The 144,179-nt window shown below is 43.3% G+C and overlaps 2 protein-coding genes across 6 annotated transcripts; both read left to right on the top strand.

Annotated features, from left to right (window-relative positions):
- Window positions 1-48,581: 48,581 nt before the first annotated feature.
- NMNAT3 (nicotinamide nucleotide adenylyltransferase 3) lies at window positions 48,582-96,222 on the top strand. 4 transcript variants are annotated; one of them, XM_066621159.1, is made up of 5 exons: window positions 48,582-48,836; window positions 63,765-63,919; window positions 75,928-76,111; window positions 87,699-87,821; window positions 94,560-94,690. In XM_066621159.1, the coding sequence occupies exons 2-5, from the start codon at window positions 63,811-63,813 to the stop codon at window positions 94,591-94,593; spliced, it is 450 nt and encodes a 149-aa protein (XP_066477256.1). In that variant the 5' UTR covers window positions 48,582-48,836; window positions 63,765-63,810; the 3' UTR covers window positions 94,594-94,690. The 4 variants fall into 4 exon arrangements, with proteins under 4 accessions (XP_066477256.1, XP_066477257.1, XP_066477254.1 ...); XM_066621157.1 differs by having other exon boundaries at window positions 48,584-48,836; window positions 87,699-87,808; window positions 94,560-96,222; XM_066621160.1 differs by lacking the exon at window positions 87,699-87,821.
- A 1,609-nt stretch (window positions 96,223-97,831) lies between these two features.
- RBP1 (retinol binding protein 1) lies at window positions 97,832-140,517 on the top strand. 2 transcript variants are annotated; one of them, XM_066621163.1, is made up of 4 exons: window positions 97,832-97,907; window positions 98,520-98,698; window positions 129,893-129,994; window positions 140,245-140,517. In XM_066621163.1, exons 1-4 carry the CDS (start codon window positions 97,835-97,837, stop codon window positions 140,296-140,298), a joined length of 408 nt encoding a protein of 135 aa, XP_066477260.1. In that variant the 5' UTR covers window positions 97,832-97,834; the 3' UTR covers window positions 140,299-140,517. The 2 variants fall into 2 exon arrangements, with proteins under 2 accessions (XP_066477260.1, XP_066477259.1); XM_066621162.1 differs by lacking the exon at window positions 97,832-97,907 and having other exon boundaries at window positions 98,208-98,698.
- Window positions 140,518-144,179: the final 3,662 nt, after the last annotated feature.

Raw genomic sequence — 144,179 nt, 5'->3', positions numbered from 1 at the left:
GAGCGACAGCCCTATGCAACAGGAGGTATATTACTGCAGATAGAATGTAGATCGAGATGCCAAAAATTGGGTTTAAAACTGATCAGAGGGGCTATTGAAAGGGACTATAACAAGAACTGGATTACTGGGGTTCCCTAGTTGTTAGAATGGTAAAGTCCATCTTTATGTCCCATTAAATGAAAGCATCACATTGTAGTCAGAAGATCCCTTATGGGCGAGCTTGATGAATGAGAATGATATTAGTTAACATCTGCATAGTACTTTTTCAATGTACAAAACACTTCACATATATCATTTTGATGGAATATTTACAACTCTTGTAGGGTGAGTATTATTAGCCCTATATTTCAGCTAGGGAGCTGAGGCTGAAGGGGAGCAACTTATCTAAGGCCGTGTAGTGAGTTCTAGGCAGAGGCAGGATTTGATTTGGGGAAATCTGGATGTGCTGCTCAATCTCTTATGGTGCAATTCCATGTGTATCTACTCAAAAGTACAGCTTGTTGAGTTCAACAGGATTTACTCCCAGGTGAGCACATAGAAGAACACAGCACTAATCACTATGCCAGTTCTACAAAATATTCACCCTATATTAACAAGCAGGGTGACTTTAGCCATTTCTACCCAATGTTGCATGTACACAACAGGGACCAAATGTGTGCAGCTGTGGGCGGAGCAGAAATGGGTTAAGAAGAATTGTATGATACTTATAAGTGCCATTTAAATTCAATTCAAATATTCAATTTGGTTCAGAACAAATAAACTCAAACCCACGTAGGAAATTATCAAAAACCCTTCCAGATGTTTAAGGCTTACTGGGAAACCTGACTTATTTCAAAGTGTATTAAACCAATTGGAGTTTAATTAGTTGGAGTTTAACCAACCAACAGTTGGAGTTTAACCAACAGTTTAACCAACAGTTAACCAACAGTTTAACCAACAGTTTAACCAACAGTTAACCAACAGTTTAACCAACAGTTGGAGTTTAACCAACTGTCCAATGTTGGACAGTTGGAGTTTAACCAACCAACAGCCTGCTTGGAGGCAGGCTGTGCAGCATGGCCTTTCCCAGTTTGAAGAGACACTTTGCCAACAGTCTGAGGCTAAGAGGCAAAGAAGGAAGGCCCATAGCCAGGGAGACAGACCAGGGACAGACTGCACTTGCTCCCGGTGTGGAAGGGATTGTCACTCCCGGATTGGCCTTTTCAGCCACACTAGACGCTGTGCCAGAACCACCTTTCAGAGCACGATACCATAGTCTTTCGAGACTGAAGGTTGCCAATACAAAAAAAAAAAAATTAAACCAATTGTTTAAAAGGTGTAATTTAGCCCTACTATTTGCTCTCTCCTCACTATATATAAGCTACAAGTAGTGAGAAGCAAAAAGTAACACAGCTAGGCCCCACCTGTAAATCCTCTTGCAGAGAACAGATTCAAAAAGGGGAGAGGAGGTTAAAAAGAACGTAAGCACTAGAGCAGATAATCAGTGACTAAGAAAAAAATCCTTTCCAGCCCTGCTATAATGCAGATATCCATGCAGACACTTTACAGTATAGAATGGGAAAAGAAACTGCAGCAGGAAGAATGAAAGGAAAAAACTAATATGCTGGACTGGATTTAAGTAAGCTGTAGTAGTAGTAATAGTAGCAGTTGTTGTCATAGTAGTATTTATATATCTGTTTCCAGCAAAAAAAGGTTTACAGAGTGGTTTACAGAGAAAATCAAATCACTAAATGGCTCCCTGTCCTCAAAGGCCTTCGCAATCTAAAAAGTTGCAGGAGAAGCCCAGCAAACAGCCACTGGAAAAAGGACTTCTTGCAGATCTAATTTCAGTGTCAAAAAGCCAAGTCGACATTTAAAAGTGAACAGAGTTTCAAACATCTCTATTATAATTAAGTGTCTAGGAGGTTGAGAGAGAGTTAGAGAGAAAAATGATAAATCCTTATGAAGTTTTTTTAAGAGAAGTTATTTGAAGACTTTTGCTTAATGCTTAAAAAAAATCAAACTCGGGAACCATGTCAACTCTAATGCTTCTGATTATATAATCATCCAATTATTAAACTAAAGCACTTCAATGTATAGTTGACAACCTGAATCCTGAGTTGCAGCTCACCTACAATTTGATTGTGTTATCTGGGAATTAGCATGATGACTGTAATGGCAACTGAATACTTGAAGTAGCAAGGCTCCATATTACATCAGCATATCTCTGAAAAAAAAATATATAACAGAAAACAAGACAAACATAGCTAGCAAATGCAATGTGTGCATCCACATTTTCTCCTGAGTTTTTTTTTTGTGTGTGTGCCATTCAATTAAGTATTCCACTCTCATTGGATTGCTGCAACTACAGATGGAAAATATTAGTAGAAGAGCCGCAAATTTCCTCCGCTACTTTGAACTTAGTCTTTCAAGCTCTTTTTCCCCCGGCTTCCCTTTCCTTGGAATAGTGTGTTCTAAGATTAATGCCTTGGCTATTGCACTGAAGCAGAGCTTGGCAAAACCAAGTATGAGAGCTGTTCCAGGTGCTGAAAACCTTTCAAAGCTTTTGAGTAGCAGAGCTTCAAACAAAGCGAATCAGGTAGGGTTGGCTTTTCCAACGCTCAAGCTTTTGCCTCCAACAGACTTGCCTTGAGCAATCAGTTTTCAGTTCTTGCTGGAAATGTCAAATTGCAATACCATGCCAGTATAGAACTGCAAAGTTCAGAATAACCTTATTGACTGGGACTTACTCTGGATAGTTAGCCTTCAAGTTGGTGTTTATATCATGAAGTAAGAAGAACTTTGAAGACACCAGAACAAAGAGATGTTGTTGTGTGAGATATGGCATCTTCAAAATCTAGGCAAAGAAGGTCACTACTATGACTACCAGTTCATGATTTGATACGGTTGCAGTGATATGAATAGACTTGGTAGTGAATTCAAGAATACCTTAGCATTGTTGAAATTCTTAGGGTTTAATAGCTGGAGTATGGCTTACCTATGAGCCTGATAACTCAGTTACTAGCACCAAGAGTTTTACTGGAATCAGTGGACTGCAAGATTGCCTACCCACTATGAATTTAAGTACATAGTCAAGCTTTTCCTACCTTCATAAATCCTCCTGCAATTTAAAAAAATTATAAAAATGAATAAAAACTTGTGAAATGGAACATTTTTCATATTTTGCTTTAAAGTGACCTGTTACAATATTAAATCCTGTTATAACTGCTTACTATTGGAATGCTCCATAAAACTGCTGGCATTAGTGCAGTGTCCTAGATGAATTTTGTAAAGTATCGAGACCAGGAAGTGGAAATAAATAAGAATAATTTGGAATGGCACTATATTCCATTATGCCTGGTGAAGTAAAAAATCCAGAGTACTGTAGCGATATCTATCAATCCATCAATACCATGCTCTGATGCTTTGAATGAGCCTGTGTTTAAGGCTTCAAAAAAGTGAAGGAAGGGGGTTAATCACAAGAGTGATAAGTTATTGCTGTGATAATTCAGATCAAATCTTCAACCTAGATTTGACTAAATGAACAGAAAGAAGACATAAGGGTTTTTTGTTTCGTTTTTTGGGGGGGTCAGAGAACCATTTAAGAACATAAAAAATATGTTTGGATCTGACCAAGGGCCCATCAGTTCCAGCTTCCTATATCTCACAGTGGCCCACCAGATGCCTCTGGGAGCACACAAAAAGATGATAAGCTACCTGTAAAATCCAGAGGTTACATCCTGTCATCATGACTTATAACCTGTGGTAAACTTTTCCTCCGTAAATCTGTCTAATCCCCTTTTAAAGGATGCCATCACAACATCCTGTGGTAAGGAATCCCACAGATTAATTACACACTAGGTCACTGGTTCCCAACCTGTGGTCCATGGACCACAAGTGGTCTGCAAGACCCTGAGAAATGTTCCTCGAGGTCTGAGGAAAAAAAAAAAAAGATTGCCTTCAATTACTTCCAGCATCTTCCCAAGTGAGCACTCCCCCAGGGACTACCAGAGAGGGCAGAGAACGGACCTCTCACAGTTGCAACCAGCAACAAAACCAGCAGCCCAAAACTGAAGAATCCAATATACAGGTTGGCCTTGAGTATCTGCAGGAGTTCTGTTCTTGGAACTGCTGCAGATACAAAAAAACAAGGATGCTTTGTGCCATCTGATTACTTACCAGCATTATCACTGGTGCAAGTCCAAGTAGATCCTTCCACACTGAGGAGTCTTATCCTCAGGTAAGGGAACAAATGGTCTCTTACCCAGAAGAGACCTCTGGGATTGCCTCCCACAGAGTGCAGTGTGAGCCCTTTCGGCATGCCTGCATCAATGGGGGCGGGGGTGGTGGAAGGATAGGATTTAGCTGTTGGTGGATGTCCTCTGGTTCTGGTATTGTGCAAGAGGGAAAAGATCATCCCTCCATTCACTCTATTCATCCCATGTATCATTTTGTATGTATCAGTCACATCCCTCCTCAGGCACCTTTTTTGTAGAAGAGCCCCAAATTCTGTAGCCTTTCCTCATAATGCAGGTGTCCCAGCCCACTAAGCATTTTGGTTGCATCCTTTCCAGTTCCACTATATCCTTTTTGAAATCTGGTCACAATACTGGACCAGATCTGGACACAATACTCCAGGTATGATCTTACTATCTATTTGTGCAATGGTTGCTAGTTTCAAATTCCTAGGTATTTACATCACAGAGGACCTCTCATGGACTATTAGCATCAGCATGTTGATAAAAAAGGCACAAAAGCAGTTATATTTTCTGAGGAAGCTTGGGGGGTTAAATTTGTCATAGCAGCTGCTTGTGTCTTACTACTGTTGCACCATTGAGAGTGTCCTAACCTATGATATCTTGGTGTGGTAAAGAAATTGCTCTGCAGGGGACAAAAAAGCTCTGTAGAGAATTATTAAGATTGCGCAGCACATCATCAACCTTCATCTATCAGCTTTGGAGGACACCTATACATCTTGCTGTCTGCAGAAGTCACATAGTATTCTGAGAGACCCCTTCCATCTGGTTCATAAGTTCTTTGAACTGTTGCCTTCAGGTAGATGATGCAGAACTACGAGCAGCACCACATGATTCCTGAACAGGTTTTATCCCACAGCCATAATTACATTGAATAAGGCGATATAGTTGTTACCATGCTCCTGGGCATTATGGTCTGTTATACTGTTTTTATGATGCATGTCGTATAGAATGTGTGGGTGAGTGTGTAGAGTGTGATTGTTGGAATTGTAGTATATATTTATGCTTGTATCTCAAAGCTGCATAAATTTTGTTGTGCTGTAGCACAATGACAATAAAGTTACTACTACATAATAATAATATTGCCTGTTTGAGTCTCAGTTCCTTTTTAAAATGATCCTGTGCATGGAATTGGCCTTCTTTACAGTCACTGCACACTGGGTTGACACCTTCATCAAGCCATCCACTACCTGCCCATGTTCTCTCTCCTGATCAATCCCAGACAGCTCAAAACCATCCATGTATATGGGATATTTTGACACTTTTATACTCTTGATATTTTATACACTTACATTGAAGCAGGTCTGCCTTCCCCATCTCCTGGCTGTCTCCGCCCTTAAGGGGGCAGAGGCCAAGACCCACAGGCTGGGGTGTCACGACGACGCCCCAGTTTGAATACCACTACCTTAGATCTATGTCAGCTCTTTTGCTGGCATAACTCTGAGGAGAGGTGGGGGGCATATTATGCAGTCAGAAAGGGGATAGCATCTCAGCACATGTTGCTGCTGCTGGGATCCATGCACTCCAACCCCTGAACTACCACTTGCTCTTCCCATTTCTCACCCTGAATCTCCTCCAAACCGCCCATGCTGCTAACCTCCAGTGCAGCATTTGGGCAGTTCTGGCATGTAAGTGGGATCCCCATACATTTGTGCCTGTGGTCCTTCAGTGGTGCATGATTTGGAATTGGGCTGTGAATTAGTAAAGAACCACACACAAGAGACAACAGATTTGCTTGTGTTTTGCGTGTTTACTCATCTTTTCGAAAATGGTTGCAGAGATCAAGCTGGTATTGAAATTGAATTGATGATTTTACCTGGATTGGGTACCCCAGCTTCCTTTCTGATGCCCAGTTTTCACAGTCGGTATTTCAATATGAGGAATTTTGGATATTTCTTCTCCCTTTGAAAATGGATTCAGTGGTGTAGCTAGTGGGGGGGGGCAGTCCGCCCCGGGTACCACCCTTGGGGGGGGTGTAACACCACAAATGTCCCAACATTGCTAACATCGCGAAGGTTCAGAGTAACCCCATCATGCCATACTCCGTTGGATGAGGAATTTCCTGCGGAATGCAATGCAAAAAACTGGATTGAAATATCTCCTTTCCATCAAAAGTTATGGCCAAAAAACCAGAAACAAAAAAAAATGCATGGAACCCTATGGAAAATGAAACTGAGCCATATCACGTGTTTACTTGCAAGTAGGTGAACTTGCCATAGTTCGTCAGAAAGGGCAGGCTGAGAGGAATCCAATGACACCAGAAGGGTTCCTATCCAATGAAAGCAGCCCCCCAAAAACACCCAAGAAGGCAGTCTCTCCCTCCAAGCAGACAAATGTATTGAGCCCTATGGAAAGTGAAAGTAAGCCACATGGTTGCGTTTACTCAGGAGTAAGCAAATGTGCCTTGGCTGGTGGTCAGGCCAGGCAAAGGGGAATGCAAGGCTACCTGCATGGTCCCAATCTGATGAAAGTGGAGCTCAACAAATGCTCCAGAAGGCAGCCCCCCCCCCCCCGCAAAAAATAAACCAGAGGCTTGAGCTGGTAAGGTGGGCACTGGGGAGGGCTGAAAATCTCACTGCTTTATCTGTTTGTAGGGGGGGACGGGGTGTTATTACAGGCAGGTTACAGAGAAAATTCACTTGGTGAAACAGGGCTGGCTTCCCCTTATTTATCTGTTTTTCTTTAATTTAATTATTTTATTTTGCTTGATGATGTCACTTCCAGCCATGACATCACTTCCAGTGATTCCTGGACAGAATTCCTAAAAAGTAGGTCCCAGTGTTAAAAGTTTGAGAACCACTGCCTTAACTCAAAACAGGCCAATGAGACATCCAGGGGGGAGGGTGACACCCTTGTGACCAAAATTATGGAAATCGTGGTTTTTAGGAATAATACCATCATGTTATATATACCATTTGATGCAGAATTTCAACCATTGCTTATGGGGAAATATTGACTGCATTTATTTTTCTGGCCATTATTATTATTCATTCCATGTCATGACTATTACTATCTCTGTCTCACCTACCTCACAGGGTTGTTGTGAGGACAAAATAAGGGGCAGAACCATGTATACCACCCTGAGCTGCTTAGAGGAAGGGTGGTATAAAAAGTGAATTAATTAATCAAACAATATAATTAGTAATTAATAATGATTAATAATTAAATTAATTAAGTCATATGGGGTGACAAAAATTTATGGGCCCCAGGTGTCAAATGACCTAGCTACGCCTCTGAATGGATTGAGTGGGTGTTTGGAAAATTAGGTCAAAAACAGAATTGCCAACTCTTGTTTTAATATTTAAGTCTTTGCTGACATTACTTGTTTCCCCTCTCCCCTTTGATACATATGGGGGGGGGGGGAGGTAAAGTGAGCCTTTGAACATGAAATTTAAATTGTATCCAGTTATGTGTACTAAATTTCATTCTGATATCTTAATTTTACAGAGTAGCAGCCCAATCCTATCTGCCATTTATGATGGTGGAACTCGCATTCTGCCATCATAAAAGATGCGGCACCACTCTAAATGGTTGCCACTGCTGTACACAAAGGAACCACCAATGGAAATGGCTGGTAGCTCCCCATGCATGCCAACAGCCCACCCAGGTAAGGCACAGGAAGTAAGGTTGCAGTGGGAGCAGGCCATGAGCAATTTGGAGGTAGGAAGGGGAAGACCTCAGTGATGGCAGCATGCACCAGATCCTATTCCTTTTTCGCAGTCCAGGACTTCCCCCTTCCTCTTCTCAGACTTAAGTCAGCTACATAGCTGGCATGAGTCTAAGAAAACCCATAGGTGACCAGCATGCTTACTGAGTGGTAAGTAAAAAAAATTTTTTACTTTCCTCTTATTGGCCTTCTGATCACCCACCACCATGATAGTATGTAATGCATGTTCCATTGGTGCAGCTGCATGCTATGGAGTGGCAGGGGATGGGATTGGGCTGTTGTGTTACAGACAGGCAGACAAATGGAATGCTGAACAGGTGGCACTATGTATGACTAGCCAAAAATATTCCAAGATCAATCAGAACTCTTAGAGTCTAGTACCATACAAGTTTGTAAATGAAATTGAAGACTGGATTTGGATCCAAGGCCAAAGCACTTTTCACATACACAAGGGAACAGGACCACAGTGGCAGTTCCATCTCCTAACATAACTACAATGCAGCCATCAGTACACAGACAGTACAAATGGTATGTGTAATCACAGACATGACACAGCATAAAGGCAGTTGAAATGGTTTTATAAATGTCAGACACGTTTCAAGTTTAAGATGACACTCGTTAAGAGAAAATTCAAGCTGTCTCTTGGTGAACAAGGACAAATGGCACTAGCTAGTTCTGTAGACAACTATTTGAAGAAAATTATCTGGTTTCTGTCCTGTTCATAAAGTCATATAGACTTTATGTACATGAATATATTCTCTGTGGTATTTTTTCCCACAAAGATGGTCATGTTCACTGAATTGTGAGAAACCGTCAATATTCTCTGTAACATACTCTGTTAAAAGGAGAAGGCCATTATCTGGTGGCACTCTCAAGAACTAACAGCCAGGAGATGTACCTGCCATTTAAGAATATGTCAAACTCTTTCATCTGAGGAAACAGATGTGATAGAATTATGGATTTGCTGTACTAACAGCCCAATTCTATGATGGTCCAGAGCATTCAGCACAGCCAACAGAGCACATGCTATGGGCCATCTGGGAACTAGACAGCCCAGGAGAAATTAAACTTTTTTTACTTACCTTTCCATAGGCTGTCTGGTCCTGTTTAAACTGGCATAAGTCCCAGGAGATTCCTGGAGTTGGGTCTGGGCTGGGAAAGGAGTATAGGATTTGGGGTGCACAGTGGCTGCTGAGATCTTCCTGCCTCCAGCCTGGCCTGCTCCCAACCCCAATCCCAATCCATTCCTGCCACCAACTTACCAGTATCTGCAGAAGATGGCTGAGGTTCAGTAGGCCACTGTCACTTGTGAATGGCCTCCAGGCATTTACACTAGCAACTGAAACCCGTTGAATGGCAGAGCATCTTTTGACCATTGGCCAGACCTTAACATGGCAGATAAAATTGGGCTATAACACAGATACAATTGGGCTGTAAGGTAACTATGCGAATCTGCTCTGAGTCAAGAAGCTGTATGGCTCAAGAAAGGCCTGAAATTCCATTTCAGGAGCAAGGAGCAAGGAACAGGAGCAAAGCATGCCACCTGTTCACAAATATTTGGAAGGCTTTTAAGCCAAATGATTTACAATACTGACAAGTGTGGTGCATCTTTACAGTGACATGTCCTCCTACCACTTAGCCCTTGTGTCACCTGTGACCTTAGCTTTGCTTCCATCAATCTCTTCACTGTGGGCATAACTTAACAGTTTTTCTGCCTCTGGACAGAGTTGTATAAGATGAGACATTTTAAGAATTACTATCTCTTAATCATATTGATGTATAGGAAGGAATGTGAGAACTTTACAACAGTACACTGAACATCAAGTATTAGCTGAAACCTACAAGTAGCTGGAACCTATAATTTCTTTATTACCTTGAGGGCACAATCCTAACCAGGTCTACTCAGAAGTAAGTCCTATTTTGTTCAATGGGGCTTACTCTCAGGAAAATGTGGTTAGGATTGTAGCCTGAGTCTCTAAACCCAAATTCCTTCCCAACCCCCCCAAAAATAACCAATTACAAATAAATAAGTGGCTTTGTAAATTCTTGGGAGAGGTGGAAGGCTACAAAGCAAGCACAATTGGCCTCTGCTCCAACTCTGGTGCTAAAAGAACAGACAATAAACCCTGAAGCTATCAAAACAAGACATCAAGAGAGTAGCAGGTGGGAGCATATTTGAACTGCCAGATCTCTTGACTCTTGCATGTGCCCTGAGCAATGTTCTTCCTTTAATTCCATAAACAGTTATCTGTGAGAGTGGCTGAGTTCTCTTTTTGTCAGAAATGTGTGGCTCATTCACAGCCCTGTCCTGAGCTGCTTAGTGCCCAGAGAAGCAACAGTGCCAAAATGCTTCAGGCAGCATGCAGCGGGCCTCTGGCTGGTACAGCACTGGTGTTGACCTGGCGCTGACTGTCGTGGACGTGCCTTATAGCACATTTGCAACACTCAGCGCTGGCGAAGGGCCAGCACAATGAGCTAAGGATTGGGCTCTCTGATGACAGACTTGAGCTGCTTCTCCAAGGATTGTACTTAGAGCACTTCTTCCATTCTGCAGGCACAAGGAGTGGGGAGAATATTTCTGATCCCCCTTTTCTCTACAGCCTCCTGGTCTCCCCTCCTTGTGCCAGCCATCTACTCCTGAGCTTCCACAACCCTCTTGCACAAATGGAGTTTCTTCCAAAAAGAGAAGATCTTAGGATACAACCAAAGATTGAGAATTTGAAAACCCAAGAGACACTTGATGAAAAGAAGGTCTACAAATGTATTATTCGTTTGGTTTAAATGTTAGTATCTGAACTTGACTTGAACCTGAGAGGTAGAAAAATACTGCTGAACCCAAACTGCAACTGAACCCAATTTTTAAAAAAATCAATTCACAAACACACACACACACCCCCCCAATTTTCAAGGAGCTTCTCATAAACTGGGGAACTGAACTATACATACTGCATAGGTTTTTGTTCAGTTTGCCACAAAATTAAATGCCAGGTGAAAACAGAGGATTAGTGAAAGCAAGTTTCATATTTTTCTGGCATCTATGAAGTTGAAAATGTTACATTTTGTGTTAGAAACTGATCAGCTAAAATGATCATCCCTGCTGTTGTCAAGCTTATATGTAGATTCAGTGAGCTTATAATCATTACAGATGGCTTTCTTCTATAACATACATTGCCTTTTCAATTAAACTGTATTATTTTAAGTCTATTTCTCAGCCCTAGCTCTAGTTTCAAATGCATCCCACTTGTACGCAGCTGATATCTTTCCACAACTGTGTCATTTGCAGTATGTTCAGCATGGTGTTAAAATATACTATATTATTATGGCCACATTATCCCAACAGCAAATTTACAATGTGCACATATTTCAAAAACCTGCTGTACTGGCTCTAAAATAACCCATATTATATTTGGTTGACTTTAGTTAGTTTTTATTTAGATTGCTTGCCTATCCTATCCTAAAGGCTTAGTGTAACAGTATTTGGATGCTACACAAGACAATTCCAATACATAGAATATTAAACATGTTGAAATGCCATATAGCAGCTTATTTTCATATGTCACAATCCATTTGAATGACCCTGGGCTTCCTACTGTTCCCAAATATGCCCTTTTCATTCTAATGCCTTCTTATGGCTTTGAGGACCTCTTCTATTCAAAGTGAACAGAAGGGTATTCAACAGTATCATATGCACCGTGATGGTTAAAAACTACTATGTCTTACCTCCAATGTGATTCTACTTTCTTACAGGAACTGTGAGCAGTTGTGTGCCTGCCATAGACCTCCCTGGGGCAAATGCCCTGGTGCCGGCCGCTAGGACCCCACGGAAGCCTCTCTGAGGCTCCTGATGGGGGCAGAAACTGAGCTTCTGGTTTGCCGGAAGCACAGTTTATAGCGCCGGGGAACCTCACGGAGGTTTCCCTGGTGTGAGAGGAGGTCACATGAGGCTCCGTGAGCCTCTGGTGAGTGGCGGGGGGGTGGATTTCTGTGCAGGGGGGTGGCGATAGCCCGTGGGGGGCGCCATCGCAGAGCTTTGCCCTGGGTGCAGGGCTGCGGAGGTCCGCGGCTGACTGAGTACTGTCTGACACCTAAGTCACAGAAGACTAACTCAGAGTGGGAATAGTAGATATTGTCTTCCATTCATCATTATGGTAGATCCCTAAAAGGAGAGAGAGAGAGAGAGAGAGAGAGAGAGAGAGAGAGAGAGAGAGAGAGAGAGAGAGAGAGTTCACTCTCTATGATAAACAGAAGACATTATGAGTCACCATGAAAAGCGATGCATCACACTACCAAGACTAATTGCACTGGATGTACCTTGTGCCTGAGACAGTTTTCGTTTCTAGCTAGAGTTGAGCCAAGAATTCTGTTAATTTGCCCCACCTCTATCCCCCCTCCCTGGCTTCTGTGGTTGCCACAGGAATCAAAACCAAGGCCGGGAGAACAAAGCACAACGAATTAGACCAAAAAGCTGAAATGGATCACTGCTCTCTCAAGACTGGGTTGTGGCCATTCTGCTGCCCTTGCAAGGATGCCAAACAGAATGAAATAGGCTCTGCTTGTTATATTTTATTGTTCATCCTGATGCGATTACACCAGTGTCTTGTGTTGTGAGCTATCCATCATCTGTAGGTAATATCCACATGCGTGGGACCAGACTGTATGTCAGTCATCCGGCCCACACAGTCTTGTCTACTGTGCACTAAGGGATGTGAACACACAGATGTAGCCCCCATATTGCAACAGTATCATGAGAATCTGACATAAGGGACAAAGAGGAGACAAGTTTTTCTAGGCTTTTGTTTTTGTGTCAAGGAACACAATCTCCAATTGTCAATGCTCAGCCATGCCTTAGTCCCAACAGAGCTGGTTTATATCACTTGGCTAGCCTGAGGAAATGAACAAAAATCCATACTCAGAGTTTGTTTTCAAACCAAAATGACCCCTAACTTCTGATAAGAATAGTACCAACCTAGTCTTCAGGAAACAGGAGGTGAAAGGGCACCCAGTTCAGTTTTACAGTTTTCAGTTTTACATTTGTTGTACTGTATTTGACCCCATCACAACAATATAGGAGCCCTGCTAGATCATATTAAAAAATCTTGCATCCTGTTTTTCCTACACTGGGCAACCAGATGCCTCTGGTTCTGAGAATGTCCAAAGCTGCCAGCTTGCAATCTAGTGAAGATCATGATCATGAGATACCAATCGTATGAACATCTGTATGGGATTTATACATGGGCAAGCATGATTTTCAGGCTTGTTGTGACTCAAACAAGAAACTGCCCAGGAAAAGTCCACTCCTACAGGTATGGGCTCCTGAGCATCCAAATCAGGCTTTTATGATCACTGGGAGGTATTTTAAGTCACTGATACTACAGCTTGAGTTCTTTCTCTTCCTCATGCTGCAATGGGGCAGACGACCATGAATATATTGCTTTTCGGATCTGGGTTCAGTTGCACTTATTTTTACCCAGTTCTTGGAGAATCCCAAGGATAAGTGCATTTGGAGATGGACACATAGGCCCAAATCCTAATCAACTTTCCAGCACTGGCATAGCTGTGCCAATGGGACGTATGCTGCATCCTGCAGTTGGATAACACTCATGGAGGCCTCCTCAAAGTAAGGGAATGTTTGTTCCCTTACCTCAGAGCTACATTGCCCTTACATCTGTGCTGGAAAGTGGGTTAGGACTGTGCCCTTAATGTGGGATGATCTTCATGTTGGGCCCATTTTCTGTGAGATTTTCACATTTCAGTAAAGTAATGGCCCTAACTCTCTCAATTGTGTTCTTTCCTGGGACTCGTAAGAAGAAATCTGATGCATTCACTAAAACTGCAGTCAGCTGCTATAACTACTGAAATAAGCTGTCTTTCACAATGACAAGTCTGGCACACTGCTGTGTCTTTGCTAATGAGAAAGCGATGACAGATATGACTCAGCCAGAAACAGTTCTTTAGTCGTTGCTTGGCTTCTTTTCAGACATAAAAATCCTACTCTGTATGTAAAGTGCTGATGATCAAAACAATTCAGGTCTACTGATTTGGACGGTAAAGCCCAGAATTCCATGTCAAGGGAAGCTTTTTGGGTTGTAGGCCTCATAGTTCCTATACAGATAAATGGCTATCTGTTCATTTGATGAAGCTGAATATTTGTGAACAGGAAACTCTGAGTGTGGGGGGGGGGGGTACGCAACTGTGTTTTCTGCTGTTAAAACGGGTTTCCTAAATGCTTCTACACAGAAGACTCCTTTTAAAAGTAAGCTACCTCAGAACGCCAGGTGTAAGGGAGTGGCAACAGGATGCAGGTCTCTTTTTGTCTTGTGTGCTCTCTGAGGCATCTGGTGGGCCACTCAAATACAGGAAGCTGGACTAGATGACCTTTGGCCTGATCCAACGGGGTTCTTCTTACGTTCTCCTGGTACAAGTAGAGGTCCCCTCATGTTCACGTCCACTAATTTTTAATCTGATTTTCTTTCAATGTTAAACTTTTTTTTTTGACCAGCTATTTAGCTGCACTTTTACAAGCCCATGATTCATCAAATACAGAAACTAAATGTTTAAATGGCTACAACTATGAAATGGTGTTAGGTTTTTTTTTTCTATTCGCTGCAGAAGTTAGCTCTTCAAAAAATAATGGAGAGAGATAGTCTTAGGTTTATCTTTATGGTAATAGATCTGAATTGAAATTTCCTTTCTGTTTCATTACAGAAATAGAAAAAGAGAGGAATAGAATGGAAGAACGAACATGGGAGCAGATGCAGCTACCTGAATTTAGACTTTGCTATGCTCAGAGAGTGGAAATTAAGCAGTTAGGTAAAAACTTCATTGAAGTAGGCTTTGCCTTGCAGCCCTCTTTCTCCATTTAACCAAAATGTAAGGCCTTTAGATGGAGATAATATCAGCCCATGCTGAACCTTGCACGCTGCTTCCTTGAAATATAGTGCAGTAATAGTAGCGGCAAGATGGCAAATAGACCTTAGAACTGCACTGTAAATTGTATGCAAAAGTAATAATGTGTAGGAGCACTTTAGACACCTGATGGAAAAATAAGTTGAAATTATCTTACTTCCTTTTCACCTACATTCTAAATAATATGTAATTCATTTGATGACAGTAATATGGCCCATAACCTGCAACGAAATAATGTTTTCTAAAGATCAAAAATTGGATTTTCTTTCAGGAGCTTATCAAGAAAATCCTTTACTTGAGCTCTCTCTCCCCCCCCCCCCTCTCTCCCCATGATCTTTTGTTTCAAAAGCCAACTCTTCTTGTGATTTGTGGAGGGATGAGAATATGTAAGATTTATGCTCAGGAACTTTTGAAACATTAACCCTTTTCAGATTTTATGCAAATATGACCTAGGGCCCAATCCTATCCAGCTTTCCAACAGCTGCAATGCAGCCCTGAGATAAGGGAACAAATGTTCCCATACCTTGAGGATGTCTCTGTGACTCCCTCCCCATCACAGGATGCAGTGGATGCCCCATTGGCTCAGCTGGAACTGGCATTGAAAAATTGGATAGGATTGGGCTCTTAGTGAATTGGGAGTGAAGTCATGTGCACCTGACCTCCAATACAGGGTTCAGTTCATTCTCTCAGAAACGAACACTTCTTCAAAGCGAGGTTCTCAATAGCATGGAAAAAACTCTTTTGTACACACCATTGTACATTTGGGGCATTCCTTTTGTTCTTACAATGAGCATGTGGAGTTTAGATGCACATGATTCACTCTAATTGATACCTCTGTATCAATTAGATACAAACAGAGCTATTCTAGGACTACAAATTTGCTCAGAAAAACCAAAAATTTCCAAGAAAATACATCTACCATATATAGCTTGAATGACTATAAACCCAATCCTATCATGACCTTATGCTGGTGGTTCTTGAAATCCTCTACCATAGGACCCAGACTCCACAGTTCTGCAAGCTGCTGTTGCCAGTCCAAAGCCCTGAAGACTGTGCATGGGCAATAACAGCTTGCAGAACCTCTGCTGCCATTGGTAGGTTGGCAGCAGGGGCAGATCACTGCAGCGTGGGGAGCAGGCCAGTCCAGGGGTGGTTCAGGAGAGGAAGAGGGAGAATCTCACCAGCAGTCACACATGCTGGACTAGATCGTATTCCCCCTCCCAAGCCCAAACCCACCCCGATTCTCCCCAGACCTACATCTGCTAAACAGCTTGCATAGGTCTGAGGAGATCCATTAGAGACCAGGCAGCCTATGGGGAGGTAAGTAAAAGTGTTCTTTACTTACCTCTCCTGGACTGTCTGGTCCCTTGCTGGCCCATAACATGCAGTGTACACTTCATCAGCGCACTGTATGCTCTGGGCTGGTGGGGGATAAGATTGGGCTGCAAGTTTTTTTTAAAGAGAACCATTTCTGGTTTGCCACAACTCCAGAGATTATTTCAGCACATCCAATGTCCTAACTTAAGAATTACTTCAAGGAAATGCACAAACGCTAACTTTGGAGTTCTAAGATGTTCCTTATTATTATTTTGGGCCTTAAGCATTCTTTCCCTGCATTCATATACAGGTAATGTTTTATTCTTCGGAGCAGGAGGGATTTATTCTCAGCACATAGCTGGACGTGAGATATTAAATTGTTTTCAGATGCTTGGGAGAGATTTAGAGCAATGTAGAACTTTAAAGTACCGCTATAGGGAGTCAGTTTGCACAGGGCTGGGGTTCAGTGTGTTTCAGCATCATGTGGACAGGTGTTTCTTCAGCACAGAGGGAGAATTTTTATACCATACTCAGCATCAACACATTTTAAGGGGGCTAATGTTAAAGTAAATATAACTTTTAAAAAAATGAGTAGCTATAGGAATTTTTCCTGTGCAGAAAAGGTAGGGAGGGAATATTATGAATAAACTCTATCAGGTCAATCCCTCCAGGTTATGAATTTTTAATAGTTAGGCAATTTCTGTATATTTTCTGCTTTCCATAAATAGTGATCTTCATTCTGTTTTGAAATCCCATCATTAAGATGAACCCTGGGGACTTCCTTACGAGTACATGTATATTAGTTTTGTTTTTTCAACAGTTTGTTACACTAGTCTTGAAAACAGGGCAGTTATATTATGATCAGAGTGCCTTTACAGCCTGCATAGTGAGATAAATTGCTGTTCTACCCTTAGGGTGCAATCCAGCCCTTGACTTGGGCTGGCGCAAGTCCCTTTTGCCGGCCCAGGAGGCCGGCCATGCTGTAAGGCACATTTGTGCCTCCTCAGGAGTCGGCTAGGCTGGTGCACAGAGGTACACCAGCGTGCGGAGGCTGGAATAAGCCTCCACGCTGATGGAGGCACGGAGGCTTGCGTCGGCCCAACTGGTATGCACACCTCAAGAGGTGGCACAAGTCCAAGGAGAACCATAGGGGAAAGGATGCCTCTGGCTGGGTCACTTTTGGCCCCTATCCTGTGCTGGATACAGCGCAAGCCTCCTGGCTTGCCTGTTCCAGTGCAGGGTAGGATTGTGCCCTTAGTCACCATCAGCCACACCTGGAGTATTGTGTCCAGTTCTGGTCACCGCATCTCAAAAAAGACATAGTGGAAATGGAAAAGGTGCAAAAGAGAGCGACTAAGATGATTACGGGGCTGGGGCACCTTCCTTATGAGGAAAGGCTACGGCGTTTGGGCCTCTTCAGCCTAGAAAAGAGACGCTTGAGGGGGGACATGACTGAGACATACAAAATTATGCAGGGGATGGACAGAGTGGATAGGGAGATGCTCTTTACACTCTCACATAATACCAGAACCAGGGGACATCCACTAAAATTGAGTGTTGGGCGGGTTAGGACAGACAAAAGAAAATATTTCTTTACTCAGCGCGTGGTCGGTCTGTGGAACTCCTTGCCACAGGATGTGGTGCTGGCGTCTAGCCTAGACGCCTTTAAAAGGGGATTGGACGAGTTTCTGGAGGAAAAATTCATTATGGGGTACAAGCCATGATGTGTATGCGCAACCTCCTGATTTTAGGAATGGGTTAAGTCAGAATGCCAGATGTAGGGGAGAGCACCAGGATGAGGTCTCTTGTTATCTGGTGTGCTCCCTGGGGCATTTGGTGGGCCACTGTGAGATACAGGAAGCTGGACTAGATGGGCCTATGGCCTGATCCAGTGGGGCTGTTCTTATGTTCTTATGTTCTTAGTAGATGTTTCATTCACCATGAAGACTGGCATCCCCACAGAAGATTTGTCACCATCTGAACCATATCACCTGCATGACTCACCACATAAGTTAAGGGCATCATTCCATTTTACCTATTTATATGCCCCTTTTATACACCCTTCAAAAGTTAGAACTAGCACCCTGAATTGGGACTGGAAGTGAATGGGCAATCCCTGTAGCTGTTGAAGCAGTGGTCCAGCCGAGTCATAATGCCTGGTCCCTGAAACCACTCGAGCTGCAGCATTCCGCACTAATTGCAGTTTCTGAATTGTTTTAGAAAGTAGCCCCACATCAAGCACAATGCAGGAGTCCAGTCTTGAGGCTACTAAAGCATGGGTCACCGTAGCCAGGTCTAAACAGTTCAAGTATGGTCTCAATTGGCGCACCAGCCTAAGCTGCTAGTTTCTTCACCCCAGAGCCACATCAGTTGCATATATTCCATCTGGCTGCCTTAGCTTGATAACTGAGATGCAGCAAGACCCACTCCCATTGGAGCCACTGCCATTTATTTAAAATGTTTATACCCCACTTCCCCCTTCCTATCAGGAGGTCCTCAAAGTGGCTAATAATGTCTTTCAAAAACTATAAGTCAGCAATAAAATTCCTCTAGCATAATAATAAAACTGTCAGCAATAAACACCAGCACCACCCAACCCAATTAAACAATATCAGCAGCACTATGACCCAATGCAAATAAGAAGAGCTCAGAAGTCACAAAAATGTAGCCCTCCAAAAGGCTAAATGAAAGAAATACATCTTTAGCTTCCACTGGAATAACGGCAATCGTTTTGGCCCCTCCCCCTTCTAGACCTGTCTTGGGCGTTTAATAACTAAATGAATAAATTAGTGTGTAGGGAGAAAACTCACATCCTAATATCCCCAACTGCCCTGATGAGCTGTTGGAAACCATACAGGAAAGGGAAATTCAGCATGAGGGTGCAAGTCAACTATAGCATGGCTCTGAGCAGCAGCCAGGAAAAGGTACAGGTAAGAGAAGCCAAAATCCACCATTAGCTTTGATGGGTCTGCTTTGCTTAGTACGGCTGCAGGCATTTGTGCAGAGGCCCCTAGCAGGTTGCATTCTGTGACAGAAAAACGTCTCCAGCATGAGTGAGGTTTTCTGAAAAGTTTACAGATAACACTACAGAACTAGTAGGAGATTACAAACTAATTGTCATTTGTCATCCAGATCAAGTTCCTGCGTTGCTATGAGAAATCCTCAGTAGCTCCGATTTTGACATTCACTATAATAGAACTTCTTGCGTGAGTCAGACTTGAAAGATCTGATGGCAAATCAGTATCTGAACCCATCTTGTTACAGGTTGGCGAATACAGCCTTGCTATTAACTTGGCAACATCAGCAAGATTGATTGCACCACTTAGTACTAGTGTGTTGTGTGTATCCCCCCTCCCCCGCTACATTCTGGTATACAACTTCTAATAAAATAGCATTCACAGGGAAACCTCTTACTAAGGCCTAGTTCTTACAGCTAAACCGGTAAATCTGTCTCTGAATTGTACCATTTCACACGGGGGGGGGGGGGGAATCTCATAGGTCTAGATGCTGCTCCATATGAAAATAGTCCCTCTGCATAGAAAATATGTCAGAGAAAGGCTAGTTTACCATTTTTCTCCATTAACCAGCAATGTCAGAACCAGTTCCCCATTTAAGGAGCCCCTTGGTAAGGTGATGTCTAATGGCCTCTCATCTATCTCCATGGGGTAGTTTTTACTTGGCAGAGGGTATTGGCGGCATGGGGAGTTTCATTCATTGCTGTCATAGCAGCAGCAGCAGAATCAATGATATTCTAGCCTGCAGTTCCTCATGCAAACATGTACAAAGCCTACCAACATTATATGGTAGGATATCACATCATCAGGACATTGTGGGGGAAGAAAGATCATGTGCCAATGGACTTCTATGGGCTTCAGTGCTGGTGCTAGCATTGCAGCAACCAAAAATACATGTCAGCTTCATTGCAACAATAGCAACACTGTTCACAAAAGCCTTAGGTTTGTTTTTTTTTTTATCACACATCAGATTATCCAGAGATCTGCACAATAGGGTGCACACACTGGGAAGAGCTAGGCTGGCATTTTTTCCATGGCCTTGCTACTGGGGGCCTAGTAAGGAGAAGGATCTGGCAACCCCTTCTCCAGAAGTCTGTAGTCAGGGATCAAATGCAGGACCTCTGATATTCTGAGACTATGCTTTTCCATGCAGCAGTGGCCCCACACTGGACCCATTAAAACACCTGGCTATATGACTGGAAGTCCTGGGTATAAGGCATGGGTTTGGAAGAGGTAATGGGCTTGGCCCTGCAAAATCCTCAAGGGCCTCATCAACCATTTCAGAAAATAGAGGCTGGAATGGATGCTCTGGAATTAATTTGAGACCTATGTCAGCTTTGACAAGTATAACATGTCCATTATGTATTGTACTGTGCTTGTGACTCTGAAGCCCTGCCACAAAAAGTGCCTGGATGGAGATGGAGAAGGAGATTGAGAAAAAGAGATAGAACATACTTCAAGAGGGAGAAAAAGACAGGGATGTAGGATGCTAAAATGGAGAAGGGAAGCATAGCATTAAGAGGGAAAAACTTGAATGGAAAGTGAGATGTGCAATAAAGTTGAGAGGGATTGGGGCTACTAGGATCATGCGGTGAGACTGGGAGTAAGGTGAGTGACAGAACTAGCATAGGCAGAGACAAGACATAAATGCATTGGTATTTCTCTGTTTAAACCTTGGTTTTGTGTGTCTAGTTTATTTACAAAGGTTGAATCAGTTATGTCATTGTGGAGCCTTTTCATGCAGCTTGTAACAGATTGGGACTGTTCTAAATATGGCAGTATTCTGTTTCATTCATTGCATTTCATGCTTGTAGCACATCAAGAGGCACATCACTTTCTCAATTACAGTTGTTTTGTTCCTTCCTAAATTAGACTGGAACATTCAAAAGTTCTTTTCTTATCAGCAACAGTTACATACAGAGGATACAAATGTTTCAGGGTCCAATCCTATCCAACATTCCAGCCCCAGTGCAGCTGTAGTACATTTCCTAGACAAGGAAGCAAATGTTCCTTCACCTTGTGGAGGCCTCCATAACTAGGATGCAGCGCAAACCTGCACAGCTACACCAGGGCTGGAAAGCTGGATAGGATTGGGCCCTCACTCTTTTGGCCAGAGTTCCTACCGTTAAATGCTGTTCACTTAACACATTCTCTTCTTCTGATTAGAAAAACCAAAACCAAAACCAAAAACAAGAATCATAGAAATAATTCTCTGAAAAACTGAACAAGAAAATTGTTTTTGTTATTCAAAATTTTAACAACTGTATAAATGATTAAAGATGTGAAAACATTTCCATTTCTCCCTCTGTGTGTGTGTGTGTGTGTGTGTGTGTGTGTGAGAGAGAGAGAGAGAGAGAGAGAGAGAGAGAGTCAAGTTCATAATCTATTGAACTGAGGGGTCAAAATTTCTGTTGGTATACATGTTAAGTATAACACACATCATAACATGATTTACTTGTGGGTGCTGATAAAGCCTTTGATTTTAGCTTTGATTCAAAGAACTGTCAACAGAAGGTAAATATTCAATTATTATTATTTTTTTTTAGATTTACAAAAGTTTATACAAAACATGGTTGCATTTTTCTCTTTCTTTAGGCTTTGGGCAGCCCATCCTAACCTATGCTGGTGTAGATAGTTTACATGGCCTGCACTGTGCCAGCGCAGGTTAAGAGGTGGTTGGACTTCTACTCAGGGTAAGGGGATATTTTCCCCCTTACTCTGAGCAATGCCCTAGCTAGCTGTATGAGGTTTCTCAGATCTGCTTGGAGCTATATAGGTGGCAGATGTCTGAACAACATGGTGTAATGCCAGCTGGCCTGGAGCGGGGGAGATCTCTGCCAATTCTACTCCCCTTCTGGACAGGATTTGAACCTATTCCACCCCCTTCCCATTCCACCCTCCCACACTCAGAAACACCCTCTCCCCACCTCTGAAACTCCCTCTCACTGCTTTCTCCCATCCCCTGTGCTGCTCTGAGGCATATTTATCTCCACTGGCAGCCCTGGAACTGGAAGTGGAGCTGGCAGGCCAGCGCAGGTCATACCACCAATACAGTTGGCTCCCAAATAGCTGCAAGCATGCCTTATGGGCATGTCTGCAACACTCTGGACTGGCTGAGTAGTAGCCATACTGGTGGAACAATAGTTTAGGATTGCACTCAGTTTGCATGTGTGTGGTTTTATGAATTTTTAACATATTGAGCAACTTTTAAGGATTTGTAAAATATTGGCTGTATGATTCTAATGGATTATAGAGTGTCTTGAACATTGACAGTGTGGGTAGAGAGACAAGGCGTTAAATAAACAATGTCGTCATGCCATGAACATAAAAACCTGAGAAGAGGTTGATAACCTGGGAGAAGCAATGTACTACTCTTCTTAGAAGCTATGCCGGCTCGTATGTGAGAGAGAGCAGAGACAGAAGAACAAAAGAGTAAGTACCTTTAGCTTTTCACAAGAATTCACTTAAACTGAAATTGTAGGCAAATTTGACCAATGCTGCTCAGGCAAGACATATGTAGAACTGAAGGATGCTGTAAGAATATTAATAAGACTGCTATACACTGATAGGGGGAAGGTTTCACTGAGGGCTATATCAGCTATTTTCAATCTTTCACCTCACAGCACATTGACAAGGCCCTAAAATTTTTAGGGTACTCCATCCGTTTTTTTGACAATTGACAAGTCAACTGTGCTATTGGTGGGGGACCCACATCCCTAAAGACCTACTAATAAATTATTCTCCCCCAGATTCCTGTGGCACCCCTATGGACCATTTGCATCACACCAATATGCCGCAGACCATTCTGTTTGTCCTGGTACTATGGAAAAATTAGTCATTGTCCCAACAAACGCAACGTCACATTTTACCATTGAAGCCAAATTAACCCATTTCTGCTCAGCCCACACATGTACACATTTGATCCCTGTTGCGTATATGCAACATTAGGCAGAAATGGCTTAAAGAATTCTGGTAGACCAGTGTTTCTCAAACTGTGGGTTGGGATCCACTAGGTGGGTTGTGAGCCAATTTCAGGTGGGTCCATATTCATTTCAATATTTTATTTTTAATATATCAGACTTGATGCTACAATGGTATGTGTCTGCATTGGGGAAATGTTACAGATCAATACTTTTAACAGGCTACCATGTATATGCTTTTAACAATGATAGTAAATGGGACTTACTCCTCAGTAAGTGTGGGTAGGATTGCAGCCTAGGATTGTTAAAAATTTTCCTATTTGATGATGTTACTTCCAATGATGACATCACTTCCAGTGGGTCCTGACAGATTCTCATTCTAAAAATTTGGGTCCTAGTGCTAAACATCTGAGAACCACTGTGGTAGACAATATTACCAGTAACTGCAAGGCCACATTTTCAGATGACACAGGTACTTGGGACCAAACTCCACCCCTAAGGCAAAAAAGTTTCAAAATGGAACTGAGTCTCAGTATGCTGTGTCCCCTAAAAGCACATAGACAGAAAATCTGAAACACTTTTTATGTTGTGAAAAGAAAATATCCATAACCTTTTACCCATCTGCCAGCACCCAATAATTTATTTTTCAATGGCATTCAGGAAACTTTCCCCATCACTTAACATATAATTATTCACCAGTCAGTCTTATTCAGCAAGAGGTGCATGTTATTTTTCCAGGGAGAATGCATTAATGCACGTATATTTGTGCCTCAGATTTGTGCCTTGGTATCTTTATACCAAGTTTATGTATGCAATAAAATATATATTTTTTTTCCTGGCAACAGTTCAGAAAAGACAAAGTAATATCAAGTGTAATGGTAAAAAGAAGCCCCAATGAATAGTTGTTTAAGTCGGTACAAATATGATTTTCATTGCTTGCCTTTTTAATATCGCCCAATACTACTGCTTTCTAGAAACAAATTTTGCAGACTGAGCACATCTTTGCTATGCCTGCTAACCACGGATCCCATTATGTGTTTAATAATTGACTATTCAATAGAGCATTGAAGCATTTTTGTCTGGAACTAATTCACCTTTGTCTGTGCATCAGCATGTTCGCTCAATGAATTACAGGCGTGATCTTCGAAGTGCCAGAAGGCTGTGTGCTGTATTCAATCCAAGTTTTTTTTAAAGTTGCACATAGGCCCTTATGCAACTCAGAAAACAAATGGGCACATGTAAAACAATGATATATTAATTCACATGATTTGTCAATACAGACTTTGGACTTTCAGCCACAGTACTTGGTTATTATGGGCCCCCAAGCAGCAAGTGAAAACTTATGAACACATTGTGACAAACCAACATGTGATACTATTAACACCTGAAAAGTGCAGTAAACTAAGATGCTAGTCATACATATAAATCTCCCCACAATTTCATTGAAAAGTTCCTGTTGTCTCCTATAGATTGGTTGTCCCAAATTTATAGACCACAATTTATTAATAGGCAGCAGGGAGGCCTGCAGAGAGGGCTGTGAGATCTCCACACTATGCTGAAGGCCAGTAATGCCCCCCAGGTAAGTGAAAAAGCCCCTTGGTCACAGTGGTGGGACAATCACTGCAGCACTATCACTGCCCCCCTCCCCACCTCCACAAAGACTTGCCTGGTTCCCAACTCCCCTGTAGGAGTTAGGGAATCATTGTTAATGGATTTGTTAAATTCAAATCCTTATAAGGAGAGAAACTGTATAGTACTTGACAGATTTTCTTCATAATTATAAGACAGAGTTCCAGCAAAAAATAAAAGTGAAGTTCTTCCAATGATTGGACCATCAGTATCTAAAATTGCTACTTCCTATTTCTCTCCCTCCCCAGCAATCAATGCAAACCATTCACTTTTATGGGATAAGATAAAGGTCCTAAGATAGGAGCAAGACTTGGGCCTTCCCAAACACGGGTGAACCCAATGGTAAGGGCAGAATTGCTCACATTCAAACTGAGGGCCCAATCCTATCCAACTTTCCACAGTTGATGCAGCCATGCCACTGGAGTGTCCATTTCATCCTGGGGGGGAGTAATCGTAGAAGCCTCCTTAAAGTAGTGCTTGTTCCCTTACCTTGGGGCTGCATTGCAGCTGCATTGGTGCTGGAAAGCTGGACAGGATTGGGCCCTCAATCTCCAGCTGCTCATGCTTTATTCTCCAACCTAGTAGTGAATGACTCCCATTAATTTCCACATGAGACAGTAAATTACAAGCAGCTTATAGATGGGTGCTAGAATAAGATAAAGAATACCTCCAGTGAACTTACCATAAGCATTAATCTTCTCAAACCTTAAGCCATAATTTTATGCCACCTAAATCTTTATCAAAATTATTTACCTAGTACCTTATAAGCAGGCAACCTTTGTATACTGAACCCGCTCATGTAAATTCATGTCTCCATGGAATAGCTGTCACAGAAAAGACAAACTACCACCTTAAGTAGTAGCAGATGTGAAGGGGTTGGTTTAGGCAGGATGGAGAGCAAAATTCTTTTGCTTTTATTGTTCCTTCAGAAACAAAGTTCTTTACTGCATGCAAGAGGTGTGTCTACAGTTTGTATTGCAAAGATTATGCTATTTAAACAGAACATTCCACTTTTAATCCACCTTCTGTGAGAACTAGAATTCTGATTTCAAGGTTATCAGAAGAGATCAGAAACTGCATCATCCTGCTTTTCACCTGCGGTCAGTAATGGGCGCTTTGGAGGGAAGCAATTACTCAACATAGACGCCAGCTCATTGAGGAATGCCAAATTTTGCATTTGGGGAAGAAAATGACTCTTGAATATGCTCTGAAGCATGATATTTTATTACCTTTATCATCACTTGCAAGGCCATAAATGTTGCAATAAAAGAACATAAAAGCATTCAGCTCTTTTAACAATTCACGCACATTATTTTTGCTTGCTTAATTACTTATTGTGCTTTTGAATACCACAGATTAAAGAATAGGCAATTGACAATTTCTTCAATTACTAATCCTCTTTTTCACAGCAAGGATGGAATCCTAGAGTCTTTGTCTTTCTCCACACGATGAATCTGAAATGAGGAGCGCAAAGGAACAAAATCTTTTTCCCCTATACTCTCCCAGAAAAGACAAAGGAATTTCTTCTTTCATATTCTCTCTTTTGCTAGAAGTGGGGAAAGGAATGACTCAGCTTTCTGAGTTCTACAGTGAGAAAGCATCATAGAAGCATTTTTTTTGTCTCATGCCTTGTCATTCAGACATATTTCTCTGAGTACAGCATCCCTGTCCACCTTTGCACCTGGACTCACTAGACAAAGAAGATCTTGAAAAAGGTTGAAGGCTACAGCTCTAGTCTGGTCCACACACTGTGTCTCTTTTCTTTTCACATCCCTGTGACAAGTTTCGCCTTGCTGAGCTTTTTTTTTTTTTTGCGCAATCATGCTTCTTTTAAAAGAACATGCAGAACAACCCAAAACAGCCTTTCTTCTCAAACTCTGTATGGTAGGAACAGCAGAAGCTCATATGAGTGTCTAGATTTCCAAATTTGTGACACATTTCAGCCTGCAGATAATCTGAATCTCATTCATGAGACCATTAATAGTCTTATAGGTGAGGGAACAAGCAGATGCATCTGCTGAATACATTAAGTGAAAGGAGTCTGCCTTCCTTTGTATTTTATTATTCTGTACATTCACCCTTAATTTGGGGAAGGGCTGTAACTTGGTGGTTCAGCACACACTTTCTATCCCAAAAAGACCCAGGTTCAATCCTTGGCATCTGCAAGCACACTTGGGAAAGACTCCAGTCTGAAACCTTGGAGAATTGCTGCCAGCCACTGTACGTGATACTAAACTAGATGACCAATGGTCTAACTCAGTAGGCAGTTTCATATGTCTTCCTTTCTTTTTTCTTTTTTTCCTCTAGCCCACTCCATGCATTCACCTATGTAGAAAACAAATAGAGGGTTAATAGGTAGTATGTGCAGACCCTGCCCACAACACGCGTGCATTCAAGGGCTTTGTGTGCTCTCTGTCCATGGGAACCTTGAATGAATGGAGATCAGGGGCAGAGATGAGGGCATGACCCTGATCCCTTCCCCTGTCCTTCTGTACAAATGAAAGTGTAAGCAGAGCTATAGTCTGTTTTTGAAAAATAATCTTATTGGCCCCTCCCACAAGAATAATGGTATGACTCACTTCAAGGGATGGAGTTGGCTCAATGGTCCAGTGCAGCAGTTCTAAAGCTGTGGGTCCGGGACCTACCACAACCAGTGGATAGGTTGTGATCCAATTTTTGGTGGTTTATGAACTGACAGGGCAGATTGGGCTATGTGCAATAAGGGTTAAACAAGCAGTGGGGAGCACTGTTGACCAATCACCATTATAGCCACACCCTTTGGCATATAAAAATCAGGCAGCAGGCCCTAGCACTTCTAAAAAGTTTGAGAACTAGTGGTCTCTATCACTAATGAAGCCGGTGAGTAGCCTTATCAGCCTTCACAATATATGACTTTATGCTGCTTGGTTCCATTAAGTCAGTGAACCTCAGTTTATGCATTTGCAAATTCTCATTAGCAGATTTGGAGCTTTTTCCCACATGACACTTTTCACACTCTTTGATAAAACACTATTCGGGTCTATTGGTTAACAGCATCCAATATTTATTTAACAAGCAACTTCATTTATTTTGCCAGCATCACAGCTTCTGATCTACTCTTCTTTCACACCAGGCCAGGTTGTATTTTCAGTTTGACTCTGATCCTGTTATGCCTGGGTGACAAAAAGGCTGCATGTTACGACCTTAATTATGGAGATTGTGCTCGCTCATCTCTAAATGGTATATATTTTTAACGAGCCAGGTGTTTTTCATCTGTTTGCAAATAATTCTCTCTGTTGCACTAAGGAACCTGGGGGAAATGGAAGAAAAACATGAGAAAGTACTTTAAATGGAATACTTTGGAGAGATGGATGGTTACATAAATACTGCAGAGTAATAGAAAGAAAATTGCTCATATCTCAGTCTGTGAACAGAGTGTATTTTTAACCTGGGAAATTTGCTATTTAGAGTTATAATTGCACTATTGACACCACACTGTGTTTATGAGATGAAATTTCATTTAATCATTAGCAACAATGGCAAATGGCAAAATTATGCTGGAGATGCAAGGCCATTTGAGCTGCGGCTACCCCCTAAGTGAGAGATATTGGACAACCAGTCACAGATTTCCAAGCTGTGATCCTCCCTGGCCTTTTTGATTATTTTCTGTTTTTTAATAATGTTCTAATGAAAGCAGCTGCTTATCGTCCCATTTCTAAATAAAACATTGTTTATGGAAATATTCTGAAAAAAGAAATGTATTTATTAAAATATGAATTTATTAAAATAAAATATGTATATTTTATATATACTTATTTATATATTTAGAGCGAAGAGCTTAAGATTCTAGCTATATATATAGCTAGAATCTTAAGCTCTTCGCTCTAAATATTTGTGCCAACACAACAACATTTAGCACATATATAGTACCTTTGAATGTTCAAAGTATTTAACATACTTAATCCTAGAACCCTTACATAGTTGTTTTAAAGAAAGTTGACATTATCCTCCTATTGCTTATGAAGGGGCAGAGGCTGATAAAATGTGTCTTGCTGAAGGCTGCTGAATTGGTTCTCAGCAGAGGTGAATAGCCGGATTTGTAGGTCAGACTCTTAACTATTACGCTACCCTGACTCTCATATACTCTCATCTCGTATTTGCTTGCAACACCCAATTATGGAATGGGCTAAGAGTAACACTGTGCTTGAGTTGCCTAGTTTCGGGGGGCAGGCTGGTCACATCAGCTTATTGATAAGATACATGACCCAATCCTATCCCCCCTCCCCGCCACTGGAACTAGCATTCTAGCTGCAGGGTTTGCTTTACAGCTATTATAAATGGCCATATGTAACTGTGCTGAGTTGCATGCTTCCATCTCATCAGCAGAGAGGTGGTGAAGGCATCACACATGGCAGTGGGATCTGGAGTGACTGTCACAACTGGTAAGCAGTGAGGGTGGGGAGAAGGCAAAACTGGGCAGAGAGAGGGGAGGAACAGGGCAGGGAGGCAGTGGGAGGTGTGGATACGGTGGCAATGGCATGTACCAGATCCGATCCTATCCTTTTCAAGGCTGGCTGCCCCTTTCTTCTCCTCTGATATACACCAGCTCAGATGTGGCACTAATGAGCTGGTGCAGGTCCAAAGAGACCCATTGGCAGTCAAGGGGCTTACAGAGGGGTAAAGGGAAATAATTCCCCCTCCAAACCTCCTAATCTCCCTCCCCCCCCCCCCCCCCACAGCACATGTCGTTTTAGCACCAATGAATCAGCAGGGGGAAAGGAATAAGATTGAGCTCACATTCTAAAGATCAAGTTTTGAATTTCTTCTTGCTATGCAACTGTTAAATGCACAGAGCCTTGCCAGGAAAAAAAAAATAACAATAGAGACATCAGGAAAAGACTGGCACAGTGCATCTTCAGTTTCTTGGCAGAGCAAGTCTGATTGTATGTCTTTAGAAGAACTTCCCACACTCCCAGTTCAATGCTGAAGGGCAACTGTAGTGCTTTCTGACATTGTTCCTTCAGTCACATCACAGACTCTGACATGTGTATAGAAAGGAATCAGTTCAAGGTAAGCATGAGAGCTGCATGATTTGAAAAGACCAGATGTACTGAATGAACAATCAGGACTCTTCCAGCACATTTTGCCTCTTCAGACTATCTACATTACTTTTGCAACAACTGAGGACCCAATCCTATCCAACTTTCCAGCACTGATACAGATGTACCAATGGGGTGTGCACTTCATCCTGCAGAGGCAGGATAGTCACAGAGGCCTCCTCAAGGTAAGGGAACATTTGTTTTCTTACCTCGGGGCTACAGTGCAGGTGCATCAGTGCTAGAAAGTTGCATAGGATTGGGCCCTAAGCCTCTTTGTTTTAGGTTCTTTGTGGTTCTTTAGGTTTCTCTTGGAGAGAATTTCAATATGGTTTTGTATTTAAATGTGTTGTAGACTAGCCAGGAGTTGTTGATTGAGATACAGAGTGGATGTACTTGAATTAATTAGCCAACAAGCATAGTTCCAGCTGCATGCAGTAATTTGAAACACTGCCATTAATATACAATTTATATGATATCTTATGTTTCTAGTAATGAGATAAATATACTATTTGAATAAATACTGTTTCTACATGTGAATAATCTACTTTTAAGTTCCGTAGGTGATCATTCTTTTTACAGTCGAGAATTTCTGAGAGGGGAGATTAGGATGTACATCCATGTAACTGTATGTATGTGTGTGTGAGAGAGGGGCCAAATTCTATCCAACTTTCCAGCACTGATGTAGCTGTGCCAACAGGGTGTGTGCTGCATCCTGTGGTGGGTGGGGAGTCAGGAAGGTCTCCTCAAGGTAAGGGACCATTTGTTCCCTGACCTCAGGACTGTATTGCGGCTGCAATGGTGCTGGAAAGATGGATAGGACTAGGTCCTAAATCCTGTATCTTTTCCTCCAGAGGCCCCATGAAATGAAGCCTTTTAATAAGACTGGGCCCAAAAGGTGCCCAATGTTCTATGGCTGTTTTCAAATATAACATCCTGATGCAGCAATTTTGCTCAAGAAAGCAACTCCTTGGCCTGCTTTTCTGCAGCTCTTTTATCCAGGATGCTTCTCTTCAAGGGTTCATTTCACCAGTGATCTCTACAGAAATAATTAGGCTGAACATAAGTTAGCTGCTGCTGTCAGCTTTTGAATTAGCTACACACAGACAAGCCATTTAGTGACTGGCAATAAGTCACCTACTGAAAGGAATATGCAATCTGGCTTTCCTTGTTCTCAAGAGGCAGTTATCGTCTCATCGACTGCAGCTAAAACTTGAAACTCTGCTGCAGTTGCCATCTGGCATATGAGCAGGGATCCAGGCCTAAATGCAAAACAATAAAGATGGATGGGAGATTTGATGATTTGCTCAGCCAATTGCCACTTTGCATAGGATTCTATGTATTAAGTGATGTAAAACAATATTTCAAAGTTACTCTGGGTGTGCTTTATGACATAATTCATCAAACTGTCTTAGCCTAAAACATTTTATGGCCAAATGGGGGAAACCCAGGTTAATCACACAAATAACTTTGGTTTACCGGATAGGTTTTATTTCTTAAGAGAGAGCAGATTTATACTATCTCTGGAATTTGTTTTACCAGTTTTACACAGTGTAAGACAATGAAACAAATCAGGTTTTAATGTAATGGAGAGATCATAGCAAGCTTGATTCTGCTCTTTGTGGGTAGGGAGAAGGATGCTATTAGGATAATCAGTGGTGAAGGAGCTGGTCTTAAGCCAGTCACCATTTTTCAGGCCAACTTGCAATGTTCCTGAGACATTAAATGTTGTTTTGAGCTACTTAGAAGAAAGATGGAACACAAGTGCTACCCTTCCACCAATATCAGTGGCAATTATCATAAGCCAGGTCTGTGTCCATGTTAGCAGGAACATTTCACCAGGAATCTAAGCTACATAAACTGATGCCACATACATAATTCGATCATGGCCCATACATTATGCAATGGCCATGCTGATAAGGGCCAATGACTAGGATAATACAGGGACCACTGAGCCTAACCATGCATAAGTTATCTCAGCTGCAGCACCACGTAGGCCATTCCTGAAGCAACCCTGTTTTTCAAAGACCCCCTCCATCAACATGAAGGATTGTTCCCTTCTTGACAGATAAACACAGCATGAAACACTCTCACAAATTTCTGCAGCCAGCCATGGCAATAAAGGAACCTCTGCACTGCAGCAGCAGGTGATGGCAGCCTCTCTTTCCTCCTCCTGTAGATGGCAGCAAGGTCCTAGTCCACTATATTTAGCTCAAGTATGCTCTTCTAAAGGTTGGGACAGTAGAGGTTTAGTGTCCTCCTAGCCCTTCTTCATCAGTTTGATTACTCTTTCAATTTTTTTATCATGCTCACTCTGACCTCAATTCTTGCCTGATGCTTTCAGCCCACAAACATCTATGGCTTCTTCAAACTGGATTCTTGCAGTTCTCTGAGTACCAATTGTAAATGATGAGGATAGGCAGAAGGATATTTTAAGTGGCCACTTCTCTGCTTTGGCACAGAACCTCTTCCTTCTGAAGCTGATGAACACAAAACCAGACTGCCTGCTAGAAGACAGAAGATTTATTCTTGATTTTCACAAATACTTAAGGGGTCAGAATTTGGAAATCAGCAGGGTTTTCTTTCAACTGCAGATTTGCTAGCAATTTTATGTTTCCATCTGAACTGCTTTTAAGTGGTATAAATCTAGCCAAAGTGTTTAATAAAGGATGGATTAAATGTTTAAGAAAATAGATGTAATCTATTGCTAGCAACCTCCATGCCAATAGAATTTGCTTGCCATAGCCAAGATTTGTTTAGGCTTTTCACAGATCCACTTGACATCTTATTAGAAACTAGGGCAATGATCTGAAGAATCCATTAGGCATTCCTTTAGGCAAGGGATTAAACACATGTGCACACTACGAGTACCCTATTTTTTCTTCTGGAAGCAATTCCCCATTCTTGGTCAGAGGCCATCTGATACTACCTTGGAGTTTGGTAATGGATGATCTTGCAGCACAAAAGTGCTCAGAAGCTCTCTAACATGCAGAACCTCCTGCACAGCCCTTTAGACTGGACTCCATATACTAGATACAGCCACATTGCAGATATGTGATGGAATGCCCCAGGAAACAAGATCGATGCCAACTTTACTGTCATTTTGGCACCAACTACAGACCTTTCTATTTTGCTCAGCCTTCACTTTGTGACTCTGCAGGGCTGCTGTCTTTGTTTCTGTTCTGCTTGTTGTTACTTTTTGGCTAGCAATTTTGTTTTTGGGATGGTGATTTTGACAAAATTGTATTTGATTATACTGCCTTGAATGCCTCTCTCTTGGCAGGGGAGAGTGCAGAATATGATTTTTTTTTTAAAGTAATGGTAATCATGATGTGCTCAAAGTCTACTAACCACAAAAAAAAGTTGCTCGCGCGCATATGCCTATGTGTCACTAGGCAGCTTCAGCAGTTTTAAAATATCCAAGGGCCTTGCAGTTCAACATCTTTTTTGCAAAGGAATACGTTCTCATTGCTTACCATTTTATTCATATGATCAATAAGTAGCATCATCAAATAGAACAACAGAGTAGATTTATATAAGGGGGGGTTACTGCCGCTCATTGGGAGTATTGCAGCCCAAGGTGAGCCCAAGTGAGAGGTGCATTTTGTTAAGAGAGAGCACCCCCTTGTGTAATAGACAATTCCAGGGGCAGCGAACTGCTAGAGGTGGTCAGAGCCCTTAGTGCTGGGGCAGAAAGGAGGGTTGAGGCACCCCATCGCCTTCTCCACCCAGGGAGTTCAAGGCACCTCCCAGAGAGGTTGTGGCAGGTGCCCAGTAAGCCAGCCCCTCCCTTCACTCCTTCCCCCAAGACTGCCATATCATAAGCAGGTTCTTTTGCAGGTCTCCCCTCCAGCTGGCCTTCCCAACTCCCTGCTCTCCCAGGTATTTCCCCTGCATGCTCTTTAATGTTAGTTGAGACAAACCCAGATAGGTTCCTGCTTAGTTTTTCTTCAGGCTTGCAAGTTCCCCAGCTGCTGGCCTTGAAGTGAGGGCTAGCAGCTGGGCTGGAGGAGTCCTTCCCAGCCCCCTGAGTAAGTCCACAGGCAGACATTCTATTTCCCTATTGCTGCATTAAAATCAAATTCTTTCAAAACATGCATGAATAAGGATCTCAGATCTGCAGTGAGATTCAAATATACCACTGCAAGACTATCTGCCAATATCTGAGGCCAGCATGTGGGAAGGTGGTAGGATGTTGGGGCTTCGCTATGGCTGATAATTAACTATGTGTCCTAAGTAATTCTTTAAACTGTGATTGATTTGCTTCTTTGCTATTTCACATTGTTAGATGCCATTAGGGTCCCATATGATAATAGAAGTGCAGAGTATTAACAAATAATTGAATAAGAAAATAAAAATAAATACAGCAGTGCAAACTACAGGGGCACTATCTTATGTCACAGATTTGACTTATAGCACATTTGCTAGAAATGTCGGCTACCATGTGTTCTAGAAAAGAGGTTCCCAAACGCCTTCAAGGGAGTTGGGAACCTCTTAAGTAGTGGCAGGAGTGGGGCAGGAGTGAGGGGAGGTGGTCCCAAAAGTGCGGCAGTGATCACTTCGCCGTGGGCATCCAGGGACATTTTAACGTACCTGGGGGGATACTGAAGCCTCTATAGGGTCCTGGAGGCTCACAGCCACCTCTGTAAGCTTCCACATGGCTGCCCTGAGCTCCAATTGTCAGAGTTCAAGACAGCCACGTGGTGGCTCGCAGAGGGGGCTGTGGGCCTCTAGGACTCTTATGGAGCTTCAGCAGCCCCCAGGTATGTTAAAATGTCCTTGGGTGCCCACAACGTTGTGATCGCTGTGGCGCCATTGGGGTACCCATTCCTGGGCCATTCCCCCTAAGGGAAAAAGCCCATGCCTGGTTCTCCTGGTTGGTCATGACCCACCAGTTTGGGAACTGCTGTTCTAGAAAAATGTTCCGCATAGCAAAACGTTTTAAATGTCAGGAGAGCACCCCCTGTCTGTGTCACATTTTTCTAATGGCTTATCAGAAAGTGTTTTATGGTTTGTAGCAGTAGCATAGCTAGGGAGCAGAATGGTAAGTACTGCAGCTGCTGCAGCATGCTGTGTAAGCAGCCCCTCCCAGTCACTGCTGGAGCCATTCCAGGCAGCAACGGCAATGTGCAGGAGATACTGTTTGGTTCAGGAAGTGCCTGCACGTTGCCATTGTCCCTGGAATGGCTCCAAAGGCAAGTGGAAAGTGTTGCTTACATGGCATATTGCTGCACTTGGAGTACTTACCTTTGTGCCCCCCTCTAGCTACATTAGGCAGGCGGTCTGGTCTAGAAGGTAGAACCTCCGTTAGTCCGAAGATAACATCTGAAGGTCACCAGTTTGAGGCCACTGGCAGCTCTGGGAATGGTGAGACCTTGAAGCAGCTGGCAAGCTGAGCTGAGTTATTCCACCTGCTCTTTGGTGTGAGCGATAGTGTCTTCAGTGCCCTTCAAGTGAGAGATGAAGGAGCTGCTTGTCAGCCTGCGTGGGAGGCAACTGGGGGCCAGAAGTGTTACCAGACTGTGAAAGATCCATCTGAAATGTTGTACGGTTCTTGAAAGATAGAAACTTCCTGTTATTATAAAAATCCCCTCGGGGGTTTAGAGATAGCCTGCCTATGTGAACCACCTTGAATAAAGTCAGAGGAGTAATCCAATGACCAGAAAGGTGGTATATAAATACCAGTATTATTATTATTATTATTATTATTATTATTATTATTATTATTATTATTATTATTATTATTATTATTATTATTATTACTGGTTTGTAGTGCTGTGCCCCTATCACTGTCCAGCCATCTTTTTCTATCCCTTTGAAAACTGCAGGGAATTATGTTTGCTTCGTACGCCTTGGTAGCACAATTACACTGAATTTGTTGATGTTTTGCTTTAGACCTAATATCAACCAAGCAGTTGAATACTTCTCATTAATGGGAAATTAATATTTACAAGCCCTCTTGAAGCTTCATTTCAATTAGAGTTGCTATCGTATTAGCCCCAGAGAATGAGAGATACAAAATAGATAGCCTATATATCAGTCCTACAATCTCTGCGCATGAACTGGAGGTTGTCCATGACTTTGTGTACCTTGGCTCAACAATCTCCGACACTCTTTCTCTCGATACCGAGTTAAACATGCGCATCGGTAAAGCAGCTACCACGTTTTCCAGACTCACAAAGAGAGTCTGGTCCAACAAGAAGCTGACGGAACAAACCAAGATCCAGGTCTACAGAGCTTGCATCCTGAGTACACTTCTGTACTGCAGTGAGTCATGGACTCTTCACTCACAACAGGAGAGGAAACTGAGCGCTTTCCACATGCACTGCCTCCGACGCATCCTCGGCATCACCTGGCAGGACAAAGTTCCAAACAACAAAGTCCTGGAACGTGCTGGAATCCCTGGCATGTATTCACTGCTGAAACAGAGAGCCTGCATTGGCTCGGTCATGTCGTGAGAATGGATGATGGCCGGATCCCAAAGGATCTCCTCTATGGAGAACTCGTGCAAGGAAAGCGCCCTACAGGTAGACCACAGCTGCGATACAAGGACATCTGCAAGAGGGATCTGAAGGCCTTAGGGATGGACCTCAACAAGTGGGAAACCCTGGCCTCTGAGCGGCCCGCTTGGAGGCAGGCTGTGCAGCATGGCCTTTCCCAGTTTGAAGAGACACTTGGCCAACAGTCTGAGGCTAAGAGGCAAAGAAGGAAGGCCCATAGCCAGGGAGACAGACCAGGGACAGACTGCACTTGCTCCCGGTGTGGAAGGGATTGTCACTCCCGGATTGGCCTTTTCAGCCACACTAGACGCTGTGCCAGAACCACCTTTCAGAGCGCGATACCATAGTCTTTTGAGACTGAAGGTTGCCAATACAAATATCAGTCCTATCATGTATCTCTGCTAAAGATAGTAACAAGTTTATTGTTGCACTGCAACCTCAATTTTTTTTTTTAATGCTATGGGGTGGGGCTCTGTTCAAAAGGCAGAATTCATAAGAACTTATATAAATGAGAGTGGTATTTATGTAGGTCTGCAGTGCCATGAAGTCAAATTGACATCATTAGTAAGCATCATAGTGAAGATTAGGACTAGTGGGGGTTCTAATCTGCAGAACCTCTTCTTCTATGTAGAAGAGATGAAACTAATTTTCTGGCTAACAATTGTGATAAGAAACTGGGGCCAGCCCAAGACCCCTGAGCACATGAGGCAGCATACCAGATGCTGCCCCTCCCTATCTGGTGATTTGTCCATCTCTCTTCCCCCCCCCCCCATTCTCTGAATTTGCAAAGGAAGAGGATGCAGAAAGGAAGTAAAGAGAAGACAGTGACAGGCTACAGCAGCCATTCTCAACAAGGGTCCTTTGGCCCTCCAGGAAGCCTGGCACATTTGAAGGGGGCCACAGACTGAAAACTGTGAGAAGGGGATTTTATGTCTATCTCTTTGTGTTGCATCTTTGTTTGACAGGTGGAGGGGGCTGGAACCTAAGAAGAGCTCCTAAGGGGCTGTAGCCAACAGAAGACAGACTGGGCTAGAGCATCAGTGCTCTGCTCCACCACTCCCTTCTACTCTTCCTCTTCTGCTCAATCTCCCTCTTTTTTTCTTATCCAGTGGAGATGAGTGGGCTAATAGACAGTTGGGTAGTTGCCCTTCCCAAGGGACAGCTCTGCCAACAGATATAGAGCCCCCTGCCAATCAGCTGCCTGTGACAACCACCTGAGTCAGTCTCATAGATAGGCTGGCTTTTTTAACAACCAATTTCACAAGAAAGAGCAAACATTATTCAAGCTTTTCTTTCAATATTTTGGTGAGCCATGCTGACATGCCACATACAGTTGCCCTCCCTTTACAGATGGGTCTGGCCTAGTCCAGTGTTCTTCAACCTTGGGGTCACTGCAACTTACAGGAAGGAAAAGGGTTGAAGACCACTGCACTAGAGCACCACCAGATAAAAGGGGAGGCACCTGGTGCACCCCTCCAGATACAAAGAGATTGTGTCCCAGTCTTGCTCAGGTTCTCAGCAATTGTACTAAAATTGCTTTTGCTAGCGCCAGGCTTCAGAGTAACTTTTTCTGTTCCAACAAGAATATTTGGTTACAGTGAACAGTGCTGGGAGGGATTGGGCAGCAATGGGAGTAGGGTGGGCAGATAGCGTCCCAGGAGGGGGTGGGTGAGATTGACAATGTGTTCCCAGTCTCCAGCTTGATTGATTGATTGGGATTGTAGCACAAAAAAGGTTGAAGACCACTGGCCTAGTTATTGACATGAGACAATATGACAGTGATCATCTGTTGGCTTTCCAAACACCTGGAATGTGTATAAGGCCCAAATTCTAACCCACTTTCCAGCATTGGCTTAGCTGTGCCAATGGGACGTGTGCTGCACCCTGCAGTTGGGTGTCACTCAAGGAGGCCTTCTCAAAGTAAGGGAATATTTGTTTCCTTACCTAGGAGCTGTGTTGCCTTTATGTTGGTGATGGAAAGTGGGTTAGGATTGCATCCAAAGAATGCAGTTTTGCATGAATATAAGTGAGATGATCTGAAAGCAGCTGCTTAGATCTTCCTGGAAGATCTGATTTATCTTCAGTTAAATCAGTTAGTGGGATTTGAAAAGACAAAAATAATGTTGTGATGGGCAGTGGCGCTCCCAGAGGTGTCTCTTCCATGTTGTTCTCGCTGCCTGGGATGGCTCTGAAGGTGGTGGTGGTGGGGGGGGAGCTTACACAATGCGCTGAGGCACCTTGCAAAACACAGTGCTGTGTCATCTCCCCTCCCCAGGGAACTTCACTGCTGATGGGCCTGCCTGCCTGTGAGAATGCTTCTCCAGCCCATACTCAGCCTGCATATATGTACAGAGAGAGGCTGCAGAGATCCCATATGTCTCCAGTGATCTTTCCTGCATAGGAAATGTAGTACCATATTTCTTCTTGCCTTTCTAGTATATTTTCTCTTGCCAGAGATGTATATCTGTAAGTAACAGTGCCAGAAAAACAAAAGACGGTGTTGGCTAGCCCTACTGATTTGTTGATAGACCTGAGAAATTCATAGCTAAATCCTGCAGCATTTCTGTATTCATAACTCTCATAAGTTCAAGGGAACTTTGAATGAGAAGGATCACAGTAAATGCCAAGCTTCTGGCAAGGCTGCTGATATCTGGCGTCCTCCAGGGAGACTATGTAATTGGGCAGCCTATTGCTTGCCATTTGTACGCTTATTCGTTTCCTAGATTCGGATATTTGAGTAGTGAAAATGACAAATCATACAATATTCACAGTTTCCCCCACAAATTCCTCATGTTCTACATATGCCAGAATACCTCCAATAAGCATAAAACGCAATTGTAGTTAAACAGCAGCAGAATGAATTAAACCAACCATACAGGTGCAAAAATAGCATACAACGGTAACAAGAACTCTCTTTATAGACAATTTATAGTAAATTTTCCCTCTCTTCCTGATACAGATCTAGCTTTACACAGTGCATGGCATTTTGTCCTCATGATGTTCATTCTTCGCTTCCAGCCAATGATCTGAGGAAGGGTCCAGGGAACATACGACATGAGGGCATCCTGCATTCTGTAAAACTAGATGCTCCCTGGAAGAATGGAAAACACACAGGCAGCAGGAACCTGGAGGGGTACTTACCACTCTTTACCTCAGCCTGGAGTATACAGTGTTTGAGTCTGGTGACAGAAGATTGTATTACTGTATACTAGAACAATAAAACAACCCATTAAGCAATCAATCAAGGAGCAGCAGACAATATTAAAACTCCGTGTGGGTGTGTAAAGAAAACAGGAAAACAACATGGGATCAGTAAAAATAGCAGTAATAAAAGCAGTAATAACAAGAAAGGTTAAATAAATAACAACGAAGTCCACAAACAATAAACAGCAAGAAGGTTAAAAGGGGAGGCAGCAGAAAGGTAAACAACAGTAAAAACAGTACTTAGCACTGCAGCAAAAAGGTGGGGATAAAACATGGGAGACAGTCAAGATCATGACAAAAACGCCAACTGAGAAAGTTTGGAGCCCACAAAACAACACCTCCAAGGAGGGGGCAGTTCTCAAATCAGGGGAGGCGGCTCCATAAATCCAATGCTGCAGCTGAGAAGACCATACTTCTAGTCACCACCCCCTAAGCTCCATCAGGTGCAGCACGCACAGCAGAGCCTCTGCTGCAGATCTCAGGAGGGCAGGCCAGAATGTACAGAAGAAGGCAGCCTTGTAAGTGACTTGCTCCCAAGCCATGAAGGACTTCAAAGGTCAAAACCAGCACCTTGACTTGGGCCTGAAAACAACCCGGCAGCCACTGGAGCAGCAACCGAATTGAACCACTGATCTCCAGTAACGACATGGGCCACCACATTCTGCACCAACTGCAGTTTCTAGACAGTCTTCAGGGAAATATCTGTGGTTTGGCCTTGACTATAGCCCTTCAGGCATCCACATGGTCTACAGTGTCTGTGCCAGACAAGGGATATTACCTCAGGCTGGCAACTACCTTCCTGTCCTTTCCTGCAACCTCAATGCTTGCTCATTTGATCTACCCTCCTTAGTGTTACATATCCCAACAGTCCCTAGAGAGATCCTGCAGCAACCGGCTGATGTATAGCAAGATGTGTTTGTCACCACAGAGGCGCATGCAGCCCTGTCACTCAGTCTGGGGTCTTTCTCCATCTGCCAATGTTTTGGATGCTGCTGGTAAACCTCCTCCAGAACACAAAATGAGTAAATTGAGGTTTAATTTGATTATGTTTAAAGAATGTATGTGTAACTGATAAGTGCTTGTAAATAAAAACAATAATTTTATGACTATGGCTCCAGTGTATTTTCTTTTGTGGACTTAATGATGCTGAAAATCACTTTAATGTTTATGTAATAGGCTTCTACTTTCCATGTTCTCCTTTCTGTATAAATATACGTAATCCCCTAGTCATCTTTTCAATAGGGAAGCCATTTCTTCCCTCTCTCTGCTCTTGCCAAGAAGAAAAGAATGAAGAAAGGGGGTCCCAGCAGAGCCCCTTGGCAGAGGCTGCAACTTACATACTTTGTATGCAAAAAATCTTGGATTGATTGATTGAATATATTTATATTCTGTATTTCCATTGATTTATTTAAGAAACTTTTATCCTGCTCTGCTGCACCCACAGGGCCACCAGGCTGATTCAAGTCTATAACAATTTTTATTTTGATTTATATCTTATTCTATCCCATAGGACCAGATTGAATTAACAATATTTTTCTACATGGTTTATTCTCCTTCCCAAGATGCAGATGGTGTTCATTGGGGTGGCAGAGGAGAGCACAGTATAGTTTAAAATGCAGAGCAGGGAAGGAGATGATGGTGGATTCTGCCTCTCTGGCTGCTCTTCATCTTCTCCTCCTCTTCCTCCCCGGAGGCAGCTTGTTAATATATATATTGCAATGTTTATTTTAATATTCTTAAAAACTAGAGAACGTAAAAATAAGATTACATAGTGTCAGCCAACCAACACAGTTCCTCTCTCCCTCCACAAGTACAATACTGAAAAACAAAAATAGCTTTTACAGCATATTTACAGAGAATCACTTATTTGGAGGGTCTTTGAAATTCATAGCCAAATCCTAATCTGTGCTGGAGCAGCAAGGCCGAATGGCCTATGCTGCATCCAACATTGGTTAGGGGGAGATTAGAAGTATATTTGGGGTAAGAGGATATTTTTCCACTAACCCAGTGTAGTGCTCAAACCTGCCCAGTGTGGCTGCTAGGATTTCTGCCAGCTAAATCACTGGTATTCTGTATATTCTACATGAGGCTACAATGAGCACCTCATATAGGGCTTTCAGGCCTCATATCCTGGAAAAGAACTTAAATGTCCCCCTTTTCCCTGTGAGCAGGCCCCTGCAGGCAGCACATAGCCTTCTTCTAATTCAGAGGTGCCCAAACCCCAGCCCGGGGGCCACTTGCAGCCCTTGGGGACTCCCAATCCGGCCCACAGGGAGCCCCCAGTCTCCAATGAGCCTCTGGAGGGCCAGAGCCCACGCTGGCCCGATGCAGCTGCTCTCAGTGTGAGGGCAACTGTTCAACCTCTCATGTGAGCTGTGGGATGAGGGTTCCTTCCACTGCTTGCTGTTTCATGTTTGTGTTGCAGCAGCAGCAGCAAAGGAAAGGCCCTTTTATTGGCCTTCAGCAAGACCTTCATTCATTCATAAAAGTCCCATCTCTAATATATTCATTTATGTAAATGTATCAAAATTTGAAATGTCAATTAATTCTTTTTTCCAGGCCCCCGACAGTGTCAGAGAGATAATGTGGCCCTCCTGCCAAAAATTTGGACACCCCTGCTCTAATTAATAAATTACATGTAATACATTATATGTAGTATAGTTTTAAATTTAACAGTAAGTAATATAGTATTTAAATTAACCACATGAAATCAGTATATCAATTTTTAGCTTTTATTTTGTCATGTCCTACATGCCCTACATTTTGGGATGCCTCTTTTGTGGTTATGACATCTGGTCACCCTGTGCATGGTGCTTTGAACTGAGCTTTAGAATTAATCTGTTTTTAATAACATTAGTTAAAATTCACTGCATAAAAAGCAATGTAACTGGTCACAATTTGTTGTGCTTGTTGTGGTATATGGAAGCTTGTACCAATTTTTCTGTTTTGAGAATTTCCTGTTTGGACCTTCTTTCAAAGCGGGAGGTCTTAAATTACTGCCAGTGATTAATCATATTTGTGACAGAAATGTGGTAGGAACCATAATAATGTATTCTGAAAAACAACCAGCTCAGGCACAAAAATCAAAAGCAACTGTGAGATGAAAGGTCATTTAAATGGAAATGGACCTTATACAAACATGCAGGTTTTGTTTAGATGCCAACTGGGAAGCTATTAATTTTTTGGAAGATTACATTTAGACCACCCCTTTGTGCTCTTTAATTGTAGATTAATGACATTAAAATTGATGTTCTGTCTCTTATGGTTCAGCAGGGAGAGAGAAAACGTGCAGTGATCCACAGAGGAGCAATATACATCCCACTGAAATGAACAGCAAAAACAACATCAGTTGATTTGAATGGTCAGGGGATACAAGACTGTCCCCTCCTCTTTCTACTCCCCAGCAAAAGTCTTGTCCAGCTACAGCAGTCAGCAAAAGCAGATGTCTAGTGCTGTTGCTACAGTTAAATGGAAAGCCTGGAGAAAGTGAAAAAGCATTCCTCCAACAACTTCCTTTGATCCCCCTCACTAACCGATTATCTTTCTCCTTAGCGTTAGCGAAAGAGGGAGTGGGCTGCAACGTTGTCCACTACTTGTGGTTGTGTTTTGCACAGAAGAAACTGTCCTGACTGTTTTCTGGAATGACTGTATGAGCAGGGAATACTAAACAATAAACAAGTGTTTCCCATGGGCACTTCCCTGTATTTGGGAATCAATACATTTCATACAGAGCCCATGAGAGGGGAATAAAGGGGGTAATTTGTACCCTGACCCAGGATCAGAAAGGGGACCCAGGAGCCAAAGGAGGAGGCCCAGAAATTTCCTGGGATCTTACATTTTCTAATCTCACCTGAACTTGCTGCCTGCACAAGATGCTGGGGGCACTATCATGGGCATGCAGTGGTGACTACTGCTGCAAGCCATATACATTGGGCTCAGGAAGATACATGACACTCCTTAACACAGTGTCAAATCTGGGAGGTAACTGGTCTGCTACAGTAGTTCCTTGGCTTGTAGATCTGCTTACTGTGAAGAAATGCATAGGAGCTCAGGGACATAACTGTGGGACTACAGTTGCTGCAGAAGTACGTTTAGATACACCCAGGACACTTTCCCTTCAATTTGAGCCTAAATACAATGATGCTAATTTTCTGCATGATCTATACAGGTTGAGACTAATTATTCCAAGTTCCATTCCATTCCATTCCAAGCACTCACTTGGATAAAAAAACAAAACTGCACTATAGCAAATCAATTTTAAAAAAATTTTTTCTTTCAAGTGCTGGGGGAAGGGAGGGGTCCCAAGGAGAGAGAAGGATTGATGGATTGTTTGCCTGTTGCCCTCTCTCTCTCTCATTAAGGAGGCTGTTGCTCCAGAAGTGATGTCATGGCCAGAAGTGACATCAACAAGCAGGAAAATTTTTGATAATGCAAGGCTGCAATCCTACCCACACTTTCCCTCCCTCCGTTGTCTCGCTTATGTCTATTTCCCAGAGCTCTGGTTCTCAAACTTTTTAGCACCTGGACCCACTTTTTAAAATGAAAATCTGTTAGGACCCACCAGAAGCAATGCTGTTGATCCAGAAGTGATGTCATGGCCAGAAGTGACATCAACAAGCAGGAAAATTTTTGATAATGCAAGGCTGCAATCCTACCCATACTTACAGCCCAATCCTATCCGCACTTTCCGCAGAGTAAGCCCCATTGACTCTAATGGAACTTACCTCTGAGTAGGCATGCATGGATTGGGCTCTTATCCAGGAGTAAGCCCCTTTGACTTGAATGGAACTTACCTCTGAGTAGACATGCATGGGATTGGGCTCTTACCCTGGAGTAAGCCCCCTTGACTTGAATGGAACCTACCTCTGAGTAGACATGCATGGGATTGGGCTCTTACCCAGGAGTAAGCCCCATTGACTAACATTGTTCAACAAAATATTGAAATGAATGGGGACGTACCTGAAATGGGTTCACAGTCCACCTAGTGGGTCCTGACCCGCTGTTTGAGAAACACTGTCCTATTGTGAGCCTCTCGGGGCAGGGACCTTTATTCTCACACTTTGCACTGCATGGATATAACTACACTGTTGTACTTGGAAAGTGCAATAGGACTTTTTGGCTTTTAGGCAGGAAGCTGAAAGCCAGGACCTCAAAGGTAGCGTTCTCTGAAGTGCTACCTGTTCCACGCGCAGGGCCAGCTAGGCAGGCGGAGATCAGGGGTCTCAATGCGTGGATGAGACGGTGGTGTAGGGAGGAGGGGTTTAGATTCATTAGGCACTGGGGAACTTTTTGGGACAAGCGGGGCCTGTACAAGAGGGACGGGCTCCACTTGAACCAGAATGGAACCAGACTGCTGGCGCATAACATTAAAAAGGTGGCAGAGCAGCTTTTAAACTGATCCCTGGGGGAAGGCCGACAGGAGCCGAGGGGCATCCAGTTCGGGACTCCTCATCCCTATGGGATGAGGATGGGGAGGTTAGAGAACAACAAGACAAAGGCAGAGTAGGAGAAGAAATTGGGGAAGGTAGTGTGATGGGATGTGATAGACGGTTTGGCACAATGAGAGGATGCGGGGACAAAGGAGCAAATAAGCAGCCCATCCTGGGGCATTCCGTGTACAAATGCTTTTATGCGAATGCCCAAAGTCTACGAGCAAAGGTAGGAGAACTGGAATGTCTGGTGACAAGGGAAAATATTGACATAGTGGGCATAACGGAAACCTGGTGGAATGCGGAGAATCAGTGGGATACCGCAATCCTGGGCTATAAACTCTACAGGAGGGACAGGCAGGGGCGTGTTGGAGGTGGGGTGGCCGTTTATGTTAAGGAAGGGATAGAATCCAGCAAAGTAGAGATTGAAGGTGGGTCCGACTCCACCGTAGAATCTCTGTGGGTTAAATTACCAGGCTTGTGCAGCGATGTAATACTGGGGGCGTGCTATCGTCCTCCAGACCAGAAATCTGATGGGGACCTTGAAATGAGGAAACAGATCAGGGAGGTGACAAGGAGGGACAGGGTTGTAATCATGGGGGACTTCAATTATGCTCATATTGACTGGGTCAATTTGTGTTCTGGTCACGATAAGGAAACCGGATTTCTTGACATGCTAAATGACTGTGGCTTAGATCAGCTAGTCACGGAGCCCACCAGAGGACAGGTGACTCTGGATTTAATTTTGTGCGGTACGCAGGACCTGGTTAGAGATGTAAACGTTACTGAGCCATTGGGGAACAGTGATCATGCTGCGATCCGTTTTGATGTGCACGTTGGGGGAAGAATACCAGACAAATCTCTAACAAAAACCCTTGACTTCCGACGGGCGGACTTCCCTCAAATGAGGAGGCTGGTTAGAAGGAGGTTGAAAGGGAGGGTAAAAAGAGTCCAATCTCTCCAGAGTGCATGGAGGCTGCTTAAAACAACAGTAATAGAGGCCCAGCAGAGGTGTATACCGCAAAGAAAGAAGGGTTCCACTAAATCCAGGAGGGTGCCCGCATGGCTAACCAGCCAAGTTAGAGAGGCTGTGAAGGGCAAGGAAGCTTCCTTCCGTAAATGGAAGTCTTGCCCTAATGAGGAGAATAAAAAGGAACATAAACTGTGGCAAAAGAAATGTAAGAAGGTGATACGGGAGGCCAAGCGAGACTATGAGGAACGCATGGCCGGCAACATTAAGGGGAATAATAAAAGCTTCTTCAAATATGTTAGAAGCAGGAAACCCGCCAGAGAAGCGGTTGGCCCTCTGGATGGTGAGGGAGGGAAAGGGGAGATAAAAGGAGACTTAGAGATGGCAGAGAAATTAAATGAGTTCTTTGCATCTGTCTTCACGGCAGAAGACCTCGGGCAGATACCGCTGCCCGAACGGCCCCTCCTGACCGAGGAGTTGTCAGATAGAGGTTAAAAGAGAAGATGTTTCAGACCTCATTGATAAATTAAAGATCAATAAGTTACCAGGCCCTGATGGCATCCACCCAAGAGTTATTAAGGAATTGAAGAATGAAGTTGCAGACCTCTTGACTAAGGTATGCAACTTGTCCCTCAAAACAGCCATGGTGCCAGAAGATTGGAGGATAGCAAATGTCACGCCTATTTTTAAAAAGGGAAAGAGGGGGGACCCGGGAAACTATAGGCCGGTCAGCCTAACATCCATACCGGATAAGATGGTGGAATGCCTCATCAAAGATAGGATCTCAAAACACATAGATGAACAGGCCTTGCTGAGGGAGAGTCAGCATGGCTTCTGTAAGGGTAAGTCTTGCCTCATGAACCTTATAGAATTCTTTGAAAAGGTCAACAGGCATGTGGATGCGGGACAACCCGTGGACATTATATATCTGGACTTTCAGAAGGCGTTTGACACAGTCCCTCACCAAAGGCTACTGAAAAAACTCCACAGTCAGGGAATTAGAGGACAGGTCCTCTCCTGGATTGAGAACTGGTTGGAGGCCAGGAAGCAGAGAGTGGGTGTCAATGGGCAATTTTCACAATGGAGAGAGGTGAAAAGCGGTGTGCCCCAAGGATCTGTCCTGGGACTGGTGCTTTTCAACCTCTTCATAAATGACCTGGTGACAGAGTTGAGCAGTGAAGTGGCTAAGTTTGCAGACAACACCAAACTTTTCCGAGTGGTGAAGACCAGAAGTGATTGTGAGGAGCTCCAGAAGGATCTCTCCAGACTGGCAGAATGGGCAGCAAAATGGCAGATGCGCTTCAATGTCAGTAAGTGTAAAGTCATGCACATTGGGGCAAAAAATCAAAACTTCACATATAGGCTGATGGGTTCTGAGCTGTCTGTGACAGATCAGGAGAGAGATCTTGGGGTGGTGGTGGACAGGTCGATGAAAGTGTCGACCCAATGTGCGGCGGCAGTGAAGAAGGCCAATTCTATGCTTGGGATCATTAGGAAGGTTATTGAGAACAAAACGGCTAATATTATAATGCCGTTGTACAAATCTATGGTAAGGCCACACCTGGAGTATTGTGTCCAGTTCTGGTCGCCGCATCTCAAAAAAGACAATAGTGGAAATGGAAAAGGTGCAAAAGAGAGCGACTAAGATGATTACGGGGCTGGGGCACCTTCCTTATGAGGAAAGGCTACGGCGTTTGGGCCTCTTCAGCCTAGAAAAGAGACGCCTGAGGGGGGACATGATTGAGACATACAAAATTATGCAGGGGATGGACAGAGTGGATAGGGAGATGCTCTTTACACTCTCACATAATACCAGAACCAGGGGACATCCACTAAAATTGAGTGTTGGGCGGGTTAGGACAGACAAAAGAAAATATTTCTTTACTCAGCGTGTGGTCGGTCTGTGGAACTCCTTGCCGCAGGATGTGGTGCTGGCGTCTAGCCTAGACGCCTTTAAAAGGGGATTGGACAAGTTTCTGGAGGAAAAATCCATTATGGGGTACAAGCCATGATGTGTATGCACAACCTCCTGATTTTAGAAATGGGTTATGTCAGAATGCCAGATGCAAGGGAGGGCACCAGGATGAGGTCTCTTGTTATCTGGTGTGCTCCCTGGGGCATTTGGTGGGCCGCTGTGAGATACAGGAAGCTGGACTAGATGGGCCTATGGCCTGATCCAGTGGGGCTGTTCTTATGTTCTTATGACTTACAGCCTGCTCCTATGTGTGTCTACTCAAAAGTAAGCCCCATTATAGTCACTGGGGCTTACTCCCAGGTAAGTGTGGTTAGGATCACAGCCTCAGGCTACCATCCTATGTGCCCTTTCTTGGGAGTAGGCCCAATTGAGCACAATGGGACTTACTTCTGAGTAGACCTGCCTAGGCTTGGGTTGTTAATTGACCAGTAGTCATGGCAGTGAGTCAGCTAGGAAGGGCATGGCAGAGCATCCCAACACATACATCCTCCAGCAGGTTCAAGCCACACTTTCCTCCCCTTTGCAGCACGTACCCTCCAGCACCTGGGAGAGGTGGGCGTGGCATCCAAGCTCTAGCAGCCAGTCCCGCCTCAGCCAATCACGACTCGCCCATCTCCTCTGGGGAGACGCCCCGCCCACAAAGGGGCGGAGCCTGCTGAGGGAAGGAGGCTGAGGTGGTTTGCGCGGCTGCAGCTTGAAGAGCTCTGACGTCAGCGGGTAAGGGAAAGGCGGGGCTTCGTGGCTCACGGTTCCCTCCCAGGCTTGAGCAGGAAGTGGTGGCAGAATGTTGGCGACTGGGGAACGCGTCACGAGTCGGAGCGCGCACGCACGCTGGAGAACGTCGCCTGTAGCGTTGCGCGTGCACGCTTCTCCGCCAGTGAGACCTGCAAGCTTGTGTCAGCCGAGCTCCCACAGCCCTCGCGTTAGAGGCTGCCTGAGGCTAGTCAGGCTTCAATAAGGGCCCCCTCAGCTGCTGAGTGTACAGCTAGGAGAAAGTAAGTGCCCTGAGCATGTGCAGAGAGCCCTTCCACTCATCCCTGAGCAAAGTTTAGGCTCCCACCAGTCAGCTGGGGTTGAAGGCTGGGAGACTTGGGACAGGCAGTGCTTCTTTCCCTGGTATGTCATTAGCCTGTGGAACTCCTTGTCACAGAACGTGGTGATGGCCTGAATGCCTTTAAAAGGGGAGTTTCTGGAGGAAAAGTCCATCACAGGTTACAGGCCATGCTGTGTTTGTGCAGCCTCCTGATCTGGGAGGTAGGCAGCCTCAGAGTACCAGATGCCAAGGAGGGCACCAGGATGCAGGGCCTTCTTGTCTTGTGTGCTTCCTGAGGTGTCTGCTGAGATACAGGAGGCTGGACTAGATGGGCCTGTGCTCCAGCAGTGCTCTTGTTATGTCCTTACAGGAAGAAAACAGCGTTGGGAGAGCTGGGGCAGACTAAAAGAAAACATTTCTTTACCCAGCCTGTAACTAGTCTGTGGAACTCCTTGCCACTGGATGTGGTGATGGCATCTGGCCTGGATGCCTTTAAAAGGGGCTGGGACGGATTTCTGGAGGAAAAGTTAATCGCAGGTTACAAGCCGTGATGGGCATGTGGAACCTCCTGGTCTTAGAAGTAGGCTACCTCAGACTGCCAAATGCAGGGGGGGGGGCACCAGGATGCAGGTCTCCTTTTGTCCTGTGTACTCCCTGAGGCATCAGGGATACCTAGAAATTCTGGTGACATAGAAGGAATTCCATTTTGCAGTCCTGGCTCAAAAGACTTTTTTGTACTCATTTTCAAGTTTGGACATTAACAGCAAACTGTGGTTCAGACCAGCTCCGTGCATGTGTTCCACCAACTTGCACATGTACCCGCTCCCAATGAATTTCAAGTGACCTTAGAAGCCACACACTTTGACCAAGGAAAGCACCCCTGAAACTTATGCTTAAGCAAACCATGAAGTAATGTACACCACCCCCTACTTATGTACTGCTCAGATTTCAGAGGTCTGTACTTGTGGAAATGTACGTACATTGAAACGTTCAGTTCTTGTTAGCCAGCACTATTGTGCCTGCTTGAAAGCACCAACACAGCCACCTGTAACTTGGACATACTAACATGGGGAGCCAGTGAGATGCAGCAAACTGGACTAGATGGGCCCTTGACCTGATCCAGCAGGGCTCTTATGTTTAAACCAGAGGCTAGAAGAACTGGGAGTCATTGAACCCCCACCTCCTGCACAATTTTCAGGGCTGCTTTTCTTGGCCAAAGTGCTTGGCTTCGAAGGTCACTTGAAATTCTTTGGGAGCTGGTATATGTGCAAGTTGGTGGAACACATTCATGGGTGTGCATGTAGGTTACACCTTATCCGGACATCAGAAATCCAGATTATTCCAAAATCCAGGCATTTTTGTCCAAGGCTTGTTTACTATACCATGAACACTGGAAGGTCTTGTGCTTATTCACACACACAGTCCAGGTACAGACTGTAAGTTCTATTCTCTGCCCTGTAGTGTGTGTACCTGTACAGACATGGTTTAAAAAACTGCAAAAGAGGCCAGCAGACACCCAGTGAAAAGAGCAAGAGCAACAGTGTAGTAGGGTAACAGTGAAAAGAGCAAGAGGAAGTGTTTCTCATTATATTTATGCCATTATTCTGAAATCCAGATGCCTTCCTGTCCCAAGCAGTCTGGAAAAGGGATAATTAACCTGTAATACTTCCTGCTCCTTGTGATAAAAATCCTGGACAAGTTCCTTATGTCTCTGGAAGATCCATTTGATTTAATGCACTCAGCCCATCTTCATATCAGTTTAGGGAAATTTATGGTTTACAGGCACCATTGAAATGGTTTTATATTTCAGGAGCAAAATGTTGCCTGGATTTTGGCTACAGGCTAACCCAGTGGTTCTGGAAGGTTTGAAAACATGTATGAACACATCCAGAGAGGACAGATAGACCTATATGGGAATAACTGCAGCTTCTGAAACCTTTTCTCCTGTAAATTACTTTTGGAGAAGGGAGATAATCATACTGCCTTATTTCCTCTAAGCATCTGTCAAGAAGGAATGGTAGCTAAATCTATTGGCCCAAGCAAAGATGCTGCCTGATTTGAAGACAGGAGATACCACTCCTGCTACCCTACCCCACCCAAATTCTTTTTTTAAAATCTTGGGCACATATATGCTGCTGCTTCATCTTCCTCCTAGTTACTTAGGAAAGCAACCTTGTGGAGAACAAGAAGGAAGGAACATGTGACTGGGGCAGTCTGGCTTTTCTAAGCAGTTAGGTGGGCAAGGAAAGAGAAGAGTACATTTTTCCCCCTTCTCCCTTCAGTAGTACTGGAGGAAGAGTTGTACTGCTGCTGTCACAATAATAATCCTGCCAGCATTCAACAAGCAGGAAGTGGATTAGAGAGCCAATTGAAGCAGCTTAGAGAGGGGCAGCAGAGAAATGTGGGTTCCAGGGCAATGAGGTTTTCATTTGCATTTTATTAAAAGTCTGTTGTCTCAAGTTTGCCTATGAAAAGTATTAAATAGTACTTCAAAAATATAAGTATAGTTCAGTATATATATGTTAATATATAACTAGTATACCTTGTTTGAGAATAGTTCTTAAAAAAGGACACTGCTCTGAGATTCTGTCCCATGTAAGTGCATGTAGGATTGCAGCCCATTTAGTGCTTGAAGAAGAAATGTGACTCAGGGCCCAATTCTATCCAACTTCTCAGCACTGATGCAGCCATGCCAATGGGTCATGCACTGCATCTTATGGGGAGGGGGGCAGTTTTGGAGGCCTCCTCAAGGTAAGGGAATGTTTGTTACCTCAGGGCTGCATTGTGGTTGCATTGCTGCTGGAAAGTTGGACAGGACTGAGCCCACAATTCCATTTGTTCTTCAAAAGCTTGCTGTTTAATTGTGCACTGCTAAGCTTTCATTGGCCTATTCGAATTTATAAAGATGCAGATGTTCAGAGCAGTGTTTCTCAAACTGTGGGTTGGAACCCGCTAGATGGGTCGCGAGCCAATTTCAGGTGGGTCATTTTAATATTTTATTTTTAATATATTAGACCATGCTACCATAGTATGCATTTGGGGAAATGTTACAGACCAGTACTTTTACAAGCTACTATGTATAATTTTTTAACGATGATAGTAAATGGGACTTACTCCTGGGTAAGTGTGCAGCCTATGATTGTTAAAAATTTTCCTGCTTGATGATGTCACTTCCAGTCATGACATCACTTCTGGTGGGTTCTGATTCTAAAAAGTGGATCCCGATGCTAAATGTGTGCAAACCATTGAGGATTCAAAGTATAGACCAGGGGTGTCAAACATAAGGCCAGAGGCCGCATGTGGCCCCCAGAAGCTTTTTATCTGGCCCTCAGGCTCTCAACTGCTGAGCAGTGCTGATGTGTTACTACTGAAACAGCAGCCCACATGAAAATTGGGCTTTCCCATATCTTAAAATATGATCAAGATTTGTGTATTTTTAGTTAATGAGAAACTGTGCTGATTAATCAGTGCTGATTTCTGGCTATCAGCTGCTTAATGTCACTTTCTGGTTAATGACGTCACTTTCGGCCCTCAGCAGTCACCCTGAATGCTAACTTCGGCCCTCTGTATGAAATGGTTTGACACCCCTGGTATAGACAGTTGCAGAAAGGGACATGGGCATGATTCACAGATCATATATGTTTTTCTTGTAGTGATTTATTTATCACATTTTACACTGCCCTTCCTCCAAAGTGCTCAGGGTGGTGTATAGGGTGGTGTACAAAGTGCTCAGGGTGGTGTACACGGGGTGGTGCTCTCCTCCTTTTTTCCTCACAACAACCCTGTGAGGTAGGGGAGACAGAAAACGTGACTGGTCCAAGGTCACCCAGGAAGCTTCCTGGCAAAGGGGGGATTTGAACCTGAATCTTCCAGGTCTGAGTCCACCTCCCAAACCACTACACCACCCTGGCTCTAAATACCAATAATGTGAGTGCCCATAGTCAGTTTAGCTAAAGTTACCACTGGATGGGTTATTACTCTTCCTGGTCTGCACAGGTATGTAGGATGTGATATTAAATCACTGTCAGCTTTTTAACCTTACAGGTAGCAATATGATTTTGTATGCATTGTTTATAAGCTGTTGACTCCACAAATGAAGCTCTTGGCTGGTTATGCTTTTTAATTTTTCTGTTCATCCTGGAAATGCAGAGTGTTTTCACAAGCGGCATGAGAAATGCCTTTTTGTCTGATGCTTTTTATGCTCTCTTGCATAATAGTTAATGTGGCATGTAGCATGAGAAAAGGATTATTATGGGGATGATAGTCCGTAGTCATATATTACCATTTTAGTTAATTTACATGATGTAAGTCATTCAGTTCTTGTTAACGTATGCAGATTTCAAACTAGACTTTGTCAGTCATCAGTTACTGTTCTTTGCCGTACAGAAGCACTGCAACTGGGTTTCTTTCTGGAGGCATGGCATCTCTTGGAGTAGATTTTTTTTTCTTGTTCTCTGTTTTTCATTCAAAATGCTAACTAGTTCCTGTTTTCCCCATTTGATCCAGGATATGAGTTAAGCATGTATGTGAACTCTGAGAAGAATAGGAACTGGAGAAATAATTTGGATCAGAAAAAATGGCAGGGATGGAATGTGTTAAATACCTTTTAAAGCTCCCCCCCCATTGTCTTCCCTACCCAAAAATTACAACTTCCCAATGTTGTATATTATTATTTAAAAAAAAAATCCAGTGAAACAACCACTAAAAGTTCCGCTGGGACTTTGTGCCCATTAATATGTAATGTGCAGGTTATCCCTCCCACCAAATCAAAAACTAGTATAAATCAAAAACTAGTAATTTGTCTCCCTTGTTGATGTAGATTGTATATATTAGCATGCCCTATACAATCATTTCCTTGCAGGTGTACGGTTAGTACTGGCAGTTCACGGTTCAGACCTAGCTAATTTATGTTCTTCATGAGGAAGAAATTACAGATAATTATAATGGGAAACAAGCAATTTGCAGTTAGGATTCAGAATGCTAATCAAAAACTTGGCAATGTAAAATGTGTGTAAACACTTCTTTTAAAACTCTGTGTGTGTTTGTGTGTGTGTTCTTGGAAGTTCTAGAAATCACAGTGACCATCTCTTTAATGTCTCTTTAGGTTTTAAGAGCTACAGTACCTTGGTGGATCAGACCAAGGGTCACCTAGTCCAGTATTTGGTCCCAAAAAGTGATCAAACAACAATATTGGTCTCCAGCAAACTAATTTTCCTTGATTTGTAACATATGAAGAGCCCTGCTGTATCAAGCCAAGGGCAGTTTTAGTCCAACTTCTTGTAACTCACAGTGGCCTATCAGATGCTCAGGGAGCACTCAAGACAGCATGATACCTGTATCCCAGAGGTTGCCAAACTATGTCACAGTGCCCCAGCCAGGGAACCTCTGTTGTCACCCCCTTAAGGGGTGGGGCGACAAAGACAGCAGCAGCGATTGCCACAATCTATTTAAAGCACTTTGCAGGCATGGGGAGGCCTGCAGAGGAGGTCCCGGGATCTCTGGACCCTCCAGAGAGCTATAGCAACCCCCAGGTAAGTTTAAAAAAATCTCCTTCCTGATGCGATCATAGCAATTGCATCTCTGCTCCCTTCCTGCAAACATTTACCTGTTCCCAAACTGACCCTGAGAGTTTGGGAACATCTCCTTTATCTTATTGTCATTCCTTCACATCTAGCATTCAGATATAGGCTGCCTTTCGGCATGGACTGAAGACCTTTTTATTTCAAAAAGCTTTTAATTGTTTACAGGCTGGCTGGCGTTCTTGCTTTTATATGAAAATCCACGGGGTTTGTTTGTTTGTTTTAAAATTGTTGTTAATGATTGTTTTTAATGTTATATTTTTTAAAGTGTTGTAAGCCGCCTTGTGTGCCCGTTGGGCAAAAAGGCGGGGTATAAATTAATAATAATAATAATAATAATAATAATAATAATAATAATAAAAACCTGGAGATTGCATGTAGTCATCATGGCTTGTTACCTGTGATGGATTTTTCCTGCATAAATCTGTCCAGTACCTTTTAAAGCCATCTAGGCCAGGTGCCATCACAACTTCCTGTAGCAAGGTGTTCAACAGATTAATTATGTGGTGGGTAAATAAATACTTCCTTGTGTCTGTTCTAATTCTTCTGTCACTCAGTTTTATGACGGATGACTTCTGATTCTGGTAGTGTGCAAGAGGGAAAAGAAGTTCCCTCTATCTGCTGTTTCCATCCCAATGCATACCTGTAACGCCACTTACCATTCTGCAGGGGAGCCTCATATTCACAGTGCCAGTCTCCCCCAGGGCTGTGCCCTGGCTTGCCACATCTGCTACCACAAGGCTCCCCCACAGAACACTAAGCCCCATTTGCGCCGGGGAAGCCTTACCTGGCACACAGCTGTCTCCAATTTGAAGACTACTCCTCTACACAGTTTTTAAAAGTCCAGGAGCCCTAAAGTTGAAAGGCTGGCCACCCCTGACTTAGAGAGTTGTAAGATATACTTGGAAAGCATTGTTTTTCTTTAGTAATCCCAGAGTGGGACTTGATGAATGACAATGCTAACAACTCACATTAGAAACATTTAATGAAGTACTTCTGAACGACAAGAATTGAATTATTTCCTCTGAAAACTTGGCCAATGCTCTCCCTTTCTCTCTACACCCACACTGCAGCCCCAATGAAGTAAAGTAGTAAGTGCACTATTTGGAGTTGCAGAGAATTTTAAAGGAGTCCATTGCAGAGAAGACCCTCTTGGCTAATTATACCCCAGTAGAAGCCTCATTTGGCTCAGGACTAGTCTGTTGAGTACTTAGCCTAATTGTTAATTTGTTCCTGCATTTTTCTGGTGATGGTTGGTAAATCAGCTTTTTTTTAATTTGTTAGAAAATTAAATAAACAGATCCGAGGCTCTGCAATTATGTCATAATATACAATTAAATAAGTACTGCACATGGCATATTTTAAAAATTACCATAAAGTGCATAATTAAATTCCTGGTACCAGTAATGTTGTCAGGCAGTAGTTGACATAATCATGAAAAAAGTTGAATGATCTGATAAAAATAAGATGTCTCTTTTATTACTAAGGAACTATTTTAATTTGCTAACATACAAAGTGTTTATGTTAATGTAAAAAACATGGTTAGTGTGAACAAGCAAAGAATTTTGTGTGTGTGTATTTTAGTTAGGATGACTAACTTTATTAAAGTAATAAAAATTTGCATTGAACTTGGTGTTGGAGAACATTTTTATCAGTTTTTGCAGAATTTGAAAGATAAAACAGCAAAAGATAGAATGCGTTAAGAGTGTAATAAGAATTGTAATATTCACATATTTGGATTATGTTAAAAAATTTTTGCAGCATTCAGAATAGATTAATCTTACTTAATACCAAATAGCCTTCAAACTGTCAAAAACAGTTGGTTTATCTGGGTCAAGCAGATGAAGATGGCAATTGTAGCATGAGGTCCAGCTTTCTGCATGAACTTGGGTGGGTTTGCAATCTTGTTCTACCTTTTGAAAAATGTGGGGGAAATGTACTGTTATAGCAGTTTTCACACTTTCCAGGAGTTTCATACTCTCAAGGACCGCTCTAAGTCCTTGCGGAGGCGGGGGGAAGCAGCGGGGGTGGGGGGAAGGCAGTGGCATGATCCCTAGGATCGTGCCACTCAGGGGGCTGCAGGGGCCTGGCTGCACTTACCAGAGCCTCCCTGGGGTGCAGGGAGCCCTGCCTGACCTTCTGCAGAGCTCCCCAAAGCTGCAAAAGTGAAAGCGGAGCGATTATGCTCCACTTCCGGTTTAGCGGAAGTAGAGCGTGATCGCTCCACTTTCACTTCTAAAGTATCAGGGAGCCCTGCAGACATATAGCGGCTAATGAATACTATAGCTTTGCCCAGTGTAGCTGTCACACTCAGTGATCACTATACCATGGTGCTTGCTTTATCCTTCTCAGTCTTCCTCTCCACTGAATCCTCTCCTCTGAATTCCTGTCCTTTTTCCTAATTAGCGTTAATTATAGTTCTAACTATACTATATTATAGTAATTTTCCTGCTTCAAGCAGGGGGTTGGACTAGATGGTCTTGAAGGCCTCTTCCAATTTCATGGTTCTAGAGTTCTAGTGATATCTGATCCATCGTAATCACAGTTACTGCTAACAGTGTCATTCTCTCAAGCCAAAGATTGAAATCATCCCTGGTTTTGGTTTCTGGTGCAAGAGCAAACAGTAGTTAAGGATTATTATGGTGATGCCAGTTCACACATTACAGTAAACCAGCAGTTTTCAAACTCTCTTGGAGAGTTTGAGCCATTCTAAGTTCTTGTGGGGGGGGAGGCAGGAGGGGGGAAGGCAGCGGCATGCTCCCCGGGAGCTCAGGGAGACTGCAGGGGCTTGGCTGCACATACCTGAGCCACCTGCAGCCACCCGGGGGTGCGGGGAGCCCTGTGCAACCTTCTGCAGGGCTCTCCACAGCTTCAGAAGTGAAAGTGGAGCGATTGCGCTCCACTTCCGCTTTAGCGGAGGCGAGGTGCGATCGCTCCGCTTTTGCTTTCAAAGCTGCGGGGAGCCCTGCAGAAGGTTGCGCAGGGCTTCCCGCACCCCCGGGAGGCTGCAGGAAGCTCCGGTACGTGTAGCCAAGCCCCTGCAGCCCCCCTGAGCGGCTCCTCCCTGCCTCCAGGCTGCTCCCTTAAGGTGAAAGTGGCCAGGGCCCACAGGCTGGGGCATTGTGACGCCACAGTTTGGAAAGCCCTGCAGTAAACTATAACTTGATCCTTAATTAGGTAAAGTGGAAGCTTTGGATCTTATTCTCTTGCACAGAAAGTACAAGTGGGGAGGGCAGGAGCACAAGTCTGCAGTTCTCCTGGACTTGTTCACAATCATTTTCAGGGAGTCACTGTTGGAAAGGGCTTTGGACATGATTGGTGCCACTTTTCAGCTGTCTGCTAGTGCAAAATTACTGCTAGCAAGGGATTTGCAGAAGTTGTTAATATCAAATGATCTAATGTAATAATTGCAGAGCCTTTCACAAGATCAATTTATTGCTTTCATATAGAGAATAACAGATTTTTTTTCCTCTAGCGCCTAACAGTTGCTTTTAATTATTCTTTTAAGGGTCATTTTGACTCTTAGTCCAATTTAGCAGTATTATTTGCCCTTCATTTTAGTAATTTTACAGCACACCCAAGCGCTCGTAAATTAAAATGCAAGTACAGCACTATATTGTAGATTCTTGTAATTAATCATAAATGTCTCCAATTACCGTTTCAGCAGAATCTTCCCTGATCATTAATATCATTTATTATTGATACAGTCAAGAAATATAAGCAATTCAAAACTAATCTAGACGGATTTTCTAATAATTGCTGTTGTTCATCTACTCTTTCTACAGGGCTAAATCATGAAGTTTGATGAAAGTACGTGGCTGCGTGTTTTGTTTTGCTGTATACTTTTTTGTTTTTTGTATGCTTTTTTTCTTTTAGAAGACACTTGGCCATGTGCTAAAACAGGCTGTGCTAAAATAGGGCCATTCTGCTCCTCTTTGCGGTTATGGAAACCACAGATATGGGGGACCCTTTGTAAATAGTAGCTCCCGTGCACCCTGGACCCATTCGTTTTCCTTTAGTAGCACTTGAAGCACGGGTGTTTCTTGTTTAACTGAAAAATGCAATGCAAGCAGTTCCTGCTTCCTGTTCACATTCAGTTTAGTCTCTCTCTAGCATGCAGTTTCTCTCCCTGCAAGCATTCTTCAGTGAATCATGAATGTGTATTTGTTAGGCATTAAAACCCCAGAATAATTAGGAGAGCAAGTGAGACTCCACTGTGGGGGAGGATGAGAGAAGAGACTGGAAAAGACAACAACCCTTTCTAGTAAAGCAGTGGTTCCCAAACCTTTTAGCACTGAAACCCACTTCTTAGAATCACACACTATCAGGACCCACCTAGCTTTACAAGACTAAAGAAAAAGTTCCACCTTACCAGCTCAAGCCTGTGTTTTATCTTTCTTATGCTGGGGGGGGGGGGGGTGGGACTATCTTCTGGAGCATTGCTTGAGCTCCACCTTTATCTGACTGGAACCATTTTTGGTGGCTTTCCATTCTCCTTTTTCTGTCCTCCAATATGAACTGAGGCACAGTTGCTCATGAGTAAACGCAACTGTGTAGCTTAGTTTAGCTTTCCATAGGGCTCAATAACTTTGTCAGCTTGGAGGGAGGGATTTTCTTCTTGTGTTTTTGGGGGCCTTCGTTCATTAGCTCGGGAACATTCTGGTGGTGTTGCGTTCCTCTCAGCCTGTCCTTTGCAATGGACCAAGGCAAGGTCATCTATTTATGAGTAAGCCATTTAGTTATTTGATTTTTCTCTGTAAACCACTTTGTGAACTTTTAGTTGAAAAGCGGTATATAAATACTGTTAATAATAATAAACATGCAGTGTGGCACATTTCGACTTTCTATAGGGCTCCACGCATTTGCCTTAAAGCAGAAAGCCTGCTATCTACAAGCGCAGTAAACTTCAGATAGAAAAAATTCCCCTGTCTCCTCGCTCTCTTCCTTCTCCCCAGATGCTAGCAAAAATACATCCTGCACAATTTCATGCTCCAGCTGAGCATTCTTTCCTCTTTGTCTCTCCCAACTGCTCTTTCCTGCAGGGAGACCCTTAACAACCAGCCATCAGATCAGTCAGGCAGGTAGCCAGGCAGCCACTGGGTCTTAGAACTATCTACAAACATACTATGCCATTTTAATATAGGAGCCCTGAGAGTCTGCATTTTTTTTGTATCAGTGGGGAGTCCCAGAATTACAGTCAGGCGTCCCCCCCAAATTTTACCCCTGACTTATCCAAGGGTCATAGAAAATGATTTTTTTTTTTTTTGCTGCCCTACCCTTTACTTATCTGTGAGATCGACATGCTCAAGTGTCTGCAGTAGTTTGGTCCTCAAATTTAGCGTCGGCTTCAGTCCAGATGAAACAGTTTAAGTTGCAGAATCCTGCAAATGGACTAGATTAGCAAATACAGTAGCTGAGAAATGTGAGCTTTGTGCCAGTTGTGGTGTTGTTTCATAGGATTTGTTGAGCCACATGAATTTATGCATCTGCTTACTAAGCAGTTGCCTGTTTTAGCTTGGAATCTTTCTTCAGTCTTCGTAGTCATTGTAGACACATTATCAAAGCTCTGCAACTATCAAAGAGAATGAAGTATTTCCAAAGCTTTCCTTTGAAGCAGTAAACCTTACAGCTGTATACTTTCGTCTGATCTGATGCTTTACAAGGATATCTTTATTTAAAAATACAATAGCCTGTTTTGTATTTTAAATCAGTAGATTTCCTAAGGGTGATTTATAGCTGGATTTCTGAAGGCCTCAATTTTACTAGAAGTCTTTACAATTGAAGTTCTAACTCTGCGTTTCAAATAAGTGCTTTTAGATAGATGTCAGTGTCCTCTTTGTAAGATAACCTTACCACAAAGAAGCTGAAAGCAGGTTGTCACCTTGCTCTCTAAGCAGGATAGGAACAAATCGCTCTCAGCACATGAAGAGAATTCGAAGGCACAGCAGTTATTTGGAAATGAACTAGTTCAGAATGTAACCTGCGTCTTAAAGGATTGCCTGCTATTCTTGTCAAGCAGCAAAGCAGACTTGAAACATACTTGCCGTGTGGGAAGTGGCTGCCCAATCAATATAAAATATTTTTGTGCAACTTAAGATTTCTACTTCTTATTGAACAAAATAATCCTCCTAGTAAATTTTAGCAAGATGCAGGTCTTAGGTTAGGGGTTGGCAACCTTCTTCTGCATATGGGACATGTATTGAGTCCATCAGGTGTAAGAATGCATGTATATTTGATATGCATGTGTGACCCTCTTGATTATGCCATAGAGCTAAGGAAAAAGATATAGGCATGGCACAGAGGGATTTATTGCCCGAGAACAGCAGTCAAAGGAAGAGCCTGTCCTTTTTCTGTTTACACGGTAAGCTTTTCAGAGATATAATTACAAACTTGAATTCTTTTTAGGACCGCTGTGGGCAGGGTAGATATATGTTATAGAAATTAAAGTCCAGAGTATTTCGGGTGGCAGGTCGGATCAAGCCACGGGCCATATGCTGCTTACCCTGACTTAGGGTCTCTAGTTTATGTACTCTTTACCTTTACTTATTTTAATTAAGGTATTTTACCCCAGACAGGGATAATAAAGGAATGTAAGCTACAGCTTTTTTGGACCAGCTGGATTGTCACTTTTCTAAAACCCTTTTTAAAATGTACTGGAAAATGGGTGTGCAATTGTATAGAAAATGGGAGTCTTCTGATAACTTCAGTTCTCTTTATGTTAAGATTTCAAAACACAATGCAAAATGTGTGACAACTTGCTTTCCTGTTTTACTTTACTCTTACTCTGAATTCCCCACATACTTAATTGCTAGAACAAATTACCTTGCAAAATTTCTAAAAGATGATGACACTCAGGGTGGCTTCTCACAATATGTTTTTGTATTTGGGCAGGGATTCAGAAACTGACTTGAAACATATCACTTGTGGTTTTCTCCTTCAAAGTTAGAATTGCCTCCTTGCAAGATGGCTTTCTGATACAGCTGAATTTCCTGATATAGTGGAAGGCTCTAGCTGTGGCTTCTCTCACTTGTTCCCTTACCTGATCTTGCTTTCGTTTTCCCACCACCACTACTCATGCACTTGCTGTGTAGCACACTTGGAATCCTCCTTACCATTCACCTTTGCTCGGTCTCTTGTGGGTAGAGCTGGTGTTACTGGCCCTTTGACTCTTGCTTAAGTCTTATAACTTATGTTAAAAATTATTTTCTAACCAATCACTGTGAGGTCCATGTTTCATTGTTTTGCTGGGGTGGCAGTTTTCAGCAAGATGACCTCACCTACTTGCTCTCCTCTTGCCTCTAGGCCCAGTCTCCACTGGCAGCCAAAAGGGACAGACAAGTGAACAGGCAGCAGCAGTGGCTGCTCCTTCCCATTGCTAATCTTGGCTACAAACTCCCTTTGGGGCAGGGGAGGGTAGCAGTTGCAGGGGAGGGAGCAGAAGGGCCACAGAGGGCTTCAGTGGTCAGCATGAGCCTCCTTCTGGGAACTCCTCACCATGGCAGGCCTTTGATGCTGGCTTGCTGCTTGACACATGAGTGTTGAGGTATATACATACTGAAATGATAAACTGTACGGCTTTTTCTAAGTCTTTGTTCCTTTTGTACAAGAGTTTAAAAAATGTACCTTGAGCTGCTTTCCTTTTTTTCACATTCTTTTCTTTTCATGACACAAAATTATTAATGGTTCGTTTTTTTTTATAGAGGCAGTCATTAGGGAATAAATTCAATGAAGTTTCTATAAGTGTCTAAACAGTGTATGTAAATTTAACACCTAGTGCGAGGGAGCTAATTTAAAGTAAAATGGTGCAAATTGGCTCTTCCATTTTAAATTTAAGTAGGGTTTAGCTAAGTTGCTAGTTCCTCAATGTTAAGCGAGTGAAGTTTTCAGGTACTTCATTAATGACCTTAATTAACAAAGGAGCATTGTAATTGACCTTTAGTGTACAGCGGTGATGCCAAACAGTGTGTGCGCAGTACCTGGGGGTGCCACAGGGAATTCACAGGGACAGCACAGGATGTCCCCAGTGGCCTCTTCCTCTGGATCTCTCAGGTGCTGCCATCTTGGATTGTGCGAAATCTCATGTGAACCAAGATGGCTGCACATGGGAGAGCTGGGAAGAAGAGGCCGCCATGAATGAAGGGCACTGTGACTATGGCAAGTTTGGGAATTGCTAGTGTGCTGTATGTGTTGTTACAGATATGCAGAAGAGTTGCACCTTTCCAGGATCATGTAGTTTTAATTTGGCTTCCATTTATTTGTAACTTTTAAGTAGAATTTTTTCAGTGTGAGTTGGAAAAAAAAAATCACCCACATTCACTATGTATTGAGTGTTTTTATTGGTTTGCACCTCTGATGACGGCTACATTTGAAAAGAAAGGCCTTTGATTCATTGGGTTTACTTTCACAGGTCCAGCATTTGGTTTTTGCTTGTAATGAGAAGGATTTTGCCATTCACATGGAGAATCTGCTTTTACTAGAGATTTCTTTTTTTAACTAAGGAGAACCAGATCATCATACTGTCATTTTCATAGGCTTCTGCAGAATGTCACGCTCTGCTCCTTTCAGGCTGGAACCAGACAAAATGGCACTCTTTTTCGTTTCTATGTAACAGCGAAGAAAGATTTCTCAGGGGGAAAATAAATTGACCAGTCCTGTCCTTAAATACAGGAATTGTATTTTACCTTGTGAAAATGTCAGTTGTATTATAAGGTTTCCCTTGTTTCAGATTTCCTGTGAGAGCTTTAGGGTTCCCCCCTCTTTTCACTTTTGTTACTATATGGTTTCATCTTTTGGATAAATAGCATATCATGCTTTTAAAGCATGTAGATGCAGACGGGCTCCTGTGCCTGTGGATCCAGTATCTGTGGTTTCAATTATCCATAGATTCTCTCCTCCCCCCCACTAACTAACATCCTTTACTCGTAGCCTGCTTTTCCCCCGCTATACACTTGAATGGTTATAGTGCCCTGTGTAAAGCAAGAAACACTTACCAGTAAGTCTTTAAAGAACTTTAATGGGGGTGTGCAGGGGCCGCTGTTAATACAAGCATCCCCTGTAACTGCGTTTTCCATATCCTCAGGAGGTCCCAGGAATGGATCCCCTGTGGATACAGGGGCACGTATGTATCTCATTACTATACTGTGTGAAATATTAGAACTTCTGCTCGTCCGTTTTGGTCACCTTGTGTATATTTTTGGTAGTTTTTGCAAATTGTTCACGCTTTTTGAGAATGCACATTGGTCATCGTCATCCAGATCTGTAGAAAGCTCTTAGTTGGAAGGGCAATTCTAAATGTCACTTTCCCCCTTAAGGTGCCTTGTTTTGCTGGTGAAGACTGCTTGCCAACTGCTTGCTTAGATGAAGCATCTGACACCTCTTCTCCTTCTTGCCTGTGGGTCCTTCAATCCTATCACAAATATGCACATGCGTTTATTTGAACTGGCAAGAGATCACCTTCATCAAACCGGTGAGTCCCTGAGGAAGACTTGAGTGTGCTATGCTGGAATGTGGAACTGCTAGAATCTTTGAAATTTAGAAACATTTCTAACCATGTTAACACATTTTTTAATTCCTGTTAATTAAGTTCAAGACTTGCACCACATATTTCACAGCATGCTAAATGAAATTTTGCACCTATATCACCTCATTTTGAATTCATACACGAAAGAGGGAGATATAAAATAGGATGTTGGCACCATTACAGTGAATTTTGTCAGTGGTTTAGTGAAATTGTCACAGACTTGATCTCTGTGAAAGGGGTTTCTTCTTTTCGAGGAGCAAAGAAATACTTAAATTGCAGTGTTGCATCTAAGTGATAATTTTTTAATTTAATCTGAACATCCTGCAGTTTGCAGGTTTAACTGGAAGAAAAAGTTGGCAAAACCCAGTGCATATTCATGAAAATGAACTGTTTCATCAAGGCAACAGTTTCAAAAAGTGATGGAAAGAGCTGTGTTTCAGCAGCCTCATTGTTCCACTGAGGTGTGCAGAATAGCTGATGACCCAGATAGCTTGCTGGGTCATTTTCATTCAGGCACTAGTGAAAAATTAAGATAGGGATGAGCAGGTAGGTATTAATTTAAAGGACTGAGGCTGAGAATCATTGACAGATGGAGTGTTAGACATGGATGTTTAGGAAGCATCAAGAAACCATTCAGGAGCAGCACGCATGTTGTAGTCAGCAGATTGCAAATATTCAATGCATGGGCGATCCAGAAATACCCAAGCAGTATTAGTACAGCACAACACCAAGTCAGTCACCGTCAAGGTTTAGAGCACCAGTGATTCCAGCATGAGTAAGTGACAGAAGGAGAAGGGCAAAATGTGAATATTGGTACCTGGGTTAATGGCTTAAACTAGGGGCGGGCAAACATTTTGGCAGCAGGGCCACATCATCTTTCTGACAAGGTGTCAGGGGCCAGGGAAAAAGAATTTACATTTCAAATTTGAATAAATTTGCATTAATGAATACATTAGAGACAGAATTTATAAGAATGAATTAATTTTACTGAGCTTATTTATAATACACATGAGCACTGTAATTCAGGCAAAACACACACCAGCCTAGGGGGGATACACACCCTTTTGTCAAAGAAAGGAGGGAAAAAAGCAAAGCCAGGAAACATAGGGAGGTCCCACTGCCAACCTTGGGGGAATGCACACATTTCTTGCCAAGAGAAGAAGAAAACAGGAAAGGGAAACCCAGAATGAAGCCATGCTGGCCACCCCACCAGAGAGAGTAGAAGAACATAAAAATAATTTCTAGACAGAAACTCACTGAAGATACTGAAACCACGAGGCTGCAGAGAGCAGAGACTGTGAAAATGCAAAGGTGGTGAGGCAGTGACCCTGTGGCAGCAGCCAAGGTGGAGGAGATGGCGGCTCCGGCCTTGTAGTTGCATGTGCAAGCAGCATGGAAATGTTGGTCTCAAGCAGTCACAAGGCCTTTTATAAGGTTGAACTCATGCAAGACCTGCAAGTCTAACGTTATTTCAACCGTATAAAAGGCCTTGCACAAATGCACGGCCAGTCTTTCCTCTGTTGCTTGTGGAGCTTTGCAGATGTGAAACTCAAGGCAGCAGAGACAGGGCTGGTGTGTCTGGCCATCGCAGGCATAGATGACTCTCCAGCGGGAGTTCCTGTTTGAGCGCCTGGGCATCCCCAGGGCCGAGTGGGGTTGTCTGCGGGCCTGAAATGGCCCATGGGCCAGAGTTTGCCCGCTCCTGTCTTAAACAAAGATAAATGGCTTGTGATAGTATATGAGGTTGTTATGAGAGATGGTATATGAGAGATAGATATGAGTATATGAGATTGTTAGTGGGAGGTGTTTCTTCCCAGTCTGTCTTTTTTTTTTTTTAAACTTCATTTATCATAGACACTATTGTGTTATTGTTGCTTCTTTAAGAGATGAAAAGAAAGACATCCCTGCTCTTATAAAGAGCAACTTGATTGGTCCTGGCCTTAATGAAACTTCAGTCCCTCTATTCAGGCCCTTCAGTCCCTTCAGGCCCTCTGGAAAGGCATGATCCATTCATTCTGCAGGTGCAGCACCTATTATTTATAAGAATATTATATGCAACTTTTCAACCAGAGTATTTCATGAAGCAGTTTACTCAGCAAAAGAGATCAAGTGTTCTGAGACAGCACGATGAAGATTTTTTTCACCCTCTCCCCTATCTTTTCAAGTGTGTGCACGTTGAGATATTAAAGGAATGGGATCTGTGTGCACCCCATATTTCTTCCTCCTATTTGGTGCATGTTACTTGCATTTGAAAACAAGTGGCTTATATTGAAGCAAGAGGGAAAGCTGTATGGGATGTGACAGACACAACTCTTCCAAGTGTCCCGTTATGCTGCTATAGGTGGCAGAGAGAGAAAATAGTGTGTAAGCTTGCATTCGTGTATGACTGATTCATGTCCATTCTTTCTAGGGATTTCCTTTGAGTTTTCAATCATTTTGGTTCAGTAGCATGTAGCTATTATAATCCTCCTTTCAAATTTGCCATTCTAAGCCCAGCATTTTATTCACTGCCTCTGAATCTTTGCTAAGCTGTCTTGTCTGTGTAAATTCAGTGAATTTCTCTCTTATCTATTCACATCAGTGGGCATACCTTATGAAGTAACTTCCTAAATATAATGGATGTGTTATATGCCATTGGATAGCTATTGGAATAATGCACCCTTTTGTATTTTATTATTACTCATGTGAAACCTTATTTAACTTTTTATGGTTTCTCATGCATGGTTAGATTTTTTGTTCATAATGTGTTTCAGTTCCTTGTTCTACAGGCCACTGTAGTACTATGAAGATGGTGCCAAAGACCTCTGTGCAGACTGTTAGCAATAATACTCACAGATATTCTTGTTCTTGTTCCTTTGTACTGTTGTTTTTCATTGCTTTCTGCAGTTTAAGAATGGTCAGAAATGATCTGTCTTTTCCATATATTGTTCTTCTGGTCAATTTTCTCTTGATGCAGTGTTTCTATAAGAGGTCAGGCAGAGTAGGCCTAGGGAAGAAAATGCAAGTTCACAGGTCCAACTGGTAGTCCATATTCCATAAAGTGGATAAACATGGGTTTTTGTCTCCTTTTCTGACTGTGTTCATTTTGGCCATCACCAAAAGGCTTCAGATTTTGGGCCCAGGTGAACCAGTTGGTAATCTCTGTATACCTAGAAGCAGAGATGGGAAAATCCAGCATGGCTTGAGTTGAGTTACCAAGTCACTGCCCCCACAACTTCACCATCCCCACAACTTCACTGCCCCCACAACTCTACTCGAAAAATAGTCCTAACAGGCACACTTTCCGAGTTACCCTTTAGTGACTCTGATGGACTTGAGTTGCTCTCCCCTTTATAAAGCTCGCTGCAGAAAAATGGGGCTGCTTCCAGGCTCTGTGTGTGTGTCGCAGTTTTATTTGAACACTCCCCTGATGTTGAGAGGGGTGAGAGGGAGTGTGAGAGAGCTGGAACAGAAGCGGCAAGAGGGAGGAGAGTCACAAGCAGCAGCTGAGAGGCTTACCAGGACAACCCAATCCTTTGCAGCCCTACTCAGAAGTAGTCCCACTTTAGCTGGTCATTCAATGAGAGTGCCCCGTTCCCACCAGCCATGGTGGAAAGGCTGATTACTGTGAACTGCCTTCCCCACTTGCCTTCCCTTCCCAGCCAGTCGTAAGAACCCCCTTGGGCTCCTCCTCCTGCCTTCCCTCAGCCAGTGAAAGTATGAGAATGCCCATCCTTTGTCCAATGATTGTCCATTCCTTCCTTCCTTCCTTCCTTCCTTCCTTCCTTCCTTTCAGAGATGGGAAAAGAGAGCCCAGTCCCACCTTCTCCCATTTATTGCAAGAGGAAAACATTAACTCTTTCCTGCCTCCTGGCTGGAACTTCCCTGCTGTTCACGCACTGGAATGCTGGCCCCAAGAGGTTTTTCATGCCGTGAAAACAGTAAGCAAGCACATCCAGACACAGGCAGACTAGAGTCTGCATGTGTGGGGATGAGTGCCAAGTCAGGGGAGCCCTGACTTGAGTCTTTTTCAGTGTTCCATGTGCACGACTCATGAGTTGCTGTATTGCCCCGAATCACACATTTTTGCGACTTGAGTCTGACTCACTGACTCAAGTTCCCAACCCTGCCTAGAAGTAAGCACTTCCTCAGAGAGGGATATTAGGAGTGTGAGTAACTTAATAGAAAACTTCTGGCTAGCCATTATTGGAAACAAAATGCTGAACTAGATAGACCTTTTGACGTGGACATCTTTTTGTTCCTGTTCCAACCCATGGTTTTTACCAGGGCAAGAGGTTCTTTTAGGTTCAGAGAAAGAAGCAAGTCTGGTCCAAGGCTGTCATAAAGGAGCTTTATTTGTTTAAAAGCATCAACTTAAAGAAGCATCTCTAGGTAACCAGAGGCATTTCCAGTCACAAAACTTGCCTGGAGCATTGCCTGGAGTTAACATAATACTTATACAGGCATCTTTATAAGGCTTACAGTGTCTTCAGGCATTAGGCCATCAATGCACATGGACCTCTCTAGGCATTTCAGGGTGGCCCCACAAGTTACGCAACCTCTTGCGTGTACAAGCAAGACTCAGGGCAAAGCAGTGGCTAAATACAGCGTCTTATATAGGCTAGCTGTTTTATCAAGAAATTAGTGCTAATTGGCAAAATATTTTTTTATTGATGTGTAATTTTAAAGTATAAGTTCCACTTATATTTACATAATCATACATCAACAATCTTTTTTCCTCTCCTCCCTTGAAGAGCGACTATTAACATTAAGTATTTATATCTGCAGCCATAAGCACACCTTTTGGATTTTATCCATTATAACAGTATTGGCCACCCCCTTCCCTTACCCATCTTATGTATCTCAACCATTTCTTTTTTATCTCGGTTTTCTTGTCTTCCCATGTCTTATCCTGTTTCAGTATTTCAGATACTATATCTGATTGTATCCATTGTGCCCTACACATCAGGGCTGTTTTTTGTTTCTATCCTCTACCTCAGTTGTCCTTCGGGCTAGTTGCTAAATAATGACTGTTGCAAAACATGCTGCAAAGCCACCTGTCCAGTTGTGTGGTCTTTCTGAAGACTGTCTGTTCAACTTGGAACAGGTGGTTGTAGGGTAGTAGCCAGCTGTTCACTGCTTGCCAGCAAGTGTAAGGTCTTTCCAGCAGCACAGTATAATCCTGATAGCAAGGGTGTGAGGAATTGCCCTTTAATCCTCATTAACAGATGTTGAATGTATAGTTGAGATCCTGGACACCTGATAGAGAGAGAAAAGGTGCCTGCTATTTAATTCAACATTCGTTTCCCCTTTGTCAAGGATTTACAACATATTTAAACCAACAGCTATGCAACTGAAAAGGAAAATGTCTGATCCCAGGTGCCAGGTTAGTGTCGCATTTAATTAATGTCACAGCAGTTGCTGGCATGAGTTTAACTTTGATTTTTCATTACAGAATGAAAGTTAGAAAAATTAACTGCTGCATGATAAGATATTTCCATGTAATCTAGAGGAAAGGTTAGAGTGAAATCTGTGATAATTCTCTTTAATCCTGCAACAGTGCCTTCCTGAAACCTCTGGAGCTTAGAGAGTGCTGGAAGACATAAATATATAAACTCAGTTTATGTTCCTGCTCTTGGTGTCGCTTTGTAGATTTGTTAATCAAACAAAACTGCATAACGGTGAAAAATATTTTTGCTACATATGAATTGCATCTAAAACCGTTAGTGTTGATCATCTTTGTAGTTACTGTGCACACTGGACACAATCCATCTCATGCACACAGGGAAGAATGAGAACACAGATACTGTACATACACAAGTCACAGTCTGGAGATGGATGCTTCTTGTTTGAATGCCTTGTTAGAAGTGATCTGATCATCAAACTGGAAATCAAAGGCTGCATAGCTGCTGAGACAGTGCCAGGTTCACTGATACACAGTGGCCTGCTTGATTCTGGAACCCAGCATCTGGTTGTGTGACTCAATATGCCCCTGATCTCTCTGATGCTATCTTGGCTTCACCAATGCTTCTAGGAATGCAAATTAGCAGGCAAAATATCTAGTTAAGCCTGTGAACTCCCTTCCTGTGTAAAATGTCTGCTTCCAGGGTATGACTTCTTCCTCCAACCAGCAGCATGACTCCAGCTAGACTTTATGTGTGAGCAGTAATAACCAGTATACTGACATTGGGCCAAGTCATAAATGCTTTTTTGAGTGGTACAGGAGGACTTCCATTGATGTACCACATGTATTGGCAACCTTCAGTCTCGAAAGACTATGGTATCGCGCTCTGAAAGGTGGTTCTGGCACAGCGTCTAGTGTGGCTGAAAAGGCCAATCCGGGAGTGACAATCCCTTCCACACCGGGAGCAAGTGCAGTCTGTCCCTGGTCTGTCTCCCTGGCTATGGGCCTTCCTTCTTTGCCTCTTAGCCTCAGACTGTTGGCAAAGTGTCTCTTCAAACTGGGAAAGGCCATGCTGCACAGCCTGCCTCCAAGCGGGCCGCTCAGAGGACAGGGTTTCCCACTTGTTGAGGTCCATCCCTAAGGCCTTCAGATCCCTCTTGCAGATGTCCTTGTATCGCAGCTGTGGTCTACCTGTAGGGCACTTTCCTTGCATGAGTTCTCCATAGAGGAGATCCTTTGGGATCCGGCCATCATCCATTCTCACGACATGACCAAGCCAACGCAGGCGTCTCTGTTTCAGCAGTGAATACATGCTAGGGATTCCAGCACGTTCCAGGACTGTGTTGTTTGGAACTTTGTCCTGCCAGGTGATGCCGAGGATGCGTCGGAGGCAGCGCATGTGGAAAGCGCTCAGTTTCCTCTCCTGTTGTGGGCGAAGAGTCCATGACTCGCTGCAGTACAGAAGTGTACTCAGGACGCAAGCTCTGTAGACCTGGATCTTGGTATGTTCCGTCAGCTTCTTGTTGGACCAGACTCTCTTTGTGAGTCTGGAAAACGTGGTAGCTGCTTTACCGATGCGCCTGTTTAGCTCGGCATCGAGAGAATGAGTGTCGGAGATCGTTGAGCCAAGGTACACAAAGTCATGGACAACCTCCAGTTCATGCTCAGAGATTGTAATGCAGGGAGGTGAGTCCACATCCTGAACCATGACCTGTGTTTTCTTCAGGCTGATTGTCAGTCCAAAATCTTGGCAGGCCTTGCTAAAACGATCCATGAGCTGCTGGAGATCTTTGGCAGAGTGGGTAGTGACAGCTGCATCGTCGGCAAAGAGGAAGTCACGCAGACATTTCAGCTGGACTTTGGATTTTGCTCTCAGTCTGGAGAGGTTGAAGAGCTTTCCGTCTGATCTGGTCCGGAGATAGATGCCTTCTGTTGCAGTTCCACAGTACCACAGTTTACAGATAATACCCAGTATAGACTTCTTTTGTTGGGTCTCTGGAAAGCTGTTTTCTTTTAGCAATGATATCAATTTGTGTATTTTATTATGCTGATTTTTATTTTGATGTGATTTTAATTCTTTGGTTTTGATATACAGTCAGGTCAAATCATATGTTCTCACTGAATATATGCACTAGAGTGGGTGTGACATGGGGCAGTGAATCTACTGTTCTCCTAGTCTCTGTTCCCGTTTCTCATTGTATGCTTTTCGTTTTAAGGCAGTGATTCCCAATCTTTAGGAGCCTGCAGACCACTGAAGCAAAAATTGGAATTGATGTGGACCACATGCAACCCCACCCCCTGCGACAAAATTACTATTAAATTTGTAATTGAGAAGATTTATTAGAAATTTTATTATAATACAGGTGTGCTCTGGTATCTGTGGGGGTTCCATTCTGGAACCACCCATGGATGCATGAAACCGTTAGTACTGGAGATGTCCCCCCGTGTCCTCTGCGGGCTCACCGTGGCTGTTTAGGCCCCAAAAAGTAAAACTGGAAGTGATGTTTTTATGCTTTTAAAAAGAATTATGAGGGCCAGGGAAGCCCTCAGTTAACTGAAACATCCGCAGATAATTGAAACTGTGGCTATGGGATCCGCAGTTATAGGGCTACCCTGTATAGGGAAGATTTGTCAGTTGCTGCTTTTGTTCCTGACTGCAGCTGCGGGCGGTCCATTCTCTGCCCTCTCTGGTGGTCCATTGGGGGATGCTTACTTGGTGAGATGCTAGAACTCACGGACCACTTCTGGACCACTTTTGAGACCTCATGGACCACTTCTCAGGGTCTTGAAGACTGCAGGTTGGGAACCAGTGTTTTAACAGACAGTATGCATGTTTTGAACTTAAGGGTAAGTTTTACTACAGTTATAACCTAATTATCCACAAATTTCTCACCTGCACCAGAAGAGAGATTGATTGATGGCTTGTCTGCCTAGGCTGACAGTTGTCATCAAGGCTGTTTTTAAATCACCTAGCAAAGGGACATTGCTTTTTAAATGGATTTACTCTAATGTGATTTTTGCCATCCATGTGAGTTCTGGGAACGGAAGCCTTGCAAATAACCAGACTCAAGCTGTATATGCAATTTTCACCATATGCACTTCAGACTATACCTAACCTGACTATATTGTATATGTTAAATGGGGGCAGAGTGAGTGCAGCTAGGATGAGAAGGTAGTGTATTAAGTTGTGAAATAAATGAGTGATAGTCTGGTGCAAACTACTGGCTTTGCATTTATAGTCTACTTATGGTAGCCTGGTGGAAATGGATCTTGTGTAGGATCCACATTATCTGCTTTTTTGTATGTGTTTTAAAGTTTCCAGCCATCACTGTGGCAACAGAGGAAGAAGTCACAAGGAAGTGACTTTGAAGATAAATCCTCAAGATTGTGCAGAACTTCTGACACTCAAGATAGCCAGTGTCACATTACTACCAGATCAACACCTAGTACAGGGATGTTTCTATGTTTCCCATTCAGGGTGGCACTAGAAAAGCTACTTTTAACATTAATTGGAGCCAGTGTAACCTGGAGTAATTGGTCAGCAATAAACATGATGCAATTTTATGGCCTCACTTCAGATTTGCACTTTAATAGAAAGTGCAAACCTTTCTGTTAAAGTGTAGCTCTGAAGTGAAGCCATAAATTACTTTGGAGGAAGGTAGAGGGCCCATTACTGGAACCTGATAAAAACAAATAGAAAAAAAACAATCTGTTGGGGATGCTTTCTGTATGATTATCCCTGCTTATGAAATACGCCAGATAGTGTTCTAAAGCTTCTTCCAGGCCCAAATTTCAGAGTAATCATTTGGCTTTTATGCCATAAGGATAGATATTGCTATTTTGTTATGTAGCAGTAATCATTTGACTTTTATGCCATAAGATATTGCTATTCTGTTATGTAGCAGTGGGAGAGGGAGGAATCATATTAGGCAATAGACTTCCTTGGAGATGTTATCTGGGTGCTGTCAGAGTTTACAGCTAGTTAAATTATATCAAGAGGAAGTCTGAACTTCATAGGCAGGAGAAAGGCACATCAAACACCTAGAAGAAAACACAAGCCAGTAACCCAAATGGCAGGATTTCAAATACTTGGATAGAGTTTAGAACTGTGCACAACTTCATCTTTTCTCCTGCATTTCCATGAATTGAACAGTGTTTATACCCAGACAAGTCACCATCCTATAGAAAGGATTTCAGCAGCAGGAAAGGTGTACAAGTGATAAGGGCAGAACCTTTCTTCCCCTTGCAGCTTACCCTCCTATAGCCCCTCTCCCCAATTACTTTTTCCAGCCATTTTCCTAGCATTGCAACCAAGGAAAAAATACCCTTGGGGAATAGATTATGGGGGGGGGGGGGAGAGAAATTCTTCACAAAATCACTTGTGCATTCCTTTTGCTGTTGGCAATGAACAATATGCACATACTGTGTGATATCAACAGGTTTGAATGTGTAGACACTTTGTGTTAGAACTTATTGGCTATGTTACTATAATGATAGAAAACTGAATAGGACACCCTATTTTCCATTCAATTTCCAGATTTTAGTGAAGCAAACATGAATATGGAACTGATGGTTATGCATTGCCTCCACTTTCGGCATCAGTACGTTGTAGGGGAGAAGTGGCAGGGAGATGAATGCCTTTCTTTCTTGCTCCTAAACTTTCCAGAGGCAGCTGGTGAGACTCTGGGGAAACAGGATGCAGGACATTTGACCTGATCCTTTGAGGCTTTAAAAAAAAATGTTTTTGTGTATTTGCAGTAAATTCATTGGAAGTGTCTATTCACATAATAGAGGTGACTAAATGAAAGTATATCCCTCTTACTAGTCCCTTTCAGAATAAATAGATGTGGTTGGTATTTTCTTTCTTCATTCATATTAAAAGGCACTTATTTAAGATCTTTTGTTTTTATCTTTTTATAGTAAATTGTAGATCTGAAATGTCATAAATTCCTTTGAGAAACTGCAAATAACCCATTACTGGACCCTATTAAACTTAGTTTAATGGGCAATGGAGTGTGTTGATGGCTTAGTGATAAGATATTATGCCTTGCATTCATAAGATCCCAGATGGACTCTTCGGCATCTCTTGTTAAAAGCATATCATGTGTGATAAGGTTGGTGAAAGGCCTCTAATTAGGATCCCAGGTAGCTGCTGCTTGTCAGTAGACAATACCAAGCTAGATGGGCTGATGGTCTGACTTGTTATAAAGCAGCTTCATGAAGCAATGAAGCAATCAAGACACACTCACATGTTTAGGGTTCATGAAGGGAGCAAGACAGACTGGCGAGCTTCAGGGAGAGAGCACTCACACAAGGGAGTTGCACTCACACTCACAGCCAGCCTCCTCACCTTTTATTAACCTCCCTCTCCGCCCAGTACAAAGTTCAGTAGGTACACACTGTAAGTTCCACTCTAGCCTAGTCCAAGGGTCAGTCGGTGAACAATGCAAGTTCCTCAAGGGATTTGGCACTTTATGGATTCAGCCTGTTTACTCAGTCTGCTTCTGAACTCAGGCATCACCCAGACCGGAGCTTGGGCATCACCTAGTCTGCTTCCTGACTCAGACCTCACCCAGTCTGCCCTGTGACCCAGGCGTCACCCCGGAGTGTGTCCCGAGGGGGTGAGTGTGCTCACTGGCCTTTGTCACGTAAGCACAAAGGGTAAGGTCCCCTGATTATTTCCTTCACTTCATATATGTAGCTCTGTAAGTTTGATCACATATAGATCTGACATGGTTTTCAATGCTAGAACATTGGAGATTTTTTAATGTAGTACTGCAGTTTCATTCAGCACAGCTTGTATTGTTGCAATCTTATTTTGCTATTTGTACTTAGATAAATTTTATTACTTTTAGGAAAAGATGGTATTGATTTTTCTCAAACTGAATTGAGGACTTGAGACCTTGCCTTGAAAAACATATTACATTAAGGATTTCATTACACTGTTGGAAAATAGGAGCTTCTTTTTTCATTTAATGAAGTTGGTCAATCATACGGGCAAAGATCTGTGACTCAGATAAGCTCAGTTAGAGATGCTTTGCTATAGAACTTGGTCTTTGGTTTAAAGAGCCTTTATTAACTTTTCCCTTAATTGTACTGATTTGATTTGTCTTGTGCTATTAAATAGAGTTGCAGAAAACCACTGTGGAGGCATGGCCTTGTTGCGTTAGCATAAGGATAAGGCAAGATAATATTGTTAGTGGATAGGCATCAGATGCTTAGAAATAAACACCGATCAATTAAAACATTCATCAACTGAACTATCTAGAAGCGTGTTCTGGTACAGTTACTTGTACTAAAAATTCATTAACCTTATCTTCCGTCTGTCTAATCCTATGCATTATAGATGAAACATGTTTCTATTTGCAGAAGGGTTTATGCTTATCCACTTTTCATTTTAGTACTATCTAATGAAGTTAACATTTCAGTGATGGAACTTGGAACAGTTTAATCGTGGAGGAGAAGGAACAATGCTTTTTATTGTCGACGTAGTTTACAGTTTCTAATTTATCACCATTACAAGACAAATATAAAGCATTGGTATATTTTTTTTTCTCTTCCCCTTACCAAGGAAAGTACCGATTGATTGGAGGCATAATTTCACCAGTTAGTGATAACTATGGAAAGCGAGGTTTGGTTGCCTCGAAGCATCGAATAGAAATGGCGCGACTTGCACTGGAGACATCGGAGTGGATCAGAGTGGATTCTTGGGAGAGTGAGCAAGAGCAGTGGAGTGAGACTGTGATGGTTCTGAGGTAATAATGTGTTGTACCTTGTGTTGGAGACCCTACAGAATTATAGAGTAGCTTGGAAAGACTATATCTTCAGAATGTTTTAGCTAGGGCTTTTAGTGAAACTGCCCAAGGGCAGAATAACTTATGTGAATCCAGGAATGTGTCACATGTTTTGTAACACGTTTTCTATAATCTGATTTTAAGCATACTTAGACCTTCTTGAAAAGAACTGTGAGATTTGAGAGTTGGCAGATTGACCCTTTCATGGGGGATAGTAAACTGCAAAGGGACAGGAACAGGGCAGGTATATTTAATATCTCTTGACTGCAGTACATATTCCTGAGACTTCTCATATCACTTGAGTTCACTGGGCACTGTCTGCATGTTTTTGAGCTTTTCTGCAGGAATCTTCATCCTCAAACCTTCTGTCTGCCAGTGTAGTTGTAACAGGCTATGACACAGTTTCCTCTTGTGTGATACATGGTGTGGGCATGGCACTTCCTGCTGCATTAATTGTCTGAGTTCCAGGCGGCAGACTGGTTTGAAGCCCACTCTGAGGAGTTGACACCAGTCATTGAGGAAAAGAGGAGAGCTCAAGCAGCATACAAGGCCTGTCCCAGTGAGCGCAACCTGCAGGTCCTCCGAACTGCTCGCAGCAAAGTCCAGCAGACTGCCAGGAGATGTGCTAACGACTACTGGCTCCAGCTCTGTTCCGAGATACAGATAGCAGCTGACACGGGCAACATCAAGGGGATGTATGATGGTATCAAGCAGGCCCTAGGTCCAACACAGAAGAAAATTGCCCCTCTGAAGTCTGCAACAGGCGAGGTCATCCAGGATCGGGTGCAGCAGATGGAACGCTGGGTGCAGCACTACTCTGAGCTGTATTCCAGAGAAAATGCAGTCACCGAAGAAGCACTGAACAACATTGAGTGCCTGCCTGTGCTGGAAGAGCTTGACAGTGAACCAACCCTAGAAGAACTTCACGTGGCCCTGGACTCCCTTGCCTTTGGCAAGGCACCTGGAAAAGACAGCATCCCTGCTGAAGTCCTAAAATGCTGCAAAGAGATCATCGTCACTGAGCTGCATGAAATCCTCTGTCTCTGCTGGAAAGAAGGTGGAGTACCTCAAGACATGAGGGATGCAAACATCATCACGCTGTACAAGAACAAAGGTGACAGGGGTGACTGCAACAACTACCGCGGCATCTCTCTCCTTAGCGTTGTAGGAAAGCTGTTTGCCCGAGTTGTACTAAAGAGGCTCCAGGTACTTGCAGAGAGCGTCTATCCAGAATCGCAGTGTGGATTCCGAGCCAACAGGTCCACCACTGATATGGTATTCTCCCTTAGACAACTGCAGGAGAAATGCAGGGAACAACAACAGCCACTCTTTATAGCCTTCATAGATCTCACAAAGGCTTTCGACCTGGTCAGCAGAGACGGCCTCTTCAAGATTCTCCCCAAGATTGGATGTCCACCCAGGCTCCTCAGCATCATCAGATCTTTCCACAAGGACATGAAGGGCACTGTTGTCTTCGATGGCTCCACATCAGACCCTTTTGACATCTGAAGCGGAGTGAAGCAGGGCTGTGTTCTTGCACCAACCTTGTTTGGGATTTTCTTCGCTGTCCTGCTGAAGCAGGCCTTTGGAACTGCAACAGAAGGCATCTATCTCCGGACCAGATCAGACGGAAAGCTCTTCAACCTCTCCAGACTGAGAGCAAAATCCAAAGTCCAGCTGAAATGTCTGCGTGACTTCCTCTTTGCCGACGATGCAGCTGTCACTACCCACTCTGCCAAAGATCTCCAGCAGCTCATGGATCGTTTTAGCAAGGCCTGCCAAGATTTTGGACTGACAATCAGCCTGAAGAAAACACAGGTCATGGTTCAGGATGTGGACTCACCTCCCTGCATTACAATCTCTGCGCATGAACTGGAGGTTGTCCATGACTTTGTGTACCTTGGCTCAACGATCTCCGACACACATTCTCTCGATACCGAGCTAAACAAGCGCATCGGTAAAGCAGCTACCACGTTTTCCAGACTCACAAAGAGAGTCTGGTCCAACAAGAAGCTGACAGAATATACCAAGATCCAGGTCTACAGAGCTTGCGTCCTGAGTACACTTCTGTACTGCAGTGAGTCATGGACTCTTCGCTCACAACAGGAGAGGAAACTGAGCGCTTTCCACATGCGCTGTCTCCGACGCATCCTCGGCATCACCTGGCAGGACAAAGTTCCAAACAACACAGTCCTGGAACGTGCTGGAATCCCTAGCATGTATTCACTGCTGAAACAGAGACGCCTGCGTTGGCTTGGTCATGTCGTGAGAATGGATGATGGCCGGATCCCAAAGGATCTCCTCTATGGAGAACTCATGCAAGGAAAGCACCCTACAGGTAGACCATAGCTGCGACACAAGGACATCTGCAAGAGGGATCTGAAGGCCTTAGGGATGGACCTCAACAAGTGGGAAACCCTGGCCTCTGAGCGGCCCACTTGGAGGCAGGCTGTGCAGCATGGCCTTTCCCAGTTTGAAGAGACACTTGGCCAACAGTCTGAGGCAAAGAGGCAAAGAAGGAAGGCCCATAGCCAGGGAGACAGACCAGGGACAGACTGCACTTGCTCCCGGTGTGGAAGGGATTGTCGCTCCCGGATTGGCCTTTTCAGCCACACTAGACTCTGTGCCAGAACCACCTTTCAGAGCGCGATACCATAGTCTTTCGAGACTGAAGGTTGCCAATACAATTGTCTGAGTTCCACTCAGAGCCATGACTTTTCATTGCTTCCTCCTTGCTTGGTATAGTATAGTTGCTAAGAAATATAGCTTCGTATAAGAACTGCTTGTGGTTTGAATTTTGCCATAGCCATGAATTCCATAGGTGGCCTCAGGAAAGCCATTCCTGATTCGTCTCTGCTGAAATGTGGGAGTAATAATACAATTGAACCGCAGTATCTGTGGGGGATCAGTTCCCAGATCCCCTGTGGATACTGAAACCCATGGATAATTGATCCACAGGTGGAGTCCATCTCCTTTGTCCAAGAGGTAGTATGAGGTCTGTGGAGGCCATGTGCAGTATTAGACGGTCTTCCAAAGACCTGAGAACAGGGGTGTCCAAAGTTTTTGGCAGGAGGGCCACATCATCTCTCTGACACTGTGTCAGGGGCCGGGGGGGGGGGGAAATAATTAATTTACATTTAAAATTTGAATAAATTTACATAAGTGACTATATTAAAGATGAACTTATATGAATGATTGAAGTTCTTGAAATAGCGCAAGGCCTGTAAAAGGCCTTGCACAAAGCAAGACTGGCCTTTCCTTTGCTGCCGCTACTGCATCACAGAGTGAAACAGCAAGCAGTGGAGGAAGCCTTCACCCCACAGCTCATGCGAGAGGTCAAACAGTCGCCCTCACACTGAGAGCAGATGCATCGGGCCAGTGAGGGCTCCAACAAATCTCCAGAGGGCCAGAGGCTCATTGGAAACTGGGGGCTCCCTGAGAGCCACATTGAGAGGCCTCAAGGGCTGCAAGTGGTCCCAGGGCCGGGTTTTGGGCACCCCTGCCTTAGAAAGGCACTTCTGGTTTTCACAAAAACTGGAAGTGCCTTTCTAAGACTTCTGGGAGGTCTTTTAAGGCCCCAGAAGGCCTCCCAGACACAACTGGAAGGTGCTTCAGGTGTGGCCCTCCAACACGAGTTTGGAACCCACGCTGAGTCATATCCATGGGTGCCAAACTTGCATTTAAAGAGGGTCCAACTGTACTAACAGAGCTGTTGTAAGGGTTGCCTCAAAATAATAAATGTAAAGTGCTTTGCATACTGAGAGCACTATCTAAATGCTAAGTTTATAAGTGCTGATTGTTTTGCCCTTTTGTTCATTGGCAAAAAATCTGCTTTTAATAGTAAGTTTATCCTTGCCTACCTACCACCTCTTTCCAGAAACACACTGTTCTTTCTTGTGATTAGAACTGTTTTTCCCCCCACATGCCAACTCCCTTCTGCTTTCTGGGCTGCTACTTGAACAGTCTGAAGTCCTTAGAAAACCCACCTAGGCCTTTTGCTTCATGCAAGGAAAATGTACTTGACATTGTCGTCATTTAACAAGGATGCCTTCGAATGAACGTCTGAATGCATTTCACGTTGCTATGATATGGCAGGCCTGAATCTGGATGACTGTGTCGAAGCTAATTTGATCACAGAAATATCATCATATTATATGCATCATGGATATTTTTCATCTTTAAGTTCATCGAAGCAGCTGTTTAACACAAATATACATTAAGTCATACATTTATGAGGCAAGGAATGTCTTTTCTTCAGGTCAGTGTGGCTACTGACTCTGGGTATTTTTTGTTTTCTTTCCACATCAGTATATACATTTTTGGGATATAGTTTGCTTTCCTGTCCTGTTATGTAGAAATGTAATACTGCATACCTGATCTGTCTAATTATATAGGTGTGATTACCTATGGTTGTATTACCTTGTATTCCAGTCTTGGTAGCCATGATTGCGAAAATGTCCAGATGTGAGAGTGACTCTTAATACCAAAATGAATACCAAAATGAATTATTTAAGAGGCAGGAGCACTTTAGAAGTGGTTAGCTAGTATCTTCCACAACAATGGTTCTCACACATTTAGCATCGGGATCCACTTTTTGATAATGATAATGATCATTATCATTATTATTATTGACAACAACTTTATTTTTACCCCGCCTTTCTTCCTGAAGGGACTCAAGGTGGCTTACAACAGGTTAAAACAGATTAAAAACATAATTTAAAAACAGATAAAAGCATATTAACACATATCATAAAAACAGTAGATATAAAGTAGTTGGGTAAAAAGAGCATAGAGCAGCAAATCATAAAAGAATCAGGCCTGTAACCAAGTATTTAAAAAATATTTAAAAGATGTTGAAATATTAAAAGATGTTGAAAAGATTTTTAGAATGAGAATCTGTCAGGACCCACTGGAAGTTATGTCATGACTGGAAGTGACATCATCAAGCAGGAAAATTTTTAACAATTTTAGGCTGCAATCCTACACACACTTACCCAGGAGTAAGTCCCATCTGCTATCATTGTTAAAAGAATATGCATAGCAGCATGTTAAAAGTACAGGTCTGTAACATTTCCCCAAATGTCACATACCATGGTAGCACCAAGTCTAATATATTGAAATGAATGGTGACCCACCTGAAATTGACTCGTGACCCACCTAGTGGGTCCCAACCCACAGTTTGAGAAACACTGTTCAATGAGATGAAACAGTCTCTATAATGTGAAACTTGCATTCACAACCAGCATTATCTTAGTTTTTAAAACATTAATTTTAATTTGAGATGTCGCAACATCCCTTTTCTTGTATCATTTGAAAATTAATGCTCTATCAGATACTCTGGTTCTTGTAGTTTTAAGTTTTAGGAAGTAACCTTTCAAACTTCTTAGAAGTGTTCCAACATAAAACATTATGTTGGAATTGATATTTCAATACAGTCATTACTTTCTTGTTAGTATCAAGACATAAAGAAACTATAATATGATTGAATAAACACATACTTGAACTGATGCTTTCAGGAAGACTATCTCTAACCTTACCAAATCAGAAGATCTTTTAAGCGGGCTCTGCTGTAATATACTTATCTAGTCTCTCTCTTGAGTTTTTCCACTGTGTTCTCCCTGTGACAGAAGGCAAGCAAGTTCAGTTGGAAAGGCAGACAGCTGAAAGGGACAGGAAAATGTGCACAGCTGTAAGAATAGGGGGAAAAATGTTGAGTGTATGGCTGGATTTCAAGTGTTCTCATATTTGAATGGATTCAAAGAAACATGTACGGTCATTGTCAAAAGGACGAGACAAGTCTGGTAATTGTCCACCCAGCAGTGAGAAAATGTAGAAGCTTCTTAAATGATGAACTTAAGTCGATCCACATAACCCCTCCCCAGTGCCAACAATAAAAAGTTCTTCCTTAGACTCCTGTAACTTGAGTTCAAAAGGCATTGAAAACAAGGGAAAGTATGTGATTATGGTTCAGGTCTACTGATAAAAGGGAAGGCTAAACTGTGGCAGGTTCAGGCCCAGCTTTTGTGCCCCTCTGCCCTCCAGATGATGCCTTAAAAACAACTTGGTTCTGCCATTACTTTTGTTCTGAGATCCTGGCAATGCATCTTGTTTTGTTTGATTTCTCTCTTTAACATGAGCGGATGAGTGAACTTCAAATGAGTGAGGCTGGTTAGAAGGAGGTTGAAAGGGAAGGTAAAAAGAGACCAATCTCTCCAGAGTGCTTGGAGGTTGCTTAAAACAACAGTAATAGAGGCCCAGCAGAGGTGTATACCACAAAGAAAGAAGGGCTCAGCTAAGTCCAAGAGGGTCCCTGCCTGGCTAATGAGCCAAGTTAGAGAGGCCATAAAGAGCAAGGAAGCTTCCTTCTGTAAATGGAAATCTTGCTCTAATGAGGAGAATAAAAAGGAACATAAACTGTGGCAAAAGAAATGTAAGAAGGTGATATGGGAGGCCAAGAGAGACTATGAGGAACACATGGCCAGCAACATTAAGGGGAATCATAAAAGCTTCTTCAAATATGTTAGAAGCAGGAAACCCGCCAGAGAAGCGGTTGGCCCTCTGGATGGTGTGGGAGGGAAAGGGGAGATAAAAGGAGACTTAGAGATGGCAGATAAATTAAATGAGTTCTTTGCATCTGTCTTCACCGCAGAAGACCTCGGGCAGATACTGCTGCCTGAATGGCCTCTTCTGACCAAGGAATTAAGTCAGATAGAGGTTAAAAGAGAAGATGTTTCAGACCTCATTAATAAATTAAAGATCAATAAGTCATCCAGGCATCCACCCAAGATGTGATGGCATCCACCCAAGAGTTATTAAAGAATGAAGTTGCTGATCTCTTGACTAAAATATGCAAATTGTCCCTCAAAACGGCCACGGTGCCAGAGGATTGGAGGATAGCAAATGTTACGCCGATTTTTTAAAAGGGAAGTAGGAGGGACCCGGGAAACTATAGGCCGGTAAGGCTAACATCTATACCAGGTAAGATGGTGGAATGCCTCATCAAAGATAGGATCTCAAAACACATAGACAAACAGGCCTTGCTGAGAGAGAATCAGCATGGCTTCTGTAAGGGTAAGTCTTGCCTCATGAATCTTATAGAATTCTTTGAAAAGGTCAACAGGCATGTGGATGCGGGAGAACCCATGGACATTATATATCTGGTCTTTCAGAAGGCGTTCAACATTGTCCCTCACCAAAGGCTACTGAAAAAACTCCACAATCAGGGAATTAGAGAACAGGTGCTCTCATGTATTGAGAACTGGTTGAACGCCAGGAAACAGAGAGTGGGTTTCAATGGGCAATTTTCACAGTGGAGAGAAGTGAAAAGCGGTGTGCCCCAAGGATCTGTCCTGGGACCGGTGCTTTTCAACCTCTTCATAAATGACTTGGAGACAGGGTTGAGCAGTGAGGTGGCAAAGTTTGCGGACGACACCAAACTTTTCCGAGTGGTGAAGACCAGACGTTATTATGAGGAGCTCCAGAAGGATCTCTCCAAACTGGCAGAATGGGCAGCAAAATGGCAGGTGCGTTTCAATGTCAGTAAGTGCAAAGTCATGCACATTGGGGCAAAAAATCAAAACTTCACATATAGGCTAATGGGTTCTGAGCTGTCTGTGACAAATCAGGAGAGAGATCTGGGGGTGGTGGTGGACCGGTCGATGAAGGTGTCGACCCAATGTGCGGCGGCAGTGAAGAAGGCCAATTCTATGCTTGGGATCATTAGAAAAGGTATTGAGAACAAAATGGCTAATATTATAATACCGTTGTACAGATCTATGGTAAGGCCACACCGGGAGTATTGTGCCTAGTTCTGGTCGCCACATCTCAAAAAGGATATAGTGGAAATGGAAAAGGTGCAAAAGAGAGCGACTAAGATGATTACTGGGCTGGGGCATCTTCCTTATGAGGAAAGGCTACGGCGTTTGGGCCTTTTCAGCCTAGAAAAGAGACGCCTGAGGGGGTACATGTTTGAGACATACAAAATTATACACGGGAAGGATAAAGTGGATAGAGAAATGCTCTTTACACTCTCACGTAACACCAGAACCAGGGAACATCCACTAAAATTGAGTGTTGGGAGAGTTAGGACCGACAAAAGAAAATATTTCTTTATTCAGCGTGTGATTGGTCTGTGGAACTCCTTGACACAGGATGTGGTGACGGGCTCTGGCCTGGATGCCTTTAAAAGGGAATTAGACAAGTTTCTGGAGGAAAAATCCATCACGGGTTACAAGCCATGATGTGTATGCGCAACCTCCTGATTTTAGAAATGGGTTATGTCAGAATGCCAGATGCAAGGGAGGGCACCAGCATGCAGGTCTCTTGCTATTTGGTGTGCTTCCTGGGGCATTTGGTGGGCCGCTGTGAGATACAGGAAGCTGGACTAGATGGGCCTATGGCCTGATCCAGTGGGGCTGTTCTTATGTTAACACAGTCCTGTTTCTTCCCATTGTTCTTGCTTCTTCATCTCGAAAAGCAGTGTGACAGCTAAAAAAAAATTGGTGCAGCTGTTAATTCTAGGAAACAGCTGACAAAAGAGAAGGTCATAAACTGAGAAAATACTACTTAATTTTCTCTTGAACCAGCTCTGAGGGTGATCTCTTCCTCTTACTTGTGCAGTTCCTAGTTGGAGGGTCTACACATGCATTCTGCCCGTCCTTTAAGATGGCGATATTCAAATAATGCTTAACAGATGTTGCTGTGCTGTGTAGTTGTTACAAGCTGCTTTGTTTAATCCTTGAGGACTTCTATAAAGAAGTGAAACGAATAATGATGCCACATCTGGGAAACTTAAAAACCAAACATTTAATCTGCAAGATGTCTCAGGAATTGCAGCTAGAAATAAAAGTTCTGTGCAAGAGAATGAATTCTGTACAAGTGTAAAATTATGAAAGATCTGATAAGAATTTTCAGTGAAAACAGAGCATAAAAACATTGTGTAGCTTGGTATTTCCTTTTGTATCATTGATTCATATTGTGCTTCTGTTTAGTTGAACTCTGCCCTTGCAGGACTTAGTGGCATTGGTCATATATCTATTTGAATGAAATTGTGAAAATTGTAACCAGTACACTGTGCAGCTAGAAGGCAGATTTTTTTTTTTATTTACAACATTTTTATGTAAAGCTGTGAAGGAAAAAAAAGTTTCCCAATAGGGCAGCAGTTCTCAAACTCGCCAGATTTGAGCTCCGCAGTAAGTCCTTGTGGGGAAGGGGGGAGGCAGCAATGCAATCACCAGGATCGCGTTACTTCGAAAGGGCTTGGCTGGATTTACCACAGTCTGCTACAGCCTCCCAGGGGTGCAGGGAGCCCCGCCCCAGCCTCTGCAGGGCTCCCCAATATGTGGAGACAAGTGAAAAGAATGGTTGCAACCCACTTCCAGTTTCACAATCACAAACAGGACGTGGGTTTCGATAGTTTTACATTCTCCACATGTTGGGGAGCCCTGTGGAGGCTGGTGTGGGTCTCCCCGCACCCCTGGGAGGTTGCAGCAGGCTGTGGTAAGTCCAGCCAAGCCCCTGCACCCTTTCAAAGCGACAGGATCCTGGCGATTGCATCGCAGTCTCCCCTCTCCCCACACCTTGAGGGAACAGAGGCCAGGGCTCTCTGGCTGGGGCATCACGATGCCCCAGTTTGAGAACTACAATAGAGTGATGCAACGGAAAGGAAATTCTCTTGTAACATTCTAAGCAGCCACCAAATTGGTACTCGTTCGTGTTTTTCAGACCTTAGACTGATAGGGAGGTGAATTAGCCTATGGATTCCTTTCACTCTTTTGCAGGCCCCTGGTTGGGTCTTTGTTGAACTGTCTTTGACTATGGGCTCAATCCAGCCCTTGACTTGGGCCGGTGCAAGTGTCTTGCGCTGGCCCAGGAGGGTTGCAAACGTGCCATAAAGCACATTTGTGCCTCAGGAGGAAGTCAGCCCGGCACTCAGAGAAGCGCTGGCCTGTGGAGGCTGATGGAAGCCTCCGCGCCGGCTTCCTCCAAGCGACTTGCGTCGACATAGATGTGCCGGTGCAAGGCTCTGAGGTAGGCGGGGGCAGGGAGGAGGCAGGAGGGAAGCATTCCTGGCCGGGGGGGCGGGTGGTGGGTAGGATTTAACAGTCCTAGGCTGCAATCCTACCCACACTTACCAGGTGTAAGTTCCATTTACTATCATTGTTAAAAGCATATACAGAGTATCCTGTTAAAAGTCCAAATCGGTAACTTTTCCCGCATTGCAGTCACATGCCATGGCAGGATCAAGTCTAATAACTTAAAAATAAAATATTGAAATGAATGGGGACCCACCTGAAATTGGCTTGTGACCCACTTAGTGGGTCCTGACGCACAGTTTGAGAAAACACTGTAATAGATTAAATGCAAAGCTGTGTAGCTTGTTTTAATGCCCTGAATGCTGTAGGTCAGGGCTACAGAGACCTGCTCCTGCAATCTCACTGTGGGGCTGGTCTGAGTTATGGCATTGGCTTCTCTTTGAGTATCTCAAGACACAAACCCATAATAGTTCTTAAGCAGATGTAAGGTGAAGACCTGGTGCCTCATCAACCAGCTGTGCCCAAAGGCAGGAACTTCAGGAATGTCTTCCTGCACACCATCAAACAAGTCTCTTTAACAATTCAGCAGAACAAGTCCAGTGGTGCTTCCTGAAACTTCTAAGTCTAAAAGCATTCACTGCTCTAAGCAAGCAGGACATCCTGCCGTTTCTAGCTATGTGTCACCTTTGCTTTGCGGTCTTCGCCCTCTGCCTCATCCTCTTTCGTTCCCCAATTCAATATTAGCAGATTCTGACAACGTCTTCTGCCATTGCATCTGATTTTTGGCAGGTGATTGGGCTTGAATGCATGGAGTTTCTCAGTTCTGTAGTTGCTATGTTCTAGTTAAAAGGCATCTGTTGGTGGTTGTATTTGCCTGGCTCCAAAGAATTGCTCAATCCTACACATCCAAAGGGGTTTTGGATGTGTTTCTCATACAGCAGACCCTCATATTGTACCATAAACCTCTTTCAAAACTGAGAGAAGTTTCAAAAGCATTTTTGTAATGTGGCATAAGATTCCTCTGTTGGAAAGAAACAAGTGAGAAAAGTTGCAGTGGGGGCATGGTTAAACTAACTCTTTGGATCTCAGCCAATGGATTCTGGCCAAGCTGCTTCCTTTGTGTTTCTTTGTTTTTCCACTATAAAAAACAGGTTTATGTGACTGTATTTCAGTTGATTATGTAAATTTGTGAAGTATTTGTTGCATGTAGTTGTGTTTTGTAAGTGAAAGTCTAAGATAAATTTATGCAAAGTGGTGCCTCCTAGCGAAGTAAAAGGAACACAAACATGAATAATAATTGATGAGCAGTGCTCAAGCCAGGACCAGAATAGTAGCTACCATTGACATGAAACTTGCAATTTACAGAATTTAGTGTGGCAAAATTTCCAACCATCTGATTAAACCCCCTGAGGTGCATAAAAGCCGATTGCGCATTAGAAACTGAAAGTGCAAGATAATCACTTTGTGTATCTCTGAGAGGATTACCTTACACAGAGCCCTTTATTTTAACACAGGCACCATTACAAAGAACTGCTTAAATCACACCATATCAGGAAATTGCCCTTGGAAAACAATTGGCCTATAGAACAAGCTGCTGTGGTGTCACTTCCTTCATCATTCACAGGTTTGTTACTGCTGTAAGTACTGTTCCTTGTTCAAATGATAAAACCTTACCCTGTTGTCAGGTTTAACAGTCATGTCTAAGTTTTAAAAGAAAAAAAAAAGTTGGATGTTCCCATTTGGGATGGGTGGAGTTGTAGGCCAAAGTGAGGAAACCTAGTATTCCAGGGGATGCAGCTGTAATTTGAGCAGTTTTCAAGCATCCAGGTGTGTATGAAGAAAACATGGGCAAGTTGTGGTGGCAGGCTCCACCCATGGTCATTAGAATATATGTAGTGAGTCACACACACACACACCCAAATACAGTATATAGCTATTTGTATGTAGGGTTCTCCATGCAGTTGGGAGCCCTACATTTTCAGGATTCCAGATTATGCAGAGAGAACTCTCTGTGCATGCAGCTATGCATGTGCATGCAGCTATGCATGTGCATGCAGCTGTGCATGCAGCTCTGCACACATTACAGTGAAACTGTGTAAGTCAAGAACCTGCGACAGTGCTGCTCCCCCTCCCCCCATGCATACATCCTACATGAATGAATCCATTAAAATAGTTCTAATAATATGGAGAGAGTACATTGTATGTATAGACATCCCTGCTGTTCTATTTAAAGTCTGAGGCTGTCTATGAAACTTGTTGTCTCCCAGCATGCATTCACTGAATGGTTTGAAAACCGTTGAAATTGTCATAAAGTAATGTTTCTGTTTAAATCAAAATATGTGGCTGTACTCTTGTGTGTGAACCTCTTGGGTGTATGTACTCAGTTCTACCTCTGTAGGTGTGCTTGCTCTTCCCAGCATAAACTGTAAAGGCGCTTTCAGCTCCTATTTAGTAATTTGTTGCCAAGGCTCTAAGAGATGTTCTTCATCTTCAGTCCTGCAAACAGTGACTGATTTCAGCTTATCCCTCCAGGCTAGGTTCAGTTTCTCACATGCTTAGTGATGGGCTTTCTAGATCCTAAAAGTTGCCATATATCTTGTACAATGTATTAGCAGCTAATATTATCCCAGTTGTCCTGTGTATCATAGACCAGGGTCCCATTTCACTAAGCAATATCTGGGTTGTTTTTTTTAATGGAAGAGCATCTCTGACCCAAGAACTTGCAGTCCTTGTGAATTATAACCAGCCAACTAGGGCATTAAGGCAGTGAATCATGAAATAATGGTGAAACAAGTGTATTTCATATCTTGTTTGTTAGATAGCAAACTTGGATAATTGAGTGCCTCTCAGTTTGGAAGCAAAATGGGGGTGTCCTTAAAATAAGATACTGGTTGCCAGTTAACTAGGAGGATGTCCTCTGTACAGAGAAGGGTACAGGATTGTAAATGTGAATGTAAAATCAAATTTTAAAACAGGCTGTGTGAGTCTATCACTTAAAACTTTGGTTGAAAGCAATTGAAATATGAAATGTTAGGGTCTCAGTTGAGGGGGGTGAGAAAATGGAAGTGGGCATGGGAAGATTGAGAAAGAATTGATTGGCCTAAGAAAGAAAAATGGCACTTCTCCCATTCTCTGGAAGCTGTCTAATACTCCTGCTACATAACAATAAATCTCAGGTTTGGGATTAGTAGCCAGTCCCAAACCTGACCATTTAACACTCGATGAGCACAACAGAGAAAGGAGTAGGGAAGAAACCCCCACCACCAGGCAAGGCCTGAGTAGCACCTCAAGGTGGCTAGCTAGAGACCTAACAGTTGGGTATATACGCTATTTTTTTAAAAATACAAATCCCACTTGTAAACTGTCAGGGGGTGAGCCTACCAGGAAAGAGAGAGAGTTGGCTTGACCACTTCCTCATGAGTGGAGGAACAGGTGAGGGAGGGTTGCTAAGAAAGAGAAAGGAGCAGGAAGGGGTGGGGCTAGACATCAGCCCCAAGAGATATAAACACCTGAGCAAAGCCAATGAGGAGATTAGTATCCAACTGGAGGGTAATCAGACGGCCTCTGGGAACCTCATGAGGCCAACCCAATGATAGGATGACCCCATGGTGGAATTTAACCACTGCCCCTAGGGCAGATTCTCAAACCTTGAAGGGCAGGTTTGACCCAGAAGGAGGGTTGAGCAGGGAAGGGCCACTAGTGAACTGACAGGCAGAGAATCCAGGAGGGCCCACATGGATCTTTCCACACAGCGCCCAAAGTCAAGATGGGCATAGACAATGGAAACCCAAACCCTACCTCCTTCAAGCGGTTATTTTCTGATATTTTTCTAAGCTTCCTTGCAAAGGAGAAGTAAAAGGAGAGATTCAGAATAACAAAATGAGCATATTCACTTCTGAAATGTTAATACTGGGTATAGATTGATGTTCTATGGGTGGTGGAACTGGCTAGAACTGGTGGGACTGACTCATTCTCTGCTCTGAAAGCAAATGCCTTGAAATGCAGAGAACAGGTGTCAAAACAACTTCCATGCATTTTAGAATGCCTGCCTGTCTTGACCCTTTTGTTTGTCTGTTTCCAAATTACATTTCCTGCTGGTCTTTACTTCTGTGTTATGTTATTTTTCGTATTACCTACTATCTGCCATATTTTAAGACTGACTCTGTTTTTTGCAGTTATTTCTTTTGAAAGCTTCTCTGAGATATTTACAAGGTCGGCTATCAGCGTAATGTTCATTCCGCTTCTGTGTGACTTTATTTTAGTAGGTTTTCACAACTCCGATAAGGGCCACCGAATTTCGCGTCTCATACACAGTCATCTCTTCTTTTTTATAAGAGACACTTGATCTTTATTTCGTTTCAAATGAAACTTGGGCAGATAACTTGGTTGGTTTTTACCTGTTTGGGTTCCACAGCTTTGTCTCTTAATGAGATCTTGTGGCTCTTTCAATCTTTCCGCTCCTTTTTGTGCTGATGGTGTTTTCTCCTTTGGCCAACTCAGTTTTCATTTCTGGAAAGGTCCTGTGGGGGATTATAATCACTTGCTCCACCTATATTGATCCAGATATACTGGTCAAAAGACTTGCAAAAATAAAGGCTTAGGAACATCATAGAAACTGAAGCACTATTACAGGTTTTTAACTTGAGAAAAAAACATCAGCTGTGGAAGTGCAAGGTCATTATTTAACAGTGGCCCTCAAAAGTTCAAGAATAATTTCTCACTTTTCTTCCTCCTGGAGTTGATTCTGTTGGCAGCCTTCTTTAAAAAGCTGGTTAGTTGTTCAATTCTCGCTTCATTTCAGGATTTGATTTTTTTTTTTTCCTTTTTATTGAAGAGATTCTTGTACTCTTCTCCAAGATTCTTTTTTATGACTGTCAGGGTAGATTACAGTGTGCTGTATGTAGCTTGGCCATGTTGGCACTAGATGTTACCTGTCAAAGAACACTGCTTGTACATTTATTCAGAGGACACCTGCTATGCAAATCTCCAGCAAAAACTTCAGAATATGTTCCAATACCGTGCTTGTAACATTCTCTTCTTTTGTTCGGATTTTTCCAGCTTTTTTTTTCTTTTCAAAGCTGCAGCATGAGTTATTTTGAAGATACAATTACCTGCAAATGCTCAGTTCAATTTCGAAATAGAGGCTGCACATGGCAATAAATGCTTAATCCCACTGAATTGGTTGAGAATAAGCATGACTGGAGGCAGGCTTCCAGCCATTATTAGACACCATTTCTAAGAAGCCTTTCTGGTTTTGTCCCCATTATTCCAGAATGTTAACTTACTAGAGAAATGACCTGTGCAGAGTTCCAAGTCCAAAAAAAGGTTTTCCACAATTTCTCTTTTCTTTTCATCATGTACATTCAGAGGAAGCCCATACTGTAGCGCAGTAGTCAAGCGCAGCCCCTGTTTATTGTGGATACACAATTGAAAAAAAAGATATGTAGTCATTTCCAGACTCTTTTAGCTTGGAGTAGAACAGATTTACTTGTCTAGAATTCTTCACTCTGCACCCTAAACATCAGATGTATGCATATTAGTGCATATTTGTCATTGAAGAGATCTTAAAAAGCAGAATGTGTAGGCTGAAAGATAATACTTTGCTGCTTTCCAGAATTGTCTTGTGACCCTCCATTAAAAAAAGATATTCCTAGAGTGATAAGGGTTCACAAAGGGGAACTGTTATTGTAAAGGGCTTGAAGAAACTTGTATGAAGGGAGATTGAACAGCTTTGTTTTAAAAAGGAGATGAAAAATGTTAGCCAGGAAGTAACTATTTATTTATTTGAAAGATTTTTTATACTGCCTTTTTCAATGCTCTAAGCAGTCTACAATAAAATTGCAAAATTAATAAAAACATTAAACAAAAACAATTAAAACAATGAAAATTAGAGCAGATTAAAAGTGTAAAGACAGCAATACATAAATTAAACTAGTATAGAAGAGCAACCAAGAACTATACCTGTCAAATTAAAAAGCTACTAGTAGAGAGAATGCTGACTCTATCTTAGAGTCTTGTTTAGTGCATGTGATCTTTTTTTGATACACTAACTTGTTTGTGAGCTGGTGCAGCCATCCCTGTGCTGGCTGTAAGTATGCAAACCTGCTGTAAAGCATGTTTGCAGCTACTCATGAGCCAGCAGCGCTGGCCCAGTGTTCTGCACTGGCCTGCCAGTACTGCATCTAGGAGCAGCGCCAGCCAGCACATGTCAGGTTGTGGCAGAAGGGTGGGGTGAGAGAGGGTGGCAGGAAGGCAATTTGGAGATGGAGTGGGGGAGGGCTGATTGAGCCCAGGAGGTGAACAGGATTGATGGAGCAGGCCTCTGCTGTGTCCTACACTCATTTATAAATTAAAGATCAATAAGTCACCGGGCCCTGATGGCATCCACCTAAGAGTTATTAAGGAATTGAAGAATGAAGTTGCAGATCTCTTGACTAAAATATGCAACTTGTCCTTCAAAACGGCCACGGTGCCAGAGGATTGGAGGATAGCAAATGTCACGCCTATTTTTAAAAAGGGAAAGAGGGGGGACCCGGGAAACTATAGGCCGGTCAGCCTAACATCCATACCGGGTAAGATGGTGGAATGCCTCATCAAAGATAGGATCTCAAAACACATAGACGAACAGGCCTTGCTGAGGGAGAGTCAGCATGGCTTCTGTAAGGGTAAGTCTTGCCTCACGAACCTTATAGAATTCTTTGAAAAGGTCAACAGGCATGTGGATGCGGGAGAACCCGTGGACATTATATATCTGGACTTTCAGAAGGCGTTTGACACGGTCCCTCACCAAAGGCTACTGAAAAAACTCCACAGTCAGGGAATTAGAGGACAGGTCCTCTCCTGGATTGAGAACTGGTTGGAGGCCAGGAGACAGAGAGTGGGTGTCAATGGGCAATTTTCACAATGGAGAGAGGTGAAAAGTGGTGTGCCCCAAGGATCTGTCCTGGGACCGGTGCTTTTCAACCTCTTCATAAATGACCTGGAGACAGGGTTGAGCAGTGAGGTGGCTAAGTTTGCGGACGACACCAAACTTTTCCGAGTGGTGAAGACCAGAAGTGATTGTGAGGAGCTCCAGAAGGATCTCTCCAGACTGGCAGAATGGGCAGCAAAATGGCAGATGCGCTTCAATGTCAGTAAGTGTAAAGTCATGCACATTGGGGCAAAAAATCAAAACTTTAGATATAGGCTGATGGGTTCTGAGCTGTCTTTGACAGATCAGGAGAGAGATCTTGGGGTGGTGGTGGACAGGTCGATGAAAGTGTCGACCCAATGTGCGGCGGCAGTGAAGAAGGCCAATTCTATGCTTGGGATCATTAGGAAGGGTATTGAGAACAAAACGGCTAGTATTATAATGCCGTTGTACAAATCTATGGTAAGGTCACACCTGGAGTATTGTGTCCAGCTCTGGTCGCCGCATCTCAAAAAAGGCATAGTGGAAATGGAAAAGGTGCAAAAGAGAGCGACTAAGATGATTTCGGGGCTGGGGCACCTTCCTTATGAGGAAAGGCTACGGTGTTTGGGCCTCTTCAGCCTAGAAAAGAGACGCCTGAGGGGGGACATGATTGAGACATACAAAATTATGCAGGGGATGGACAGAGTGGATAGGGAGATGCTCTTTACACTCTCACATAATACCAGAACCAGGGGACATCCACTAAAATTGAGTGTTGGGCGGGTTAGGACAGACAAAAGAAAATATTTCTTTACTCAGCGCGTGGTCGGTCTGTGGAACTCCTTGCCACAGGATGTGGTGCTGGCGTCTAGCCTAGACGCCTTTAAAAGACGCCCCCCGGCATTATATATGGTGACGGCATCTGGCCTGGATGGCTTTAAAAGGGGATTGGGCAAGTTTCTGGAGGAAAAATCCATTATGGGTTGTAAGCCATGATGTGTATGCGCAACCTCCTGATTTTAGAAATGGGCTATGTCGGAATGCCAGATGCAAGGGAGGGCACCAGGATGCAGGTCTCTTGTTATCTGGTGTGATCCCTGGGGCATTTGTTGGGGCTGCTGTGAGATACAGGAAGCTGGACTAGATGGGCCTATGGCCTGACCCAGTTGGGCTGTTCCTATGTTCTTTTGTTCTTAAATGCCCTTCAAGTTGGCTCACTTTCAGTTTAAAACTGGTTCGGCTTTAAAAAGCATAGCAGGCAGTGGTGGTTTCTACCTTGCTTGCTTTTGCTCTTCTCTGCCTCCCTCCCCGCCCCCCAAATAAAGCAACTGGTGGTTCTCCATGAGGGGAGATGAGCAGTGAATGTATTAATTTATTGTTCCATTTGGCTACAGGTGCTATTAAGGAAGTATTGAAAGAAAGCAAATTAGCAATGCAAGTAACGTTTATCACAAAAAACACTACAATTCTTATATTTTTGCAGTTGTTCCAGAACTAAAACTTCTTTGTGGAGCTGATTTTCTGAAGACATTTCATACACCGAACCTCTGGAAGGAAGAACATGTCAGAGAAATACTGGAAAAGTTTGGATTGGTTTGTATTAGTCGTGCTGGCAGCGATCCTTTTCGGGATATCTCTGCCTCTGAGCTTTTAAGCAGGTACAGGCAAAATATCTACGTGGTCAGAGAGAGGATTCGGAACGAAATCAGTGCTACGAGCATAAGGCATGCCTTGCGGAAAGGACAAAGTGTGAAATACCTGCTTCCTGATTCAGTTATTTCCTACATTAAGCAACACAATATATATACAGAAGAAAGTGAACGGAAAAATGAAGGGGACTTGCTGCAGCCTCTGAAGCAACGAGGTGCTATGGTCAACCCTCTTAATGACTGATGTGTGTTCTGCTGCTTGAGTGAAGCTTCTGGCTTGTGGTGGGGGCGCGTGTGTGTGTGGTGGTGGGGAGATTCCAAATAAAGGAAAGAAGCTGCAGAATGAGAGAGCAATTCATTATAGAAGATCTGTGCGGAACAATCTTGTCCCCTTGGATGCCTCTTTTCTAGACTGAAGAGCCCCAAATGCTGTAGCCTTTCCCCATAAGGGAGGGTGCCCCAACCTAGTCGCTTTCTTCTGTACCTTTGTACTTGGGCAACCCACAAGGTCTTTTGGTACATTTTCTCATTTTCATGGTTCTCATTTTCAAGGTTCAAGATCCAAGACTAGTATTATCTATAAGTGGACCTCCCCCAACACACAACCCCCATGGTTCTTTTTGTTTAAGATCACTCCTTTGGTATACGTTAGCAACTGATTTTTCAAAAGGCTGGAGCAGCAAAATGGTGATAAAAAGTAAGGTTTCTCATCTAATTTTCTGCTCAAATGCAGGAAATTTCTACTGAGAATGCTTCTCATCACATCACGATGAGAGAAGAATAGCTGCCATAATTTTCCAAATCACTTATATTCATATTTTTTATGATTATGCACAAACTCTGGGGTGGCAGAATTCAATACACATTTAAATAAATCTTTTGTATACAACTTCATAAAAAACCCCATTTTGCATACTGTTTTATACAGGAATATTTGTAACAAGCAAAACATGACATTTTTCAAGAAATTACTTTCAGTACGCCTTCCTCTTACTCTGTTTAGAAGTGGGAGCTGGAAAAGTTGCAAGGAAATGTGTGAAAACAAGATGAAGTCTCCATGTGGCCATCTTTCCATTGGTTTCCTTTCTGGCCAATTTTCAGAACTTTAAATACAGTAGGTGGCTTACATGTAGCACCCTGTTGATGTCTGGCATCATGTCTGGCAACAATATTCCTATATGTATAGCACGTTGAACTCCTATTTGAGTAACAGAATGGAATCGAAAGGAATGTACTGGTATGCCCTAATAAGCAAGTTAGAATTCTAATAGCTTTTTAAGAGTCCATGTCGTGAACTCTTCATTGCTGGCAGTACAAGTGTACTGCCGGCGCTGGGTATCATAAACATGCCATAAAGCACATTTAAGGCACCCTGGCACTAGGGCATGCTGGCTTAGTGCCAGCGCTAGTTGGTTTCGAGCCCAGTACGGAAGGACAGCTGGCCAGTGCTCCTGCAGTGCCAGCGAGAGATAAGGCTTTTTGAGACAGGGGAAGAAATGGGGTGGAGGGAGGATTGGGCCCGGGAGGGGGGTGGGACTGGCAGAGGAGGCTTCTGCCAGATCCTTAGCTACCGTGTCAAGCTGAAAAATCAGACATAGAGCTCCTCCAGTCTGTCCGGGCAAAATAGCCAGTGCAGACTGGAGGAGAACCATTGCAGGGTCTGCACCCTTACTTGGGGGAAGGGGACAAATGTCCCCTCCCCCGAGGAGACTTCCAGTGGTTGCCACAGTGTCCACAGGATGCGGTGGTAGCCATTTTGGCACCTCTGCTCTTCTGGGTGCCAGGTAACTTAGGATTGGGCTGCCCATCAAATTGGCAATGAATGAAACAATTACACTGGAATTCAATACCAACGGAAGACTTAGGTGTTGAAAGGTTCTGGGACCTCAGTACTATGTGAATCCTGATAATACGGTCTTACAGATGGGTTTTAACTTTCACGATTTTGGAATATGCACATGAGATAAGATACTCATATGCACATGAGTATCTTATGACTCTGATGTGTCGGTGTTTGGTAGTTACAAAAATCTTGTTTATGAAAACTTGGCACCTTGTCCCTGGCAGGCCAGGGAACAGCCTGTATTCAGAAGCACAGCAGCTAATGTCTTGGATTACCCAAGTCAATTAATTTAACCTTGGACTCATGCTGCACTAAAAACTACTTGTTCTGCAACATATTTGTTTGAAATTTCCCTGATGTATTCTTAAGTGATGGGAAGACTTTACAGTCTCAAGTGATTTATTTCAAGCAGCAGTGTATTGTTGTTGAATAATGCAATACTGCATGGTTTTTCACTTGCTTCCTTGCACTGAAGTTAATGGGTTTCTGTGAAGTACTGCTTATTTCTTGGTCTGAAAATGCTTTGTATTCTCTTAGCTCAAAGCGTGTTCTGATTAATAAAAATGTGCAGCACTGCTAGAGAGTTTGGGTGATAACTGGAATTGGGTATTTGTCCAATAAAACCAGGTTGGATGAGTAATGACTGGCTCTTTTTCAGCCTTTTATTAACCAGCTAGTTAATACCTTGTGCCCAAGACCTATCACTCAAGGAATATTGCATAAACATGGCATAAACATAAAAATTTAGTTATCTGGAGTAGAATCCTTTCCAGTTGGAGAACTTACATAATTCTTTCTGAACCATACAGAACTGGAAGGCAAAGTGGAAAAAATTTCTCAAATATACCAAAGGTCCATGGTTCATGGCTCTGTACATCCTCATCACCATGAGTATGTCTGTAGCATGCAGTGTTTAGAACTTGCCCATAGATCTGAAGAAGACATTTTAGGTTATAAGTAGTACAGAGGGGTTAAAATTCCCAGCTAATCAGTTGACCTTATAGCCGTTGAACTGAGGGCAGTGACCCTATTCCATTTAAATCAAGCCATTCTGTTGTCATTGGCAAACTAAAAGGTCCAGAATTTAAAGGCAACACTTCAGTACTAATCGGCTTAGACGGACTAGCATAACTGCATGGTTGGAAAAACAGATAAAAGAAACCAAAGTTCAAACTTGCCTCTGCAAAGGGCACTGAGCTGTATGGTGCAGAATTAACATCTACAAGGCAAAAAGTCTTTGATTTTGACTAGGGCACAACACCAGCAATGCCTGCAGATTTCAATGGCTACTGGAAAATGCTCAGCAATGACAATTTTGAGGAGTATTTGAAAGCACTGGGTAAGATTTTGTTTTTGTGTATATATATATTTGGTGGCTATAGCTTTATATCTTTTAGCCTGGATCTGATTGTTCTGAAAAGTTAAATGCATAACTGTCCCTCCATTACAGTTTGTGTGACTTTTGTCTGAAAGAGAATGTTTAGCTCTGGTACCTGTAATAAATACAAGAAGACTTTTTTTGAGTGGAAATAAAAGTTATTTATTTAGAGTCTGACTTCATTTAGCGTCATCAGTTTCAATTAACAATCAAGAACTTGTTTTTACGGCCTTGTTAATGTATCTGAAATTTTACAGAGTTTTGCAAGTAAAATGGCAGGTCTTTGCACAAGTAAAATGGCAGGAGACCATGTAGATTTCAACAAGCTGGGAGAAGGAATGAGTGAAAGAACAAGTATAGCATTCATTATGAATTTGATTGGAAAACTGGATCGTAGTACTATACATCTGTAGAAACAAATTTAGATCTACTGTGTGGGTAGAGGAAGAACTGAAATGTATTCACTTGCAATGTCAGATTTCCTACAAGTTGCCCCCTCTGTCAGAATTTCTCAGGATTTTGCTTGTACAGCTTTTATATACATCTCTTTTTGTTCCTACAATTTTTTTTCAGATGTCAATGTTGCTGTAAGAAAAATAGCCAACATGCTTAAACCTGACAAAGAGATTATTCAGGATGGAAACCATATGATCATTAAAACACTAAGCACTTTTAAAAACTACATAATGGATTTTGATATAGGGAAAGAATTTGAGGAGGATTTAACAGGGTTGGATGATCGCAAATGCATGGTAAGAACTGAATGACTGCTCTTGCTTTGACAAAAAGATTAGCTTAAAAACCCTGTATTGTGGCAGACACGACTGTGTTGATATGACTTCTCAGAATGTACTTTTGTATTTCACAGGAGTTTTGCTCGCCAAGGTCACAAACCCATTACAAAATTTATTTATAATAGAAATATTGTTGCATGTTGAATTATTTTATTTTATTACAAAAACTGACATAGTTATATTTGGTGTTCTCCTTTTTTCCTGAAAGTGGGGTTCAGCTGTACTTTGCTTAACATTAATTTCTTACATAAAGTAGTTATTTACTACTCGTATAGGTTTACTGCACACTCCTATACTACAGTTAAACCAGTGTTGCTACTATATCAGCATGTCATGTATCATATCCTAAACCTGTACAGCACAAGGGGTGGGAAACAAGAGCCTAGGCAACTCTCCCCTGGCTCACCCTTCCCCAACTAACTCTGCCATGGAAACTCCAGCACAGCCCACCAGTCATAGGATGTTGGCCTATGATGTTCGTTGATTCAGTGTTGGCCAAGGAGTCGTTCACTGCAGTCTTCCTAGTCCCAGTGCTGGTGGCTAGACTAGTGCCACCAGGGTGGACCAAGCAGGAGGCAGGGGCAAGTACAGGTACACATGCAGAAACCACATCAGCCAGTGCTTTCTAACCACTCAACTACCACAGCAGACATACACAGAGTAGTTAATGGGTCATTCAGCATCCCTCAGCATCGTGCACAGACACACCTGACTGGGAAACTATATAGCATGTGGAGCAATTGGAGAGAGTACTGCATAGGCCAGCCATTGGGCTTGCATGTGACACAGGGTCTCTATTGCAGCAGCCTGACCATTTAGTCACACACTTATGTCTTTGCATCATTGGTGCACCCGACACACAGCAGCTGTGGCATAGCTGTCGTTATGGTGTCCTCCTTCCCCATCCTCCACCACAACTATCTACCTTAAACCTTATGGCAGCAGAAAACAGGTGATTCATGACAAGTGAGGGTCTTCCCCTTGCCACTGGAATCCAAGGAGTCAGTGAGGATGTTGTAGACCCTGAGCCCTGGGAGCAAAGCGGCCCCTCCTCCATCTCTCCTCTGCAGTCCCACCCCGAGGTAAGAAACAGTTAGGGTGGAGAGAATGGATCCCTGCCTGCTAACAAAGCAACAAGTGTGATCAAGTCAAAAATGTTACTGCATTATTTCAAAGTTGGAGCAGTTTCTGAAACAGACACACACAATCAAGGATACCAACTGTCTCATCCCAGCAGGGCTCTTGCGCCTTTGTAAGTTAACTGGCAGACAGAAAAGTAGCAGGTTTCAGTGAATTATGGCTACACCAGTTAGTTCACTGTCACGGAGTTTGTAAAGCAGTAGGTGTCTGTCTGAAACAGGCAGGTCAGCAACCCTACAGTAGAACAGCTGAGATCACGCTGGTCATTGCTGCCAGGCACACTGTGGACTTTCCTTTTCATCTGTGCAACTGGCCATATAGAGGATCCTATATCCTCTTCCCCATTGGACAGCTGCCTTTGGAAAGCAAAGAGACACACAGAGAGTAGCAGGGTGTAGACAGCAGCATCAGCAACAAATTGTCTCTGGATCAAAATCCATACTGAGTGGTTGTGATTTGAATTTCCTAATGGGGATTGTGTTGAAATTCTGTATAAAATGACTATTCTACAATGGTAGAATAGCACAATGACTGCAGTGTGGACTACTGTTAGCATTACTAATTTGTCCCTGTTTGGAGAGTTGTATACATAGCTACAGCCCCAGAAACTTGGAGAAGATTGGTCTACTGTGTCCACCATGTGATAGGATGTGTTGCAGTTCCCCATTTGTCTGTATGCAGAAAAGCAGTGATGGACAGGAAGCCAGTCTGGTAGTGCCGTTATTCATTTAAAAGATACTGCTTGCAGACTACATAATTGTGAGTCAAGTAGCAAAAGCAGGGGCTTCCTAATTTACTATCTGTCTTATCCACCTTTCCATAATGATTCTGCATGGGGCAGTAGAGACTGCATATGCCCTGCATAGCTGTTTGTAACAGAAACAGAAGCTTCATCCTTAATGGAAGCAGACAGGACCACGAATTCTCCCTTGTGAGCTGCCAGCTTTCAACAAGGAAACAATATTGTGCAGCCCATAATACCAATTAGTGGCCTTGTCTTGCTAATACCAAGCTGCTTAGCTGAGTCAGAGCCCTAAACATTGTCTTTTTCATTTGTCGGAGGGCAAGACACTACTAAAGATTCCCAAAGTGAAGGGTGTGGAAAGTGAGGAGTTTGCAAGCTTCACAAGGTTATTTTTGGTGAGCGAGATAAAGGCCAAGCTGAAATGAAGCAAGAGGCTCTTGCTATTGACTGTCAAAAAAGAACGTGAAGTGCTAAGAAAATGAGAGAGGCTTTTTTGATTCTCAGTGTGAGCCTACTATTCAATCTAATAGAAAATACGGTATATCCATGCTTTAAGCCCTGCTTCTCAGTTGAGTCTCTCCTAAGCTTCATTCCCCTGGCAAAAACGTTCCTTTTCAGGAAAACAATGGAAGGCTGGGAGTGGAATTTGGAGGATCATCTGGTGCCTCTGCATTTAGTGAACTGTTTTACCAGTTTGTTCTCTTTTTGCTATTGTTGCTCTAAAGAGATCAAATTTTAATTGACTTAGGGTGCAATCCTACCCTTCACTTGGGCCGGTGCAAGTCCCTGCCCAGGACGGTTGCAAGCGTGCCATAAGGCCTCCTCAGGAGTCGGCTAGGCCTACGCGCCAGCCTGTGGAGGCTGGAACAAGCTTCCACGCTGACAGAGGCACTGAGCCTTGCATCGGCCCAGCTGGGCTGACGCAAGGCCTTGAGGTAGGCAGGTAGGGGGCGGGAGGCGAAGGTGGCCCCTGGGGGGGGCGGGCAGGCAGGGAGCGGGAGGTGGGGCTAGGATCCATCAGTTATACCAGATTCCAAGCCGCGTTCCCGGGGAGATCAGAGTGACTTGAAGCCTCAATAGGTGGCGCAAGTCTGAGGAGACCCATAGGGGCAAGAGCGCCCCACCTCTGGCTGAGCCCTTTTTGGCCCCTATCTTGCGCTGCGTACAGTGCAAGCCTCCTGGCTTGCCTATTCCAGCGCCGGGTAGGATTGCGCCCTTAATAGGTGTTCCAAATGTGTAAGCGGCTCTGGTTGTTCATAAAGAATGGTAGAAATTCATCAATACATAAGCTACCTGAATAAACTAACTACCACTAGATCTGCTATTTCTGTGGTTGCAGTAACTAAGAACCCAATCCTGAGCTCTTCAGTGCCAGTGGTACAAGTGTACTTCTGGCACTGGTGTCATAAAGCGTGTTTATGGCACTCTCTGTGCAGGGAAAGCCAGCGCTGGATGGACACTGCCCAGAGCAAGAGCTCTGGGCAGAAGTAAGGTCTTGGGGGCAGGGGAGGTATTCTGGGGTGGGGGAGGGCAGAGCAGGGGAGAAACTGGGGCAGGAGGGCAGTGGGATCTGCAAAGCCCTGCTCCGTCATATCCTATCCTCCGTGTCAGGCTTGCAGCCCAACATGGAGGCTCTCCAGTCTGTGCTGGCACAGACCTGAGAAACCCCATTATGGCCTGAGGCTTCTTCTGAGGAGACCCCCAGTGGCCCCAGCAGTGCTGCCGGATGCAGTGGTAGCCATTTTGGTGCTGCTGCACCCAGTGGCGCCGGCAGGAATAGGATTGGGCTGTAAACCAAGCAAAAGATCAGGGAAACTGCTGCAGACCACTTGTGGTAATGCTGTGGTTGATCAGCTCATACCTCACATCTGCCCATAAAGCACATTCTTCAGGACTACTCAAAAGGATGGATAATTACCCTGGAGTCACTTCTATTACACAGGCCTACAAAATTGAGGGTCAGAAAAGTTTTTCCCAAACTTTATGGTGGTTTGATATGAATTTGGGGTGCTGATTCCAAAAATGGCATCCGTTTTGCCCTATCACATCTAGTTTTGGAGTTATAGTATAACCTCATTAGTGAATGGTTCAAGCAGCTTCCTCATGAGGAAGCCATGGTGTAGGCTTCCTCATGAGGAAGTTGTTTGAACCATTCACTAAAGAGGCTATGCCGTGTCTCCAAAACTAGACGTGATAGGGCAAAACAGATGCCATTTTTTACATCAGCACCCCAAATATACCCAGGAATTGGTGTAACGTTTAAGGAAGCAAAATGTGTGTTGGCCTGTGTTATCTGGGCATCTCACTATTTGCTGCTGGAAAACAAAATGTTTATTCAATCCGATGCAAGCTTCATGCCTCAAAGTAAAGCAGGATTTAAAAACCTGTTTCCTTTTTTTATTTTTCCCCAGTTCTGACTGCAACTTTCTGTCCATACTTATTATGACAGCATTGTAGCAATTGGTACTATAACAGTAAGAATTTTACTTCTTTTTGCAGTGGTAAACTGACTTTTTAAAAGAAGCAAGATGCAAGCTCTTCCAATGGCTGGGTAATAATTACAGCATACTGTCACCTCTTCTTTTGACATGTATTTAATGCACATAACATGCCAAGGATTGAATGTAGGATAAAAGAAGCTGTTCTCCAGAGGGATATGAAAAGTCTTTGCTGCACAAATTCTACAAACTGCAGATTTATAAAGCTTTTTTTAAAAAAACAAAAACAGCCAAGATGCTTTAATAAAATTAAGCAGAGTTGGCTTGGAAAAAGGCACCAAGAACCTCATCCACGTTTTTGTGTTTTATTGAGCCAGTGGCAGAGGCCTAGCAAATATGTCTTTGTCAGATTGACCGTGGCTGCATTTTTGTTTTTTTTAAAATGGGTCTTGTACAAAAGAATGTCCACACTGGAATGAACCTTTAGTTAACTTGTCTTTAACTCTGTGAACAACACTTTAATTGAAATTAATATACTGTATCTATAAACATTTATCTTACTAGTAGCATTACTTCATTCTTCTGTTTGAAGCACATTTTTCTCTCTTTATAAGTGCCTGATTTGTTCATGAAAACAGCCCTTATAATCTGGATAACAGGTACAATTATTACATTAATTTCAATTGGAAAAATTCTAATCCATTCCAAAACCATTCCAAATGCCTCCCCAAATCACCCTAAATGTAATAAAAGTTGTGTGGCATAATAAAATGAATAACATTGAATAACATTATACAGCATTAATAAAGTGTTAAAAGTGATGCTGAAAATGTTTCAAAAGTTCTTGTATCACATAATGAGATTTAGCACCTCTAGCGTTAGTTGCACGCTAGGAACAACTCTTTTATGTTTCATCTGTTTTTCCACTTTTCTCAGCAGGAGTGTGTAATGCATATGCCCTAAAAGCATGGGGGCATGCAACCCATCAGCTACTGTGCCTAACACAAAGGAGGGTGCCTCTTCCCCAGCTTCTTCAGTTCTCCAAGGGTCCTAAAGGGTGCTTTCTCTAAAGCCCACATGAGCTGAGAGCAGAGGGGATATGTATCCATAAGATTAAATGGGAGCTAGACCCATTTAATCACAAGAGACATGGTCCTTTTTTTCTTCCACCATTCCCAGACCTTCTATCGAAAATCCTGGTATGGACAAAGAGGGAGAGGATCTTAATATGTCTGGTTGTATAAGTAAAAATCTGTATAGCGAGATAAAGGGGGAAGAGTGTATAAGCAGAACACGCTTTGCTTGAGATCTCTGTCTGTTGCTTACCAGTAACAGAAAGACTTGAGGAAATGCGCAGGTCCTGTCTGATTATCAGGCACAAAGTAGCTTCTTTGTACATTTTGTACAAACCAAGCAAAACAGAGCTAACCACAAGGGCTTGAGCAGAAGGGAACTAATTAGAGAGCTAGGTCTGTCTGTAAGTTTCAATTGGTTTCTGATGGGTTTTCAGAAGGATTGAAATAACGAGAGGACCCAGATGCAGATCCCATACTGCCTATGAGTCAGCCCTTCTTGACATTTACAAACAGTGCCTGTAAAGGACATTGCATTCCTGCAGCTTTGCTGCTATTCACCATGCTTCATCTCTTCCTGTTCCAAGGAACATGTCTTGCCCCTGCTTATTAGCCACATTGTGCCTATTTGATGTGTAATTTAGAATGCCTCAGATTCATTAGTTTGAATTGTGTGTTTACTATAGCGAGTGTTTACTATAATTTATCTACTATATTCAGTGTTGTCTGAATGCAACCATTTTTTTTATTCGTTTACGTTCATTAACCACTGTATAAAAGAGAACCAGGAAAGGTGAACCGCCCACTGTTTGTGTAAAATACTGTTAGTATGTGGTTCTGAAGATTAGACAAACCATCTTCGTATTCATAGCTTTTAGTATGCAGTAAAATAAGCTTAACAGCCCAGTCCAGTCCAAAGGCCCTCCCTCCCCCCGATGTAGTCCCACCCATGAAACATCAGTGGAACTCCTGCGGAGGGGAAGAAACAAACCGTATGATCAGGAAAGACAAAGCAGCTAAGCACTCATTAGGCATGCTTGAGTAAGGACTGAATGTTCACTTTGGATGAGCCAGAAGCAGGGGGATTGGTGGCGCTAGCGCATGCCATATTATGTCCCCGTTCCTGGGCGTGATCTGCCAACACAGTTCAATTCGGACCTGCACCAGCACTATTGCTAGTGTGCAATATGGATCTGAGTTGACCCATAGAGGCACCTGGGGCTTTCCCCAGGGCAGTGGGTCAAATACCCCCTTACCCCAGTGGTTCTCTAACTCTCTGGGAGAGTTTGAGAGTCTCTGAGTCTTCGCTGCAGGCAGCGAGGGTGGGGGGAAGGCGGAGACACGATGCCCAGCATTGTGCCTCTGATTGGGGCACGGGTGCACTGCCACTCACCGCCGCCTGCAGGAGCCTCCCGGGGGTCAGGGGAGCCTGGCACCAGCCTCAGCAGGGCTCCCCACGCAGTGCGGATCCTTACAGAAGGTGATTGCAACCACTTCCTGTTTCTCAATTGCAGAACCGGAAGTGGTCACGATCGCCTTCTGGACGGTTGTGCCGTGCATAGGGAGCCCTACTGAGGCTGGTGCTGGGCTCCCCTGACCTGCAAGGCTCCTGCAGGTGGTGGTGAGAGGCAACATGCCCCTGCGCCCAATCCGAGGAGCGAGGCTGGCCATTGAATCTCCGCCTTCCCCCCCTCCCTGCTTCTTAAGGGAAAAACAGCACAGGGCTCTCCGGCTGGGGCATCACGACACCCCAGTTTGAAAACCACTGCCTTACCCTGATGTGACTTACCACCTGCTAAATTCCCTTGTGGGATTCAACAGTTTCCTCACTGGCACCACTGCATTGGTGTGGGGGAACTTATATCAGATTGGGCTGCTCCTCACATTAAAAAAAAAAGGGTTTGTAGGCGTGTGTGCGTCTGTCGGTCTGTCCACACACATGCTCGTTCACTGAGGAGCATGCATGTTAGCACAATGGTAGAGTGCAGCCCTGCCTTAGTCCTCTTGGCATTTGGTCCTGTCCTGTTACACAAACCCTAATACCAGTCAAGAGACATGCTGTTTTCTAAAGAAAGCTGGCTAAGCTGCTTACAGAAAGTGAGAGGCAGCATGGATCATGCTAGGTCACAAGAACAATCACTGGAACAGATTCCTTGCTCCACTACTCCATTTTATTTCTTGTGTGTCTCTGTTTCTTTAACCTCCTTTTTGATTCATATGGATCTGAAATGAAATGGGAACCCTTTTTATGATATTGCATAAACTAAGCAAGAAGCTTATTAAATATGTAGTCACTATCTTGTTACTGTTACTATATTAACAGGCATTAGGAATAGCTAAACTAACCTTGTTTTATATCAGAAAGCATAGTTAGTTCTCCCTCTGTCTCGGAGGAAGCAGTAGTAACTACTGTATTAAGACTAGAGTACTGCTCCAGGAATTTGTGAGCAGGGTTTTGCCAACAGTGCCTTCTGGAGTTGATGCCCAAGATGGAAACGGAACCACCTCAACGTGGTGAGAATTAACAGGGCTGTAATCCCCCTATTCCTCCTCTGTTTGGGCTGTTTCTGTGTCAGAACTGTGCCTGAAACTAGATTGCAATGGATTGTCTTGTGTGCTCCCTGGGGCATTTGGTGGGCCACTGTGAGATACAGGAAGTTGGCCTAGATGGGCCTTTGGCCTGACCCAGCAGGGCTCTCCTTATGTTATGAAATAGACTAACCTGAGACCCTGAAGCTTTCCTTATGTTACGGAGACAGCAGGGCTCTCCTTATGTTATGAAATAGACTAACCTGAGACCACATGCTCAGGCAACTTGCCCCAGAAAGGAGTATTTGCAACCGGTTGAGAGTTAATCCACAGGATCCATACAGCAAAGTTTATTATTTCAGCAAGGGTTTCATGGGGAAGAGACTCTTCATCTTCTCCTTCAAGGCAATTAAGAATTGCAGTTCCTGTCTCAGGCTGCAGATCCCAGGATACTGCCTTGATTTTACAAAGAGTAGTGTAGAAATTAATTGAAAAGCAGCTATTACACTGAATTGGCAAACCTTCTGAGGTTAATTCCTCTTAATTCCTCTTTAACATCTGCATAAACTAAAACAGCAATTCAAGATTGTTTGGCTCATATCATTGTTGCCTGTGTGTGTCTGAATTAATTTAACGTTGATTCTCAAGAAACCTCTCACAAAGTGTGAAGAAGAGAATGGATTCCTGGAAAACTTTGTAAGGAAAGCTATTACTGCCTTCCTGGCTTCAATGCAAAGTGGATGGATTTTAAATATGTATAAATAATAATGCCATTTGTGTATAGATGCCTGATACGTGTGTAGGGTAAATTATTAACCATTACAAATAAATTAAATGACAACAGGTTTAAAAATTGATCCCCTCCCTTGCTTACACCAACTAAGCACTATAATCTGGCTCTTTATTCTTCTCAAGGCTGCACAGTAAGCATTCCACACTTTAAAAGTCCCTCAATTGTTTCATTAGGGTAAGAGAAAGCAATTTATGCTGAGGATAAAGAGAAATGGAAAATGGCATTCAATAGAATGGTTAATTTGAGACTCTCCCATGAACTGCTCAGCCTTGCGTACAATTTTATATTATCCATTTGTCTTATAATTAATTCCTTTGCTTCACCATTCAGTAAGCTTTCTGCCATCCCATTCCTGGGGGCATTGATCCCTTATCAATGACTGCAGCTTAGCAGTCCTCCATTGCGTTCTTCCCTAATTTTCAAGCATAAGCAATCTTCAAGCTTAAGACGAGATCCATATGGCAACAGTTTGTTCTTTCTTGAGAAATTCAACAAGCAGATATATTCCAGTCAATGCTAGCTGCCAATAACAGATCTGTACAATGCGTTCTGTGCATTCCATATTTCTGTTCCTCTTTGGGCACTTCCTGGTAATGCTAGCTGGTTACTGTCCTTCCTCTTGCAGTTGAATTGTCTAGTTCCCTCCATGTAGCAGGAGATAGAGCATGTTTGGGGGACATGACACCCCCCTTAGCTGCCTTTTTTTTTGTTATGGTGTGTTGTAGCTTGGTATGCACCTCTCCAAATGGATGAAACAACTGTGCTAACGATCTGTACATGTGGTAATTGCACTACTGACTTTTTGGAACATCAGTACTGGTGTTTTGTGTGAACAGTGTGACAATTTAAGCCTGGGGAAAAATACAGGTGGAGGATGAATGATCATGGTGTCATATGACCTTCCCGTAAAGAGTGAGGGACCAAAGTGATAATTTCAGACTAAACACCCTATCTGGAAGTGTCCTTTAGTTGGAGTTTGCAATTGCTTGGTGAGCAGTTGCAAGGAAGTGGAGGAACAATTTATCAGTGGCTTGCCTTATTTGATTTGATGTGTTTTTCGGTGGGTTTGGCAGCTGACAGATTATGGAGGTGGTGTTGTATATTAAAATGTATGTAATTCTACATTTGATTGTATGGTATCCAGTATTGTTTTGGATATTGGTTTATCTGCCAATACCTAGCAGATAAACCAGTTTCTGCCAGGCTTCTGCTGCAGTTCTGTTTGGTGGTTTCTAGAGCTGTGTTTCTAGGGTGGGAAGCACATAACTGGAGCAAGATCCTAGACAGTGTGTCACAGTGTCAGAAAAGAGAAAGATGAGATTTCTTTTTTTTTCTGCCCCAACAACTAAATGATTAAGGTGTACAAATAACCAATACTACCAGGACCAACAAATAGCAAAAGGGGAGGCATTCCATATATTGTTCCTCTCTCTGTAATATTTTTTCTTCAAAGTTAAAGCTACAAAAGCATGCATTCCAAATCTTATTAAATCTTCAAATTGCTCTGGTATAGCTGGTATGTCACAATTAAATGCCTGGCTCTTTATCAACTCCTCCATTGATGGAGCATAATTCCTACCCACTGGTCATTCATCAAAGCCAAAGAAGTTCTCCCCATCTGCAGGACCATTTCTAGAGGATATGCAGTGTTTTCTTTGCTGCAGTTTTGAGTTGTGTCCTGTGAGATCTTTTTCCAGATAGAGTTCAAGCTAAAAGAACAAACCAATCATTAAGATTTTGTGGAGCATCCTAAGAGGATATTTTGAATGTGACAGCCTTCTCCCTGTGTACCATTGTTACGTTTATATTTTATACAGAAAATGTAGTCTATGCTTAAAATATATATATGATCAGTTGAGAATATCCTGTTGGCTGCACCTCCTGGGTATGAGAATATACGATGAGAATGCAGCGATGGGTATTCTCAGTGGACTGATACTCTGCTGCCTGAATTTACCCCGTGCAATAAAAACGCATCCCTGACCTACCCTTCTCTTCCACGCCTGAGTGCCACTTCTTAGTCACACACGGGGAAACGTCAAACAAACTGCCACCCCATGGGTCAAATACCTCTTAATGTATTTATATACCACCCTTCCTTCTCCTCAAAGTACTCTTTCAGTTATTGCTCAAGGCTGTTTACACAGGCATCCTAGACCCAATAAGGACCTTTACAATGTTCTATGTACATAGAACCCTTCAAACTCCAGCTGCTATCCTTCAATGGTGTAGCCAACTTCTTCTTAGCTGCAGAAACACTCCGAGCTCTCCACAGGCAAGCCACACAAATCACATCAGCAAGAGATTTACCAGTTGTTATCCTTGTCACTGATATTTCAAACACTCTCCCATTCTGGCAAGCCACAGTGACTCCTCATTGCCATCAAGGGTTACAACAGCTGATCAGTGACTTCTGGTTTCTCCTCCACATACAACCCAGGCTGTGCCTACTTAGCTTCTGGTAAGAACATAAGAACAGCCCCACTGGATCAGGCCATAGGCCCATCTAGTCCAGCTTCCTGTATCCCACAGCGGCCCACCAAATGCCCCAGGGAGCACACCAGATAACAAGAGACCTCATCCTGGTGCCCTCCCTCGCATCTGACATAGACCATTTCTAAAATCAGGAGGCTGCGCATACACATCATGGCTTGTACCCCATAATGGATTTTTCCTCCAGAAACTTGTCCAATCCCCTTTTAAAGGCATCTAGGCTAGACGCCAGCACCACATCCTGTGGCAAGGAGTTCCACAGACCGACCACATGCTGAGTAAAGAAATATTTTCTTTTGTCTGTCCTAACCCGCCCAAAACTCAATTTTAGTGGATGTCCCCTGGTTCTGGTATTATGTGAGAGTGTAAAGAGCATCTCCCTATCCACTCTGTCCATCCCCTGCATAATTTTGTATGTCTCAATCATGTCCCCCCTCAGGCGTCTCTTTTCTAGGCTGGAGAGGCCCAAACGCCGTAGCCTTTCCTCATAAGGAAGGTGCCCCAGCCCCGTAATCATCTTAGTCGCTCTCTTTTGCACCTTTTCCATTTCCACTATGCCTTTTTTGAGATGCGGCGACCAGAGCTGGACACAATACTCCAGGTGTGACCTTACCATAGATTTGTACAACAGCATTATAATACTAGCCGTTTTGTTCTCAATACCCTTCCTAATGATCCCAAGCATAGAATTGGCCTTCTTCACTGCCGCCGCACATTGGGTCGACACTTTCATCGACCTGTCCACCACCACCCCAAGATCTCTCTCCTGATCTGTCACAGACAGCTCAGAACCCATCAGCCTATATGTGAAGTTTTGATTTTTTGCCCCAATGTGCATGACTTTACACTTACTGACATTGAAGCGCATCTGCCATTTTGCTGCCCATTCTGCCAGTCTGGAGAGATCCTTCTGGAGCTCCTCACAATCACTTCTAGTCTTCACTACTTGGAAAAGTTTGGTGTCGTCTGCAAACTTAGCCACCTCACTGTCTCCAGGTCATTTATGAAGAGGTTGAAAAGCACTGGTCCCAGGACAGATCCTTGGGGCACACCGCTTTTCACCTCTCTCCATTGTGAGAATTGCCCATTGACACCCACTCTCTGCTTCCTGGCCTCCAACCAGTTCTCAATCCATGAGAGGACCTGTCCTCTAATTCCCTGTGGAGTTTTTTCAGCAGCCTTTGGTGAGGGACCGTGTCAAACGCCTTCTGAAAGTCCAGATATATAATGTCCAAGGGTTCTCCCACATCCACATGCCTGTTGACCTTCAGGCAGTCTTCAGGTAGTCTTCAGGCAGTTTTTCCTCTGGACTGCACCTCCTGCCTAATAAAGTAATGCTACTTCATGTAGCATTTGAACTCTATGTAGTGAGATAGTTAGAATGAATTGCCCCCCACACCATTAAGCAGATTGAGGGGATTAAGTCTGGCTATCAGAAGAGGAGGCAAGGTACGCACAGATCTATGATTGTAGTGGCCAATAAAGTTAGCAAAGTATCATCCACAGTACCCCACTCACTACCCATAGCTGTCAGGTTCCATTCCCCGGAGATTCGCGTGTCTGACCTTGAGTGTTTTTCCAGAAGCATTTTTGTAACGTGTTTGTATATGGAGAGTTTTTTAAGTTTTTTAAAATGAATAATGAAAGGAGTAAATATGTTGAAAAGATATATTCTCCCATGTCAAGTCCTAGTGTGAGATGGATTTTTACCATAAGCATCTATGAAAATGGTAGTCTAAGAACTGCATTTTTGTGTACCTATCACAGGCATTACTGAGAAGGTTGTTTGGGAACTCTGTTTGCATATTTACCTTGAGTACTGTGCTGTCAGTTTTCAGAACTTTTACATTTGCCTGAGGCACATGCTAAGGTTCAGGGAGGCACTTAAAAAATGAGCCATACTGTTAGGAAACAGAAAACATGAAGGAACTGATTTTCTTACCAACTCACTCAGCCATAGTGCAGTTCAGGTCATCCTCCAATTTTTAGTATGTTCCAAAGTGCACACAAGGTCAATCATGGAGTAATTTTGAAGCAAATCATGTGGCTATCTGCATTTCCACTGAATAGGAGGTTGACTTGAACTATTTTTTTTCTGTGTTCTGTTGAAATCAGTATTGCTGATTTGTAGATTCCCCTGAGACAAACCTTAATCACTGGAAGAAGAACTGCTTCTGGTATCCATCGATTAAGCCATTTCTGCCCAACGTTGCATATACGCAACAGGGATCAAATGTACACCTGTGGGCTAGACAGAAATGGGTTAAGGGTCAAAAAGTATTGCAGTATCTTGAGAACTAGAGGCTGGTTTGTAACCCTATCCCTGTGGAAAGCCCCCTACGTGTGATGACTTCCCTCACCCCAGTGTACCATCGAACACGAAGGCTTTCTGAAGCCCAGAAGCTGTGCGCATCTGCCCACTGCCTTTGCAAGTTTCAGAATGGCTCCTAGAGCTGAAAAAACACCACTCAGGAATCTGGAAGTGACATTTTTATGTCATATAAGGTATTCTGAGGCCAGGCAAAGTCCCTGGAGGGTTTTTTTTGTCTCTAGGAACCATTCTGAAGTCCACAGAGGCAGCAGGCGGATGCGTGCTGCCTCTCTGGGCTTCAGAAAGCCCCTCCAGTCCTCTTTGGAGGGCTTAAGGCAGTGATTCTCGAACTTGGGCATTACGACGCCCCAGCCTGAGGGCCCTGGGCTCTGCACCATTGAGGGGGGGAAGGCAGAGATGCAATCCCTTGGATATTGCCTCTGATCAAGGCCACAGGGGTGTGCTTCCACTCCCCCCCCCCGCCTGCAGCAGCCTCACAAGGGTCAGAGGAGCCCAGCGCCAGCCTCCTCAAGGCTTTCCTCACAGCACATACCCTGCAGAAAACGATCACAACCACTTTCAGTTTTGCCATCGAGAAACAGGAAGTAGTCATGATCGCGTTCTGCAGGGTCTGCACTGCTTGGAGAGCCTTGCTGAGGCTGGCGCCAGGCTCCTTCAAACCCCAGGAGGCTGCTGCGGGCGGGGGTGAGTGGAAGCATGCCCTTCCACAGCAGTGCGATGCTGGGCATCACATTGCTGCCTTCCCCATGCTCCATTCCTTAAGCAAGAGTTAAGGCTCTCAAACTCTTCCATAGAGTTTGAGAACCACTGGCTTAAGGGGGCCAAAATTCACAGATTTGAATATCCATGAATTTCAGCATGGATCCCCCATGGATACCGAGGCCCCACCTGTATACAAAAGTGTACTAGGTAGCGGTGATATAGTGTCAGCAGATGCAGCCACATGCCTATGCAGGTGTAAGAGAATTTGTTTTTTGTTTTTTGCAGTTTTGATTTTTTCAAAAAAATTTTTACTAAAATGAGAGGCGCAGAAAGCGGTGTTATGTGTTTTTATTTTGTTATCACCAAAAAAAAAAAAAAAACACCCCTCCTCTACCTATTGGGGTCCAAAACTTTTGGCTGGTATTTGGTAATCAAATCAAAAATTGTAGTTTGGAGAGATCAGGGACAAAGAAAGAGGCAGGGTCTTGGCAACTAAAATTCTTGATCTGTTGACCAGCTAAAAATTTGAATTAAAAGAGGGGAGCACAGCTGAAGGATGGAGGAGAGTGACAGGCTAGACTTCTGGAGAAACAGAAGCTGGCACATCACAGGTAAGGGGGTGGCATTTGACTTGCCCCTCAGTTGCTAGGAGATCTTGGGCTGGTCCTGAACAGACTCATAGAGCAAGGGGCCCAGGAAGTTCTAAAAGAATAATCTAGTGTGTTTTCAAAAATGCATTTTATTTGTCAAGCAAACATATTGTATTTTGAGAACCTAACAAAGTATCATTTTGATGGTGTAGAAGGTGAATCAGGAAGTAGAGCACCAGACTCCATGTGTGTAGCAGCTTGCGGAAAGAATGTGCTGGACTGGATACACCCTTAACAAAGCTCCGGTGTACAGCTGAATATACAAATGCTGTGCTCTTAATTCAGCCAAGTTTTGGGAAAAGTTGCTAAGGAGAGAAACTAAAAGGGGCACACACCCTTTCAGTAGAAGGAATGCCAGTAACAAGTGTTTGATAGTTTGAACAGTGCAAAATGAAACCTGTTCAAGAAACCAGTACTGTTGTTTGGGATCAGATACTTATTTCTTCCACATTTCTCTTTTATTCAGCATACATGTAAAATGTTTTGAGCATTATGTTGATATCAGTAAAATATGGAATGCTCTGTAAATAAATATTTCTGAACCGGTTGCATGTATATTGTGAAAAAGAAAACACGCTGCTTTCTGATAAGGCAATTATTTTGATGAATACCTCAGTTTGATTTATTTATTTAGTATAAATAAATAAAACTTGTACTTGTATATCAATTATATATACTTATGGACTTATATATCAATTAGACTAGATCAAATATCAATGTCCAATAAATAAAACTTGGACTTGTATATCAATTATATATATTTATGGACTTATATATCAATTAGACTAGATCAAATATCAGTGTCCAATAAATAAAACTTGGACTTGTATATCAATTATATATACTTATGGACTTATATATCAATTAGACTAGATCAAATATCAATGTCCAGTTCATCCAGCCATTCAAGGACAGAGTTACCTCCATTGAAAAAGTCAGACCATGCGCCAGTATACGCCCTCAGTTTGCAGCCAGACACAATGTGATATGTGGTTTGGCGGGAGAACTCGCAATCAGACTGTGGGGTAGATACGAGCCCCCATTTAAACACTGAGTCCTGACTAACTCCATGTGGGGTATGGATTCTGTTTTCCAGTGCTGTCAAGGTAAGTCAAAACCTGGCACCTTAAGTGTAGGATCATCTATATAACTATCCATTTCTGGGCATTTGACTGCCCATTTAGCTTTCCATTGGGCATTGATGTTAAAATTGTCATGCAGATGTTGTGTGAGTGCCAGAGAAGCCTTCCTTCAGTGGCCTGCAAGCATCTATGTACCTGACCTTAAGTCAATATGATTTAACCTTCCTAGCTAAGCCATGCTGCACTCAAGGGAATGCAAGTGATCTAGACACCAGCTTTGTTTTTACTAATTGCTGCAATTTAATAAATCTACATTGCAGGCATTATTAAAGCTGCTGTAACTTGCACTTAGTGTGGACTCTCATTTGTATGGAGCTGGGGCTCTCCCACATAAATTGATAGTAATTTACTTACTTAGCAGCAGTCCTGATGAGACTGTGCATGTTTAGTAAAGTAATGCTAGACTATCCACACCTACCAAAGATTTCAACAGAGGATTTTATAGATTTCATTGATTGCATTATTATTCTTACTAGATGGGCACAAAAGAAGGTAAAACAAATGGTTGCCATTAAAGACAAAAAGCAGTGATTAGTTTGCTCAGTGTTTGAAGGGATGCTCATCATTAGTGTTACGTGCCAGTTCTCCATGGTAGCAAATTAATCCAGTGCGCACGTTATGAATATATTGTGCTTTAGTTATAGTATAAATGCTTATCATATGAGCCCATCAGCCATGCAGGAAAGATTGGGGATGGATCATAACTCTGTGGAGGAGCATTTGTAGCTATCAGAGCAGACCTGGGATATCAATCTTGTTTCATACAGTGGGCTGGATAGCACTCATGTGCCAGGGCCAGATGTGATGTCATTAATCAGAAAGTGATGTCACTGAGCAGATGATGACTAGAAATAAGCGTTCTTACAGGGGAACTCATTAGCTGTGAATGATGGAAGAGAAAATATGCCACCTTGATCAGATCTTCAAGGTATGAAGAGCCCACTTGTCATGCTGGAAGAGCCCAATTATAACACAGACTGCCCTTTCAGCAGTACCACTTCTGCAAAGGCATCACTTCGAAGCTCAGCTGCTGAGAGATGCTCTGCCAGCCAAAGCAATGCTGCTGAAATGGTGGCTCAACAACAGAGAAAAGACATTAGCCATTTAAAATATTGGATGCAACCGAATGCTGTTTTGTGATTTGGAAGTAAAACAGAAGTCTAAATAATTTGGAAATAGGTAATTTGAAATGTTTTAGGAATGCAGTTGGTACAACTTATTTTATAGATCACTAAATAGTGAGAATGCACCATAGTATCTATCCCAGCATAGTATAAGAAGAATAGTTTAAAGGCATGATGCCAAAGATCAATTAGGATGGTGTCATCTGCAGTCCTATACAGTACAAACTTTTATGGGAGTAAGCCACATTGAATAGATTAGTAGACATGCATAGACTTGTGCTACTAGTCTTAAAGCACCAGTCTCAGGGCCACATCAGATTTTCTGCCTCAAGCCTCTAACCAACCTGGCTTAGGTTCCTTTCTTTTCAGGGATCTTGTACAAGTCCCACCTCCCCTCCTTCTCTCTTAGCTATTAATCTTATCTTGATCTCTTTCACTGCAGTTGTTGAAAGGCAGGATCTCACTAACTATCTGCAAGTCTTGTAAAAGAGGTGGATATAAACTGGAGGAAATATTAGCCAAAGAAATACGGGATATTTGTATGGATGTAATACAATATCAAGAATATTTCTAAACATTTGATTCTTTCTTAGCTGGAAAACAGTGTACAGTTGATTTAACTGACCTTGATTTAACAGTCTTTAGAAATAATGGGTATAGTCTGTTCAAAAACTAGTCATACATCTTTTGCGTATGTGCATTGTCATAATTGCATTCATATTTAATGAATTTTCAGCATTAACAGGCACTCCTTGCCCTCTAGTACATGAAATCAAGAGATCACTGTGTTAGGATAGATGTTATAGACCAGGGGTGGCCAACCTTTCAACTTCAGGGCTCCTGGACCTTTAACAATTGTGCAGAGGAGAGAATTTCAGCAGAAGCAGATGACAAGCCAGGGGCTCCATTGTGTGTGCTGACAGTGCTATGTTTGCACTGTCACTGGGCCTTTTTAGACAATAATTGAAAGATCTGTTGTCATATAAGGTCCATAGGACTGGGCCATAGGACTCCCAATCAGTGATCAGTTGTTTTGGGGCAGCCTGCCTATGAAATCCTGAAGGGTACTGTCTACCCGTCAACAGAACAGCAAGACTACTGTTGGTGCTACATGTGTCCAAAAGGGTGGCCAACACATTGGAGCCTTGTACATTCTGTACTTCCTCAGGCCTATTATAATCCTCCTGTGTTATCCTGTTCTTTGTCAAGATAGCCTCAAGAAGGCTTGCAATGTGATATACTAAAATCCATTAAAACAAGCAATATAAAACAGCAGGATCAGTAAATAACAAATTGAATTAATTTTAAAGAAGCAGGAGATTAAAAACATCAACATGTGTTAAATCAAATATAGTAAAGGTATAAGAGAAAAGAAAGTACTTTATCTGACAGCTAAACAGTTGCATTGAATGCAACAGGCACACGTTTCATAATTTGGGTGCCCACACTGAGCCGGTCCTTTCTCTGGAAGCTTCCTGCCTAATGTAGGGATATCTGGAGAAGAGTCTCTAAAGAATATCTTAGTAGAGAAATTAATGGGAGAAAATGATCCCTCAGATCACCCAGTCCCAGGCCATTTCAGCCTTTAAAGGCCAAAGCATTGTAAACAGCACATTATAAGGTGTTTTCTTTGTTTCTCAGCATCTGCAGTGTCCTGCAAAAAGAGCCTCAAGCATTCTGCTTCATGTTTACATGGCTTTTCAGTGTCTTCCCCATTTCAGATTCTCACATTTTCAAAGGCTTTTAAAAGTCACCATGCAGCGATTGACCAACTACCTCAAAGATGATACAAATATAAAAACAAGGAATGCATCCAAATGCTGTTTCATAAAATTCCTGACAAGGGTGACTATTACAAGGCTCCCCCTCCCCTTCTGTCAAGTTTCTGATGATGCTTGGATTGGTGATTCCCCCCCCCCCATCTATCATCATGATAGAATTATAGACCTTGTCACAGACAGCCCACAAGCAGCCAAAACAGACAGGCATACCATAAAACTGATTTGTTCCTCCACAATAGTGAAATATAAGTGAACTCTCTTATTATCCTCCATAGCTAGTGAGTTCCATAGCAATATAGGCTAAAGACAATCCAGAGATTCTGCCCATAACTTACCATGATTTGGCAGTGAGTTAACATTCAGGTGAAAGGTACTTCTTACAAAGAAGAGTGAACAGCAATGAAATGGGGTAACAGATGATACTGGCAGAATATTTATGTATTTATTTGATTTAAAATATTTATAGCTCTCCTTTCCACCTTGATTACCTGGGTGCTTTATGTAAGATGGCTTACAAAATTCGTAAAATCACAGTTAAAAACAAATAATAATAAAAACATGAATACAAAAATTAAAAAAAAACAAGAGTAAGAGCAAGCAACATTAACATTTAACGTGTTGATATTAACAGGATACAAGATGGTCTTTGACATCATATTTCCATGTTTAAAGAAAGTTTGGCAGAAAATTGACACATGCATTTGGGGCAACAATTAGAATGGTTAGGTACAAAGGTGAGATGCTTCAACTAGAAAGAAGGAATCTAGTGCTTCAGAAGTAGTGCAAAGTTAAGTGCCAGCTCATTCATGGCTGGAAGAGCAGAAGTGTTGGAAGAGAGTGGTGGGTTACTGCTGTCTTCTTCTGTCTTTTCCAGTACGGGAAGACTGGTGCATCACCAGGTAAGAGGGGTAGCATTTGGCACACCACCTGAAGCACTGGGACGTCTTGGACCAACTTTGATGACATGTTTATTTCGGACCTGCACGGCCTTATAAATGATACCCCTCCACAACCACTTTCTACTTACTTTTCTGTCTCAAAGTTGGGAAATGTAAGGGGAATCACCTATCAAAATCAATGTACATTTTACCTGTAGTCAATTAAAAAATAAAAAAAGCCATATATACTTGAATTCTCAGTTTGGTCACATGGAAAACTGCAACTTACATTGGTTTAATACTCAGAAAGAAGATACCATTTGACATTAGCCTAATTTTATGTATAGAATTTACTTTAATCTACCACCACTCCGAGTATTGTGGACACTCGGTAATTCTGACCTTACACAGATGAAGCCAATTGCCAGCTGCTTTGCTTTGGCTCTTTCACTGCAAATAGATATGGAGAGCTGCCCTAATTGTTGACATATCTCACACAACTTTACTTTTGGACCTGCTTGCTTTCTAGTGGATTTGAAGTAAGTCCTTCAAGGGACAAGGGGGGGGGAAAAACAACCCTTGGTCCTGCATAAGTCTGTAACCATGCAGTGATATAATCCCACCAAGAAAGAGATCCTCTGGCTAAAGATGTTCTGAGATCCATTTTTATCAGAGCACAGGCACATCCTCTCAGGCATCCTGGCAACAATGAAGATTTCACTCCCTGGTGCAGTTTGTTAACACATTGTTTTCTAAGTGGTATATGCTCAGGGGAAAAGAGAAGTCTATAAGCTTAAAGTTTAGGAGAGTTCTGTGATTTTGAAGACAGGTGTTATCTCCAGGGTGAACCCATGTTGCCTTCTAGGGAATTCTCTCAACCTGCTGTGCACACAGCCATCACTGCCTGCTCTTTTCTCATAGGCAATCTTTTTGGTCCCATCTGTTGTCATTGCTGAGTTCCATGGGAGACGCTAAGAATAATTTAAGGAAGCATGTTTATTTTGAAGAGCCTGAAGAGCAGCAGGGAAGATTTAGTATGTTTCATGCCCAATTGGAAATGGAACCAGCAAAATTAGTCCTACAAGCTACACAGCTAAATTACATTTTAAAGAAACTGTGCATCTCCCAGCTAGGAGCCACTAAGCAAAGATTCTAGTTAGCAAAGAATGATGAGGTTTGTTGGGGATTGGGCAGTTGAAGTGTTTATTCGCCCACTATGAATGAATGAATCTTTTATTACGGTCACTGACCAGTACATAAAATATAAAACTGTGCACTTAAAAATGTCAGTACACAAAATATAAAATTTATAGTTAAAACATTGGGCTAAATAATCTCTATCTTCCAAAAAGCCCCATCATAACAGCACCCATCATAACAGCACCCATTCTCAGTGGCAAACTTCCCATCATAGGCAGCAACTCCACTGAATTTAATCCACTTTCAGGATCAATGTCCTGATACGTATCGCTGAAGCAAAGAATCTCGCAACATTAGATGTAATACCTGGACTTGTGTCAGAAAGCAACAAGTTCATATATTGTTGCAGTGTATGTCCCAGAAAATGGGTCAGCAGTGGTGCAATAAGGGTGGCACGGATGTTCCTGTAAAAAGAGCAATGGAACAGCACATGTTCAGCCTACTATAAAACCCCATCAGAACTCTTTCTGATTATTGCCTCCGGATATGTTATTTGCAAAAGCAGGACTGCCTTTTTCAAGCATATTTGATATAATAATAATAATAATAATAATAATAATAATAATAATAATAATAATAATTAATACAGGTATTTATATACCACCTTTCTTGGTCTTTATTCAAGACTTTATTCAAGGTGGTTTACATAGGCAGGCTATTTAAATCCCCGTAGGGATTTTTACAATTGAAAGAAGGTTCTATCTTTCAAGAACCACAACATTCAGATGTTTCTTTCTGATCTGGTTTCACGTTCTGGCCTCCATCCTCCCACGCTCAGAGCAGATGGAATAACTCAGCTCAGCTTGTCAGCTGCTTCAAGGTCGCACGGTGCTGGTGGCCTCGAACTGGCGACCTTATGGATGTTATCTTCAGGCAAATGGAGGCTCTACCCTCTAGACCAGACCTCCTGCCCTGTATGTGTCTCTGACTTGAACCAGGCTGCAATGCTGCATTGCTTTCTGACGCCCTTTTGTACATTGCAGCAAGTGGCAGAGGATAAGGACCAATGACTCGCACTTCCTTTTTTCCTGCTTCCATCATAACATGCAAAAAGGAATTGCGCATCTCTTCGGAAGGGGGGGAGTGGACTTGCGAGCTGTGGATAGAGAAGCAGCTCATACCATCGCCTGCTGAAAGAAATGTGTAAGTTTCTCCATTACACACTACAGATGAAGAGAGGCTGCCTATATCAGTCATAGTTCCTGTTTCCTGTATCAGGTGCAAGAATTTTCCCACTGGAAAAGGGTGGAACTACACATTCAGCAAATTCAGGTTTCAAAATCTTTAACTTCACTGATAACAAGAACATAGAAAGCCACCTTCTACTGATTCGGACTTGACTGGAGTGTGTACTGTACTGTGATGGAGGTATTCCAGGGTTTCACGTACAGATCATTGCAACCTTAGTTGAAGTTCCTGGATTGACCCTGAGCCTTCTGTATGCAGAACATCTGATTTACTACTACTGAGCTATAGGCCCATCCTCTGTGAATCTGTCTTTTACAGCGCAATCCTATCCTGCGCTGGAACAGGCAGGCCAGGAGGCTTGTGCTGTATCCAGCGCAGGATAGTGGCCATAAGCAGCTCAGCCAGAGGTAAGGGGAAACATTTCCCCTTACCTCTGGGTAAGGGCTTCTGGCCCCAGTGGGTCTCCTCGGACTTGCGCCACCTCTGGAGGTGGTGCAAGTCCAAGGAGAGCAGAGCAGCTTAAAGCTGCTCCGTTCTCCCCAGGAACAGGGGTTGGGATCCGGCATATCTATTTTATTGTTGTTTTAATGTATTTTATGACTTTTAAATGTTGTTAGCTGCCTTGGGTGCCCTCCAGGGAGAAAGGCAGATTACAAATAAATAGATAAATAAATAAATGCCAGATCCCAGCCCCACCTCCCTCTCCCTGCCCGTCCGCCCCCAGGGCCGCTCACTGCCCGACCCCCCTCACCCAGGAACGCCTCCTCCCCGCCTCCCCCATGCCTACCTTTTGTCCTTGTGTTGGCTCATCCAAGCTGATGCAAGGCACTTGGAGGAAGCCAGAGTGGAGGCTTCCATCAGCCTCCGCAGACCTGCACTTCTGGGAGCGCCGGCCTGGCTTCCTCCCAAGGAGGCAGAAATGTGCATTATGGCATGTTTGTGACCCTCCGAGGCTGGCCCAAGAGACTTGGGCCGGCCTAACGCCCTGTTAGGATTGCACCCTTAGAGTCAAGCCATCTAGCTCAGTATTGCCTATCTTGGACCAGTTTGGGTAATATTTCAGGTTTTTCTCTGTTTCTTTGATATCTGCTTCTTTTGGTGTCAGATCAATCATATTTTTAAAATGTGCTCACCTTTTGACATCACTGGGGTCTTACTGAGGGGGTATATGTGTGTGTGGGATTTCATTGTTAGAGACAAAAATAATGATTTTTACCTTTAGCAATATAAAGATGAGCATTATATATATAATATATATCTGGCCTGCTTGCCTTTAAAAGGGGATTGGACAAGTTTCTGGAGGAAAAATCCATTATGGGTTACAAGCCTTGATGTGTATGTGCAACCTCCTGATTTTAGAAATGGGCTACGTCAGAACGCCAATGCAAGGGAGGGCACCAGCATGCAGGTCTCTTGTTATCTGGTGTGCTCCCTGGGGCATTTGGTGGGCCGCTGTGAGATACAGGAAGCTGGACTAGATGGGCCAGTGGCCTGATCCAGTGAGGCTGTTCTTATGTTCTTATTTGAAATAAGATTGCACTGCTCGAAGAACAGCACTCAGTCTCCCAACTGAGCAGTAACAACTAATCTCACTGCTATTTGCTTGAGGAAAAGCATTAATAATAGAAGAAAATAAATTAAGCTGTACTAATTGCAATTTCAGTATGTGGATAACAACCTTTGATATTCCTCAACACCCCAAATCTTAAATATGTTACCTGTGGGTGAGAGTATTGAATAGGCAGGAAAATGAATGAGGGAGGCTAAAGAAAATGGGACATACTGTAGTGGAGTAAGAAGACAAGGCTAGGGAAACTCTCACACAGGGCTAGAGACAGGAGAAATGAGCAGCTGGTAGCAGGCAGGAAATGAAGGGAAAGGAAACTTGAGAAGTTGGTTGACTGAGCCAGACAGCAAAGTGGATTTTCATGTCCAAACCCGAGAGGTTTCATAAGGGCGAATTCTACTTGGGTGCAGGCACCAGGTAGCTGGAGCTCTGGGCCTCTCTACAACATGTTGGCCTCCAGTGGTGGCTGCTAGAGTAGTCAAAAGGGCTGCTCTTCTGGCCAAAGGGAGCATGTCCTAGACGTCCCAAGATGATGCAGGGCCTTCTGAGGGATGCTCCCATTTGTAGACATAGGTGCTAGCTAGACAAGTCTCTTGGCCAACTTGTTGTAACAACAACACTGCTGTTGTAAATGGGAGGTCAGGGTCAGCATGGCTAAGTGGACCCTCTAATGGGCATGGGCCCTTGTCCAGTGCCCAGCATGGCTGACCTGTGATGCTGCCTCTGATTTAACTACATGTGGTGTCTCCTGTTAGTAAGATTTGGTTCTCTGATGGTCCTACAGAAGCAAAGAATCTTGACTTTTGGGTATCAATATGAAATTAGCACCAGTTCTTTGAATTCAGGACCATAGTATCTTCTGTGAATAGCTGCGAATGTATGTGTATGACAGGGGTGGTCAAGCTTTCAACTTTCAGGCTCCTGTACCTTTAGCATTGTGTAGAGGAGGGAATTAAATCAGGTGCAGCTTGTCATCTTGCAAATAGCAAGCTGCATGTGCTGAAATTCCCTCCTCTGCACAATTATTAAAGGTTCAGGAGCCCTAAAGTTGAAAGGTTAGCCACCCCTGGTATTTAAGAATATTTAGACAGGTGAATTGGCAGGATAATAATCCATTACTTTGCTTTGCAGAGAAAAGTTAGGGTCCTGGGAGCATTCCCAAAGTTGAACAATGCAGCCATTTGTGCTAGAACTCCGTGCAAGCCCTGTGGAAACTGACAGAGAAAGCAGAGCCTGGTTCATATTGCATTTGATATGTTCAGTGGGCACAATATTAATTTAAAAAATAAAATCCCTTACTCCACTCAAGTGAGTGTTCAGTCATGCTTTTGTCACTCAGAAGATGACAAAATGGATCACTGGAAGTCATAGATTATAAGAATGCTGGGTTAACAAGTCTCTTGCCTCCTGCCTTTCTGAAGCCATGCTAAATCACTTACAAGAAGGATGGGGGAAAAGAAACCATAAAAATCATTGCATTTTCCCAAGGTCAGTCAGCTTGGAGAGCTGAAGACTGGAAATACTGAGTGAGGGCTCCTCCTGCTGGTCGAAAGTCTTTTTTGTGTGTGTCTTGTCAACAGAATCAGTGGTAGCAAGGAGAGTGCTTGTGATGAATGGCATTCCTTCTTGTCAATTTGGGCATTAGGCAAGCACAACTTATTTCTGGTCTCATACCGGCTGAACACCTGCATAATGCCACTGACCTCAGTGAAACTAACTTCGATGAGCACCAGCTAGGTGGACGGCACAGCTACTCAATTTGTGCACAAGGCTCGCCTTTTCTCTCTGTGCCAACAAATTATCCATGTGCACAGAAGCTGACCTATACAAATAGGATAGTTTACTGCTCAGGAACCTTGATGTGGTATTTTCTCACGCTATGCAGTATTTTCTCACACTTAAAAGTCACTTCTTTTGACCCAAAACCATGACTGCAGTGTGAAAAACAAACCCTGATAAACCAAAAGAAGGGAAGCAACTAAGTTTGGGATCTAATGTATTTTGTATTTCTTCTTAAATCAGAATGTAAGAAAAGCCCTGATGGATGGAGTTGAATGTCCACCTAGTCCCTGTTTCCCACGGCTGCCTCTGGGAAGCTCAGAAGCAGGAGAGAAAGGTGGACTTTTCTCCTGCCCTTGACCCCCTGTAACTGGGATTCAGCAACATACAGCGCCTAAGCCTGGAAGTAGCACGCAGCTCCTCCAAGGGGCTCAGGGCAATAGACATGGTTTTCCCCTTCTCTTACTGTTCATCCCTACAATCATACTGTGAGACTAGGAGTACCTCCAGATGGATGTGTCTTGGGAATTTCACACTTCATTGTCTTATTTCGTACAGGAACTGGACACAAAAGCATCATCCCACTGTGGTCCACCTCTATCTTCCTCATGCTTAAATCAGGAACACTTATTAACAGGGGAAATCAACTAATAGTGCAAATAGCTGTACAATATGCCATAACTGCATGTAAGACAATTGCTGATGCCACTATTCCATCATTTATGAGAGGTGGATGCCCAGAACACAACAAAATGTTACAGAAACAGGCAACCTTAAGGGAGAAGGTCAATCTACTAACCTTCGAAAATATGTGGTAACTGCTCCGTTGTTGAAGGGCTGTTGCTTTGCTGCATGTGGCTAAATAAAAAAAGTAGGGAACTGATGTGCTATCCAGAGCCCATCTGGAAATGCACCCAGATAAAAGAAAGTGATTGGCTCCAAGGTCACCCAATGAATTTCCTGTCATAGAGCCCAATTCTATCCAATTTTCCTGTGCAACTGTGCCAATGGAGCATGCAGTGCATCCTGTGGTGGGGAGGCAAGGTATGGGAACATTTGTTCCCTTACCTTGGGACAGCATTGCGGCTACACCAGTGCTGGAAAATTGGATAGGATTTGACCCTGAGAGCACATTTGAACTTGAGTTTCCAGGGTCCCAAGACAGGTTGCCACCTCAGACAGTAAGTTTATGGGGCACCCATTCTCTAGCTGCCCACTTGCCTCCACTTTTCCTCTTCCTTCTGTTACCTGGATTTAGAAAAGGCAGAGCAGAAGAGGAAGTGAGGAGGTGTAGAGAGTGGTGGGCTAGAGCAGTGGAGCAGAGAGAGCAGAGGCTGCCACAACACCCAGAAAGGGAGTATTTGGCTTTCCACATAGGGCATCAGGAGTTCTTGGATTGCCCAGTTCCAGAAGAAGCTTTTATTTTAGAATGGCCATACTTGTCACTCTTTGCAGGGATCTGCATGAATGGTTGGCAACCTTCAGTCTCGAAAGACTATGGTATAAGCCTACAGCACCCAGTATTCCCAGGTGGTCTCCCATCCAAGTACTAACCAGGCCTGACCCTGCTTAGCTTCAAAGATCAGGCATCTGCTGGGTAACAGTTGCTACTATCTGCATGACAGCAGCAGCTAATCTGTGCTTTCCCTGTTTCTCATCCACCACTTCTCAAACCCCAGAAAATCCAACTTTTGGAGGCCAAGACCAGCAGTACATTCCTTTCAACCATAGGTGTCTTGGTGTTATTTTTCAATAATTTTTTTAAAGGTGTGGTTTTGAGGGATACAGTGACTTTGGGGATTAATCCCTATTGACTAAGCTCTACAGTGCAGTACCTCCTCCCATTATTGGAAAAAACTGTGGAAAATGCAAGTGACCTACATCTGGTTGAAGAGCAGCAGGGAGCCATGAGATGGAAGCTGTGAAGTCTGGTGGGGCAGCAGCTGCAGTCCAGAGGCTGGTGGTAGGTTCTTTGGAGAAGAGTCCCCAGTTTTTCTAGTGAATACCAGGGCTGGGAAATCTGCCTGAGCCCTTGCAAAGTTAGAGCCACCTTGAGCATGCAGTATTAGACCAGTGGTCTTCGGATGTTCCTATGGACCATTGTTTTATGACTTACCATCTACAGATTATCTGCCAAAAGAAATCTATCAAGCAACAATTTCTGTCTTCTAGCTAAAAGCAAATATGCTACTGTTTGCTGTGGTGCCTTCATGCATATCGGAGAGAAATCATAAATCCTTAATGCGAAGGTTCAGGCCAAAAATATCAGGAGTAAAAGATGATGTACTCAACTTTCATGTAAATATGGTTTAAAATAGACATTGCAGTAGTACACAAGTTACAAGCTATTGTCATGAGTCAGAGCTTTCTAAATAGGCACCCAACATTTCAGATCTGTTTCCTTCTCTGCAAGACAAATGTGCTAATTGGAATATCCTCATAATTTATTTATAATACAATACAGCAGTGTTTCTCGACCAGTGGTACTTGCACCACCAGAGATACTTGAGGTGGTGTCCAGCGGAACTCGCAGGACTCCCTGCCACCTGGCAGTGAGACCAGCAATGTGACAAGCAGCGGTAGGAGGCTTGGTGAGGAGAGCTCCAGCATGCACTTTTCACATGCTCGAAAAAGCCCTCCAGTCTGCCCTGAGCCTTTTACTGCTGTGTGTCATGTTGCGTCTTGCCTCCCAATCTGGAAGTAACTGGCAATGACATCATCACCAGTTACTGCTGGTGGTACTTCCAATAGGTGTACCATGAGAAGTGGTACAGCAGGAGACAAACGTTGAGAAATACTGAAATACAGGGTTTTCTTATGAAAGTGACATGCTGCCCTTTTGTATATATATACATTTCTTTCACATATGCCCCGGTCTTCCATTAAACTTAGAGCAGCTTATGTATAGGAACCTGGCAGTCTCCCATCAATCCTGTGCCATCTCAATAGGGCAGGATCTGTTTAGCTTCAGCAGCAGAACTGAATCACGTGCCTTCGTTCAACTTTATTTTAGTGAATGAGAAAGGAACGTTTCTGTGAAGTGGGACTTTGAACAAGAGCAGTTGATTTATTTTGTCATCGGACTAACAACTTGGCTGAATGCACATTTCTTTAGAAGTTAACTGTGTTCCACGAGTGGGACTTATTCTCAGGTAAACATATATAGGATTGCAGAGTTCTGTTCTTGTTTCAAGAGCTGGATAACAGAGGTTGCAAAGAGTGTTTTCTTTATGGCAATATCCTTCTGATGCTCTTCATAACTATTCATTTCTCGTGGCTCTTTGGGTAAAATTCCTCCCCATACTTGAAGTTTCTCTGAAGCCAAATATAGATTATGGTTTTCGTGGCATTTGTTTAAACTTAATTGTTTTGTAATATACACAAAACCTGGAAAGAACTGCATGGCGCAAATATAGCAAATGGAGGATTAATTATTTCCTTTGAAAGTGAGATGGATATAACTGAACTTCCTCCCCCGCCCCCATTTATGTCCATTTAATTCCCATGGGTTAAAACTTTGCATTTGAATAGAGGGGTTTAAGCAGGGCAAGCCTGTACAACTTGTGACTCAGCAGGCTGAAGGCAGATCTCCACATCTTCTGGCCTGCCAGGTGCTTGACAAGACAGACTTTCACAGTGTCTGGCAGGCAGGTTGACAGCCATGTATGACTGGTTGACTGTGTTTGGCTTGTTGCGAATGGTGTGGAATGATGAGATGCACAAGAGGAGAGAATTGCTGCCATCTTCTCTCTTCTATGGAAGAGGGAATTTCAACAGATAGAGACTTTTCAGTAGATAAGAAAGGCTGAACCTGCGAAAACTTCCTCTTTAATGGAGCTCACACCTTCTGCATCTGGTCACTTTACTATTGCCATCTTTGTAATATTTCCTTTTCAACACTTTTCCCCCTTGGGGCTTGGTGGTTCTCCCCTCTTCTGGAGCTGATGGTGAATCGACTGCACAATTGAAAGAGGAAGAAACTGGTAAGGTGAAATGCATAAGGAGAGAAAAACGCCAGCAAAATGCAACATCATTCTCAACTCTTTAACTAGGCTGTTGAAAGACCAAAACAGGACTTTTGCTGTGTGAATGGCTTGTAATTGTGTTTATTGATTTTGTATAGGCTATTGAAGCTGTAATGTGTGTCTCTCAAGGAATCTCAAGCCCTTCGTTTGCCAGCTAGCTTGTCACAGAATGTGTCTCTCTCAAGGAATCTCAAACCCTTAGTTTGCCAGCTAGCTTGTCATAGTAGTTGGCCCTGTTCAGCTCAGCTTTACATGCCACTATAAGTGAAATGACACACTCAAGATAGCAGAAGAGAGATTTTGGTGCTGTTTTTCTTTTCTAAACAATTGCTATTCCATAGAGCTCTCACCTGATGGCCAAGGTGGGAAAGAAAGCCCATGCTTGGGGTTTATAATTATTTATACCATACATGACAATCATTTCAGTAAAAACAGGAACAATTAAAACAAGCTAAACAAGCAATTTAACAGCAGCAATAAAACATCACTTACAACAGCAGATATAAAACTTCAGCCATCAGGCAGGAGGATGGTTTTACAGAGTAGCGAAAAATTAATAGAAAAGGGGGAAGCTGAGCCTTTTTGGGAAAGTAGTTCCAGAGTTTGGGGACAAGAAGGTCCTTTCTCCTAATTCTCAGATAAGGGCCTTCCCAATGGATCTTAGCATTCAGGCAGGTTCATAGGGTTTTGGTCACTAAACTTGCAGCAGACTGAACAATGCTGTGATGCAACTGAACCATGTTCTTTCTGCACCTGACCTGAGGCACCAAATGCTGCTGTCCCCCAACTTTAGTTGGCAATCTGCACTTACCCAGCAGTGTGCCAGGGTGGTGAAGAGCCACCACTCCTACTCCTCACATACTTGCTAGATTTGAAATGAGAGAGGGGAACAGAATGAAAGAGGAACTGTGGACGAGAAGTGACTGGAAATTCAGCCAGTGTTTCCCAAACCATGTGTGCTGGGCTTCTGGAAGTCATTTCCAGTCACTTGTGTGGGGCATTCTGGGGCCTATGAAGGCCAATGGAGTGGGTTGTGGACCCAATCTGACCTGGAAGCGACTTCTAGGGGCTCCCAATAAAGCACTGCAGTGACAGGGAGCATTGCATCATGACCCACTGCAGAGGACGAGGTGGGTTGTGATGCTACAAAGTTTGGGAACAACTGCTCTAGCTCATCACTCTCCTCTCTTCCACTTTTCCAATTTGTTTCCTTCTTTCTTTTCAAATCCAGTGAGTGCAAGAAAAGACATGGGAGCAGTGGAGGGGCAAAGGCAGGTGCTGGCAGAGACACCTGGTACTCTCTGGCAGTCCACCACCTGAGACAACCACCTTGATCCACCTCATGAATGAGATGGCCCATTGTGAAATCTCTAGCACAATAAGTTTAAAGAAATGTTTCATGTGACTGGTTCCATTCTTTTGGAAGAAGCTGCATCTTGAGACAGCTCCTTCATTCAATGCTGAGTTTTCTTTCCTAAAGGAAATTGATGCTTGGCGGGGGGCGGGGGCGGCGGCGCTACCTGATGACACTGAAAAACTACCATCACACCGATAAGTGTCTGTGTTTTAACAGACCTGTGTGACATGGGATGGCGATAAACTTCTTTGTGTACAGAAAGGAGAAAAAGAAGGCCGTGGATGGACCCAGTGGATTGAAGGAGATGAAATGCACTTGGTAAGTTCAATGTTTTAAATATGATTCTCTTCTCTTCCCCACCCCTGTGGCTAAATGCAGTAATCCACAGCTTGCTCACACATTATGTTGGCCAACTCTGGAGAAATTAAGTGTTGGTGTTGTGTTTGATTTACTTCTAAAGCAATAATCTCATGCAGCGTCATTCGTTCTACATGCCGCTTTCATAAATAGTGCTGTTCTAAATTCAGAAAATCTCTATATTAACTGTCCCTTTTCTTGGCATATTGAGTTGATCTGTTTACACAAGAGAAACCCCATAATACAAGAGTCCTTGACACATACTGTGATTTAAACGATGTGTGAATAGGAGGGAGTTTTGCATCCCAAACCACAGACCATAGGTTTATGAAATGCTATTTTCCCCACTACCTTTAAGACTACAGTTCTTTATTGTTTGGGAAATGAAAGTGAACAATTCAGTTTTGAAAGTGTCATTTTCTTTCTAGCCATTATTTCTGACTTTCTTAGATACCAGCACCTAATAAAGTTTATTACTGCTTCTTTTCCAAGGAGTTGTTTATAGCACTATTGAAAGCCCTTTCCCCAAAGGAGACTACAAACTCATCTCTAAGAACTTATTGCCTACTAAATGCATTTCACCATTTGTTTAGAATGCTAACTTTGTAAGCATCCCCCTGAATCGCTAGGCATAATGATTATGCATCTTATAAGCCTGAAGTTCCCTCTAATCGGACACTAGTAATGGGAAATGCTGTGGTCCAGTGGATTAGAGATGTAGTCCAGTTTGAACACCTCAGCCATGATGGGGTGTAGCACTCAGTTTCTTCAGCATCTCTAAAACAGACCACTCTCCCCCCCCAACAGTCCAGTCCGAAGTGTATTTTCTTTAAAGTAAGTCTATTCAATTCAATAGAATTTATTTTCAAGTAAGTGAGCATAAGATCTCAACTTTATAGTATAACATTGACAATAGTGATGGCGATGATACTGTAACATGCAATTTGACTCATTAACCACAACAACATTCAAATCTCTTTGTGCAGGATTCACACGCAAAGAATTCATATGCTAACTTTTCAGCAAAGGAGAGATGTGGTCTCCTCTTTTGAAACTGTTATCTGTATCTCCTCAAATCTTTCCATGTGAGTGCTCAACAATCTTGATAATCCCAAGCATGTTGCCTTATCTTCAGGCACATAGCATGGCTTGCTCAAACCAATTGGAATTATCTCTTTGTCAGACGTTTGCTGTGGCACTTCTGCATTTTGTAATCTTGAATGTCTACATGACCTTTGGGGAACAGAAAATGCATAGATATGCTTCAAAGCAAGGAATTAATAACAGTATTTTTTTCACCCTTCCAGTTCTGTTACTATAAGGAATGATTCACAGGTGTATGTTTAGCTCAGTGATTTTCAATCTTTTTCATCTCATGGCACACTGACAAGGTGTCAAGACACACAATTGTCAAGGCACACCATCAGTTTTTTGACCATTGACAAGGCACATGCTGTTGGTGGGGAGTTCAAATCCCCCAATGGCTCTACTAATAAATGACCATCCACAAAACTGCTGCGGCACACCTGCAGACCATTCGCGGCACACCAGTGTGCCATGGCACAGTGGTTGAAAATGAATGCAACATCAAGTGATAATTAACATGTTCAAACAGAGCCTCCCAGATTTAACACTGCTGGTGGGACTTTCAGATCGCCCCCTGTCACTTCAAATGTGATGCTTTTAATGGAGTCAGTTCATATGTAACAGCATTCAGATGACAGGGATACAGTATTCAACTGATGCATATGGTGTGTGAACAACCCCTAACTGCAGCATTCAGGTGGTTGATACATATGCTGCAGGTCAAGTGTCACTACAAAATTGCACATAGTCAAATAAGCTGATCCAACATTTTCTTTTGTGGCAACAATTTAATGGTACCATTGATGTCCTATTGTGACATGATTTGCAGTTTTACACGCCATAAGAGGCCTGTTTTAAAAGAAAAAAAATTAATATCTGTTCTAATTTTGCAAAGTAACCCCCCCCCCTCCATTTTTCTTAAAGAATTGAAATATGCATTGCCAGCTCTTTTTAATTCATTGGATAAAAACCTGACAAAATTAAGTCATGTTCTGAAACCCCATCTCTTCCTTCCATTTGAAGCTTAATCCAGAAACACAGACAGAAACAGATTTGGGATACAGAGCCAGGCGTCTCCACTGTGGCATGAATTAAAATGTCAAGTTCAGTTTGCATAATTTATAACAAGTAATGACTGCCAAACTGACTATGATTATTAATACACAGCTAAGGAAGTAGAGTACCCTGTGTCTGCAGAGGTTTCCTAAATCAAAAGGAAAAGAGCAGTGTCTGCCTCCCAAGTTATTAGTACAGAGTTGTTGCACTGGTTCATTGATGCTCACTTCACGCAGCCTATGCTATACAATTTCCCAGTACCATTTATGCAAGCAGTACTTAGAAACCAGGAACTAACAGGCCCCAGGCCACATGCAGCCTTCAAGGGGGTACCACAACAATTGCAAGTTGCCAATCTAGAGGCAAGACCCAGGTGTGCAAAGAACAATATTTGTGTCATCATGACTTAGAAGGGGATGGAATTGGACCCCTGGGCTCCAATCCTATCTCCTGCTGATGCAGCTGTGCCAAAAAGGTGTGTGGTGCATCCAGTCATGGGGAAGGGGATGACCCAAAGGCAAATGGGTGGTAAAAATTACTTATTAATTACTGAGCAAGCCCTGGGGCTCCTAAGTGGCTCGTCGGATGTACACCACCTCTTTTGGTGGCATATATCTGTGGAGGGAAAGGAAACGGAGATTTTTTTAAAAAGGGAATGAGGCCCAGCATGCACCACTGCTACTTGATCCATCCCCTCTCACCTCCTGTTCACTACCCCAGTTCCTTCCATGCAATGCCACAATTCCCCCTCTTCCCCACAATCTGCCACAACACTGATTTACTAGCTCCGGAGGCTCAAGGAGGATTGCTGCTACATGGCTGGCACTGCTAGCTGCTTCTAACAGCAGTCCAGGCAGGTACTATAGAGTGTTGCATTTTTGCAATGCCATAAGTCAGGCTGTGTTGCTGGAATGTAAATTGTGGCAGAGCAGCCTGACCGAAGGATTGGACTGGTTGTCCTCCAGTCTTTATTCCCTTTTCCAGGAGACAAATCTTTGACCAAAGCCCCACGAGATCCACATCTCCTTTGGTGTTATGTTTGTGTGTGTGAGAGAGAGATGAACTACAAATTGTCTATATGCTAATCATTCGTCATTTGTTTGCTATTTGTAGTTAATAAGTCTTGCATGGTCAACTCTTATCTTCTTCTAAATCTTCTGAAATTGCTCATTTTGATTCTCAGAAAGCTCACTGGTATCTCCTTATTTTGCAACTCTCTGAGAGACTCAAGAGACTGCAAGAGAAAGATTGCAATGGCAATCTTTGCACGCTTTCCTTGAAGTAAGTGTCACTGAAACTGTAGGAGTCATTTCTAAGTAAACATGAGTAGGCTTGTGCTGTCGATGTCTCTGTTACCAGAAAAAAACGACTCTGTGATGCAGCAGTAATTATTTTATGATCCTATTGAACTTCATACAGCACTGTATTCCAAATGTTAATTAATTCATCTTTTCATAATGTCTATTAAGTGATCTGCCATAAGCTTTAGAGCTTTAGTTTATTCACAATTATTTCCAGACAGATCATTTTTCAATTCAGCATTTTCTAGTTAATTAACACACACACATCTTTCTTTATGTTAACAGTAAGGGCCTTACCAGATAGGTCTTAGTTCTCTACTCTTGTCAAGCATGGTTGTTCTTCAGATCTTTTTGAATGGCGTCGCCCCTTTCCCTTTAACCTGATGGCCTCTCCTGTGTTTTTTACCCCATTGACAAAATACACTTCCCTGCTGTATTGTATTGGCAACCTTCAGTCTCGAAAGACTATGGTATCGCGCTCTGAAAGGTGGTTCTGGCACAGCGTCTAGTGTGGCTGAAAAGGCCAATCCGGGAGTGACAATCCCTTCCACACCGGGAGCAAGTGCAGTCTGACCCTGGTCTGTCTCCCTGGCTATGGGCCTTCCTTCTTTGCCTCTTAGCCTCAGACTGTTGGCAAAGTGTCTCTTCAAACTGGGAAAGGCCATGCTGCACAGCCTGCCTCCAAGGGGGCCGCTCAGAGGCCAGGGTTTCCCACTTGTTGAGGTCCATCCCTAAGGCCTTCAGATCCCTCTTGCAGATGTCCTTGTATCGCAGCTGTGGTCTGCCTGTAGGGCGCTTTCCTTGCACGAGTTCTCCATAGAGGAGATCCTTTGGGATCCGGCCATCATCCATTCTCACGACATGACCAAGCCAACGCAGGCGTCTCTGTTTCAGCAGTGAATACATGCTAGGGATTCCAGCACATTCCAGGACTGTGTTGTTTGGAACTTTGTCCTGCCAGGTGATGCCGAGGATGCGTCGGAGGCAGCGCATGTGGAAAGCGCTCAGTTTCCTCTCCTGTTGTGAGTGAAGAGTCCATGACTCGCTGCAGTACAGAAGTGTACTCAGGACGCAAGCTCTGTAGACCTGGATCTTGGTATGTTCCGTCAGCTTCTTGTTGGACCAGACTCTCTTTGTGAGTCTGGAAAACGTGGTAGCTGCTTTACCGATGCGCTTGTTTAGCTCGGTATCGAGAGAATGAGTGCCGGAGATCGTTGAGCCAAGGTACACAAAGTCATGGACAACCTCCAGTTCATGCTCAGAGATTGTAATGCAGGGAGGTGAGTCCACATCCTGAACCATGACCTGTGTTTTCTTCAGGCTGATTGTCAGTCCAAAATCTTGGCAGGCCTTGCTAAAACGATCCATGAGCTGCTGGAGATCTTTGGCAGAGTGGGTAGTGACAGCTGCATCGTCGGCAAAGAGGAAGTCACGCAGACATTTCAGCTGGACTTTGGATTTTGCTCTCAGTCTGGAGAGGTTGAAGAGCTTTCCGTCTGATCTGGTCCGGAGATAGATGCCTTCTGTTGCAGTTCCAAAGGCCTGCTTCAGCAGGACAGCGAAGAAAATCCCAAACAAGGTTGGTGCAAGAACACAGCCCTGCTTCACTCCGCTTCGGATGTCAAAAGGGTCTGATGTGGAGCCATCGAAGACAACAGTGCCCTTCATGTCCTTGTGGAAAGATCTGATGATGCTGAGGAGCCTGGGTGGACATCCAATCTTGGGGAGAATCTTGAAGAGGCCGTCTCTGCTGACCAGGTCGAAAGCCTTTGTGAGATCTATGAAGGCTATAAAGAGTGGCTGTCGTTGTTCCCTGCATTTCTCCTGCAGTTGTCTAAGGGAGAATACCATATCAGTGGTGGACCTGTTGGCTCGGAATCCACACTGCGATTCTGGATAGACGCTCTCTGCAAGTACCTGGAGCCTCTTTAGTACAACTCGGGCAAACAGCTTTCCTACAACGCTAAGGAGAGAGATGCCGCGGTAGTTGTTGCAGTCACCCCTGTCACCTTTGTTCTTGTACAGCGTGATGATGTTTGCATCCCTCATGTCTTGAGGTACTCCACCTTCTCTCCAGCAAAGACAGAGGATTTCATGCAGCTCAGTGACGATGATCTCTTTGCAGCATTTTAGGACTTCAGCAGGGATGCTGTCTTTTCCAGGTGCCTTGCCAAAGGCAAGGGAGTCCAGGGCCACGTGAAGTTCTTCTAGGGTTGGTTCACTGTCAAGCTCTTCCAGCACAGGCAGGCACTCAATGTTGTTCAGTGCTTCTTCGGTGACTACATTTTCTCTGGAATATAGCTCAGAGTAGTGCTGTACCCAGCGTTCCATCTGCGTTCCATCCCTGCAGCTCCAGTCATCAGCAGGACCTATCACTCTCATCAGTGCTTATGCACCGACTCTGTCGTCTCCAGCAGAAGCCAAAGACAAATTCTATGATGACCTGGCCACCACTGTCAAGAAAATCCCTGTAAAAGAGCCATTGTTCATCCTCGGCGATTTCAATGCTAGAGTTGGTGCTGATAACAGTTCATGGCCCACTTGCTTAGGTCAGTTTGGCACTGGGAGGATGAACGAAAATGGCCAACGCCTGCTAGAGTTTTGCTGTCATCACGGTCTCTGTGTCAGCAACACGTTCTTCAACACAAAGCCCCAACATAGAGTCTCTTGGAGACATCCAAGATCAAAGCACTGGCACCAGCTCGACCTGATCCTCACCAGACGCTCCAGCCTTCCCAGCATCAAGATCACACGCAGTTATCATGGTGCTGCCTGCGACACTGACCACTCCCTGGTGTGCAGCAGAGTGAAACTGCAAACAAAGCGACTGTATCACACGAAAAAGGAAGGAAGACCTCGCGTTGATACCAGCAAGACCCAGGATCAGAGAAAAGTGGAGGAATTTGCACAAGCGCTTGAGGAATCTCTTCCTGGCCCGGCCGACGCAAACGCATCCAACAGATGGGAACATTTCAAGAATACCGTTTACAACACCGCCTTGTCCATATTCGGCAAGAAGACCAACAAGGCGGCAGACTGGTTTGAAGCCCACTCTGAGGAGTTGACACCAGTCATTGAGGAAAAGAGGAGAGCTCAAGCAGCATACAAGGCCTGTCCCAGTGAGCGCAACCTGCAGGTCCTCCGAACTGCTCGCAGCAAAGTCCAACAGACTGCCAGGAGATGTGCTAACGACTACTGGCTCCAGCTCTGTTCCGAGATACAGATAGCAGCTGACACGGGCAACATCAAGGGGATGTATGATGGTATCAAGCAGGCCCTAGGTCCAACACAGAGGAAAATTGCCCCTCTGAAGTCTGCCACAGGTGAGGTCATCCCTGCTGTACATGTTCCCTAATCACTGAAACATAGACACACAAACATAGACAGACAGACACACTCCTAACAAAAGATGCCAGCCAAAGTCGAATCCATTTGTCGAATCACCGCCATTCAATCAGGCCTTCTTTTGTCACTCTTGTAACTTTTGAAATCTAAAATGCTTCCTTTTCCCTTGTTCTCCTTCCATTCAGATAGTTGCCTCCTTTAGGTCACTCACCCCAGGAATGTATTCCTTCAACTAGATTAATCTTTTCTTGAAACGCTCTCCTTTAGACTGAGCAAATTATGTTCATAGCATCCAGGTCATTTATTTCTTAAAAAATATTGTTAACCTTATCCAAAAGTTTCGCCTTTAGAAAGCCAAGCTTGATCTTTTCTGTTAAATCAAAGACACCGCAAGTCCTTTTTTGTGCAAATATCAACCTAGCTATTGACTCCTTAAGTAGAAGGTCTGTGGGAGGTGGGTGTGGAACATCTCCAATTTTTTTTCGCCTTACAGAGATTTGTAATTTATATACTGGATATAAAGCTTTTGAATAGAGTTACTTGTGGCTAAAAAGTTAAAGATTGAGTCTAACGCTTGCTGTACAAGTTATATTTTACATTCAAGCAGGAATGCGAGCAGCCCAGTCATAACATGCCCTGGAGCAGGCAGGCCGGCTGGCCTGCGCTGCATTCAGTGTAGGGCTGGACTGTGTTGCAGCACAACTAGGAATGCTTCCCCTTTACCCCGTGTCACATGGCAGCTGCCCCTATGAGGCTACTTGGATCCACACCACCTAAAGAAGTGGCAAAGATCTGAACAGCCCAAGTGTAAGTCTGGGCCACCTGGAAGGAGGGTTAGAATCCAGCATAAATTCCAGATCCTGGCTCCATCCCCCTCCTGGGCCTGATCCTCCCGCTGGCCTGCTTGCTGCTTGCCCTCCTCCCACCTTCACCACCCACACTGTCTCTCCTGCCCTGGAATGCCTCCGGAATGCCCTCCCCCTACCCTCCCCAAATCCCCAAGCCAACCTGGCTCAGCCAGCATGAATTCACCATTCTGCTAGTGCAATGGCACCAGATTCGCTCCCCCCCCCGACTCCTGAGGTGGCACAAAAGTGTCTTATGGCACACCTGCCCAAGAATACATCTGGATTGCACTCTCAGTGTCCCTACCAGTCTAAATATGTGTGCTTCTGCTGAAAGAAAGAGTGGGCCCTGCTTTTTCATATTTTAACATGTCACATGGTAGCCTCCCAAACATCAGATGGGGTGCAGACATATTTTGTGCTCTAGGGCAGCCATATGGCCCCCTGGGGACAGACTGAAAATTGTAAGAAGGGAATCTTATGTTTATCTGTTCGTGTTGTGTCGTTGTTTGGTGTTGGGGGGGCACGCGGCTAGAACCTGAAAAGAGCTCCTAAGGGACATAGCAAAAAAAAGGTCAAGAATAGCTGCCTAACCCAAAACATAGTGTGTGTATCCATGCTTGATCTTGATTTTGCAAGTTGGTTTGCGTTAACAGTTCTCTATATCCAGAGACTCCCTTCGTTCTGGTAGTTCTTCAAGAGCGATGTGATTCTTTCTAAGTGAACAGTTAGTGGTGCTTTGAGCACATGGCATCCACCATGGTTTAGGTACCCAAAGCTTTGAGGACAACCAGAAGCTGAGGTTTAGCCAAGGTTCTTTCTCTTTTGTATAGTACCAGGTGGAGCAGACCAAAGAGAAGCAGTCAGGTTTGCATACTGCCCGTACTTTATGCCAACAATGTGATGCACTAGCTAATAAACACAACATAACTTTTTAATGATGTGTGCAGATACCGAACCTCCACCTTGTGTGAGTAGCATCTAGTCATCAAGGGTGCTGTTAGAGTTTGGCCAGAAGGCCAGCAGGACAAACAGACCCCCAAATTCTCACTGCAACTGGATGTGGTAGTGTCCAGTGCTCCATCAGGAGGCAGGTAGGGGTGTCATGGGAGGGTCAGTACAGGGGTTTCCCACTGCCTGCCAAATCACCTCATGCCATCATTCTTGCTCTTTTCGGCTAGCATTGGGCATAATCAGATCCCCATCTGTGGGGATCTATTTGTTTTATTTTCTTTAGTTTAGATTGCCTTTCAGCAGAAGGCTTCCAAGGCAACTGACAAAAACCAAAATAAATAAGTTGAAGTTTATTTCAATCACAGAAGAACCTCTTCTGCTCATGAAAGGACCCCTTCTGCAAGAGGAACTCTCTGTTTTGAGTAGCATCACTTTCTGTCCACAGAACAAAAACTTCAGATCCAACTCAATAAAAATAATCAATTTAGAACCAATTAAATAGAACATAGTGAACATTAAAAACTCAGCAGCAATAAACAGACACCCAGATAGAATACCTTTAAAAAAAAAAACACATTCACACAAAGACTAAGCAATTGTCCTTAGTTATTTGAGAAATTGTGACTGGAAGGCAGGAGGGATGCTCTTATTGCTATTTTTAATCCATGTCAATTTATGATACCACTATAACAGTACAAAATGCAATATGACTCTCAATCTAGTGTGCACAGATACATACGGCATGAGTACATATTGAAATATGATACCATATGATACTGTATTTGTATTTCTTTAAGCTGAAAAAGATAATTAAAATTAAATTCATTGGGTTTTTAGAAAATTGTCTCCTGACCCAATCCTAATGCTTACTAGCACTAGTTGAGCACATGTTCTGCTGGTGCAAGCTCTCACAAAAGTGCCATAAAACACTTTGCAACTGTGAGCCTACAAGTAGTGCTGGCAGGAAGGCCAGAGCCTTCCAACTGGTGCTGGCGTACAAAGCTACGCATGCCAGAGCAGGTAAGTCCAGCGCGGGGGTGTGTGTGTGTGACAGGCAGGGGGACGGGTGGATTGCAACTGGGAGGGGGGCAGGATCAGCAACACTAGCACATGCCATATCCTCTCCATCTGCCTGGGCCTGATCAGCCAACACGGATCAGTGCAGACTTGTACCAGCTATATAGCTGGCTCAGTAGCAAGGGGGCAGATGTCCCCTTACCTTGAAGAGACACCCAGCAGCCGAAATTCCCCATACAGGATGCAGCAGAAGCCACACCAGTGCCACTGCATCGATGCATGGGAAATTAGGTAGGATTTGGCTGCCCATTTTTCATCAGCTTTTTTGTTTTGCTTTGCTTTGTCTTGATTGTCTTTAAAACAATTGCTAAGGGAAAACCCCAACAGGGAAAACCCCATCATCACTACCTGGATAAGATGATGTGAAAAGGATGCAGTTGATCCCTTAATAAGATGGGTATGGCCATGTTCTCACTATAATTATTCAACTATTTAAATGTTACCACTTAACCTTAAGTAGTTCAATTTCTTAAGCAATCAGATTTCTCTGTGAAGCACACACTGTCCTTGAACAAGTAGCTTTTAAGAGCTGAACTTTCTTTTTCAGGAGATAAGAGCCTGTGGTGTCAAGTGTAAGCAAGTATTTAAGAAGGTACAGTGATGATCCTGGCCAGCCTGTTACTGCATGTCAAGAAAACATGCATGTCAAGGGCCCAAGCATGTCAAAGAAAACATATGGATCTGCTGCCAAACCTACAACTGCAGTTAGTGCACAGAAATATATCCTTATTACTTAACACCTAGAAAAGAGGCCATGGTCTGTATCTATCCATGTGTGTAGTGGCTTTTGCTACATTTGTGATGTTTTGTTTTTTTAAAAAAGAGATAATTATCTCCAAATGAACAGAGACATTCTGAATAAAGTTAATGGAACCTCAACTGTGTGATGTACATTTTTGTGTATATCAATATGCTGGTTTAAAAAAAAAAATAAGCTAGTCACAAGATTTAATTTTTGGTTTGAATGCTAAACCTGACCCTATTGGGTTTGTATTACCAAAACCCATGTTCCAGCAGCACAGGGCCTTTTATGGCAGTGCAAAAGCCAGGTCACCCACATACACTTCTGGGTCACTGCTGCAAATGGGCAGAGGTGTGTGTTGCATGCAGCAGTGGCTCCTGGAGGCTCCACCACTCTTGGTAAGTTGGTAGCAGAGGGAGAAGGAGGATTTTCAGGATGATGAGTGAAGGATGTATGTTGCAGATGCTAGCAGCACCAGTGTGCACTAGAGTCCTATCCCATCTTTTTGAACCTGTATCTTCCTTTTTCAATTCCTCAAACATATACCATCTATATAGCTGGAATTGGTCCAAGCAAACACATAAGCTACCAGGAGGCTTATGGAGAAGTAATGGAAAAATATTTTTCCTTACCTCTCCCAAGCCCCCTGATCTTCCTCTCTACTGCTGGGTACAGTGCACGCTGGACTGTGGTGAGGGATAGGATTGGGCTGTAAAGCATATAACACATAGTTGTACATAGGGGATTGTTGTATGTATGGGGGCCCCATATCCACAGATCCCATATCCGTAGATTCAATTATCCGCTGATTGTGTTCAGGTTCCCCCACATGCAAACCCCCTCTGGAGGCAAGGAGAGCACTGACCTCCAGAGAAGGAGTTCAGCAAAGGCTGTGAATATCTGTCCCCGGCTTCTGCTGGGCTTAGACAGAACTATAGAGCTAAAAACATGCGACTTCCAGTTTCTGCAATCTGAGATGGAATTTCCAGTTAAGAGATCTCAGGTAGCAGAAGCATTTAAAAAGTCAGCTCCCCCCCCCCCTCTCTCTCACACACACACAGAGTGACAAACAGCAATCAAGAAAGCCCTGTAGGAAGGGGATAAACATCTCCCCCCTGAATTGCCACTCCAGTGTTGAACCCTCTCCCTCGCTGTTTTAAAATAAAAACAAAAAACTGAAGAGCCAGTGACAAATCTCCATGTAGCATGTTGTTTGGCCCTAAATGTAATAAGGAGGTAGCAGGGGTGTTACGTGAAAATCCCCTTTTCCCTTCCAAGTTGTGGTTTTATATCTGGTTATGTATTTTGGACTAAAATGCAGGCCTAAAACTTCTCTTACAGGCCACAAAAGGAGTCAAATCATGAGCTCACTCATTTCTCATGTTGTTGGCCACCTTCAGTCTGGAAAGACTCATTTTCTCTAGGAACACTGGAAATGTCTTTATTGTTTAAGTCAATCACTGAATATGCAAACACCTTACCTAGCCCCCACCTAAATCGTTGCTTAAATATCTCCTATTGTTAACTAAATCACAGCCATTAAGCTACATCCAGACTCCAAAGTCCAGTAGCAACAGGAAGCAAGCTACCCCCCCTCCCCCAGAGTCAGCCTCTGCTGATAGCTGATTTCTGGACCCTCCCACTGTTTTACATACTCCACATGTACCTGTGTGTATACTGAGCATGCACATCTAGACCAGCACTAGGACACATCCGGGTCATTCTAGGTCAGCCACAACCCTTTAAGAGAAAGTTCCGAGCACATGGCTCTCTCTCTGGCTGCCCTCCCAAGGGAGTGGTCCTTCCTAGGACTCTTTCCATCCAACTGCTCCCCGGGACAGGTAAATATATCTTGCATCTATAACTCTCTCCCTTCCATCCTACCTATTTCTCCCCTTCTTCCCCCATCTTTAGTAGCAAACTGGGTTAGGCAGATCAGGGACCCCTAAAATCCTTCCCTACAACCTATCCTTTTCTGATTCCTTCTTGGATACACCAAATACATAGCACATGCAACCACCATAAGCTAGGTACACTAGACACAAGTACTAGAAATCTATACTTATCAATTCTCCATGTGTATTATGTTTACCTTTGTGTGTTTTTGTAATAAAAATATAATCTTTGATTGAAAGTTATTTTTTCTCCCAGTCTCCTCTTTAAGCTATACAAGGGAATTTCTCTGCATTACGCTGTTTTGTTATCCAGCTTGTGATCCTAAAAGTTTCCAAAAGGCTAATATACTAATTCCCCTGAACAAAACAGTCCTTTTTGGTAACAGGGGTAGGGCTGGAATCAGCAAGGTTGGAAGGCCCACCTGGCTGGACCATCACCTGAAACTTCAGTACTGGTGGAAATGGTAGCAAGCAGTGCACATCAGGGAGTGGCAAGGGAGCTACATGGGTGGGGAGCAGTGCAGTGCTTTGCCCTGAAGCTCCAACACTGGGATGAAGTTTGGCAGGCACAACAGGAAAAGAATTCCATAATTATACCATCACCCAAAAGGCCTTCAATGGGAGAAGACCTTACATCATGCTTCAAATATGAGAAGACTTTGATCCAAACTAGACCCAGATCAAAGTCTCCTTGCAGATCTAAAAACCAGAGAACATTCATTTAAGAAACCATTAACCTTACTTTGTGGGGGGGGGGGGGGGCAGATAACCACCCCACACTTGCACTTAGTTTGGAGTATAAATAGACTGTGTAATGGTGCACCAACTTATTTTTCATTTTAGAAATGACAGAATCACGATTGAAGAACTGAGGGAATGGATTTACTGCAACCACTTCAAGCCATGTAAAAATGTCAGAGGCATGTTGTTATTTATAACTTTTATCGAGACATCTGAAAAGTGCTTGTTGCAAGTGAGAATCCCAGAGACTACAATGCTCTGTTAATCATTATGTCTAATTAAACATTAAACATACGTAATTCTTATGCTAAATTCATTGTCACTTTGTTAATCAACTGATCCCAATTCATATATTTGTGCTGGAAATATTAGAGCCATTAGCAGAGCAATTGGTAAGGGATAAATGTGCTTGGACCTTGACAGACCAATTTGATGGTTAGTGGCTAGACAGATATCTTAATTTTGTGGCCATCTTAATGGGGCTTGTTCAAAGAAACACCTTTAAGAGGGCAGGGCCATTGACCAAAATCTTCTGTACTGGAGCCAATGGAAGTAGTACTGCCTTTAACAGGGCCACCATTTCAGGCATGAATTGTGTGTAACATCATTGCTGTCAATATGATAATAATGACTGGAGAGATCTTTCGCTTACGTCGTTCAGCATTCCTTATACAAGAATAGCTGCTCTTCTAAAAGCTGTTTTCAGACCCTTTAGAGACCTCAGGCAGGTTCAGAACAAGATGCTTTCATATTTGCACTGAAACATTTTTATTCCAATTTTTATTACTAACTTTTTATTTTTATTTCTAACTGCTTTTTTATTACTAACTTTTTAAATTTTTATTTCTAACTGCTGCAGCCATTTCACACTATTAAAGGGAAAATACAGCACAACCGGGGATGGTTTATTTTAGTCATGGTCGAAACCTATCCAACTTCCCAGAGCTGATGCAACTGCAGTGCAGCCCCTTGGTAGGAGAACAAGTGTTCCCTTACCTTGAGAAGGCCTCCATGACTGTCCCCTGCCGCTGCAGAATGCAATGCATGTGCTATTGGCAGATTGCATACTCTGTTAGTGGAGAGTGCTAATGGTTTTTATTTATC

The sequence above is a fragment of the Tiliqua scincoides genome, chromosome 3 (genome assembly GCF_035046505.1).
Source record: "Tiliqua scincoides isolate rTilSci1 chromosome 3, rTilSci1.hap2, whole genome shotgun sequence".
Taxonomy (NCBI): domain Eukaryota; kingdom Metazoa; phylum Chordata; class Lepidosauria; order Squamata; family Scincidae; genus Tiliqua; species Tiliqua scincoides.
This window is presented reverse-complemented; position numbering and strand designations above follow the sequence as displayed.

Excerpts from the sequence above, each read along its gene's own strand:
- NMNAT3 (XM_066621157.1), top strand. The coding sequence starts at position 63,811 with ATGAAGCATCTGACACCTCTTCTCCTTCTTGCCTGTGGGTCCTTCAAT. Across the intron at positions 76,112-87,698 it reads GAGACTGTGATGGTTCTGAG|GCACCATTACAAAGAACTGC; the intron begins GTAATAATGTGT and ends ATTTTAACACAG. Across the intron at positions 87,809-94,559 it reads ACTTCCTTCATCATTCACAG|TTGTTCCAGAACTAAAACTT; the intron begins GTTTGTTACTGC and ends ATATTTTTGCAG.
- RBP1 (XM_066621162.1), top strand. The coding sequence starts at position 98,402 with ATGTATTCACTTGCAATGTCAGATTTCCTACAAGTTGCCCCCTCTGTC. Across the intron at positions 98,699-129,892 it reads TGGATGATCGCAAATGCATG|ACCTGTGTGACATGGGATGG; the intron begins GTAAGAACTGAA and ends GTGTTTTAACAG. Across the intron at positions 129,995-140,244 it reads AAGGAGATGAAATGCACTTG|GAGATAAGAGCCTGTGGTGT; the intron begins GTAAGTTCAATG and ends TTTCTTTTTCAG.